The sequence below is a fragment of the Panthera tigris genome, chromosome B1 (assembly GCF_018350195.1).
Source record: "Panthera tigris isolate Pti1 chromosome B1, P.tigris_Pti1_mat1.1, whole genome shotgun sequence".
Lineage (NCBI taxonomy): Eukaryota > Metazoa > Chordata > Mammalia > Carnivora > Felidae > Panthera > Panthera tigris.
The window spans coordinates 112,061,544-112,205,722 of NC_056663.1; the positions used below are offsets into that span (position 1 = coordinate 112,061,544).

The window sequence follows — 144,179 nt, forward strand, 5'->3', positions numbered from 1 at the left end:
AATAGTTTCGTTTATTACTGCTGTAATTTTTACTATTTCCTTTCCTCTGGTGGCTTTAGTTTACTCTTTTTTTTCTAGTTTTTCAAAGTGGAAGCTTGAGTTATTGATTTGAGAGCTTTCTTGTTTTTAATATACATGTTCATAGTTATGAATTTCTCTCTGAGAACCTCCTATACATAAGTTTTAGTGTGTTGTGTTTTTGCTTTCATTCACCTAAAGGTATCTTTTAATTTCTTTTGTGATTTCTCTTTTGATCTATGTTATTTAGGAGGTGTGCTGTTTAATTTCCGCATACTTCTGAATTCCCCAAATTTCCTTTTGTTTTTGATTTCCAAGATAATTTCATTGTGGTTGGAGAACACACTTTCTGTGATTTCAGTTCTTCTAGATTTATTGAAGCTTGTTTTATGTCCTCACATGTGGTCAGTCCTCGAGAATGTTACCTATGCGCTTATGAAGAATGTATATTAAACAGTAGTTGGGTGCCATGTTCTATCCATGTCTGTTAGGCGCATTCATTTTTAATAATTACCATTTTTGTTGTAGGACAGGAAGCTTTAGACTGAGAAAAATAAAGACAGCAGCTCTTTGGTTGAGAGAAACACTGACTATATAAGTTACATGTATAGAAAATAAGAAAAGCATTATGAGTTACTCTCTAAAAAAATATGTTGCCTTCATTTCCATTTCTGGGATTTATCCCTTCTTAGGATATAGGATCACATTCTTTTAATTAGAGAAGTAGGCAAAGATTCAAAGATACAGAACGAGGCTTTGCAGTTGACAACTCTTTTCCTTATAGAAAAATAACACACTATAAAATTAAAAAAAAAATAAATTGATATCTGTCATAAAAATTAAAATTCTCCCTAGGCATTTGAAAACATATAATATGAAGGGCACCTGGGTAGCTCAGTCGGTTAAATGCCTGACTTCAGCTCAGGTCATGATCTCACAGTTCCTGAGGTCAAGCCCCACTTCCAGCTTTGTGCTGACAGCTCAGAGCCTGGGACCTGTTTCAGATTCTGTCTCCGTGTCTCTCTGATGCTCCCCAGCTTGCATGCACTCTCTCTCTCTCTCTCTCTCTCTCTCTCTCTCTCTCTCTCTTTCTCAAAAAATAAACATTAAAAAAAAATCTTAAAAAAATAAAACATGTAACATGACACATGCTTGAATTAACAAACAAGTATCTTATAAGCTGTAGGCTTTATCCTGCTTCATTAAACAGTTTTTTTTCTTCTTCATGTGTTTTTTCAGCCTTTTCCCTCAGTTTCTCCTCTCAGTTTGTTTGCAGGAAGGGGAAATGGTTATTTTACTTGTTTTTCTCATGACCTTGGAAGTTCAATGATTGATTGCTTTTGTTTTCATGATAATAAGTATAATATTGGTCTTAGTTACTAGGGCTGTTATTTAATTTTTCTAACTCTGAGTTTTCAAGTGGAGAAAAAAATTGTTATGGGAATATCAGAAAACAAATTAGAGATTTTCTTCCATTTACATGCTGATATGTGATGATAATTTATGACAGTTTTCTTACTTTCCCTTCCTTTTCAATTAAAGTGCTTCCTTCCTCTCTCTATACCTCCCTTCTTCCCTTAATTTTGCCTCCCTCCTTCCCTTCCTTCTTTCCTTGCTTTCTTCCATCCGGTAACAATTGTTGACCCTTTCTATTAGGCTTAACAATGTTTATTTCCTTAACATTCTCTTGTAGCTATATAACTTTTCTTGAGAGAATGTGAGGGAACTCTTCATTGAAAGTGAGAGAAACTCAATTTAAACTAGTTCAAATGTAGAGAAAATTTATAGGTTAATTTTTTTCTTCAAAGAACTAGGGGATGCCTAAATACAGACAGATTCAGAGGCTCAAATAATGTAGGCAGGATTCTGTCTCTTTCCTCTCCTGCTCTGCTATTTCTGCTTGGCTTCTCTCCATGTGGTAGCAAGATGGCCAAGAATGGCCAGGAATCTTCTGGCTTGGAAACCCCAGCAGAAAGAAGACCTCTCTGATATTCATGTATCATAACCCCAGAATATGTTAATCTGCTCTGCTTTGGCCAAGTGGTCACTCCTGAGCTTACCATTGATCATTGGGATGGGGCACCAAGGTGGGAAGGGTGGGAGGTGGGGGAAATGAGGCACTGTGATTTTTAGTTCTGTCAAGATCACATGGAATCCTGATGATGAAAAATGCAATTTAAGAATCAGCTTCATCTTTGAATGAAAATATAAGGATCTTTTGGAATTAATGATGCAAATCCTTGAATCTGGAAATAGAAGCAATTTTAAGGAGACAAAAGCACTTGGTGGAATGAGCATTGTCAGTATCCATTGCAGAGAATATAGGACTTTCTCATGAGCCAGTACTACTGTTTAGTGAGTTTACTGAAGCTCCAAAAACGGAAGACAACTTTTTTGGTAAAGCATTATTGAGATATAATTCATATATCATAAAATTCAACCTTGTAAATAGTATTACAATTCAGTGGTTTTCAGTATATTCACAGACTTGGGCATCCATCACTTTAATTCTATTTATTTTAAATTTTTAAGTAGGTTCCACACCCTACGTGGGACTTGACCCTGAGACTAAGAGTCTCATGCTCTGTCGATGAGCTAGCCAGGTGCCCCACCATTATCTAATTTTGGAACATCCTCATCATCTCAAAACAAACAAACAAACAAACAACAACAACAAAAAAAACCATTACCAATCACTTCCCATGTCCTCCTCCTGAGCCCCTGGCAACTACTTATCTACTTTCTGTCTCTACAGATTTACCTATTTAGGACATTTCATAAAAATAGAATTATACAACATGTGGCGTTTTGTGACTAGCTTCTCTCATTTAGCATAAAGTTTTCAAGTTTCATCCTTGTTAAGGTATATATCATAATACTTCATCCCTCCTTGTGGTATAGTCACACCACCTTTTGTTTATCCATTCGTTATGAATGATTCTGTGAATATTCACGTATCAGTTTTTGTGTGGACATACGTCGTCAATGCTCTTGGGGATGTTAGTAGTGGAATTGTTGGAACATTTGGTAACTCTATGTTTAACATTTGAGGAACTGGGGAGGTCAAGTTTGATGCTTTCTCAGTGATGCATTCTAATATGCCTATGTATCCCAACACAAAAGGAAAATACACTGCTCCAATTTTTTTCCCCTTTATTACAGATATGAATCTGTTTCAAATACTGCCTATCATGATTTTTTCCATGTTCTAAAACTCATCAAGGCTAGAGTGGTCTCTTACAGGGTCAATCCGGTCCACTAATCTGTGTCAAACAAAGGACCCAGCTTGGAGCTTTTTATATATGAAGGACAGTGGGCAGAAAAAAGAACACTGGGTAAGATGGAAATACAAACCAAAACAAAAACTGTAGTCCACTTGTATCACTCAGGGCTCAGTTCAGAAAGCAGAAAAAGATTGAATACAAAGAATCAGACACTCATACATCACTAAAAGGGCAGGAGGAATAGAAGTTAGAGGGTCAGTGCTAGGCTTCTGGTTTCAGGGTTGCATATCACCACCTCTCTGACCCAGAGATCAGAAACTGCTAGTATCACCCAGAAGTGAGAAAACTATGAATGTCTCATCAGAGCTTCCCTGCATCACAGCAATGGTAAATACACAGGGACATGGAGTTCAGAAGCTGCCAACTCACATCTACCCCAGAAACTTCTTTCCCCTGCACTCTCTTGGAAACAGCCTCTTCTCTCTTTTCCTTCCAAGTCTCATAGAAGTGTATATCACTGGCAGAACGTAAATCATGCAGAAGCCAGGGAAGTACAATTTTTGGCATCCCAGCTTGGTAATAGAGGGGGATGAGGACGGAAAAGATGATAGAAATGAAGGTGCGGTGACAATAGACAATGTCTTTTTCTTCCAGTTGTCTCCTAAATCCATTCCTGAACCTAGGACAACCAGTACCTCAAACAAGGCTTCTCATACAATAGATATTTTATAAATATTAGTTATTTTTTTAATGTTTTTATTTATTTTTGAGAGAGAGAAACAGTATGAGTGGGGGAGGGGCAGAGAGAGAGAGGGAGACACAGAATTGGAAGCAAGCTCCAGACTCCCAGCTGTCAGCACAGAGCCTGACGTGGGGCTTGAACCCATGAACTGCGAGATCATGACCGGAATCGAAGTTTGATGCTTCACCAACTGAGCCACCCAGACGCCCCTAAATATTAGTTATTTGAATGAATATATGAATGAATGAATACTTTATTCAGCCTTCTCTTCATCATCAAGCCTTTCCTCTTAATGGTCTTTGAATGTCTGTAGTCTCCTTACCTGTCATTTAAGGTGGCTAAATAATGCCCATAGCATTTATTCGCAAGTTTAATGTTAGGCAGTAATTCTCAACTGGGGAGATTTGGCCTCCTACAGGACATTTGGTCATGTCTAGAGACATGTGGGCTTGGGGGATACACTACTGACAACTAGAGGATAAAGGCCAGGGATGCTGCTAAACATTTCACGGAGTACAGATCGCCCTCTGCAACAAAGTATTAACAGGCTCAAAAAGGCAATAGTGCTAGTGTTGAGAAACACTGGGTTGGAGTACAGAATAGAGGGGAGAAAGGGGGAAAATAATTGAATGCAAAAGGAGGGAAGAACTAAATATAAGATTAGGGACCAGCAAACTTTTTTGGTAAGGGACACAGAGGTAACTATTTTAGGCTTTCTGTGGGCCATAAGATCTCTGGTGGCAACCACTCAGCACTGCGGTTGCAACAGGAAAGCAGCCATACTCAATATGTAAATGAATGCCTGAACTTGTGTTTCAATAAAACTTTAAGGGCACTGACATTTAAACTTCATACAATGTTCACATTCCACAAGCTATTATTTGTATTTTTCCCAACCATTTAAAAATGTAAAAACTATTTTTAACTGTAAGTCTTACAAAGATAAGCAGGCAGAAGTTTTCTAACCCCTGATAGAGGAAGGACAAGGTGGGAGAACTGGAACAAAAATAACTATGGGAGAGTATCACGTTAGTTTAGTGTTCATACTAGACAGATTAGGCTAGCTTATGCTGAGGTACAGACAGCCTCAAAATCTTAATGGTTTACAATAACAAAGGGCATTTCTCATAGTGCAGGTGCACTGTGTGCCGGCTACATTCTGCTCCGTGTTGTTTTCATTCTGGAATTCAGACTAATAGAGGTGCCTTTATCTGGGACATCACTGGATCTAGTGGCAGAAGAAAAATGGAGGAGGTGGGAAACCGTGTGCCAGCTTTGGACATTTTTGACTAAAATCAACAAACATCGTTCTTATTCATATTTCAGCCAAAGTAGGTCACACACCCATGCTGGACCATGCTAGAGATAATGAGATCCTCTTTAGGGAGGGGCAGTGACTGTGAACGACAGCATAGTTTGACACACTGCCTCTCCTTAGTGCCTTCAGTTGCTTAGGTTTGGTTATTCTTGAACCCAGATTTACCGTGTTATGCAAACTAGTGTCTTAAGTGGGGACTAGGAGATACCATAATAATGAAAATAAAAGTGTCTAGTGTTTGTTTATCCAGTGATTATTTCCCATACATTCATCCTTTACATGCATTTTTGCATTTAATCCTCACAATAACCCATTGAGATAGTCATTTTTATCCCCACTTTATAGATGAGAAAACTGAGCAATAGAGAGATTGAAGGTACTTGACTATCAAGTAGCTGAAATTCAAATCCGGAGCACTCCAGTTATAAAGCACATGTTGCTGTTCTAACACTGGGGTTGAGGACAAAGGTTCTGATGATAAATTGCCAAGATTCAAATTCTGGCTGGTGCCGGACACTAATGACTTGAGCAAGTTCTCCAACTTCTCTTAGTGTTTCCGTCTATAACATAGGACATTAGCAGTATCTACCTCATGGGGTTTTTATAAATTTAAATATAGAAATTAATGTATGTGGAGTGCTAGTATTTAAAACAGTGCTTGGTTAAAAGAAAAACTTTGCTACTGTTATTAGTAATGTTTTGAAAAGCTCCACTCGTCTTCCTATTCCCCTACTTCTGTTCCCTCCTTATTCTCAATTTCCTTTGAGAATTGTGGCACTAAATTTTTGTTGCCACCTTATGTTTATTTTTCGACTTACACTTTACCAACATGGAGGGTAAACTATAGGAATACCATTGCCATCAACCTAGCTGTTTATCTCTGCTTCCCAGACCTTCTCCATCTATCACTTTTATGTTTGTTATTTGAATTCCTAGTTTATATTCATGTGGGTACATAGCAATGATCTGGGATACAGTAGACTGCCTAGGTCAAAGGTACTAATACCGGCCCTGCCCCTTGTTACATGAACTTGCCGATCATTTCTTCCAGTTAATTTTTTAAAGTTGATGGTTTGCTGTGTTTTAATTTTGGAAACAACATACTAATTTTCCTCCCTTGTGAAAATCATGACAAACCAAGCAAGCAGAGTAGTAAATTGTTCTTGGCATAGGTCTATCGGTCGTCAGCCTTTTAAAAACCAGATGCTTATGGGAAGGGCCCAAAGGGCTAGTGGAGTTATTATGACAGAGGTGTACACATTTCTTTTTCACGTGGGGTAAAGAAAGCTAAGCAATTGATTCTCCATTGTGGTGCTTAAAGTGGAAGGACACAGAATAACTTGTACGCAAGTTGGAATTTCTTTATTTACCATCGCCCTCAAACTTACATTTTTCTTTAAAAAATAATTTATTACATAAAGCAGGAGGATAAACCATTCCACTCCTTATTTGTCCACTTGAAACAATACATAGACTTGAACTGCTGGTTTTGATTATGATTAATCTGTAGTTAGGGTGTTAAGCCTCATGCGGATAGTGGGACTTTCCTGATGATTTATGGTGTTAATGTGTCTTTTCTTCTTTTCTTCTTCTTTAAATATTTTTAAAGTTCTGGTCTGGAAATTTCTTTTTTTTTTTTAAATCTTTTTCCCCCAGTCCACATTTGAATTTTCCAGTTTAGCTGCGTAGATTGAGAAGCAATAATTATGAAATAGCAGTAGGAAAGTTTACAAAATTTGGGAGTATTAATGGAGGCACATTATTATGTAAGTAAAGTCAAAGCTAAGATTTTCATTGTTCTTATATGCTTGAATTATCATCAGACCAATCTTAAATTATTTTATACTTCTGAAGGTTCCAAATAAATTTAGATTTTCTAGATATAGCAGACTGGAACATAGTCATTTACCTTCTTTTCTGCCTATTGGACTTACATTGTGGGTCCACTAGGCACCAAGTGCCATATTAAACATATTCTTGCCACCGGCTTCTACAAAATTGATGTCTTTAATCAAGTCACGAACATAAATTTGATCGGTGCTATTCTGTATGGATTAGGATCTAAGGGCTTATACATAAAAGTTGTCTATAAGAAGAAATATCCTCAGATATGCAGAGTCATGCTGGAGACATACATGGGTTTCCTCATTTTCACACTTAGATTGCTAGGTTAGATCAAAGCTAAATTCTAATTCCATTTAGTTTTATGGAATAATCAGCCTTCTCTCTTTCCTGACCAGTTTCCAATTATTTAGCCTTTTTCCTCTAAAATCCATGGAGCAAAGTTAAGCACTATCTTCCCTCTAATTTCATAGCATATTTGAAGGAGCTTTGTAGGGAATGGAACAGGATGACAGAGTACCAAGCATGAAAAAGGCTAGGTTCTTGAATCATATTTGCCTCATGCTAAATTATTTGGGGAACGCTGCAGTCATTATTATTCGAGAGTAAAGTGACACTGGAAAACAATATATTTTTTCAAGTTAATCATTCAGATTTATTTTATAAAGGCAAAGAGAGTTCACTTGTTGATTTTGTAGTGAAGGCAAAAGCCATTTATTTGGCTAATTCATGCAATCCTTGAGTAAAATTTAAACCTGGGTTACTTTTGAGGATTTAAAGGAGTAGGACACATGTGAATATAATGATATTAGATATGTGTAATTCTGAATAATAAAATAAAGATTAAGATGGTAATTTTGGTCCCTCAAGTACTGGTATTTAAACTTTAAAAATCAATCAAGAGAGAAGATTAAGTGGTGTTTCTTTGGTACTAAAAATGTAAAGCTAAGACCAAATTGTTCTATTTTCACAGATTTAAGATATAGAGAATGATATTTAAAGACATTAAAATGGCTATTAAATTCTCTTCAGTTTGCAAAGAATCTCCTATGAAGTACACTTAGAAGAAATCCCTGAGTACATTAACTACTCTATTAGTATCTTCCTTCATAAACAAAGAAGAACAATTTAAAAGTTTTGCAAGACATATAAACACACTACTTAGCAAAAGCAGTATCTGGGTATAAGACTCCCTCCATGGTGCTTCTAAATTAGGCCACCAAATGTTTAACAGGAGAAACAATAGATTCACAAAATTAAAACATGATATTTGAACACATTAACCATTCTTAGGTAAATCCAAAAACCATTGTCTTATGGTGTTTCTATTTTGTTTTAACCACTCAATATTGTTCTTCACTGTTTCCAGCACTTGCTGCCTAGGTTTTTCTCCCGCTCCAGCTTCTGGATATTTTTTGAAAAAGCTTTCCATCTAGAAAAGAAAGGGAAATAATTAAGAAAGTCATTTTAAGCCCAACTAGTCTTCAAGACTTTTACTTACAAACTGGATTGGTTTCTTTCTTCCCTGGAAATTCATTATTATTGTACAACACCAAGGTACAGTCTTGGTGCATCGTTTAGATTAAGCCCATCTCTTACATTAGCAGTCATTACTGGACTTCTGGCACCATGTCAAGTCAAAGGAGGCTCTGCCATATTGGAGAAGGAGAAGCACACTAAATTGCTGGCATGGCCTGCTGTGCTTCTGGGGCTTTCTCTGTTTCCTATGCATTCCCCAGGCATTCCCTGGAAAACCTGGTCTGCGGAATGATGGCTTTCCTTATTAGCCTTTCACTTCAGGAGTCGGAAATATATTAACATACTCTCAATTCACTTATTAAGGACTTCCAATAACATCTCTTTTAACCTTCGTTCTATTTTTCCTCTTCCTTCCAAAGTCTTTCCCCAAATTCAATTATAGTGTTGTTTGCTACTTACAAAAATGAGAATTCTTTTGTTTCTTTCTAAATTAATTAATTAATTAACTAATTAGTTTTTGAGGTGGGGAAGGTGCAGAGAGAGAGGGAGCAGGCTCTGCACTGGTCCATGAACCATGAGATCATGACCTAAGCCGAAATCAAGAGCTGGACACCCAACTGACTAAGCCACCCAGGTGCCTGAATTTTGTTTCTTAATACACAGAATATTATCATTCCAACATATAATATGCAGATACTGAAAATTCATATGATCTCTGTCCAACATTAATAAATGTTTTTCCTTCTGGGAATTGAGATAATTTGAAACCTAAAAAGTCTTTAAATTCCAAAACTATAAAGGGGTGCCTGGGTGGCTCAGTCAGTTAAGTGTTGGACTTCAGCTCAGGTCATGATCTCATGGTTTGTGGGTTCAAGCCCCACGTTGGGCTCTGTGCTGACAGCCTGGAGCCTGCTTCAGGTTCTGTGTCTCCCTCTCTCTCTGGCCCTCCCCCACTCACTCACATTCTCTCCCTCTCTAAAAAATAAATAAACATTGAAAAAAATTTAATTCCAAAACTATGAATTTTAAGAGGAATCAAATCTTGACCATCTTATTCCAAGCTACATTTACCGGGGGACATATACTATCCAAGCTTTGATAAGCCAAAAGGTAGCCTTCTAAGCCTCCCAAGGCCTCAGCTTTCTTCACTTTTAAACTTTGTTTCTTGATTATTTGAATGCTTTTCAGTTTAGAAAAAAATAGGTACACATTTAATTAGATATAAGAATTATTTCTTTCTCCCTGTCTTCTGCGACCCGAATAGAGAAAATGCCATTTCTGTTTGAAACAAAGAAAACAGTTAAATTCTTTCTTCCTGGACAAGTCCAGAGGGATTTAGGTTCATACCTGCCAGAGCTGCAGTTCGGTGTTGAATGGTTCTGCTATGGTGACAATTCTGCCAAGGTTTCTGTCATTGAGTGTATATCTAAAGAGAAGTTTAAGGAAGTAAAAGGGAATATAAGTGCCTAGAACTTTAAATCATTTCTCTAGATGTAGACATCTGCTTTTGATTTGTGTGTGTGTGTGTGTGTGTGTGTGTGTGTGTGTGTGTGTGTGTTAAAGTAATTTGCAGAGTAAGTAAAACATAGAAACACATTTAATTTAATATTTCTATTCAGGAAGCATTCTTAGTAAATCCTTCACTTTTTTTGTAGACAGATCCACAACACTATCCCGGATGTGGTAGACTGCTTGCTGTATTCCCCAAATCTGTTCTTCTTTCCTGCACTGTGAGAACCCGGATAGAGATTACATTTGTCAGCCTCCCTCATAGCGAGGTGCAGATGGGTGGCTCAGTTTGTATCAGTGGAACACGAGCAGAAGCGGTATGTTCAACCACTGCCTCCTTGCTTCGGTAAAGGAAAATCGCTTGCCTTGGACTTCTTTTTCTCCCCTCCCTCCAACCTTCAACCACACCAATCGGATAAGGTCCTATGTCTCATAGAGTAGAACTACTTCAACAACTTAGAATGCTCACTTCAGCAGACTAACCTGAGTGAGAAATAATTACGCATATCCTTTAAGCTGCTGCATGTCTGTATTTTCGATACAGCAGGGTAGCTCTAGTCACCTTTATTGTGACAAATACTCTGTGCATCTTCCCGCAGGTGCAGAAATTTGAATATAAGCTATTCATTCTTCTTTCAAAAAGCTCTATTAGCTACTTGCATACCATATTGGTTTATATTAGCCTATATGATCTATATTAGACTAAGCAAAGACACTTACAGCTAAGTGCAAAGATAGGATTTTAGAGATGATACTCGATTCCTTTCCCTTTTGCACTTTTTCTCTTAAAGAGCAAGGATCAGAAATTTCCTTACAGACCGTAATATGAATAATTATGATACAGGTAAAAATCTCATCACAACTAGTCACAGTGTAAGAAAAACAACCACAAGAATTATGTATTAACTTTGAACCACTGGAATGCCAGAGAAGAATAAAAGAAAATATATCACTATATAGAGAGGTAAACAAATGGTAGGAGAAATTCTACACTTAAAAATTATCACATAACAGAAGCAGAAACCATGGAGATAAAAACTAAGATTATTACACACATCTTAAAAATTGTTTATACTAAAATTCAACCTCATAAAATTAAGTCAAAATTTGTTGTTTTGATGTGAAAAGAGCAAATATTTTCACTATGTAAATATTTCACTATACAGTTCTTCACTATACAAATACATTTCACTATATAAATTTAAAAGGGAGAAATATGCCAACGTGAAATTATCAAGGAAATGAATCCACAGTTTGCAGAAGAAACGTAAAGACAAAATATGCCAATGGGAAAAAACATGAAATGTTCTAATAACTAACCATTGTCAGTGTACCAGGTCCAGTGCCACCAGACCATCAGATCTTCCTTTTCCTTGCACTTATTTTCTTATATAGCTTTGATTCCTTGGTCTACCATTTTCAACATTTTTTTTTTCCTAAGCCCTAAACTCCCTTATAGTTTAATAATTTGTTTCCAGCAGAAATCCAGCTTTGGAGAAAATCAACCGCCCATTTCCTCTGTGTTTGCACCAGGTGGCTAATCTGTCAAGGACGGTCACCCAACTTTCTTCATAATGTTTCACTAAAAATTCATAATATCAATCTTAAATGGACCCTCCACATTGACAGTCCTCCTACATTACCCTGGTCAATTCATTCTCTTTATCCTTGAATTACTTTTTTCAAGTGTTGTCACTCTCTTCCAACCTCCAGACATTCTCCTGCTTTCCTCCCTCTCCAACAAAGATGACCTTGTCTTCTAATCCACAGAGAAAATATACGGTAACTCCTACATCTTTTAGTTTGCAAATATACAAAGATACCTAGTTTTCTTCTACCATCTGTGCATTGACTCCGACTTCTCTCCACTTAAACACTTTATTTTTGAAAGAATCTTTTCTGGGGGCGCCTGGGTGGCTCAGTCGGTTAAGCGTCCCACTTCGGCTCAGGTCATGATCTCATGGTCCCTGAGTTCGAGCCCCGCGTCGGGCTCTGTGCTGACAGCTCAGAGCCTGGAGCCTGTTTCAGATTCTATGTCTCCCTCTCTCTCTGGCCCTCCCCCGTTCATTCTCTGTCTCTCTCTGTCTCAAAAATAAATAAACGTTAAAAAAAAAATTTTAAAGAATCTTTTCTGTACTACATGTTAAAGCTCTCATTCTTCACTGGGTCTTTCTCATCAGCTTTAAAATATATTAAACATATTAAAATGATCTTCCACATAAAGAAAGAAAAAACTCCTCTTCCTTGATCTGGCATCTCTTAATATCCTTTTTTCTCACCGCCACATCCAGAGTTAACTTATTTTTTTAAAGAATTTATTGTTATTTTTCTTTTTTTTTTAATTTTTTTTTAACGTTTTATTTATTTTTGAGACAGAGAGAGACAGAGCATGAATGGGGGAGGGTCAGAGAGAGAGGGAGACACAGAATCCGAAACAGGCTCCAGGCTCTGAGCGGTCAGCACAGAGCCCGACGCGGGGCTCAAACTCACGGACTGCGAGATCATGACCTGAGCCGAAGTCAAACGCTTAACTGACTGAGCCACCCAGGCGCCCCAAGAATTTCTTGTTATTTTTGATAAATTTTTTAATGTCTATTTATTTTTGAGAGACAGAGAGAGACAGAGTGTGAGTGGGGCAGGGGCAGAGAGAGAGGGAGACACAGAATCTGAAGCAGGCTCCAGGCTCCGAGCTATCAGCACAGAGCCGGATGCAAGATTTGAACCTGTGAACTGTGAGATCATGACTTGAGCCAAAGTCGGACGCTTAACTGACTAGGCCACGCAGGCGCCCCCCAGAGTCAAACTTTTCAAAGAGTCCTCTACATTTCTTGTCTTTTTTCACCATTGACTGTTTTATTAACTTGCTTCAATTTAGTTTCTGCCCCCATCACTCCACTGAGAAAGTAGATCTCTAGAGTTACTAATAGCTCTTATGCCAGTAAATATAATGGGCATTTTTTGATCTTGGATTTACTTTAAACTTAAATATTTAAGCATTTGACAAGGAACTATAACTTCCTTGAAACCATCTCTACTTCAACATCTCAAAAGAGACTCAAAGGCATCATAAATAGCAAACTGAAGCCATTGTTCTCCTTCTATAAGCCTTATGTTTTCTAGAAATCTAGGCACTATCCTTGTCCCCTCACGACGGTCCTGTTTCTAATTCACCAAGTTCTAAATGTTGTTCCTATCTCTTCATCTTCATCATTACATCCATAGTCCAATCTGCCACTATCTTTTGCTGGGACTGTTCTAGTAGCTCTCTGACTGCTTCTCTCAAATCCACTCTGGCCCCTATCTAGGTCTGTGACTTAGTACCAGAGCTTTCTTTTTAAAGTAAAATCAATCATTTCACTTTCTTACTTAAAACCCTTTAGTGGCTTATCATTGCTCTTATAACAACAGCCCAAATATTAACCTGACCCTGCAAAGGTTGGCCATTATCTTTTTACTTTTCTGATAGTAGACATTCAGCCAAGAGTGCTTCACCTCCTGTTCCCATAGTCACTCCCACTTTTCCTTTAGAATTCAGCTCAATTGTCACTTCCTTGGGGAAGCCCTTAAAGTCCAACTTCTCCTGACTTGGTCAGTTTCCCTTTTACATTCTTTCAGTGTACATAGAACCTCTTCTATTTGTAGTTATTAAAGGTTTAAGTATACATGTATTAGTGTGATTCTTTAATTAATATTGGACTCCATCACCAGATTCTCAGCTCCATGAGGACAGAGAACCAGTATGTTTCTACTATCATATCTTCAATGCCAGGCACAGTGCCTAGCACATAATGGATGTTACACAATATTTACTGGGTGAAAGAATTATATTTAAAATGAGATATCAGTTTTTATATACTCAATTAGCAAGGATAGGAGTAATTTTCTTTTTCTGGGTGACAGTTCTGCCACATTCATCACAAAGTTTGGAACAATTTTATGATCCAACATATGGAGATTGGCCAAATAAACTAAGATGTATCTACACATTGAAATATGATTGAGCATTAGAAATAACATTGAAGAAGCATACTTAAAGACATGAAAGACATCCATGATATAGGATGATGCAGGGGAAACAGCAGGTTATAAAATCATATGTATAATATGATTCCTTTTATATAAATAAACAGCCATAGGAAAATACCTCAAGGAAACAGTGGTGTGACAATAAGGGTTATTTCTAAATGGTAGAATTATGAGTGATTTTTGCATCCTTATTTTTGCTTATCTGTATTTTGTGCAATAAAATACATACTCATTTTATAATAAGAAAATGGGGATTTAAAAAAGGAGAATCACACAAAAAAATAAAAATGATAAAAATAAAAAAGGAGAATCACACTAAGTTGCTGTAATGATATTCTATAGATTCAAAGAAAGTCTGTTAATTAGAGGTAAGAACACAATTTTTCTCAGTGACTTTCTATAACTTCTATAATATTCCTCTTCTGCTTTGTTCTTAGTGACTATAAATTAAAGAATATTTTGGGGAACTAGCAATGGAGAGATTGAGTAAAGACTGAAACTACTTGTATAAATACTAAAAATGCCAGAACAAAATATGTTTATACCAATAAACCAACATCACATAGCCTGTAGCATTTAAAGGGAAATATGCTGTATATTTATCCTATTAATTACTTTTAAAACTAAAATAAAGATTTATCTTAAATATTTTAAAAATAATATTATGTAACAATCCTCTTCTTGGATTTAATATTTACATAAGTTTTATCATATAATCCAAAAGAAATTATTTCATGCTCATAAAACTTTTGATTAAATTCTAATTAATTTTTTTGTTTGAGGCAGTCTTTAAATAGTTACAATTATGTCTCTACTGACTTAATTTTCATCCATAGTCATAAATTAAAATCAAACTCTAACACACCACACTACTGACTTATTAAGTTCATTCCCCTTCACAGTTTCATCTAAGACCTTACTGGGATAAACAAAATCAAAGAATAATTGCTGAAGTATCCTTGGAACTTTTTGGTTAAGTCTCAAACTAGAAAGGGCATTAGTGATGTGGCCATCAGTTGTCATAAAAGTCATATGACAAACCCTTTATAAAAAAGCAGCTTATTTATTTTAGGATGACAATAAGTTGTTCAGGATCCTAGGCAGGAAAACCACTCATTCGAATTCTGGAAAATATTCAAGTTTGAACATATTTGTATATAGCTTGCTCATTTTTGTTTAATTTATCCTATCCAATTTTAGTGGGAAAATTCTATTTATTCAAACTAACCATAATTAATATTGGGTGTTATTTTTGTGTTCACCATGTGGTTGTAATATAATTTTATGTTTGAGTCTATGTGAAATAATGCCTCATGAGAATTAGATCATTAGACTATGAAGAAATATTAAAAGCCCTGGGCAAGGGTTTTGGAAGTAGCACTGGAAATAGTTTATCATTTTTTTTTAATTTCAGGATTAGGTCTAATTTACTTGAGGACCAGATGGTTATGACTTTTATGACAAAGTAACACCTGTTTTTTTCTAGTTCTTAATTATTAAGAGGAATGACAGTGAACTAATTTTTTAAATGAAATATGCATTATTTGAAATCAATCACACTAGAACTATTCAAATAGGCCTTGAGAAGTATTTTGTTTAATAAACAATAAGGGAATGGCCACTGTATTATGCAAAATGGAACATTATTTACTCATTTTTTTATAATAATTCAGAAGTAAGCACTCTTTATCTGCATAGGTTTCTTGCAGCAAAGGCCAAAAAAAATGACTTACGGTCTTTTTGATTAAAACAAAAAACTCAGTACATGTCACTAGGCATATAGTAAGCAAATGGAAGGTACTAGCTTGCATAATATGAAGTGTTATCTCCAGATAACAACATGTCCCCAATAGGTAGATTTATTAATTCCATCATGCCTTTCATTGAAATGGTTATACACAGATGGACAGGCATCACACACACACACACACACACACACACACACGCACACGCACCAGTCAAACTTCATAGAGATGGAGCAGTTTCACTCAATAATTACAAGAACAAAAAGGGAAAAAATTTTCATCACAAATAGGCAAAAGCAATGTAGGGTATTGGGGCTGAAACATACAGATGCAATCTGGATCTCAGAAGGATGAGAAATGTGAATGAACCTAATGGCAGTCTGATGAGTGATGGGGTAAAAAAGAGAACAGAAAATTTTCTTCATAGTTAGTATCTCTGATAAGTCATTGTCAACTAGGTAGTGCTGATGGGAAAACAGGAGAGATTAGGAGAGGATAACGGCCTATTTCCCACCGTGGGGATTGCACACAGTAAAGGTCTTTTGGTCAATGTTTGCACATTTATTTGGGATCTATTTTTAAATGGGAGTAAGCATTAAATTTAGAAGATTAGCACCAAGAATGGCAACATTTCTTCTACATGGGGCTGAAGAAATAAATTTGGGAAAGCATCCCTTTAGTTTGACTTGTTCTCTTGTCCTTTCTATTTCCCATCTTAAGATTGCTATTGCCTGGGAAATATAGGTCCCTTTTTAAGAAGTTTTCAAAATACCTAAAGTTTAATTATCTGGTCAAGGGAGATAAAAATTATCATCCATATAAGCTCAGTAAGATATAGAGCTACAATGTGAACCTAGGTCCAGAAGTTCTCACTTCGTTTTCATTAAATATTAATCGAGAATAAATATGTGTCTGCAATTATACTAAGTGCTAACACAACAGGGAGATTTATATTAACTTATTTTAACCAAACTAAAAATAATACAATTTAGGCATCTCTCCAGATTTCAGAACTCTGTAGATCAGTTAAAACAATAACTTCCAGAAAAGGAATTAGGCCTAAAATTAACTAGTATATTGCTTCCTTAGGAGGAAACTACCATGATCCTTTACTTCTAATAATATGCCATTCCAGATATTGTATAGATGTCAGAGAAAGCACAGCAAAAAGAAACAGAATATGTAGATGATATCAAACAAAGAGAACAATAGACCATTAGCTGATTATCCCACCTGTTGACTAGATAGTCCCAGTTGAGTTGAATCCAATTCCAGGCCATGGTCTTCCCATAGCTGTTATATGAGATATATCGGATGACTGTAAACACATCCTGAGTTTTAATAAGATTTGGGTCCTTGAGAAAATCCAAATATCTAAGAAAATCGAAAGAGAAAAACAATTCAAATTTTAGCTATTAACTTTTAAAAATTAACTGCACTTATTGAATAAAAGCACTTCACCCACTTATTATCCCACTGGGGAAAAAAAAAGGGAGCCAGTAAATTAAGGGAAAGTATTTATACTTTTATTTTCTAGAGGATAATAGTCACATCTTATTTGTTCTTCCTTAGATTGTAGGAAACAACCTTTTAACGTAACCTATATGGTTAGATTAATTACCTATAATTATAGTATAATGCAAATAAGTCCAAGATAAATTAAGTGACCAAATCAATAGATTTTTTATTAACTTTATGCCATGGCTGTACCTAGAGGGCATACCTTGACATACTCTAGACCAGTGAACTTCCAGAAACTGCACTTTAGTGGTGGTCCTGAATTTTTGTGTAACTTATCTTTTATTCTCTAATTCATAAGAGTCTTAGTAAGGCATGTAAGCACTTGCTAATTTTCTCATCAGATAGAACAATGCCATCAAAATAATGGATCAATATCATGTTTTATGGAGTGGCAAAATGATCAAGTTCTTGATAGACTATTTTAGGGCAGCGAGAAGGAGAATTGACATCTACTTTGAGATAAGATGGTGAAAAAGTATTATTGGCTCTGCCAGGTGGATACAAGGTGTTGCCAATAGTCCTTACAAATTGGGTATTGCATTGTAATTTCCTATTTATATTGTGCCTCTCTCATGAGCTATAAGCTTCTCAAGGATAGATACCACATCTTATTCATTTTTACTCCCACAATTTATAGACCTATATATAGAAAGGACATCCTAAGTGTTGGTTAAATGAATGAAGTAAATAACTCAGAAACCATAACCATACAACATATGAATGAAGACAGATGTTAGTTGATTTGGAGGCATAGGTGTAGTGGGAGAAGATTCATAGATGGTCTTCAAGCAGTCTTTCTGAGTGGAATATAAATGTGTGTGTGTGTGTGTGTGTGTGTGTGTGCGCGCGCGCGCGCATATTGTGGCAGATACTCCTTCTCTGCTGACAGAAACAATTTTGTTCTGGGCTTGGATAAAGGTATCCCTGATCCTAGGGAAGTAGGTAGGCTCCTACCCCAGCCTCAGAGTATGACGATGGCCCCAATCAGTCAAAGGAATTCAAGTTCTTCCTAGTCAGCAAATGATCAAGTGGTAGACCTAGAGTATAACCCAGAATGATTAAGTGTGATCCAGTTCTAGTTATGAGGGGAAGTGGAGATAATTCGACTTTAGCATAAAAGAAACTTGTGAGGAGAAACTCTTTGCTCTTGTTCTGCTTTCACTTAACATATTTGTGTGAAGACAAAATACTTGGAGCTCTAGAAGTTATGAGACATCCAATATGTTGAGGATGGCAGAATAGAAAGAGAAACACCCCAGGTCCTGGATGAAAATATTGAACCACTGCTCACAACTAGAAACTGCCTACCTCCAGCATGTTTTCATGTGAGGTTACCCTTCTTCCACTCTTACATGGATATTTTGTTTCTTGATGGGAAAATATGTTATAATAGATGTTCTTGGAAATGCATCTTACTTTAATTAGCATCTTAAAGTGACACATAAGCCATCAAATGCCATTCATATAAGTGAAGAAAAAAGTTACCTGGACAGAAGAGTAACATTCTTCACTGATGCTAATCCATACAGTAGTTTTTCTTTTTCCTGAGCTAATGAAGTTTTCTGGTATTGATCAAGAGTATAGTTCCATGAAGTCTCATTACCAGAGTTCTGCATTCCATACCGATATACCAGAAGCCTGAGGTTTACAGGAAGCCTAGAAGAAGAAACAGTGTTTCAGAGGTTTAAAGTCTTCATTTCTAAGTTTGAAGGCCTCTAGAAATGAACACATGCTGGACAGTCACCTTACAGTCCCACTCAGCCACTGCTGAAATAATTGGGTAGCATTGTCCAAAGCTTCTCGATCTCCCATCTTGCACGCAAGCCCTAATACAGAAGCACGTAGTAACCTTAAAAAACAAACACACACAAAGCTGGGGCCTTGAGCACTTTTTAACATGTTTTAACATACACTGACAAATATTAAGTGAAAATTTAAAAATGTAAGAAATAACTTTGTAAGGTGGTCTCCGACATCATTCCATCCCAGAAAATCTGCAATGGGCTTCACTTGACTCTGGAAGTATTCCTGAAATAAAAGCACCATGTACAGTAAGAATTTACTGTTTATCAAGTTTCTTAATAATTATAATATAAAGCCCCTGTTGTAATCTTCTTTCATACTAGTCCAGAGAACTTTGGGTCTCTCCTTAGGGAAGGGACGTATTCAGTTCTATCACATTGCAAATTTGCTTCAGTCTTGAAGATAAGAACATCCTGGGTGATTCTCTAATGTTTTGTAAAACGTTGGGTAAGCCCCTTTTAAGCTCTACTTTTTAGTTAATAACATTTGTGATAAGTAGAGTAACACCTGACCTACCTACTGCACTAAGAAGATTAATCAAGTATTGATGACATTAAAATAGTGATAACTAATGTATGTACATTGCTTTTGGATTTACAAAGGGTTTTTATTTTATATGGTCTGCACTATCCCATTGCCATGGACAGTGAAGTGCTGACATTCCTATTGTATGAAGGAAATGAAGACTCACAAATATTAAAACATTTGCCCAAGTTACTGCATTTAGTAAGTAGAAGAGCTACAGATTTGAATCCAGAATTTCCTTAAAATCGCAAGTGACCTAGCAAAGTGTGTCAGAAATCACAAAACAAAGTAATCAGAATGACTAGCCCATCATAAACTCTCAACGTGGAAATAACAGCAGTAAGAATAAGGAAATATAATGTTATATTTTGGTAAGAATAAATTCATTTTAACATTGACAAGTCCATTAAAAATAAGATCTAGTTAGTATCTTGTCTATTTTAACTAAAATATTAATTCTTGTATTCTTTTCAACACTAAAATATATCATTATGTGGTATACTGAACCAGAAATACGGACATACTTCAAGTTGGAAAAAAAACAGAGATAGCATCTCTTTGGTTTGACTAGTCATGTCATTGTACTTTCATTTCACTTGGCAGGTCGATGTGCTTTGGAAGCTCCTTCTCTCAGAAATCTCCCTACTCTTCTAATTGCTACACATTTACTTTCATAAGATCTAGCATTAACATCACCTCAATCACAGGGTAAAGCTCTTTATCATCTTCAAACATGCTAATGATATAGGTTACGGCTGAAATTGCTCTCTGCCATGGTAAAAAATCTTCTTCCTTTCTGAGATACTTGGTCAAGTTTAGAGCCATCTTATAATCTAGAAGTTGAGCTCTAAGGAAGAGAAAAAAAAAACAGTTAATTTAAAACCATAGACTAGTACTCATTTGACTGAAAGTACTCATACGGAAATCACAGAATTCAACATTAATGAGAATCCTTCTATTAAACAATTAAGAAAATGGATTTATTTTGGGGGGGGCAAGTCAAAGAGGTTTGTTCACATGATGCATTAGTGCTTTCATACTTTCAGTAGTAAAGTGGAAGACAGAATATTGAAAAGTACATTTGAAAAATTGCTGAGGTAAAATTTTGGATAAAAGCCATTTAGCTATGGCTAATATTGATGGATAGACATAAGCTGATTGTAATATACATATGTACCATGATAAATATATCTTATGGAAATTACATTTGATGTGAAGAAACATGAATGACAACACTCATGAATTATGAATACTTAAAACATTCCAATTTAACTTATATTGCCCATTAAAACATCTTTTTCATATACGTCCAAGTAATACTAATAAATATAGATTTTGTTCTTCCACAAAATCTGAAGTTTCTATTGACATTTCAAAGTTTAAAGAATCCAATTTCTTCCTCCTTAAAAGGGATTCTAGAGCCTTTTGAAATACTGTTCTCAGAAATCTGTTATGCCTCACATTTTAGACTAGGTTTTAAAAAAGAACCTTAGATGGGAATCCTGCCTTTTCAAATTACATTTTGAAAGATTAAGTTAAATAATAAATGTTAAATTATTGAATTAGTAATATTGATGTGTTGGCTATTATGTTTGAAATTATTTTGTGAATAAATAAGACAGTAAATATATCTTGATTTCTTCCCAAGAGTTTGATTACAGGATGTACTAATATTGGACAGATAGAGAAGAATACAAATCTTTGATATCATTTGATTTACATAATGAGATATGATACACAGCTTGTTTTCAGTTCAGAGAGTTGATTTCCCCTATTTTCTCAGTTCCTGATCTTATTTAGAAGGAATTATATTTTGAAGCATTCAACCTCCCTTAATAATAGTATAAATAATATGGAGAAATGGTGTGTTTTATTCAGAATGTTGGTTAAGTAAAAAAAAAAAAATGTAGAATTTTGTGTTGATACTTGAAACTTGAGAATTTTCTAATTTTAATGATTCTCTATTTTCCCTGGTGGATAGAGCAACAGCCATGTCCAGTTGGTGAATTTTTAAGGTGGTTATGAAGAATAGTTGTTGCTCTGAGGATCAATTTAGCGAAGAGAACAATGAAAGTTTAGGAAGGATGACAGATTGTTTGGTCAGAAGCCAAGTGGTCTGTACATTTCAGATAGGTGAAGATTGGAAGGAATGAGTCTTGGTTACTAAGGCCAGAAGAATTGGCTAATTAGGTAGCATAAGTAGAAGTAAGAAGGGAATACTATGTATTCAAATGTTGAAAATCAATATCCTATCCCATTGCCTTATATTTTCCAACATGCTTGATAGCTACGCAACAGTTCCGTTTTGGTATCACTTGTTTTCTTTAAGTCTGAGTCATATGGTCAGAACACTGGACTGGGAGTGAATTTTTGCTGATTCTTATAGGGATGACATTTTGAGAAATTAGCTGATGCACCTTTCTTTTTCCACAAATTATGTTACTCCACAGCTCCTACTGGTATTTGATAACTCCAGAGGAAGAGCAGCATCATTTAACATTTATTTATTTTTGAGAGACAGAGACAGAGTGTGAGCAGGGGTAGGGCAGAGGGAGACACAGAATCCAAAGCAGGCTCCAGGCTCTGAGCTGTCAGCACAGAGTCCGACACAGGGCTTGAACTCATGAGCCCCGAGATCATGACCTCAGCTGAAGTCAGACTCTTAACCTCGGCGCCCTGAAGAGCAGTATCATTTAGAACTATGATTCTCAAATTTGAGCATACATCTGCAACACCTGGAAAGTTCATTCAATCACATACTCCTGATTTAGCAGGGGTTCTGATTTGGCAGGTTTGGAGTAGAGCCTAAGAATCTGAATTTCTCACAAGTTCCTAGGTAGTATTGATACTGCTGGGACCACATGTGAAGACCTGCTTTTGAGAACAAAGTCATCTCTAGTGCCCTTCTCCAATCCCCTTACAGTCCTGTGTTGGCTCACAGCTGCCACCTTCTTCAGAGAATAGCCCTTGGCCAAATACAGCCATCCTACCTAAAAGGTTATGCAATCCCCGCCCCTGGCCATTAATTTTAGGATTCAGGAATAAAATAAGCCAACCTGTTTCCCTCAAGTTGGACCCACTCTTCAGCACAATTCGTAGCTTTCTAGTGGAATCTAGCAAAGCTCAACTCCATCTGAGACCATATTATGGCTTAGCTTTTTATCCCTGTCCCATTCTGTTTCTCATACTCCCTATCTCATGAGAGTTCTCTCTCAATAAACTACACATACATTAACCCACATTTCATACTCTATTTCTAGAAAGGGAACTCAACCTAGGATATCATTCTTATGCAACTTTGAGTCTCAAATTCCATTAGTTAAATCCATAGACATACAGCATTTCTGAAAGCCAGATGTGGTTAAGAATTTTCTTTATTCAAAAATCATCCAGGGGCACCTGGGTGACTCAGTCAGTTGAATGTTCGATTCTTGATTTCGGCTCAGGTCATGATCTCAGGTTCATGAGATGGAGCCATGCGTTGGGATTTGCACTGAAAGTGTGGAGCCTGCTTGGGATTCTCTCTCTCTCCCTCTCCCTCTGCCCCTCCTCTGCTCACATTCTCTCTCTCTCTCAAAATCAATAAACATCAAAAAAAAATCTTCCATCAATCTAGCATAAGCCTAGCTTGATGGACTTAAACTGTCCTATAATCCAGAGAAGAGGGAAGCTAAAACTTAAAGTTTCCACCAAACTCAATGGCCAAGAGGATAAGCAGGTCTAATGAGAGAATTCTTGCTCTCCTATCTTTGGCTAGAGCAGCCAGGAAATTTGGGGAATCCTGTAACAAAGGGTTTGTTTTTGCTTCCCTGGATGTGACCTGGAAAGACAGCATAGTCCTCAGAGAAGCTGAGGTAAGCATAGTGTCTTGCCAAACATTACTCTTTACTGGGACATTAGAAACAGTTCAGAGAGGTGCCTGGGTGGAAGGAACTGACCTCATGTGCTCATGTTCCCCCGCGAAGCCTTGGGTGGTATGGAGAATTTCAAAAGTTCCCATGTGTCTGATCTCTCAGGGTTCACTTGCCAATTAAATTCTAATTTCTGGCTTAAAACAGTTGCTTTGCAAACAAATAGATCCTTTTTGGAGTCTTAGTTGATTACTTCTCCTTTAAAAGGGAGCCCATGGGTGGCGTTGGGGTGGGGGGGAGATTGGGAGGGTGAGGTTGCTTATCCAGGTCTGTGTTGTGCTCTGGTCACCTCTCAAACACCTATAAAATGGTAAAACTAGTGACCTAGAGATCTGTAACCTGGCATAGCTGATGTTCACTGGCTGTCTTTATTTGCTAACCTGCTCCTCACTTTGGATGTCATAGGAGCCACTGCTCTGTGAAGCCTGGCTGAAATTCTGTCCACATCATTAGCTTAGGTGGCCCTTTAAGCCATCCTTTCTGCCCTTCTTTCTTCACCTAGAGACCCCTGCTCCCACCCACTGGCTTGCTAGCCAGTACTCTCTGCTTTCCCTTATGTTACTCTTCACCCCTCTCCTGGCTGTAGCACAGAGTGGGCCACAGAGCACAATATAAGCTACTGAAAAGGAAAAACCTACGGTAACAGGTGCACAAAAAAAAAAAAAGGATTCTTTCTCAGTTTTGGCAAGGCCCCTTGCCTAACCCCCCTTGGCCTAAATCCCAAAGTAAGATTCAGGCCCACCAAATTGGAACTAACATGGTCAGTATAGATTTTTGTGATTCTTAGCTGATAACCCACCACTAGACTATTGCAGGCATTGGAGAGGCTAGGGGGAGAGAGACATTTTAAAAGAAGCCTTTAGGGGGCCACCTGGGTGGCTCAGTCGATTAAGCATCCAACTTCAGCTCAGGTCATGATCTCACGGTGTGTGGGTTTGAGCCCCGTGTCAGGCTCTGTGCTGACAGCTCAGAGCCTGGAGCCTGCTTCGGATTCTGTGTCTCCCTCTCTCTCTGTCCCACCCCCACCCACACTCTGTCTCTGTTTCTCTCTCTCTCTCAAAAATAAATAAACATTAAAAAAAATTTTTAATAAAAATAAAAGAGGACTTTTGGGAGCGCTGTCAGTGTCCTGTGAATGCTCTCCTTCCACAGGGGAAAGAGAGATACAAGAGGCTTTTCCCCTTATGTCAAGCTTAGGAAAAGAGGCTTTAATGAGACCACTTGATGAGTTTTACCTGTGTAACCTGGAGTTTGGAGGCACAGTGGCCTGGTGTCTGATACCCCAAGAAATCTAAAGGGTAAGAGACTACAGTTGACTACTGCTCTGGCCTCACAGTGAAGAGATAAGACTGCATGGGGTGGCCCATCCTTCCAGACTATGTTGGGGGAAAAGATATATGAATACTTCCTGTGGAGCAGAGGTGGTTCTGAGGTTTTCACTTGCTCACCTCAAGGAACTGCAGGAGAAAGACTCTTAGCAATAAGAATGGGTGTGGATGGCAAACACCCGAAGAAAACAGCACACAAGGAAAAGAGTCAGTATTCAACATCTACGAAGTTCAGACGGCACCAAATGTGGACAGTATGTCAGGCTCTTTCTTCCCTTCACCTGCTCTCCCTTCTGGCTCTCCTTGCCTTAGGTCTGGAGGAAGGAGAGGCAGCCCAGTAAGGCGGGGGAAGAAGTAGAAGTTCCATGCCAAACAATGGGGAGGACATCAAGCACCTTGTTCCTGCTGCAGGTAGCCGGCCTACAACCTGCCTGAGTTGGGGGCAGGGAGGAAGTTGGTAACTTTGATGGTTTTACTGGACTGGCCATCTACTCAAACTGAGCCTGTCTGGGGGACTTGAAGCGTTGCAAGAATTTTTATTCCTTGTCTTAGACAAATGTACCCATCTGGATATTCATCCAGGGCAGTAAGAGTACTGGCTCCTCAAATTTGGGGACAGGGGAATCAAGAATGCATTTATTTTTAGATGTGCTGTTTTAGTCCTGCTTATGAAACATGATAGTTACATTTCTCTTTGAACAACCGAGCGGAACTGTATGCATTCTTATCCTACCCCAGGCACTTACCTGTGTAACTCCTTTTTTCTCCCTAAAGCTTCAGAGTGATCTGAATGTGTTGTGTGTGAATGTGATGTGTTTCTGCTTTTTTCTCCCTAAAGCTTCAGTGTGATCTGAATGTGTTGTGTGTGATTGTGATGTGTTTCTCCTTTTTTCTCCCTAAAGCTTCAGAGTGATCTGTACCTGGATGCAGTCAACACCAGTGAACTCTGTTGCCCTGAGTCTTGTTTTCCTCATGTGTTACAGAAAGAAATTGGGTGATAGCTCAATAGCCCAGGTGGTAGCTCAGGTATTTTCCAGATGGGTTGCTGTGTGACTCTACATGCTTTTTGGTTTTCAGATTTGTTTCACTTTCTCCCTTTCCTTATCTCTTCAAAATTTTACGGGGCTGTGGCCGAGGAGCTGAGCAAATGCAAGAAAGTCTTTCAATTCCGTGAGTTATTTGCTTTATACACAGTTCCCCAGAGAGAGCTGTTCAAGAGGCTTTCACTTCTTAAAGCAAAAAGAACTGTCTGCATTGTGTTGTGATGGGAATTAAACCATAAAGAAAGATAGTGCCATTCTGTGTAATTTCTAACAGCCAAGAAGATGCCAAGCTTTGGAAAAGGTCATGATGCATTCAGAGGAGAGTTTCCCCCAAAAAGAATTCTTAATGGTTCTATTATGTTTTGAAATATTATCTTCCTTTACCACTTAATTTCCCAGGCCTGTGCAGTGTCTGGGACAGTCAAGGGGTACACTTTAATTAAGTACTTGCTACAGGCCAGACATTGGTTGGGGCGCTTTATGCACATTACTTCATTTATTTCTTACAAGTCTCACCAGGTCACCTCCATTCTACTCAAGAGTCAGAGAGAGGTTAAGAAATTTACTTAAGGTTGTACAGAACCAAGATTTTAATCTGGTTCCTCAGCTCCTTTTTTAGCCCTACTCATTCCCTCCTTTAAAACTGTTGAGAAGGTTTTCTGACTTCCAGTGTATTATCGAGGAAGTCTGTGTAAAATAGTTCTCTCATTCCTTTAGTGCTGGCATACTATCCCTCAGGTATGTATTCAGCTCATATTTAATGAGCTTCTGCCATGGGCCAGTCACAGGAGCTGGGAATAAAATACACCGGGAACATGATCTGGGCTCCTACCCTCACTAACTTACAGTTTGGTAGCTTGGTAGGTGAGATGGACAATTAACAAGAAATGACCGTACCATATCGTGGTGAAATACAGAGTCCGCAAAAGGGACACCCAACCCAGACAGAGGGGCCAGTGAAGGCTTTTTTATGTCTAGGATGAGGCCACTACAAAGCCACGAAACCAGTGGGCTGTGTCCCTAGCTCCTACAAGTATCAGAAATTCAACAAATACCAGTTGAATTAGTGGTGTTAGACTACTTGAAAACAAAACAAAACAAAACAAAACAAAACAAAACCCTCAAAGGTACTGTGGTTACTACTCCTCCATTTCCCTAATATATGTTGATGATTTTTTTTCTAAGCGTAGGTTACGTTCAAGCCATGGGAAAAAAAAAAAAAAGTCAAATTTCTTAAACGGTACCTTAGTTCTGATCAATCCTAGAGCACCATGTTTCATTCTTTTTACCTTGATTACTTAACAAGATTTGACAACTCTGGCCATAAAATGATACAATGGGCTTAGTTAGGCTCATAGAACTAAGTTAATGAAATACATTGTCATTTTATTAAATCAAATTATGCAAGTGCACTTTTGAGCATTTGCAAATGTCACTCCTAATTAGCTCAAGGGCTCTGGTATAGTCAAACCCTACTCAAAGGTGAGTTTTTGTGGGTCTGATAAGAGCTAATATCAGTATTTGGGCTATGAGGCTTATATGGGTTTTTAAAAAGAGAGTTAAGGAAAACAATAATGTTATAAATAGTGGCTTTGGATATTTTAAGCTATAACTAATACTTAAACATTGTTGCAACTCATTAAGAAAAGAGATTTGGGATACAATCCATAGTATTTTAAATAGTCTAAACTCATTCCAAAATTCACCTTGCCAAGGCAAAAGCATCATCGATAAGACTTGCGCGGTCAGCAGAAGAAAACCCCTGGGAAGAAGAAGAAAATGAGGTAAGAAGCACAATTTCTAAAACAAAGAATGTTGAAAAAAATTAATATCATTCAAGCTGTTGTTCTTAGAACAAAAATAAAACAATTCACAACCACTGCTACTCTTACCTTGTGGTTGAAGGAAAGATTGGTAGCTATCCATTCCCAAGTTGGTACTTCATAATTTACACGATAAAACCCAATGTGATCTGGGTTTATTTTGAGAAAAACATTTCCAGCAGGATTAGAAGAGTTCAAAGTGATTCCTGTGGTAGTAAATAAACACTAATGAGAAACATGTTTGCATATACTGTAAACACAGAGAAATTAGGCCCAGAGGGTCAGAAGAAAAGAAAAGAAATATCAGCTCAAGGAGTCAAGTTTGATTTGGATCCAAAGCCCCAAAGCCTAATTCTTATTTAGTTGCCTAATTTTAGAATGTCACTGTAGTACGTGAGCTGAAAAAGAATAACTTATGTAAATAAGCGTCCTGTGATTTGTGACTTATACTTCTTACTGGTAGTAGCTTGCCAAAGGAGTGAAATAATTCTGTGCTTGTCAATCCTTCAATAAAAGTAAACAATGCCCAAAGACAGAGTGGTTCGTGCTTCTGGGGGTAGTCTGCATATTTCTAATCGTGATGGATGAATTACACAAAGAATATGCACTGGGCAGCCTGGGGAGGCGGTAAAAATGTAAACATTTCAAAGAATACTTTATTTATTAAAATCAACATTCAAATTGATGGAAATGGCTATTGCCTAGCAGAACAATGATTTGAGCATTAGTAATGCTTTTAAAATGTCAAGAAGGCTCGCAATAGAACTGAAATCCAAATACGACATTCTTGATTTTGTAATCCATTTCATACTTGCTCTTCCAATTTTATTTATCTTTGTAAAGTCTTCTGTTTCCTTATTTCAGTTGATCACATCAATGCTTTTCAGCAATGGATTTGCCAAATGAACTCTCTTTCTAAAGTAGCATCCCGTATTTACAGAGGGCTCTAGTATATAGATTTTAGAAGCTCAGCATTGAAGGAACAGAGACTTCTGTGTAAGATAAAAAAATATTCACTTAAAATAATAGCTGTGCTCTGACACGACCAGTATTTATTTGTTAGTGTTACTCCTATACTCTTTAATTCATACACTCTCTCGTTTGCACGGACAATATGCAGTGTAAGTAATGGTGTGAGAATAGTTAGTATATTTGAAAATTTTCAATTTTAATGTAGTGAGGGTGTAGGATGTGATATCGGAAAAAAGAAGATGAAGCTGGAAATAAAGTCTGGCTCTTCAAAGTACAAGAGCCACATGCCACGTGAAGAACTCCGTCTTCTGAGAGACAGAGAAGATTTTTAAGCAGGGAAATAACATGCTCACGTCTGCTTCATAGAAAGACACCTTTGCTAGTGGTGTGAGAGAGATATTGGGAGGAGATTTAGAGTCTCCTGTAATAACGTAGGGCAAGGGGGAATAAGGGCTTACTCTAATGTGGAGGCAATGAAAAAAGAAAGGAAGTAATGCATTCAAGAGACACATCACAGGTTAAAAGCAACAGTTGGTTTTCTTACTTGATGTGGAAAGTCAGAGGAGAGGAAAGTGGCTTGCACGATTGGATAAATAATGATGTTGCCATTACGGAGTAGAGGAAGATGAGTTAGTCTGGGAGGAAAGATGATTTAAATTTTGGAAGTGTTCACGAGGGTTGGAAGATCTCCAGGACGCAGTAGTTTTTCATAATACATGAGTAAGCTCTTCAGCAAGACAATACTTTTTTTTAGGAGCGTTCAGAGGAGGTACTTGACAAATTATAAACCTTTACCTCACTCACGTAGTATTTATCTTTCTTTGTCATTCTCCCATGGACAGGTTGTTGAAAGGAAGCTAATCTTTTGGCAACCGTACACTTTGGATGTTTGGATCTGGAGGAGAGCCTCTTGCTAAGCACAGAGACATATGTTATAGGAGAAAGAGCATGAACTTTCGAGTCTGACAGATCTAGGATAAAACCCTTGCTCTGTGACTGACTAGCTGTGTGATCTTGGCCAAATCACTTGACCTCTCTGTGTCCCAGTTCACCATAAGGGAAATAGGGATAAAAATCCCTCACAGGACTGTTGTGAAGATTAAATAAGATAACATCAGTAAAGCGTTGGTCACACAGTGATTTGTCCAACAGATGGTAGCTATCCTCATTATTATGAAAGGGGATATGGCATAGTTCTATAAATAGCAAGGCAAATATAAATAACATTGAGAAGTTCCTGGCAATCCATCTAAATACTGCAGTATTTTAGTGTGCTTTATATATACCTAGTTAAGCCTGTCTCGGGTTACTGTGATTTTTCTCACTTTATAGATGAGGAAGCTGAGATCCAGGAAGTCAGTAGTTATGGACTTTCCAAGTTTATGCTACCTTCAGAACAGTTGTCAACAGCAAAAGACTGTTGGGTTGTTTAGTTGCATAGTGAAGTAAGTAGGACTAAAAATACTGGTGGCCATTCCCCATGGCACATGGAAGTCAGGGCATATGTTTCCTTTCCTTTCTCCACTTACCATTATTTTTTTTTCTGATTTTAACGGTTGTATGTGTTCCTTACAGTTCCAAATATGTATTTGGAAGAGAACAAAAAAAGCATAATGAAGAATATAAAAATTACCCACCACTAGTTAATGTAATAACTAGTAGTTATTTCTACTGCATGTGTGTCGTCTATATATGTGCATAAACACGCACACAGTACACATAATGGAACTTTACTGTTTTTAGGATTCATAATCCTTTTCATTTAAAAGTATATTTAGGGGGCGTTTGGGTGGCTCAGTCTGTTAAGCAGCCGACTCTTGATTTTGGCTCAGGTCATGATCTCTTGGTTCAGTTCATGAGTTCGAGCCCCGCATCGGGCTCTGCGCTGACAGCATGGAACCTGCTTGGGAGATATTCTCTCTCCCTCCATCCCTCCCTCTCTCTCTCTCCCTCTTTCTCTGCCCCTCCCTCACTCTTGCTTTCTCACTCTTTCAAAATAAATAAATAAACTTAAAAAAATGTATATTGTAAACACCTTGAAATTTTGTTTTCCATGCAGAGATCCCCCACTATCAGGGGGAAAGTAACGCATTCCTGTGAAACCTTTCATAAGCTGAAATGACATAGAAGGGTATCTCCCACTTTCTAAAAGTCCGTATAATACCACTTTGTTTCTACAAAGATCTACGTTAGTACCTGTTTTTGCTAACCGAAAGAAATCCAAAGAGCACGTTCATTTTTATTTAAAAAAGTCATTACCATACCAATATAGGTCTTGTTTTAACATGAAATGGCAGAATATGAACTTTCAGAAAGCACGGAATACCTGTATGTGAAATGGAAATTTAATGGCCACATAACAACCTGTCATTCAATTTATAAATTGTCTTGTTCTGTTTCTTGCTAGTTTTATGTATAAAAGTGTTGCATGAATTCTTTCTGGGTAGGAGTTCTCTCTAGAAAATTCCCTTTTTCTTTTATTTGTCTGGATGGTGGAGAAGACGGATAATTCCTTTTTCACAATTTCATCCAGGGGCTAATTAATTTCAATCCAGATAACTTCAGTAACAGAACTCATGTAACAGTTCTTTAATACAGGCATACCTCACTTTATTGAAATTTGCTTCATTGTGCTTTGCAGATACTACCTTTTTTTTTTTTTTACACAGATTGAAGGTTTGTGGCAACCCTCCATGGAGCAAGTCCATTGGCATCATTTTTCCAAGAGCACTTGCTCACCTGTGTCTCTGTGTCACATTTGGGTAATCCTTGCAACATTTTAAACTTTTTCATTATTACTATATTTGTTATGGTGATCTGTGCTCAGTGATTATGACTCACTGAAAGCTCAGATAATGGTTAGTAAATGTAGCAATAAAGTATTGTTTTGATTAAGGTATATCCATTGTTTTTTAGATATAATGCTATTGCACACTTAACAGACTACAGTATAGCGTAAATGTAACTTTTATGTTATGTAGTAGGAAACCAAAAGATCTGTTTGACTTCCCTTACTGCTATATTCACTCTGTTGTGGTAGTCTAGAGCCAAACCCACAGTATCTCTGAGATGTGCAGGTATACCATTTTATATAAATAATTATAACAAACTTTAGACAACTAGACTATCAAGCTTGTGAGAGTTTGATAATTGTAGAGAAAGAAACATTTTTCTTTAGTGATGTAAATGCTTTGTTGCATTGAACTTTTAAGCAAATTCTTTTTCAGCGTAAAATGACAGTTTGTGCATCACTTAATAGTAAAACAGCTGAAAAATACAAAAGTAGTAACTTTTGACTGATGACACACAATTTACAGTTGGGGAGCTAAAAATTTCTAGTAGGATGCAGTATCAGAATTTAGAGTCAAGGAAGAAAGCTTTACTCTCTTAAACTAAGACTAACATGATCTATTATAAAATTGGTTGGTTATACATTTGTGGTAAAATTTTCAACAAATCACTTATTTAAGAAAATATTAATGATTGCGCTAGTAACAATTATAGAGTCCCTCCTAATCTCAGCAAGTGGCTTAAAGAATCTCCCTAAAAAGAAAGGTGTAGTTTTAACATGTAATATATAACAAACGGGAATCTAGAAAATGCAACCTGGCTACCATGATGAAGGATTATCACTGGTGATGGTTTTGTTGCTTGGAAAAAAAATAATTGCAAAGAAGAATTGGGTAGTAAAGATCTGTCAGTGTGTCTCATTCTGCCTAGGGAAGCCGGTGCACCGTTGAGCTGGTACATGTGTTTCATATCTTTAACAGATTGCCTCCTATAGAGAACAGTGTATGTGGCAGAGGTCTATTGGTGATTTACCACACTCCTCTCTTCCTCCTGGGTATACAGCTAGACTACATTTATTAGCCTCCCTTGCAGTTAGGTAGCAACATGGGACTGACATCTGGACACAAATTGTGCGCAGAAGTAATAGATGCACTTCTAGACTTGGTCCTTCCATTATCTTCCTCTGTCTTCTGGTCAGATGCAAAGACCTAGCAGAGGAGTCGAAAGTTCAGGGGGTTGGTGGAGCCATAAGAAGGAGAAAGACAGGATTTCTAACTTATTATTTGGGAGGGAGCCACCTAGAAGAGATGGCAGGTCAGGAATACCTCCATCGGACTGTTGCATGAATAAGAAACTTTTATTGCATCAAAATAGCCTCTAAATACAATAATTAGACTCCCCTGGTTAATGCAATATATAAAGCTATCACAGCTTGATGAAATCTCTAAAATAATTGGTCTACCTTAACTCTCTCTTTACTCTTATTAAGTAAACTTTCTTCCTGGAAAGAGATACCTACTTAGCTGGCATGAGTATTCTGGTTCACCTTGGCCAGTATATTTTTATTTGTATAAATTAACAAATTAGCATTCTTATATGTTTGCTTTGTGTGAATAAATCTTTCAAGATTTGGTTGACCAGGGATGAATTGATGAAACTGAGCTTTTGAATCTGCAAAACTGAATTCATAATGACTGAATCAAAATTCAAACATTCCAAGAGGCTCAGCTTGAAAGAATGAAGTCTCTCCTTCTTTCTCTTTGTTATTAAATTTAAAAATATATACACCCATAATTATTTTGACATGAAATATACTTAAATATAACTACCATAAAATTCTAGTAATATTCTATTTATATGTAGTCAAAATTTGGCTATCTAAACCATCCAGAATGTATTCTCAGACCTGAAAGATTTATGAAAACGGCTAACACAAAGTCATTACCATCTCTTATGGCCTAGGAAAAACTTAGGCCATTACAAACACCTATCTCAAAATATTATGTTTTAGTAGGATTAGTTATCTGGCATCATGTGATGACCTTCAAGTCTTCTAAATGTTAGAAAGCAGCAGATTAAAAAAAAAGGGGGGGGTATACTACTAAATGTAGGTGCACTGACAAAATAGTAGGCAGTACTAAAGATAGAGACATAATTAAAGTATACACATAATTAAATATACATAATTAAATATACACACGTATCCTCTAAAAGCACAGCAGTCTGAAGGCAAAGCCTTCATGAAGCAAGGGCTTACTAAACTCTTAGTAAGTCTTAAGTTGTGCACAGAACCTCATTGGGAATAGGGTGGTTTCCTGACCTGTCATCAAGGAGTTTGATGTATAGATTGTATCTTCAAGGGGTTTATAATTTACTTAAAAAAGAAAAGACAGAGCATATGGATGTTAAATAATGATATTTAAAATATAAAGCAATAATAGTAGGAATAAGGAAGGATTGATTAAACTGATTGCACAAAACATACTATAAACAGTGAGAAGAGAGATTATGCAGGGCAGGTTAGAATAGCCTGAGAAGTGTCTGTGATAGAGGTCCTCTATAAATTACATGTTAAATTTTTTTCATGTTTAAAATATCATGTGCAACACAAATGTAAATAGAAGGCCTTGGGGGAAGTCCCAACGTTGCCTGGGAAATCTCTAACTGATGAATCATCAGAGAAACCAAGAGGAGGGTGGTAGGGCTGGTAACCTGAGCTGATTGTCCATTCAGTGCACTTCGGACGTGTTTGTCATCTGTGCTCTGAGTTGAGAACTGAAGATGTCCCTAAACAGGAAACAGGAACTTATTGCATAGCCTAAAAATGGAGCAGGTACTTTGAAGTAGGAAGAGATGTCTAGTTTGCTTCTGGCTAAGTGAGCAGTCATGATTCTGAAATTTCAGATTAAAGACATGTTTGTCTTCAAAGCCCTGTAAACATTAGAGCCTCTCCATTCATTCTTTCACTTATTCATTCAATAAACAATTACTGGGTACCTGCTGAATATATAGAACAACCACAACACCAAAACCCAATAAGCTCTATTTCCTTAAGAAATATTCTATGGGGAGGGGAAAGACAGCTAAATCAATAGTTATAGCCACAAAAAAAAAAAAATGTGTTCAATGTAAAGACAGAGGAATACAGTTGCTGGGAGAGCCTTCTGCCCTCACTTTCCCACTAGCATTCTCTGTCCAGAGCACAGTTCTTGTCTACACTTGGTCAATCCTATCATCCATTTAAACACTACTTCTACCACCCCTCTCAGCCTAGATGTCCTTTTCTTTAGTAAAATTTCCTGAACCCCCAAATCTGGGCTGGTGCTTCCTTCAGTGATCCCCCATAGCCACACCAGACACTTATGACACATATTTGCCTGCTGACTCGTCTGCACCTCCCCAGACAGTAAGCACGGAGAGGGTAAGGATTATTTCCCCCTCAGCATTATCTCCATGCCTACCACTGTGTCTGGCACATAAGTGAGCTCTCAGTAAATACTTGCTTGAAAGAACTAATTAATTAATAAGGATTAAATTTATTATTCATATATTTTGTCTACTAAGTACATAATTCATGTAAAAAATGTTTATTGTTAACTCTTCAAGTTTATTTTACAAAACACCTGAGAAAGCTTAGTTATCTGGAAAATTCACTTTAACAGAAACCTCATTCCATGAAAATGCTGTTAGCATAGACAAATTATTCATGCTTTTAAACCTGTTAACAGCAAATCAAGAAGCTGCCAAAACATTCCTCTAACCCTCAGTTAACCAATGGTAACCAATGGCAAATATATGTAGTAATATGTTAAACCAAATTCACTGAGAACTTTCCAATGGAATGGTAGCCTCATTTTGTGCTTTATCAGTGGTATTGCACATTTTAAAGTGTCTCTTTTGTCTTCTCCATTTTCCATTGACACATGCTTATGAGTAAGAAAATGGTCAAAAGGCAGATCACAAAAGCTAGAGTTCAGTATTCAAGTTAACATAATCATATAAAAAATAGTAAGACAAAATGGCATTGATCTGGGAATTCTAGAGGAATTCAGGAGGAATGTTGACCGTAACAATCAAAGTAATTGTTAGTATAAATGATCAAGAGAAAGTTTTATAGCAAAAGCAACAGAAAGGGTGCTTACCTTGACAGTAACAAAGCTGGTAAAATTTATAGTAAAAATTAAACACACACACACAAATTTATAATAAAAGTAAAAAACCCCAAAGGTGAAAAAAACCTACTGCATTCACAGAAAAATTTGTACACAAATGTTTACAGCGGCATTAACAGCTAAAAAGTAGAAATAATCCAAATGCCCATCAACTGATAAATAGATAAATGAGAGGTGGTATATCAATACGATGTGAATATAATTCATCAATAAAAAAGAATGAAGTATTGATACATGCTATGACATGGATGAACCTTGAAAACATTATTTTAAATGTAAAAAGCTAGCCATGAAATGCTACGTATATCATTTCATTATAGGAAATGTCCAAATAGGCAAATCTATACAGACAGTAGATCCATGGTTGCTTAGGGCTGGGGTATAGAAGGATAGAGGGATTGAGAGCTAATGGGCATGGAATTTATTTTTGAGGTGATTAAAGTATTCTACACTGGACTGTGGTGATGGTTACACATACCTGTGAATGGAATAAAAAAACACTTTAAATGGGTGAATTGCATAATATGTGAATTTTATCTCAATGAGGTTGTTTTAAAAAATCAACCTCCTGGAAATTGGATGAAAATTTACTTATTAGGGGAAATCATACTTAATTGATAGTTTAGACTATTTTGTAGGAGAAAATATGTAAATAAAGGATAGATTATTTACTTTTATCCCTAAGAAGTCACAAGGAAGAGTCCATGCCAAATGCTTTTCTGAAACCAAACCTGCATGGGATGGGGTGAAGAAGAGTATCATTTGTCTTCTAAAAGAAATGATTTTGAAATGTACAACAAGTACAATGGTAAAAGTACAAAAAGTAGTAATCTTCTAGGATGCCCTATTATTTTTTCAGCCATCTGAAGGAGAGAACATGAGATAAGGTCTCCTTGTTTTTATACTACTAAATTTTTTCAAGAAAGGAAAAGACAAACCACAGGGGATAGACTATAGAAACATATTTCCAGTTGATTTAAGTTAGCATAGTAGCCACAGCTGGATTTCAACACAGGTACATAGCAAGTAATTCATTTAGGGGGATGGATGGATGCATGGATGGATGGATGGATGGATGGATGGATGGATGGATGGATGGACGGATGGACGGACAGATGGTTGAAAGGGAGGGAGGGAGGGAGGGAGGGAGGGAGGAAGGAAGGAAGGAAGGAAGGAAGGAAGGAAGGAAGGAAGGAAGGAAATAGATACGGATAGTGCTTTGAGCTATTGGTGACAATTTACAACTTAGAAAAGAATTTGGAGTCATTAAAAATTCTAATATTATACTGAACTGGAAAAATGATAGGTCTAATTTAATGACAGCATTTTAAGAAACCAGGCTTGGTTTTAAGAAATTCCATGACTTACTTCTCTGTTCTAAAGGAAAAATAATAAAGAAAGAAGGAAGAAAGGAAAGGAAGGAAGAAATGAGGAAGGGGGAAAGAAAGAAAGAAAACTTATGCATCAATCATCCAATGACTGGGTGTGTGACACTTCTCCTTTGGGCATGGGTATTTGTTATTAAGTCATGGTAAATCATTAAAAAGAATATCACAAGGTAGAAAATTTCTCATTATTAGAGATAAGAGCTTGAATCCATTGATAAATTACTTAAGAGTTCTGTTTTAGCTGAAATTTACATTATAAGCCCCAGCTTTATTGTTGCTTCTTTACACTTACATTAGTTTAATGTGGTATATTACTGCAAAGAAGAAATAAATCAATTGATGAAATTTACCTCCTGTTTCTGACCTGTTGTAGAATGTAATACTTGATACATTATCTTCAGTCCATTTAACTGGAATATTCCATGTGTAACTAAAGTTTTTTAAAAAGGAAAATTTAACTTTTATTACTAAAAAATAAAAACATTTCCCACATAAAAATTAAAAAGCAATAGACAAGCATATTTTCCTCATAAACGAATATCCAGTGTATAGGATACAATTAAAGCAATTAATATAACACTCTTTAGAGATGAAGATAGGCTATATAACTGCTTCCAATTTCTATAAATCTCTAAAATTTGGAACTTTGTATCAACAAATTAGCTAAGCATGATGATTATTTCAATAAAATGTGTTGAGGCTTTGGAATAAAGATATTGCATAAATGTAACTCATTGTATAATAACATTGACCATTCACACACATACTTACACATACTCTAATATGGTTTGTTTCTGTCAAGGAACACAAAGCATTTTTCAAATTCAGAAGACAATCTTAAAATGCCACAAAGGAAATAACACATTTTAGAAATTATGTTGAAATTCAAATTGTAGCACCACCATCATCCCTTAAAGATTCTCATGCTCTTCAAATATCTCCTATTTTACATATGAATCAGGTGTGCTGCAAAGCAAAAATTATCAGACAAACATGTTTCAGGGTTTCTTGGTGTTCTCTTTAGTTACTTAATATTTTCTTGGGGAGCAGGGTGAAGAGGTTATTTTTGTCCTTTGGTTCCATATATTCTCAACGTTTTATTTTATTTAAAAAAAATTTTTTTTAATTTATTTTTGAGAGACAAAGTGAGGCAGAGCACAAGCAGGGGAAGGCCAGAGAGAGAAGGAGACACAGAATCTGAAGCAGGCTTCAGGCTCTGAGGAAGCGGTCAGCACAGAGCCTGATGTGGGGCTCAAACCCACAAACCGTGAGACCACGACCTGAACCGAAGTCGGTCACTTTAACCAACTGAGCCACCCAGGCGCCCCTATACATAACATTTTATTATTGAAATCTCATAAAAGAGGTCTTAAGGTTTTTTGATTGTTCTCATATCATGTACCATCAATCAGAAAATACAACAGATCTAGAAAGAAGATGAATGTGTGTTTGGATTTGGTTACCAACTCAAAGTTCACCTTGTTTTTCTACATCTGTGATCATTCAAGTCTCTAACAGAGAACGGGGAATGATACTTCGTTTCAATTTATAATAAAATTTATGTAATTCAGGGAGAACACATTTTGCCATCTCCATGAAAGAAGTAATCCTTTGTTTTATAACTGTTGAAATGTTTTATGGGATTGAGTTGTCACTAGCTTTCCTTGAGGATTTTATGGCTGTGGAATGTTTTGGGTTAGAAGTTCCATAGAACCCACGCATAAATTGCTTCTTGGGTCGTGTAGCAAAGATTGTCCCCTTGAATCCCTTTGTCATTTTTGTACACCCTAGATTCCAATGTGCTCTCCTAGCCAACAGCCAAGCACCTGGGGCTGTCTGTCAGAGAACTGCCCTCTAGCTGCCAGAAGTTCTTTGAAATTTACATTCGTGGATGCAACCCTTCGCCAATGATGGATGGCAGGAGAATCTTCTTGGCCCCATCTGTCAGGACCCCTCTATAACAGCATCTCCACAACTTCCCCATAGGGTAGCTATCCTCTACAGCACCTGCTTGATATTTCACTTTTGCTGCTTGACCTCTCACTGCCCACTCCTTTCTCAGTCTTTCCTAGAAACACTTCCTGAGGAGTAGCTTTCACTTTAATCATCACCTCAGCATCTGCTTTCAGGGAAGTCAACCTAAAAGTGATCCCTTGTAGCTTCTCAACAGATAGACAAAGAAGCATTTGGTAAAAATCACACTCTACCTACATGTTTCGCCCTTCCACCACTCTTCTGTTTTGGTGTTGCCACATAAACGAACATTTCTTTCCCTCCCTTTCCCCATTGCCGACCTGACTGAAAGAACAGAGTGCGCAAGTGTCTGGATGCCCTGTGTGCACAGTCAAGACTTCACATTTTGACTACCTCCTGTAAAACATGGTCTCTGAGATGACACTGTGCCCAAAAGCGGGCATAAAATACACTACTAAGTTATGTACAAACGTTGCTCTGAAGTCTGTAAGAGAATCATAAGACTAAAAGGATTGAGGGTTGAGGCTTTATGATTTTACAGTTTTAGAATCACTTACAGGATCTAATGCAATCTGAGTAAAATAATAGATTTGGGTACAAAGTGTCAAGAAATGAAAATTACATAAACAGAATGATGGGAGTCTCCCACAGGACATCTAAAATTTAGGAGGATCAGATTTCATTTTGAAAGGTACAATTTACTTTTTTGTATCTAACAAGATCTGGTAGCATTAAATATGGCCAATCTAATTTTCACTAAAGAAACTGACTTTGCCCCCAAATAACATACCTACTCCCATCTTCCCCCTGTTAACACTGAGTGGGCTGCCAGACACATGTAAGCTTGCCTGATGCTTGAGGCCGTAGTGTTAAAACAATAACTCACACATGTGTGTAAGTTTATAAAGATTATAAAGTTTCTCATAAAAATTCCCTCATCTTGAAATATTTAAGCAGTGAGAAAAGGGAGAGGGCCATTCATTTTATAGTACAGCTTATTCAACCACATTTTTTACTGGACAGGAATATATCTGAACATAGAGTAAGGTGAACACTAGGGTTGGAGAAAGAGCTGATTACCTTCCGGGGGAATGAGGGCATATGTTATGATCTAGTTTTTTAACCAAGTGAAAAATCATGAAGGATCACTTTTGATAGAATGTCATTTTCTCTCCTATTTGTTCAGGAGCTATTATAGATTTTTAACAAATGTTCTCAACAGCATAGCACATAAGGTTTTTGCTATGCATATATAACTTTTTTGTTTACAAAAATGGATCAAGTAGATTGACTTTATAATAAGTGATCACTAAAAATCATGCGTCTGTGAATCTAAATAAAAAAACAGTATCTGAAGATAGAAATTAAAGAAGATACTAGAGAAAAGTGTGAATGTTAATATAGTTCCATGTTCTAAATCTTGATGAATACAAAGATTTATTATAACTCAAAAAGTGAAGACTTGATAAAATATTCATTTCATTTACTTGGTAATAAATTTTTGTGTTTGTGTGGAGAGAAATCCATAACCAAGGAGTAGTTTAAAAAATGCAATCCCACCGTTTTAAAAACAGTGTTGGGTATGTCTTTGGCTTAACAAATCAGTAGATACATATGTCAGAAGAGAACAATTCCTATGAAGCTTTCCTAGTGGAAGTTTGTTTCTCCAGAAAGAAAAAAATTTTTTTAATTTTAATATACAAAGGCTATTAAATAGCAATATTAAATATGGTCCATCTAATTTGCTACAACATAAAACAGTAACTATAAACAGTTTATAGTTAACAGAATGATCACAGTCATTATGTTGATTTTTGTAACTGAATTATCACCTAAGTCAGATCTAGGTTTCAATTCATTCATATATTATGAAGAGGAAAGAGTGAAAACAAAGCTTTTCTAGCCTAATCTTTCCTTTCCAAAATAAAGAAAAGATAAAGAAGTTTATACTGACACTCTCTGACTGATCTCACTTGGTCTAGGAACTCAAATTTCCTTTGTTTTGTCATGAACTATTAATTTTCCGCATTTGCATACAGCAAGATACCCAGTCACTCTGAATTTCATTTATTGTGACTATCTGACTATCTGACATTTCCAGAAGCAGAGTCTGATAATGGGCCTCAACACGGTGAGCACCACTGGCTTTCTTGATATTCTTCCAGTTCAGGTGCCAGCCAAGATCTTCAAAGTAGTTACTCTATTTTTTAATTTTTTTTTCAAAGTAGTTAGTTTAATAATACTGGGTGCTTTTCATTTTCTGATGCCTTGTACAGAAAGTCCAATTTGAATTTTGGCACTTTGAATTTCTGGAAACGCCCGAGTGTGTTATTTATTAGTGTGACTTAATTTTCAAAGCCCTGATTCGGAAACCAGAAAATAGGTTCTGTTACCCACCATATGCAGTACGTGTCATAAGTGTGTCTCTACAGATCTTTCAGTTCTCTAGAAATTTGGTTAGACCACTGTAGAACAAGATGAGAACAGTATTCTAAAATGGGATTGTTACCTGTAAATTCATCCAATTCAGTTCCCTGCATAGTGTTTACTCTTTAATGAGAAATTGTAGCTCAACCCAATCTTTGGAACATTTGCCACACCCCTCCAGCCCATGCCCACTCTGTTAATGCAGACCCCATCTTCTGAATCATCTCCCACGTGAGTCACTTGCTACAATTATCATAGTAACTGGCCTTCCTGCTTCCACTCTTGCCCTGCTCTGATCTATTCTCTGTAACGCAGCCAAAGGGGAACTTTGAAAAACGTAGAGGTGATCCTACCAATTCTCTCTCTCTGAAGTCCTTAAAGTTGCACACTGTTATTCAAAATCTTCAGTGTGGTCTGCGTGCCTGGCCCCTGCCTCTCTCACCACTGTGCCCAGTGCCTGTCTGCTGTTCAGTTTCTTGGAGCCAGACTGCCCATGTTCAAACCAGAGTTCCATCACTTATACTCTTTGTGCCCTTGAATAAGTTATCTAATAAGTTTCAGTCATTTGTCAATTTCCCCACCTGTTATAATAATAAAATACTCTAAAGTGCTTAAAGTTGTGCCAGCTACTTAGTAAATACTTAGTAAGCATTGCATATTATATGTGTAATGCTACTCCCCGCCCCCGCCCCCTCCCCGGCCCAGGGCCTTCCTACATGTTGTAGTTTCTCTTCTGAACATCCCCCATGGTCATCCCCTCATATCAATTTACTTAGCTTAAGTATCACTTCTTCAAGAAAGTCTTCTGTGCCCTTGCCTATTCAAGCACACCTCCTGACCCATTAATTCAGGCTCAGTCTATCCATGGATACACATGACAGGAGACAGTAATTACTCCCCAATAGAAGCTTGTTTCACAAGAGAGAAATATTTTTTTAAGTTTTCATATCTAAATAGTCTCTAGCAGTATTAAATGTGGCCAGTATAATTTCTTAGAACATAAAACAGTAACTGTAAAAGAACCAGCTTATAGTTATTCTGGGACACCTTTGTCACACCCTATAATTCTCCTTCCTCATGTTATCTTAATTGCTACTGAATAATTGCTCTTGTGATGATTTATATATAAATAACTTTTTGTGTATAAGACCAATGAGACTATTAAAGAGGAGATAAAGAGGGCAAAGGGCCTTTTCGGTGGAAATTGGGCACTGAAGATTAGAGACCAGCTGAAAGTGACCGTGGGTGCAAAAGTCTCTCTACCCTAACCAAGTATTCAGAAGTTGAAAGATGGGACAGTAAAAATTGGCATGGGCGATGAACCTGTTGTGGTAATCGTTTCACAATACACATAAATCAAGCCATCGTGTTGTACATCTTAAACTGATATAGGACATCTGTCAATTGTTTGTCAATGATATTGGGGGAAAAACTGGCAAGGGTGACATTGGAATGATTTCCAGGGAACTAGTGCTACACAGTGCTGTTCCCATTTATCAGGATGCTGTCTAAGAGCAGGCTCTTCTGGGTAATAGGGGGCTGAGATTACATCCCCAAAGTGGTAAACCCAGGTTTTTGTGGCCAGCCCCATACCAGAGCTCCTGAGATCCTGATTCCATTCTCTTCTGTGGGGAGAGATTGGCATCCCAGAAATGTATACAAAAACAACCAAGTATACAGAAATGGACATAATATTAAGACTTTTTATACAAGCCATATTCATATAAGTGTGGTAAGTGTGAAATCTTTGGCTGTTTGCACATTTTGTCAGCTTGTACAATATTTGTAGAATCATTCCAATTTCACCCTTGCCAATTTCTAAAAGTCTGGCAAACTGAAGAGAAATAACATATTGTATTTATAATTTTAACTGAAATTCTTAGGATACCTTAACTCAGTAGTCATGTTTAAACGTCTTGAAAACTCTTGAGTTTGTAAAGTTAAAGGTTTGATTCTTAATATGTTGAAAATGCCCAATAAATTTGGTATACAGTATGAATTTTCATTACATTCATAAAAAAACATATAGGTATGTTTTTTAAATTTGATTTATAAATCTGTGTCTTTAGCTGTTTGTATTTTGAAATTATAAATGAGATTTAATAAAATTTTAAGTAGTGATGTTCATAAGTTACTTATAAATGATACATGCAAGAGAATTTGATTGAGTTTATAATTGCTGTTTAAATATTCAGGAGAACTTCATTTGTGCAGTTTGTAAATAAAAAACATTCTTAGCAAAAACTAGACGAACTGCTATTGGAAGCCAGTCTCCTTTTCCACCCTTCCCACAGCCCAGCCCCTCTTGGAAACATCCCCTTTTAAAAAACGCTTCTGGGGTGCCTGGGTGGCTCAGTCAGTTAAGCGTCCAGCTCTTGTTGTGGCTCAGGTCATAATCTCACGGTTCATGGGTTTGAGCCCCGCATCAGGCTCTGCACCGACAATGCAGGGCCTGCTCGGGATTCTCTCTCCCTCTCTCTCTGCCCCTCCTCTGCTCACGTTCTCCCTCTCTTTTTCTCTCGCTCAAACAAATAAATAAAGCTTAAAACAAATTTAAAATGCTTCTGGATTTAATTCTTCTGACGTCTAATTCTATAACTCTAAATAGCTTTTTAAATTTTTTTTCAGATAGTATTTATTAACTCATCCACGTGAGAGGGTGATTTAGTTTACTTATACTGCTTTCTCTTCCATTTGCCCTTTAACAGTCAAAATTTAGGGAAGTAAAATTATTAGACTTTCTCTAGGTTATAATTGTTCCTTTACAGTAGTGGAATCATGTTGCCATTTCCTGTTTCATAAATTTCAGTGTTGCTACTCTCTCCCAACTGTAAAATAGAAGCAAAATCTCCTACTTGACAATGAGGAGAAACTGTAGGATATCCTATGGAGTTCTGGTAAACAAACAACTGGCTCTTGGGGGACCGGGGGAGCAGAATGCATGCAGTATTTGCTAGTTTCCATTAATTCAGTGATGGATTTCAAGCTACCAGCATAATGGTGCTGAGTTGGGATTCGAGTCAGCACCAGCCCACCACTGAATTACTATCCTGACCCTTTCTGCCACCTTTCCTTCCTCTTCCACCTCATTTTCTCTGCCAGCCTTTTTTTTTTTTTCTTGTTACAATGTTAAGACTGTTTATATTTACAATCTACTCTGCCACTGTAACAAAAGTTTTACACGTTGTTCATTGTTGATTATAATAGTTAAAAGCCAGGGCGCCTGGGTGGCTCAGTCGGTTAAGCGTCCGACTTCGGCTCAGGTCATAATCTCACAGTCCATGGGTTCGAGCCCCGCGTCGGGCTCTGAGCTGACAGCTCAGAGCCTGGAGCCTGTTTCAGATTCTGTGTCTCCCTCTTTCTCTGACCCTCCCTGTTCATGCTCTGTCTCTCTCTGTCTCAAAAATAAATAGATGTTAAAAAAAAATAAATAAAAGTTAAAAGCCAACAAGTAACATTTATGAAATTATACTGTTGTATACGTATGGTTCCAAGAGGTGGGGTGGAGTTACATTTCTTTCTCTATGGGCTGATATCTTGGCCCCCTGAGTCACTTAAATAAAAATTTACCCTAACAGCCTGACATAAGAGTCAAAAGGACTCCTTTTTATTATATGGATTGTCAGTGGCATAAAATTATTCTACTGGTTTACATTCTTGGATCACAATTTTTACATACAGCCTTGATTTGGTTTCTCTAGTTTTCTTCTTTACAGTTGCCCAACTGATGGGCATTCACAAACTCATAATCTCACCATTTTCTCAACCATACTTGCTTTCTCATGGCAATCACGGACCTGAACCCAGCATCCTGCTCTTATGCATGGCACTGTGAGCCCCCTGGGTCGCTATTGGCCAGCATTTCCTTTCATGACTTTCCTCTGTTGGATACATTGTTTCCTGGATGTGTTTCTTCTCTTTCTGATGTTTCCTATTTTTTCTCTTCTTCCTCCCCTGGGATGTAGCCTTAGTAACTTTCTAAAAAGTGCTGTGTGGAAAGCATTTTCTGGAGTTGCATGTCTGAAAATGTCTTTGCTTTTCATTTGCATTTGGTTTAGTTTGGGAAGAGAATTAGAAGTTGAAGATATTTTTTGCTGCAACCATTTTAGATGATTGTTCCATTTTCTTCTTGCATTCAAGGTTGCTGTGGACAGGTCTAATGTCACTCTAACTCATGTATCCTTGTTTTCTGGAATTTCATGAGAATGTAGCTAGGTTTGTTTTCCCTTTTTGTACTGTGACCTCAATGGGGTTTTGTAATCAGAATCCTTGTGCCCTTTATAATTTGCCCCTCAAGTTTCTCTGTGTCCTTTTTTGAGAGATGTCTGTTAGTTGGGTGCTGGACATTCCATATTTGTCTTCTCTTTCATATTTGTCAGTTCTCTGTGTTTGCTCTATAACTTTAGAGAATTCCCCAAATTTATTGCCACTTGGTCTATTAATTCTTTGACAACCACAAATTTAATCTTTCAGAGCAATTCTATATTCCAAGTTTGTTTTTTCAAAGATACTCTGCTCTGAGCTAATGAGTGTTAATAGCTTCTTTGATCTCTGAATGTATTTCATAAATTTATTTTCTATTTCCTCAATTTTGTTCTTACAGTGACAGGTTTTTGTTTGTTCAACCTTTTATGCTTTTAGATTTTTTCATGTGTCTTGTGATCTTAATTGCCCATTCATATTTCGGAAAGAAGGACTAAATTAATTATTCTTGGTGTCCTGTATGTAACCCCTCTGCTCTGATATTTTTGAAACAGCCTTTTCCTCTGGACAGAAGTCTGACTGGGAGCTCTGAGCATGTATGCAGGGAGCTGGCAGTTCCAGCCCACCCATCCTACAAATGCCATGAGAAGGAAAGCTGTATTCTGGGCATCCTAACCAAGTAGAAATCTTTAGTTCTCCTCCACTGTTTTAGTCCATTTATTTGCGGGGGGTGGGGGGGAGGTGAGGCAGGGGGTAGAGTCTTCGGATTTTTGCCTTGGGTCATTGCCAGACTTTTGGCAGACTTCTAAGAGCTCCGAACAGAGGAAAGGTTGTTAGTAGATGACGGGAAAGTGGAGTGGGGGTGTGTCTGACTGGCACAATTGTCCTGAGTCTCGACTTCAGATTGTCCTATTTTCAGCCTCACTTCTCACTCCTGTGCTCCACTCTTCATGGTGACAGTCAGCCCGGAGCCTGTCTAGGGATAGGGAAGTTATTTCCACTTCTACAGCAAGTCCCTTTTTATCTGGCTTCATCTTCTTCAGTTTGTTTGTTTTCTATCAATATTTCTCCTTCTGGCTTTCCTTCTAGAATCTATATAGCCCCGCCTCTTTCTTTCTCTTATGAGTTTATTTCTTTTAGCACTTCTTTATTCAGTGACTTCTGGGAAGAACAGGACTTGGAGGCATGTGTTCAGTCCACCATCTTGAACCTGGAGACCATGGACCTATGTTTGAATGCTTTTGGTTCCCTAAAGACATTGTGCTTTAATATTATCATCTATCAATCACGTACTGGAGACTAAGATCTAAGCAAATGGCCAGTATTTCCATCAAATTTCTGCTTTTTTCTTCAAATGCATTTTAGATCCTTACCCAAGAGCTGAATGTGGCTCAGAAGAATTCGCTTTTGGGTCCAACAGAAAACGTTTCTGTGTGATGTTCCTCATATCTTTCACATTAAGTACAGGATAACCCATCTGTTTGGTCCACGTATCCATTACTTCTTTCACTGGTAAATTACTTGCCTGATATTAAAAAAAAAATGAGGAATAATTAACAAATTAGGGAAAATAAAAGGATAGAATAATCAGATCAAGAAATGATTGATAAATCATATGTTAATCAAAGAAATACTTGGGGATATTCTCCATACCTCTTCAAGTGCTCTCCAAAAATGCTCAGTTTTTGCATTCCCAAATTTGTGTTTTTTCAAGTAAATCTGTATGTGAAAGATAACAAGTATTTTAGAAATCAATGTATGCTTTTCTCATACTTCCACACATGAGCTGAATCCATCAACATATTTCACTCTAATGTATAATATGGCAAGTGTACCTGCAATAAAAATCAAATGACACAAGGCATGCAAAACATTTTGTAACCTATAAGAACATCAAATAATTTATTTGTAAAGCACAAGGAATATTTTTCCTTATTAATGATGTAGCTTGGTTTTTAAAATTTTTTTTCATTTTTTATTTTAGAGAAACAGAGTGTGCAAGCAGAGGAGAGGGACAAAAGGAGAGGCAGAGAGAGAGAGAGAGAGAGAGAGAGAGAGAGAGAGAGAGAGAGAAAGAGAGAAAGAGAGTCTTAAGTAGGCTCAACGCTGAGTGTGGAGCCAGACGCAGGGCTTAATCCCATGACCTTGGGATCATGACCTGAGCCGAAATCAAAAGTCAGATGCTCACCTGACTGAGCCACCCAGGAACCCCTAGCTTGTTCTTTTTTAATAGTCTAATGGTCTTGTGCACAGGAAAGGAAAAGCTTAATTTTTTTTCAGGACAAGAAATATGAGATACTTAAGGGCAGTCAAGTGTTCAGTAAATAGTCAACAGTCCATAACATTTGTGATCCAGTATGAAGAAAGACCCATAATTCTATGATCTTAAGTTAGAGCTGTCAACCTGTCACCACTGGCTACATCCCTTACATTCATTTATTAGTGATGTTTTCTCATCTCAGACACTAGATGACCCCACCACACATGAATGACTGAGGCAATATGCAAAATATGCAAAGATAAAACAGGTGAGCTTGTCTCTAAGCCAGGGCTCAGCAAAAGAAAATTTTTTTTAAAAAAGCTATATAGTAAAGATTTTAAGGTTTGTGGGCTCTATAATGCCTGTCACAACTACTCAACTCTGCCTCTGTAGCACAAAAGTATCCATAGATAATGTATAAATGAATAACCAATAAAACATTATTTATGCATTCTGATATTTGAATTTCATGTAACTTTCATGTGTCATAAAATATTGTTATTCTTGTGATTTTTCAACAGTTCAAAGTTGTAGAAATGATTTTGTTTGCAGACCTTAGAAAAATGAGTGGTGGGCCAGATTTGGCCTGCAAGTCGCTGTTGGTAGACTCCTGCTTTAAGGAAATGGATATACAACCTTTTGAACACTAAGAATGATAATGATGATCCTGATCATGAATAAATTTGGGAAATTATTCCCTTTAAAGAATGTCTTTACTCTTCAAATGGCTTTAAAATATGAATTATTTGGGGCGCCTGGGTGGCTCAGTCGGTTGAGCAGCCTTCAGCTCAGGTCACGATCTCGCGGTCCGTGAGTTCGAGCCCCATGTCGGGCTCTGGGCTGATGTCTCAGAGCCTGGAGCCTGCTTCCAATTCTGTGTCTCCCTCTCTCTCTGCCCCTCCCCCGTTCATGCTCTGTCTCTGTCTCAAAAATAAATAAAACGTTAAAAAAAATAATAATAATAAAATTAAAAAAAAATAAATAAAATATGAATTATTTTTAACTAGAAAGCTCTCCCCTTTAACGATTTTGTTCACAGAATCTCTCTATACGTGAGTTTTCACATCCAATGTGGTAGGTCCCTAAAGAAAATCCCCACTTTTCTCCTAGTCTCATAATTGGGTGCCACTTATGCCACTTCTCCTCTGTTGCTGTCAGGAATTGTCCCATGTAATAGGGACATCTTTGGGGCACCTGGGTGGCTCAGTCGGCTGAGCATCTGACTCTTGATTTCAGCTCAGGTCATGATCTCATGGCTGTGGGATAGAGACCTGCCTTGGACTCTATGCTGGCTGTGCAGAGCCTGCTTGGGATTCTCTCTCTCCCTCTCCCTCTGCCCCGCCCCTGCTCACGTCACTCTCTTTCAAAAAATAAAATAAAATAAAATAACATCACTTTCTTAAGTGTTTCTTGAGCCTTCAAAGAATAACAAGTGGTTGACTTCGCACATGACAGTTTCACTCAAAGTGACTATAATTTTCAGGAGGTACTGTGCCTAAGTCACATTATCTTCTAAATTCCTTTCTTTTCAGGCATAGAGAGATAAAACAATATTAGCAGCCAGCTCCAAGAAGCCTGGACTAGGGTTGCGACCAGTTAGGAATGCTGCCTTTGTTTTTGTTCTTTCGATTAGTTCACTGCTCAGCACTACCACTGGAGGGCAGGCAAAGGAAGGGAGAAGAAACGAAAGGCGCTCACTGGATATCAGTTTTAAGCATTTGTTCCAGAGCTTTGCACAAATCATTCATTCTAAATAAAATAAATGGATACTTGAGTATTAGTAATGAATTGTAACCATAGCTACCTGTTAATGAAAATTTCTAGTAAGTAGTAGCTTTTTAAAATTAATTTAGAGGAGTTTATTTGTATACTCACAATGCCTTGAGCTTAGAAACATGCCATCTTGGAATTAGAAGGGACTTTAAGTATTATTTAATACAACTCACATTTTGGGGGGTGAAGAAAACTGGTGCCTAGAGAGGCGATGAGATTTTTCTAAGGTAACTTTGAAGGAATTCTGAATCCTTAACCAGTCTGTGTGGTTTCTGTCAGTGGTGTTGTTATTGTTACTGCTTTTTAAACTGCAGTCTCTTGCTTCTTCCGAACTATAGGCTACATAGACATTTATATAAACAGTATATTAAAAGACATCAATTTTGAGGTGCCTGGGTGGCTCAGTCAGTTAAGTGTCCAACTCTTGATTTTGGCAGCTCAGGATCTCACCCTCATGAGATGGAGCCCCGAGCTCCATGTAAAGCTCTGTGCTGAGTATGAAGCTTGCTTAAGATTTTCTCTCTCCCTCTTGTTCTCCCCTCCCCTGCTTGTGTGCGCGCTCTCTCTCTCTCTTTCAAAAAAGAAGACATCAATTTTATTTTGTCTAGATTAGTGCATTTCTGAATACTCTATATTGAGAAATTTCTTTCTTCACCTTGAATAGTCACAATGCAGTCATTCCACTCAAAATTTCATGATGACCTACATCCCCCAATAATAGCCCCTCATTAGTTGGGTTTGGTGTGGTAAGCACAAAAGGAAAAGAAGACTGTTTCTGTTACTAGTATCCCAGGAAGGGAAAGGACAAGTTGCAGCTGAGCCATTGCTGTCCCATCAGGGCTATTTCTTATACTAGGAGAAAAAGAAAGGATGGATATATTTCTCAGCTTGATTTCATGACCATATACTGTTACAAATTCCCCATTACCTGTTATCATTTCTTATGCACAAGCACAGCCTTAAAGATTTTCCAGGTGATGGCTTTGATCTTATTCCCCTTCACGACTACCTACTTTGAGGTCTGAGATAGGGTTCGGGGGAAGGTGATGAGCTTGAAAGAGAATAGACAGCTGGCCATCCCCAGATTTAGTACCACACCAGGTCAGCTAATGAAGAGTCACTTTGGTAAGAAAGTATTTGCTAGGGAAAGATCTTGAACAATATCACAGATTGTGGAATTTAGGGGCAGCAAACATAGAGTGATGCTAATTCAAGTAAAGACACTATTCAGATACTTGAATGAAGTAAAAGAATGTTCCAATTGGCTTGAGAGCTTATTGAGTGTGGTCTATACTGATCATATGCTGTTTTCAGATATTAGCTAGTGTTTGAAGATTGTAGGGGAAAAGTGAGTGTTTTAGTGGCTAGTGGGGTGGGTGTGTGTGTGTGTGTGTGTGTGTGTGTGTGTGTGTGTGTTAATTTATTCCACAGCACTATGATGGCATGAAAAAATTAATATCTATTCATTCTAGTTTGGTTTCTAGCTCCATCTGTAGTCACAGGGTAGAGGAAGACATATTTCACTTGAGAAATATTAGTTTTAGATAGGACTAGATTTTTAATTAATTATACCATAGATACCAGGATAAAGGAAATATGAGAGTATTACTGAATTATTAGAATAGCTATTCATTTTTAAAGACTCCTGGTACATCTCTAGGAGTTGCTTTAAAAATCATTTAGTTTGAAGTCAGCTTTGAAAATTCCAAGAATGTGTTATCCATCAGTTTCATTTAGAATGAAACTATGCAAATGGAATTTTAACTTAATTTTTAAAAATGAATTGTCTTTGTTTTTTTCTCCGTGTTGTTTATTACAGACCATTCATTCATTTAAGAAGCACTGTTTGGATTGTCTATCATGTGTAATGCAGTCTACTAGGGACTGGAATATATACAAAGATACAGAAGACAGAGTTCCCCACTGAAGGGGCTCACAGCGAGAGAAGATATGATGAAATGTGACTTTGAAGCTGATGGAAACGTTACAAGGTGTTCTAATGTACACATAAGAACAGGCACATGGCTTCTCCCTTTCTTCCAGTGTCCACAGAGAGTATTTGATTAGTAGACAAGAGGAGTAAAATGTATTGATGTGCTCCCTGAATATCTCCTAAGTCTTGGTCTTGTGTCTTACGTAAATAGTCACCTAGGAATTTTGCCATTGGGTAAAGAGGCTGTTTCTTTTTGGGGTGGCATAGAGACTGCTAGATGCCACATAAGAAGGCTCAGTGGTGGTAAGAGCTGAAGGAATAGTGAGCGGACATTGTCCTGGGGAATCACATCCAAAAGGAGTACTGGCACTCTTTGGGAAGGCTGGCAGGACGCTGCTCTGACCTGTTTTCTACGTTCTGGACCGGCACCCCAGCACCACTGCTCTGCCTAACCACCCGAGGCCTCACAGTGGGGAGGATGGAGGAGAATGGGAAGAAGCAGGAAGACAATTCCGACTCCAGGCTGAATGGGCCAACCTACAGACAGGACAGTTACAGGGACAGAGTGTAGCCACACTGATGCCATTAAAACCCTGAGAGATTTGGCTTAGGTTTTCTAGAAAAACAAAAAAGAAGCTGAAATATCCACTGGGGCAGTATGCCTAAGGGGGATGTGTGCAATGCTTTTGAAAATGTATTACCATTTCTGCTTCCAAAAGGAAGCAGGCCCTCTTTATTCCTTGACTCTACACATTCCTTGAATGTGTGTATTTGCCACTTTTAAGTCCAATAATAAGGAAAAAGTCCTTGCACGAACTATAAAGGAAGACTTTTATAGATACACTTAAATCTTTATGTCATGTCACTATGGACTGAGTTGTGTTCCCCAAAATTCATACATTGAAGCTTCATCTCTAATGCGATTGTGTTGGCAGATGGGGTCTTTGGGAGGTATTTAGGTTTAGATGAAGTCATGAGGGTGGGACCCTCATGATGGGATCAATGCCTTGATGATAAGAGGCACCAGAAAGCTCTCTCCCTCGGCTATGTGAGGACACAGGGAAAGGCAGCCATCTGCAAGCCAGGCAAACAGCCCTCTCTAAAACAGGAATCTGCGGTGCCTTGGTCGGAGACTTCTCAGCCCCCAGAATGGTGAGAAAATAAATTTCTGTTGTTTAAACGACTCAGTCGATGTATTTATTATGGCAGCCTAAGCCAATACACACGTAAAGGATATCAAAAATAACTAAGGACTCCATGTAACTTCTCCATGAAATTTCTGCTACATGGCAATTAGAGATAACAGTGTGGGCACTTAACTGGATGTGAAGTCACCTTTCTATGTTTTGCTGTTTAATCTGTCCCTGCGTAAGGAGAGGAAAAAGTAAAAGAGGAGTAGTTCCTTGATTAATTACATACCGACATTCATCAGCCACAGACCGATTTGGCTCACGCGTAAAACTATTAAAAGTCATAAATCATACCCGACATCCTTTTTGAAACTTCTCTGGGGTTATCCAGTCTTCAAGCATCCTCAGAATGGAAACGCCCTATGGTGGAAAAGAATAGCAAATTGAACTAGTAAAGGATACCAGTGACCACTGTCGTGACTAGTATTTCATGATCATATGTGTGAGATTATCTCTTCAATATGACTCCACTAAATTACTTGTCTATAGCTCCATGGTTTTAAAATAAAAACAGCATTTGGCACACCTCCTGTATCTATGCTTCTAAAATAACAAAAAGGTCAAGAGTAGTTGATAAAGGAGCCATCATTTCAGAGACTTGGGGGTTAAATAATTATTGCACTTCATCAAATGAACCAGCAGATGGAGCTTTTCTAATGAAAGAGAACCGTTAGAAAGACAGAAAATTCTTATTTTTCAGTGAATAAGGAAAGTAATTCCATGATAAAATTCTGGCTACTTCTTAAATTTATTTCAATACTTTTCAAAATACTACATTTTGTGGAAATAGTTGAGGAATTATCTGGTCAAATAGTTTAATATAGATACATCATTTAGGTATAAAATCCTTTTCAAAAGCAGTTCATCTCATTTGGTTTTATTTTGTCTGAAGAATCTAATGAATACTTCTGCTCTCTACTTTCTCTGCACATGTTATAAGATTAATACTAAAATGCACTATTGATAAATTTTTATATCCATTTTCAAGTAACTTGCCGGAAGAACATGTGCTTCTCCCCATCTGATAGCAATTTTTACTGCAATTTATTAAGTATAAATTATTTTTGCACAGAGAAGACTAAAGGCTTAGAACATTTATTTCTGACCTAGTATCTTAAACCCATGGAATATCTAGGACTCGGAAAGAAACCGATTTAATAAAATATAAACATCTCCATGTGAGTAATTAGAGTATCCTGTAAGTGGCCTAGAAATGTTCACTTTAACAGAAATATAAAAGAATCATTAGCAATACGAAAGAAAAATGAGAAAAGAAGCCTAAAAAGATGCTGTGGAAATGACAGGGAAAGCCAAAATTATGATGCTATAAATTTGAAGTAGCCATCTATAGAAGGCTTTTCTCACGTAAGCCATTTTATCTAGTATTCATTTTAATAATTAAAATATTTTGTCTTAAACAAAACTAGGTATTATCCAGAATAACAAACGGTATTCATTTCCAGTGGCTTTTGAGCAACTTAGCATAGTGGGTAAACCTTGAACAGCAAAAGGGAAATAACTACATCATGCTGCATGCAGGCGTGAATACATTTGGAGGAGGAGCTGTAGGAAGGAAACACTGTGGGAAAAATGGGTCGCTGCAGACCTTCAGTAGTTCTGCAAAAAAAATTTCATGGATAAAAATGCCCCATCTGCAACATGCTAATAACGTCATCTTTATGTCTTATATAAAAATGGATAAAAGGAATTCCTTCCAACTGAGTTGGGTTTCAGTTCTTCCTGGAAGCACTAAAGGATTCTATAGAAAAGATGTCCCCATATATGGTGTTTTCCAAAGACCACATAGCAGAAAAAGAAGATTTACTGTCTTTTAAAAAATCAGATAAAAGAATTTGAAGCTTAAAGTGTACATGTTCAGTTAGAATGAGAGAGGCTATAAACAAAAGCGAAGGGAGAAATCTTTCAAAGTCTGATTCAAAGTCTTGTGACAATGACCAGCATTGATCGTTTTGACCGAAAAGTACCAACTACTGAATATTCAGCATCCAGAATAAGTTCCACACTGTTCCCTAAAGCCCATGAGCATAGTCTAACCTTCTTACCGTTTTTAGGCATTTACTAAAAGTCACTAAACAGGCAGATGCTCACAACAATGTCCTATCTTCCCCACCTTGCTATAGGATATTCCATCAAAGACAGATGTTATTTCAGCAGGAGTTGTCACAGTGACAACAATTGGGTGCGAAGACATCAAAGAATCGTCCTCTTGTACAGGTAACACGTCTTCAAGTAACATCTGATCTCTCTGAAACGACACAACGAACCAAAGAAATACAGCACTTCCTCTATACTGGTCCATATTTCAAAATATCAGGGATATAAAATTGGGGGAGAATAAATATAAATTGCTCAAATTACTTAAGACAAGCGTTAGGTGTCCAAATGAATCACATGTTGCACTGATTCATCTGCATGGATTCCGTTCCCTTCTTCTAGTATAATTCCTTTGACTTAGCCCCTATGTGACAGGCCAAGAAGACACAAGCATCTGTGAATTCTGTCTCTGCCACTTCTGTGTGACTTTCGGACATGTGCCAAGCTTTTCAAGCCCTATTTCCGCACCTGTGCAATGGGCATGTTATCGCCTCACACCTTTGTTCTCAGAATTAAGTGAGGATACATGTTGATCTGCCAAAAACTAATGTTCGGGATTTCTTTTTTTCAGTCAACTAATCATTAGAATTTGGATGATTCATAATTAATCAAAGAAAATACTAGCTTTTTCCATAGTTCATCATCTTCTCACTCCAATACTATATTTTCTTGGCAAAATACAGTGGTTGAGAGGTCTAGCCATCTAGTCAGACTTCCACAGCTCATAACTCAATTTTTGCCATTTTCTAGATACGTAGGTTTAAGCAAGCTCCCGCACCCATCAAATAGCGATAATAATGGCATCTACTTTTTGGAATTGTTAGAGAATTCAATGAGATAATGCATGGTAAGCATTTGGCATAGTCTCTGGTGGAGTGAAAGCCAACACATTAGCTGCTATTATTATTTTGATTCATAATCAATTAGATTCTGAAATCTCATTCTGTTAAATCATTACTTAAAAAAAAAATCAAAAGCCTCATTGGTCTTCTTTTATTAAAAATATTCCCCAAAGAGGAGCATACTATATTTATATTTTCCAATTTTGTGATTTCCATTTATAATAGACAAGGTACTATTGTCAAGTGATGACTGCCAATCAAGGTAATTTTGACCTGGACTTAAAACTTTGTACACCTTTTAGATGCAGAACGCATTCAGGTCTCAGGGTCAGGAAATTTGACTCTAGTCTTAGTTGTGCTACCAATTTTCTATGTGAGATTGGAAAGTTATATTACCTTCCTGGGCATCAGAGTTTTCACCTGTAAAGTGAAGCTCCACTATTGTGGTACTTATCAGGCTCTCCTACAGTCTGTCTTTTTATTTATCTGTCCCCTCTACCCGCCATACCCTTAACTGGGAGCTCCTTGAGGGCAAGAACTATGTTTTGTTCAGTTTTGGATACTCTGTAGTGTTCACGAAAGACAGAAGACTGAATGAGTGGATAAAGAATGAATGAATGGGGGCACTTGGGTGGCTCAGTTGGTTAAGTGTCCTCTTCTTGGTTTCAGCCCGGGTCAGGATCTCACAGATCGTGATTTTGAGCCCCACATCAGGCTCCATGCTGACAATGCAGAGCTTGCTTGGGATTTGCTCTCTTTCCCTCTCTCTCTGTCCTTCCCCTGCTCATGCTCTCTCACTCTCTCTCTCTCTCAAAATAAATAAATAAACTTAAAAAAAATGAATGAATGAATGATGATGAATGGGTGAATAAATGAGTTGGACCATGTGATTAAATTTCACTTAAGAACTGCATACTAAATTCTTTTGAAATTTCATTGGTGTTTTGAAATACTGAATTGAAATACTGAATTGGAATAACATTTATATATATATATATAACATTTATATATATATATAACATTTATATATATATATATAACATTTATATATATATATATAACATTTATATATATATATAACATTTATATATATATAACATTTATATATATATAACATTTATATATATATATATATGACAACAATTTAAAATGTTATACTTTCTTGCAATACCTTGATATAAGTATGGCATCAGGTTATTTTATAGAAAATAAAGGACAACATATTTTTTCATTTATATAGTTTAGTTTCAATAAATTACAAAATCAACAATTTTCAACATATGTGAGTGATTCCCAACTAGTGGAAAGTTTGTCCCCCAGGGAACATCTGGAAACATGTGGACACATTTTTGGTTTTACAACTGAGGAGGGAGGGTTACTTGTATCTCTATATGGACCAGGGATGCTCTTAAATATCCTATAATACACAGGACAGCCTCCACCATTATCAAGCACTCCTGAATTATCTGGGCCAGATCTCAGTAGTTCCATGGTTGGAAAACCATGATGTAGATTAAAGTTCTAAAGCAGGAATTGTTGCAAGTTAACTTCTTCATTTTTTAAGATAGCTTGCAGAATCGGCCAAAGGCTTCAAGTTTGTCTTTTTATTTTTTCCAGTAGAGGGCGGTAGTCTTATAGTACACAACTTTCTGTAATTCTCTACTTTTACACATCTACACATTTACACTTTCATATATACTAACAGACAGGCATACCTACACCATCTAAATAGAGATAAAGACAGCTTTAGCTTTTCAGAAAAAAATCTTTAGGGTTCACAGACGCCTTTGTTCCAGGCCCCTCAGGGACATAAGGTAGGATAATGGTAGTTACATGTATTTTTAGGAGCTTTTAAGCTTACAAGAGAGAGAACAATGTTCTTCTTGTATAGAGGAGAGAACCAACTCAGGATACGTCACTTGCTCAAAGTCACATTCTCTGTAACACTAAGTGTATGCTCTTATTTCTTTACCACACTATTTCACCATAAGGTAAGTGGTTTGCAAAATGAGAGATTTTTCAAAGGACTAGCACTACAGACACTTAAATATAGAGCTGCGTTGCCTAAGCTCACTATGTTTTTTTTCTTACTTTGACACATGTTATTAAGGCACTCTATCAAGGATATCCTCAGACTGGGCTGGTCAATTGCTCTCCGAGACCTTGGCACTCACCCTAAGCCAGATAGAGTTCAGTGGAGCTGACCGATTCTACTCCATACACACAACGGGCTTGGCTCCCCAGTTCACCATTGCACCAGGCCCCTGACTCGGGGACATTGTCATTGTGTACAGGTCTCAGTCACTTTCATGAGGAAAATAGACATTTGGCGCTTATGTGTTTAGGGCTCACCATCTGCCACTCTTTTTCTGCTTGGTTTACTCCCAGGAACTCAAAGAAGGAAGCAAAGCCTTCATTCAGCCACAAGTCTTCCCACCATTCCATGGTCACAATATTTCCAAACCACTGGAATTATAAGCAATAAAGAGATGGTTAAATTTTTATGCTTGTGGTAGAGAGGCCTAGACCATTTCAGTACGTTTATTTGTCCATGAAAATGTCACTTGACACAGAAGTGGCAGGCATTGTACTTAATTAGCATTTATTTCCTGCATTATTTCTCCTGATTTTTTTCCACTTCTCCTGATTTTTAAATGATCTTAAATTCTCTTTCGTTTATTGCCTTTATTTAAGTATCACCAGGACTATTTAAAGTCATAACAAAGACTCCTGTATACTTACTACAGGCAAAACAATGTGTCTTAAAAGGTTTTATGGTAAAATATTTAGTAGCACTAAGAAAGACTTTCAAGCAGGATTTTCTGATTGGCCATTTTTTATTTGTCAAGTTATAATTAATTTCAGTTATTCCTATGGTCTTAAGCTACTTTAAAAAACAAGCGAAAATTTGAGGGGCATCAGGGTGGCTCAGTCGGTTAAGGGTCTGACTCTTGATTTTGGCTCAGGTCATGATTTTGTGGTTCGTGGGTTTGAGACCCGCATCAGGCTCTGCACTGACAGAGCCTGTCTCCCCCTCCCCTGCTTGTGTGTGCACTCATGCTTTTCTCTCTCTCTCTCTCTCTCTCTCTCTCTCTCTCTCTCTCTCTCTCTAAATAAAAAAATTTTTTAAAAAGCTGATTTGATGCTAAGATTCTATACCTGATGCACAAGTTCATGGGCAACCACACTGGCCACCCTCTGCCGGTTTGATGAAGCTGATTCCTGAGGGTCATAAAGCAAATTTGTTTCTCTGTAAGTGATTAGTCCCCAGTTCTCCATAGCCCCGGTGCCGAAGTCTGGAATAGCGATTTCATCTATGGAAAAAGAAACAGTCCCATGAGAAATACTTCTTTGCATTTGTTTATAACATTTCTTACCAAATTAAGTTCTTTGGATGAATGTGTTTTAAAAAGGCTAAAAATAATTTCTTAGAATAAAAAACAATAATCTATTTGTGTGAACTATTCAATCTTCATGCACTCAAACTTTCCATGGAATGTTTCCTGTTGACTCCAGATATCAATGTGTCTTCTATTTTTCAAAGAAGGATACTAATGGCAATGCTCTTTTCAGTCCTCTATAATTTTATGTCTTTGTCTCTGTCTGTACTTCATTTTTATTAGAAGTGCAGGGCTTCGAAGTACACAGAGATATATTTCTATCCAGGGATGCAGAATATTAGAGAATATAAAATTCCACTTTTTCCCTATTTCTGTACAATTTATCAGCTCGATTCCCTACTAATTGAAAAGGGTCCCATCAATTTGTGTGCACTAAAGAAGTTGGGTCAACACGAAATAAACTGTATTCTTTCTCAATTCTCTTCCAGACCTACCATGTCGGGTTCTACCAGGACTTTCTATTCTTTATTTTTGTTTGGGCCCATAATCTTAGATATAATGACAGGAAGAAGCGGTGCTGATCGGTTCCATGTTAAATCGCAAAACGGAAAATGTTGAGCTCGATTAGTGGACAGGATGCAATTTCTTCAGTTAATGAACTATAATAAAAAAATGTAATTTCTCTATTAGCACCCAGAATTTCAATGATTCTAGTTAAAATAAGGATTCCTAAACCTTTTTATAAAGAATGAAAAATGGGTATATTATCTTCAATAAAAATCAAGATTACAGCAGTAGTTTTCTTTTTGTGTCATCTTCATTCTTAGGTTTGGCTATTTTGTCACAAGAACACCCACTTAAAGGGTGAAGAACTATTCCCTCCAAGGACCAATATTTTCTATAACATTACGGAATGTAGGGGCGCCTGGGTGGCGCAGTGGGTTAAGCGTCCGACTTCAGCTCAGGTCATGATCTTGCGGTCTGTGAGTTCGAGCCCCGCATCGGGCTCTGGGCTGATGGCTCAGAGCCTGGAGCCTGCTTCCGATTCTGTGTCTCCCTCTCTCTCTGCCCCTCCCCCGTTAATGCTCTGTCTCTCTCTGTCTCAAAAATAAATAAAAACGTTAAAAAAAATTAAAAAAAAAAGACATTATGGAGTATAATTTGTACCTAATCTTTGAACAAAAGGATTTTTTTTGTGACCTGGTTTCTCTAGTGAGTATTAACATTATAATTAATGAACTCTAGTGTAGTGTTTAATAAACAGGGAGTGTGACAAATGCAGAAGTCATCTGTAAAAAAAGTCTAGGAAACAGTTAATTCTGAAAGGGTTGAAATGCATTTTAAAGTATAAAGAAGGAGTAAGGGAGAATGAGGAAGAGAAAAGGAGCAGAGAGAATAAATTTCTAAAAGCTCCACTTCCCACTTTATCCTGGGTGGTACAAGTGAGATAAAGAGAGAAGAGACTTTTAAATTGATGTGCTTAACATTTTATTAAATATTATTCTGATTTTGATGAAAAGTTGTTTCTCTGTAATAGTTGGGAGCTGATGCCATTGAAGAGAAAACGGACCATCTACAAAGGTGCTCAGAGCCACAGCTATTCCCACTCAGAGAACCTGGTTTCCCAGTCACTTTGCACTGCTAATTTGTTAAAGTACAGGCATAAATTGAAATGGAGAAATCAATTTTGGGTTGGTTGGCATTCTTGTTGCCTCCATTTTATCCCTACAGACATCTATATGGATGTTTCATTTAAAGTCTTTGCAAATACCACGCAAGCTTACTAATAAAGCATGTTTGCTGTTGGTAGAAGTGTCATATCCACACCATTTCGATTATAGCCTTATTTTTATTTTAAAAAGAAAACGTTCCCCCCATTAGAAAAAAAAAAATATATATATATATATTTTTTTTTTTCCATTCTAACTGCTGGAGAATCTAGAATTAGTCTTGTCCAATGGAAGGACAGGAAGAACATAGGACTCCGATAGCATCATTTATCTCTTTTAGTTATGAACTCATTGATGGGAGAGCAGCAATGTAAGCTATTGGAACAGTAATGACTTTGAAATCAACTAATCTAGGTTGCTATTTCTGGCTCCATTATTATCAGCGTCTGCAGTTCCACACAATACTTTAATCTTTATTTGGAAGTAAAAGTCTTTGCATTTAACAGGTAAGAACAGAGTAAGTATGGACATTATTCTTGGAGGAATCCAAAATGCGTTTCAGGGTCTAGTAAATATTAGACACATATTTTAGGCATATAATAAAAAGACTAAGGGGTGACTATTAACTGAAAATGCTAAACCTGGAGGAAATGATTTAACTTTGGTGAAAGCAAAGGCAATATTAAAAATAAGAAAATAAAAAATGAGTCTCACCTAATTTAGGAAGAGCATAATCCATAGCAAAGTATTCTTCAAAATAATCAAACACAATTTTAGTTATGGTTGCAGCATATTCAGCTGTGTGCTTTTGCTCTGGCTGGACATATATAGTGAGCTATTAAAACACAAAAATTCAGTGAAAATTATTCTTTGTTTGATAAAACACAAAAACTATGACATATAACATAGTGGAGAGAAGGTGAGCTTTGGGGCCAGGTAGAGACTTGTTTGAATCCCAGGTCTTTATGGTTTTGGACAAATCACTTCACATCTCTGAGACTGATGTGTAAAGGAAATTATGCTGTATAACACTCTGAGTAATTTCAATAACTAGAAATTATGTAAGTCGCAACAGTTGGCATAGTGTCCAATATATTTTTAAATGTTATTATTTTTTTCTATTTTGAACATATATTCTTAATATCTATGTGTACCTATTTTTCTATCAATTTCTTTCTCTTTCTCTGTGTGTGTGTGTGTGTGTGTGTGTGTGTGTGTGTGTGTGTAATCTGCCTTTGAGGAAATGAGTCATGTGATTTTCTCATCTAAAGAGCCCTTAGATACATTTTTTTTTGCTTGTACTATTCATTACTGTCCAAATTACCCTTTTGATATTTTAACTATTTTACTCCCAGAGTCTAAAATATAGTGATTCAAAATTTTCTGAGAGGGAGGCATCTTGACAAACTACATCAATTCTCTATTTGTGTGCCTATGACATGATTTATAAATCAAATCCAAGTATAAACTTTTTACCCCCCAATTTCAAGCATGTATGACCCAGAATAGCCAACACAATATTGAGGGAGAAAAACTAAGTTGGAAGATTGATACTACCTGACTTAAAGACTTACTATAAAGCTATACTAATCAAGACAATGTGGTATTAGCAAAAGAATAGACAAATAGATCAGTACAACACAGTAGAGGGCCCAGAAATAGACCCAATAAAAATAGTCAAATGATCCTTGACAAGGAAGCAAAGGCAATACAATGGAATACAGATCATGTTTTTAACCAATGGTGCTGGAACAACTGAACTTGCACATGCAAGAAAATGAATTTAGATACTGACCTTACACCCTTCACAAAAATTAACTTAAAATGGATTGCAGACCTAAATGTAAAATGCAAAACTGTAAAATTCCTAGAAGATAACATGGGAGAAAACTTAGATGACCTTGGGTATGAAGATAACTTCTTGCAACACCATGAAAGAAATAATTGATGATTTGGACTTCATTAAAAACTTCTGGTCTGTGAAAGACAATGTCAAGAGAATGAGAAGACAAGCCACAGACTGGGAGAAAATATTTGCAAGAGACATATCTGATAAAGGACTGCTACCCAAAATATACAAAGAGCTCTTAAAATTCAACAAGAAGAAAACAAACAAGCTGATTAAAACATGGGCCAAAGACCTTAACAAACACCTCATCAGTGAAGATACAGAGTTTGCAAATGCGTACACAAAAAGATGCTCCCCGTCATATGTCATCAAGGAGATGCAACAGTAAGGTATGACTGCACACCCACTAGAATGCCAAAACCTGGAACACTGACAACAACAAATGCTAGCAAGGACATGGAGTTCCCATACATTGCTGCTGGGAATGCAAAATGCTACAGCCGCTTTGGAAGATACTTTGGAAGTTTCTGACAAAACTAAACATACCCTTACTATATGATGCAGTAATTGTGCTCCTTTGTATTTACCTAAAGATTTTAAAACATGTCCAACAAATACTTGCACGTAAATGTTTATAGTGGCTTCACTCACAACTCCCAACACTTGGAAGCAACCAAGATGTCCTTCAATAGATAAATAAACTGTGGCCCATCCAGACAATGGAATATTACTCTGTGCTAAAAAGAAATGAGCTATCAAGCCATGAAAAGACAGGGAGAAACCTTAAATACATATTACTAACTGAAAGAGGCCAATCTGAAAAGGCCTCGTACTGTATCACTCCAACTATATTAATTTTGGAAGAGGCAAAACTATGGAGACAATAAGGAGATCAGTAGTCGCTAGGGGTTAGGAGGTGGAGGAAGAAGGAAATATGAATAAATGGACCACAGAGGATTTTTAGGGCAGTGAAAGTAATCTGTAGGATATAACAATGATACAAAAATAACATTATACATTTGTCCAAATCCATAGAATGTACAATGCCAAGAGCGAAACCTATGGTAAACTGTGGATTTTGGATATTATGATGTATCAATGTAGGTTCATCTTTGGTTAAAAAAAAAATGTACTATTTGGAGGAGTGATAGTGATAATGGGGGAAGGGATGCATATGTGGGGGCAGGAGGTATATGTAAAATCTTCATACCTTCCCTTCAATTTAATTGTACACTTAAAACTTCCCTAAAAAAAGTCTTTTAAAAATAACTTTGAGGAATTCAAGTGAAGCGTACTTGCTAAACTTATGGCCAGATTCAAAACCCTCAAGTAAAGCAAAATATGCAGTCATTTGGTAAATCCAATCCCATCTACCTAATGGCACAGGTGACTCATAACTTTAAAAAAGGAAAAAAGAAAGAGAAACTATGCCTACTTTCTTCCTTTATTATGCCAAAAGCATTGCTAATTTTGGTATTCTTATAGGCATGGATCTTGAGCCATTTTTTCTCAGCTGTGAACAACAGCGGAAAGATCCAATAATTTAATGGACAAATACCAGAGTGCCTGGGTGGCTCAGTCAGTAAAGCATCTGACTCTTAATTTCGGCTCAGGTCATGATCTCATGGTTAGTGGGATCGAGTCTCGAGTCAGGCTCTGTGCTGACAACTCAGAGCCTGCTTGGGATTCTCTCCCCCCATCTCGTTCCGCCCCTCCCCACTCATGTGCGCGCACACACACACTCTCTCATTTTCAAAATAAATAAATAAACATTTTGTAAAAAGCAAATAAAGGACAAGTACTGAAAGAGCATCCCTGAAATTACCAGCGCTGGCTCACTGTTCCCACATCCACTGGGTCATTGACATTCTTGCTTTATTTGCAAAAGTAAAGATGTGTTCATCTTCATCTCTAAAGGCAACACTATTCACACAACTATCATCACAACATCCTTTGAGGTTTGTTTTTGTTTTTTTTTTTCAGCTGTCAGGATAGATGATACATTTTCTCACTGTTTTCTCTTTCTATGGAAACGATGACGTGCATTTTCCAAGAAGTTCAGTGAAACTAAGGATCCAGTTGGTGGCCACTGTACAGAGCAGAGGTAGTTGCCCCCTGTGAAATCAAAACTATCATGACTAGACAGGATGGCTCCATTAGATGCAGAAATTCTGAGAATTTTTCATCTGTGAATTGATTATGGTGTCAAAACTCCCTCAGAATTTCTACTACATCTATTCTCATTAAAAAACTTCAGGAAGGTAGTTCCATCATGACTTCCTCCACTGTTATTGACACCCTACTTCTGTGCCACACATAATGTCTGAACAATGAAACATTGAGAAAGAGGGAGAAAGAGGAAGAAGCGATAGCAGCGAGTCCCTAGACTCACCGTTGAGAGTTAAGAGGAAGAAGAGATAACAGTGGGAACCCCAGGTGGAAAATGGGGAAGAGAAAGACTGTGCTCTTTGTACCAGATCTTCTTTCCCATGCTAGTGGATCAACTCCCTTTAAGCACAATGCTTCTGAGACAACATATTCTGTTTTTTCTCACTCTCTAGACTTCTGTTGGTAGATTGATATTAATGTGGATTCAATCAATGAAAGTAGTCCTTTCTTCTTTTGTTTCTGAGAAACTCAAGCCCCCAGAGCTATGTTCTGTCTTCATAGTCTAACCAGTCTGAAGATCACATGGGATCCATGACCCTTATTTTGAAGGGTCATCCATCATATTTTATGACCATTGCTCTGATCAACTGAGCTAAGCAATCACAGAATATACAGATTCAGACATTAATCTGGTAACATAACCAGCCAAAGTTTATCTACAAGCGTGTCCTATCTGCTATCTATAAAAAAACCATATTCTTAAAGACGGCCAACTGCCAACACGGTGTGCCATTTGAAGCTTCAAAATCCTTTCATGTGGCATCCATTTCATAGCAGGTCATCTGTGATGTTCAGATTTGCTGATTCAAGCGTTCTTCCCTCTGCTGCTGCCTTCACTCGTCCTCTGCTCAGCCCTTCCTGCTCTCTGACCTCGTCTTCAACTCATGCTCCATCTGTATCTCCCGCTCCTTTCTGTGGGCTTTAGTAAAGGTGGCTAGCCTTCCTCCACCATCAGCCACCATCTGTCCATGACAGAGTTCAGGAAATTACCCCGAATTGTCATCACTTTGAAATAATTGCCATCTTTCTTGTTTATGTGTTTGCTTTACTGTGATGATTTTTTTTTAAGTATATGACTGGCAATATTGAAACAGCTTGGAATGAGAAAGAAGAGATGCGTGCATATTCTTTCTTCTTGCCTTCTGAGTCATATATCTTTTATTATTCAAGGACTCTATTAAAGGTCAAATATCAAGTTTATATATAAGCTTTACAACCTTATATATAAATACAAAGTTTGTAAGGCTCTAAGAACCTAATTTGTATGCATATATTTAGTTTGCAGAGGCAGCAAGTTCCCCAAGTAAATTAAATGACCAAGGTATACCAACGTTGGATACCATGGGTCGTATCTCAAAGTACTGAATCTATGGAGCTAGTGTCCGATTTAAAGTCCGTGCCTTCTAATGCATATATTCAGCTGATTATTCTTTTGGGAAGAGTGATACATCTGAGTTATCGTTGTTGTTGTTACTTTTCTCTGATCATATGGGAACTGCCTGTAAAGAAGTCTTGCAGAGTTCTTAATATTGTCCCTTTCATTCAAGGATCTCCAGGAATTTGAGAGGAGGAATTTACGTCCATGAGAATTAGGAACCTGATTGGTTGCTGCCATTTCCTTTATGTGTCATCATTATGATTAATCATTAGTCCCACGGAGTACTTTAAAATTTCCAGGTAATGGAAGAAGCACTTTCCATGCAGTGTGTCACTCTATGCATCAATTCTGTGAATCTGAGACTGTCAGCAGTAATAGAATATTTTGCATCACTGACAAGTTTCACTACTCCAGTTTTCACAATGATAAAATCCAAAGAGTTCTGAAAATATAAAGCTTTTTATGTGTTCAGAGCAAACTAATTTTGCAGACTCATCTGACCTGAACAAATGATAGTTTTTTCTAATCTTTATTTTTCTCACCACAAAAACAGTGCTGCAGAAATTAGTATTTCTCTTTGACTGTAAGGTGCTGCCCCAGATCCTGCTGTAGTTATTCAAAACTATGCAGTATTTGTACCATTTGACCTTCACAAATCAGAAAATTGCTGAATTTTAACATGCAACTAGCCACATGGTTTTAGAGAAGAATTGTAGACCTCTACATCAGACTTTACAGTTTGAAGGGTTTTAAAAAGAAACTTCCTCGTGTGTACATGAGACCAATGAAGACTAGGGCGAAACTGACTAGCATTCAGCCCAAAGTTTGGTCTTTACTGTATCATACTGCCTCTTTTCTCTACCCTAAGAATGAAACCTGACTTTCCCTAGGTGCAAAATAGGAATAACAGCACCTATCTTGTGTGGTTGTGAACATAAAATAAGCTAGTATATGAAGCAGTGTTTGACACGTGAGAGTTTTATGCGTCCCATCGAGAAGACTAGTATCATTGCAGGTAATGTACTGAATTATTAACCTCTGTGATTTTCTTTGTCTGCACTTCCTTATAGGTGAGCGATATCCACATTACCAGTAGAACATTAAAAGAATACAAGGGGGAAAAAAGTGGAGTTTTTCACTTCCAAAATAGGCGTTTCATGCCCACACAATAAACTTGAAAGCCAAAAGCTTTTGACTTGCAAAAGTCTCATTAGAAAGGCTTTTAGGGACTGCTGGGTGGCTCAGGTGGTTAAGGTTAAGCGTCTGACTCTTGATTTTAGCTCAGGTCACCATCTCCCTGGGAGATTGAGCCTGGCATCAGGCTCTGTACTGACAGCACAGAACCTGCTTGGGATTCTTTCTCTCCCTCCCTCTCTCTCTGCCCTTCCCCTGCTCATACTCTCTAAATAGACAGACAGACAGACAGACAGACAGACAGACATAGAAAGCAAGCAAGAAAAAATCTTTTTAGAAAAAAAGCAGAAGGCCAAGAAAAAAAGCAAACCATAGAACTTATGCTGTAACAATGGACTGGAACGAGAACAGAGGAAGATCCAGACAGCTTTCCCTCAAAAAACTACAAGAGAGTTACTTGTGCCAGTTCATTTGAGTCAAAATTTAAGTTGTTTGGTGCCTGATGATTACAACTGCTGCAGAATTTTCTTAAAACAAAAACCAAACATTAAAGAAGTCTAACTTACCTCATAGAATTTTATATTTTAAATTATGTTTATCTTTTTGTAAATTTAAATAAAGAATATGAATCATTAGCAATCTTCTATGGCTTCCTGGATTGAATACATGCTTTGGGGGAAGATTAAGAGCCATTAATTTCGAATAGCCCTTCCAATAAAGGAAGGCATCGTTTTAAAAAACTCATAAAAATGTTATTGAAATTAAACTCATTCTGAAAACTTTACAAAGCCACAGCAAACATGTCTTTTTAAAATAATAAAATAAACCTATGTCAAAAACAGCTCTGAGGCAGAAAGTTGTCATTAGAAGGAGAACTGCTACAGGTAAGATCCACTGGCGAATACGACAATGAGTGGTCAAAGTTTTAAGGAGAAATAGGATATGTACATAACCTTTAATTATCTCTCCTTGTGTATACTTATTAATTGCTGAGGTGGCTATAATATATATCCATAAATTCTTTGATAGTCCTCCCTCCAGGAAGTGGAGTTTAATCCCTTTCCTCTTGGGAATGGGCTATACTTAGTGATCACTTGTAACAGATAGAATATGGAAAAGGAAAATAGTAATTTATACTAGGGAAACCTGGCAGATACCACCTGAACCAAATGACCAAAGTTAGCATCACCAACAATAAGTTGTGTTGATAGCATGTGTTCCTTGATATGATCTAATGAGAAGTGTACCTTTTCTCTGAGGTATTTTCCCTCCAAATCCAAAACCCCACTCTAATCATGAGAAAACTTCAGGGATATTGAGGGATATTGTACAAAATATCTGACCAGTCCTCTTCAATAATATCCAGATTATTAAAAACAAGGAAAGATGGAGAAAATGTCATAGACTAGACAAAATTAAGGAGACATCATGACTAAATATGATGTAGTATAATCTATTGGATCCTGGAACAGAAAAAATACATTAGTGGAAAAACTGGTAAAATTAAAATAAAGTCTGTAGTCTAGTTAATAGTTTTGTACAAATGCTAATATCTTAGTTTTGATGAATGTATGATAAATGGTTTTGTAAGATGTTAACTTTGGAGGAAGCTGGGTAAATGTTACATGGGAATTCTTTTGTATCTTTGCAACACCTGTACATCTAAAATTATTTCAAAATAAGAAGTTTAAACATATAGGAGTATGAAAACAATAAAACTTATTTCTAAGCAGACTATTTCCATGTAGGAGAATGCATAAATTAAAATCCATGGCATAAAACCAAAAACTGCTCTAAAATATAAAGTTTATTTTTAAAAGCCCCATGATATACATATTCCCTGCCCTCAATCTTTCCAGTCCAGACAAATGGACCAAGCCAGAAGCAAGTAAGAAGACACAGGAAGTAGGAAGGATTCATTCAAAGGTATAATTCTATTCAGGAATCATCCTATAACATTTTGGAAGCAGGCACAATACAACCTCTTCCACTGAGTCAATCAAATTAATATGGTTATAGTATAAAACTAATTAAATGGACAATACCAGCCTCTCTTAGTGAGTAGTCCCCCTCAACTTCCTCCGTCTGATCATGAAAGCCAAGGAATTTGACTACAGTTGAATTAATCTCTAGCAAAGTAACTGCTCCTTTTTTGCACATCCCTCTTTACAAAAGACAGAGGTCAAAAGCCCAAAGAAACCCAAGTCCTAATTAGAACTTACTGTTTCTCAGGAACAGGATCACTCTTACCATTTAATTTGTCCTGAGTTTGGTTCCTGGAAGACTAGTGCCAAGCTAAAAAGTCTAGCAAAGTTATTGAGGTCATAGGTCAAATGTACTTCAGATGGCATCACAAAACTAATAACTTAGAATGATTTTTATATATGGTAATATAGGTAATTTTCCTTTTTCCTTTTTTTTTTTTTTAACATTTATTTGTTATTGAGAGACAGAGACAAAGCATGAGCATGGGAGGGGCAGAGAGAGTGGGAAACACAGAATCCGAAGCAGGCTCCAGGCTCTGAGCTGTCAGCACAGAGCTTGATGCGGGGCTCGAACTCACAAACTGTGAGATCATGACCTGAACTGAACACGGACACTCAACTGACTGAGCCACCCAGGCGCCCCTAATTTTCCTTTTTTCTACTTGCTTTCTTCCAGCCACATTTTCTATAATGTATGGGTATTAAACCTATAACTTAAAAATATATTCATAATCCACGTTGTTGTGGATTTGAAAATGGAATGCAATACAGCCCAACAGAAGACTTTGAACTAACCTAAGAGGTTAATGACATGTTTATCAAGGATATTGCTTCCCAAAATTTGACTCCTATATAACAATAGAAGTACATTTTATTGATAGTTTGGGAGTTAATTCAAAAGTCACATAATCTCTACATTTTGTACTAATTGTTTTTCTAGAGTAGAATCCAGTGATTTCATTTATTTTTTCATCCCTCATAAATTATTTATTTTGTAACTGGAAGTTTGTACCTTGTGACCCCCTTCACCCATTATATGTGCCTCCCACCCCCTCCTCTGGCAACAACCAATATATTCTCTGTAACTACAAGCCTGTTTTCTTGGTTTGTTTTTATTTTTGTTTTTTAGCTTCCACATGTAAGTGAAATCATACAGTATTTGTCTTTCTCTGACTTACTTCACTTAGCATAATGCCCTTGAGATCCACCTATGTTGTAACACATGGCAAGACTTCTTTAATGGCTGAATAATATTTCTGAGTGTGTGTGTGCGTGTGTGTGTGTGTATTTATACACTTGTCCATCAACAGACACTTAAGTTGTTCACATATCTTGGCTATTGTAAATAATGCTACAATGCAATGGAAAAAAAGACAGTCTCTTCAGCAAGTGGCGTTGGGAAAACTGGACAGCAACATGCAGAACAATGAACCTGGACCACTTTCTTACACAATACACAAAAATAAACTCAAAATGGATGAAAGACCTAAATGTAAGACAGGAAACCATCAAAATCCTGGAGGAGAAAACAGGTAACAACCTCTTTGACCCTGGCCATAGCAACTTCTTACTACACATGTCTCTGGAGGCAAGGGAAACAAAAGCAAAAGTGAACTATTGAACTTCATCAAGATAAAAAGCTTCTGCACAGCGAAGGGAAGAATCAACAAGACTAAAAGGCAGCCTACAGAATGGGAGAAGATATTTGCAAATGACATATCAGATAAAGGGTTAGTATCCAAAAATCTATAAAGGACTTATCAAACTCTACACCCTCCAAAAAACAAATAATCCAGTGAAGAAATGGGAAGAAGACATGAATAAACATTTTTCCAAAGAAGGCCTCCAGGTGGCTAACAGACACATGAAAAGATGTTCAACATCCCTCATCATCAGGGAAATACAAATCAAAATCACAACGAGATACCACCTCACACCTGTCAGAATAGCTAAAATTAACAACTCAGGAAACAACAGATGTTGGCAAGGATGCAAAGAAAGGGGAACACTTTGCACTGTTGGTGAGAATGCAAACTGGTGCAATCACTCTGGAAAACGGTATGGAGGTTCCTCAAAAAATTCAAAATAGAACTACCCCACAACCCAGCAATCATACTACTAGGTATTTTTCTAAAGGATACAGATGTGCTGATTTGAAGGGTCACATGCACCCCAATGCTTACAGAAGCACTATCAATAATAGCTAAATTATGGAAGGAGCCCAAATGTCCATCAACTGGTAAATGGATAAAGATGTGGAATATTACTCAGCCATCAAAAAGAATGAAATCTTGCCATTTACAACAATGCAGATGGAACTAGAATGTATTATGCTAAGCAAAAAAAGTCAGAGAAGGACAAATACTATTTGATTTCACTCATATGTGGAATTTAAGAAATAAAACATATGAACATAGGGAAGGAGACAAACCATAAGAAACCCTTAAATACAGAGAACAAACTGAGGGTTGCTGGAGGGGAGGTGGGTGGGGGGAATGGGCTGAATGGGTACTAAGGAAGACATTTGTTGGGATGAGCACTAGGTGTGATACATAACTGAAACCATTATTACACTATATCTTAATTAACTTGGATTTAAATAAAATTTAAAATAAAAATAAATAAAATATAATAATTAAATTAAATTTTAAAAATAATGCAGCAATGAACACAGGGGTGCATATATCTGTTCAAGTTAGTATTTTCATTTTCTTTGGATAAATACCTGAAGATATTACTTAAAGATTTTACTGACTTTAAAACCCTGAAACAATCAACTAAACCTGAAAAAGTCCTCAGGGGATTTCTTACCAACAGAGTTGTAAAGAGTCTTTCCATCAAAGGCTAGCCTCAATTATTGCTAAATTTTATTTTTCAGGACTGAATCAAAATGCATTGCAAATAATATTCAATAAAGGAAATATACAAAGTTAAAAGTCTTTTGAGCTACCTTCCAAACTCAGTTACCTTTCTTCTTAACAGTTTTTTTGGGATGAATCCTCTATTCCAATTTTTTCTCATGAGCAGCAAGGACATTTTAAGCATAACGAATGGTTCAACTACTAATACCTGTTGTGTAAATAATACCTGCTATTAAACAATTCAGAAGAACATAGGTCTGGATTCTATGTTTATTGATATAAAGGAACTTTTGCCAGAATGGTGAACATACCCAAGGGTTTGATCAGGGTACTACTGATTGTTGATTGCACAATATAATCTGATTATGAATAGCAAGTGATTAATGTACCAAAATAATACTGTCAGAAGCAAAGTATCTTTTGATTCATGAAATTTCTACTAAAAGTATTGCATTACACAAAAGCTACCTAGTTCCACTTTTTAAAAACTGAAATAGAAGTATAGGGACTTTGGGTCGAGATGGCACAGTAAATTAAAAATTTGATGTACCCCACATACTGAAATGATAGATGCAATGGAAAAATGGAAAACCCACAAGACATATCAGGACTTTAAACAACATAAATATCTCCATGAACTTGATAAAAATACAAAGCAGATGGCAGGACTGAAGCCATAAGCTTATTGGTAATTAGTAACGGGTTACTGGGGATCAGAGCCAGATTATGCTTTGGAAATCATGTTTTATTTTAAACTTGAACTACTGATTTCTGATTGTTTTCTCATAGCTTTCTATTTTATGGTGATCACATCTTCTTGAATCTGAGAGTAATAATTAAAGGTTGTACAGGTGAGAAAGTTCAATTTTTTATGGCTTTTTTGGGAATTCTCTTTAGTTTCCCCAATCATTACTATTGGCCCCCAGAGTGTTTTTTTGTTTATTTGCCTTGGATTTTCTTTTATGTTGTTTGTTTTCCTCAGATGCCTGTTTATCTTAAGTTGTCTGTTCAGCTCTAAGAATGTAGTACTGAGGCTGGTTTGCATTTCCATTGATGTCACATTTAAGTATATTTAAGTAGGTCGGTTTCCCCTTAATTTTTTCTAGAATGGGAGATTGTACTGGGGTACCTGTGCTTGAGTGTTAACTGTTAGATTGCAATTTAGAGTGAGTGGGTAGGAAAAGCCAGGCAGGGAACCTCTCAAATGTCAATGAGGCAGAATTTACCATAAATTGGCATTCATACTAGATGCCTTGCAAGTTCTCTAGTAAGGGTTCTGTCTACCTTTTGTAGAAAACAGCCCTACCAGGTTTTGCAGGAGGGAAAAATCTGGTTGCCTGTCTTCTGTAGATGGGGTGGAAGGGAAGGGCCCCTACTTTGTTTAGCTCCATGTTTCACTTTCACTGATTTCTCCCAACCCAGAGTCTCTGGGAAGTGTCCAAAGAGATTATAGCATTCTGTTTCCCTTTTACTAAATAGATCATCAGAAAGCAATATATTATGACAATACTCATTTCCCACCCAAATGGTGAAAACTTAACCAAATTTACAACGGAATAGTATGCAGTCAGCTTTGATATTTAAGAAATATTTACCACTCAAAGATACCATTGGGATCTTCTGCCAAATTGTATTTTCCATTATGTCATCTAAAACCTTCATACAAAATCCACCATTAGAGCTCAGCTAACTAACTGGTATGGGCTCTGATGACTCATCCAGCCACTATCACACCTTACAAATAAATATCCTTGGTCAGAGGACCAGGTGCATTGGAAATGCAAACTCACCGTCACTATAGGAAATAACTCCAAGTATGCTGTCGGTTGCTGATGAATTGACTGCATTTTCTTTTTCTTATTATTATTATTTTTTTAATGCTTATTTATTTTTGAGGGAAAGAGAGCATGAGTGGGGGAGGGGCAGAGAGAGGGGGACAGAGGATCTGAAGCAGGCTCTGTGCTGACAGCATACAGCTGGAGTTCATGAACCATGAGTTCATGACCTGAGCCGAAGTCAGACGCTTACCCAACTGAGCCACCCAGGTGCCCCTACATTTTCTTTTTATGCAATTACATCATCACTAGAGAATTGTTTAAGCCTTCTGCTTCGCCTTGTCATTTCCACCCAAAATAAAAAACTTGCCCAAAAAGCAATCATTAGGTTTTTAAAAAAATTGGTGTAGAACACACCTGCACATGATGAAAAACATTCATGCAACTGAATTGCAGGTGATGAAGAAAGCACCTGCAGATAAAAATTCTATGACTGTGAGGAGTCTGTAAGAAAAACCAAGCTGAACTACTGCTTTCACCTCTATGTTAAGCAGGAGGAGTGCCAGCAAGGACATTCAGCACAATATAGAAAAAACAATTTCCTCTTTCTAGCAGCATTTCTTTCTTACCCCTACTATTATCTATTAGCCCCCGGCAGTGCTCTTTACCATGACTGAAGGTCTCATCAAAGCAACACGTGTGGTAAGGGATGACAAAATTCATCCTGATATACAACCCCTTTGAAAAGGTGTTAGGACATTCCCTCATTTGCTATTATTTGGTTACAGTAAAGGCAGCATGCTGGAAACCACCCTCGACTCCTACTATACCAACATTAAGGTAAATTTCCTTAGGAGATAGTGTCACAGGAAATGGAGGAATTCATCCCTTCCCTCCAGTGATTGGTGAAGAGGTAAAGATATTTTCAGAATATCATATTTCAGAAGGTTTAGCAGCATACAGTATCCACCACTTGCCAGTTGGGTGATCTTGAGCAAATTACTTAAACATATTAGGTTTCGACTCTCTCATCTGTAAAATAGGAGTGATGTTTTTTTTCCTTATAAAGTTATATTGCAAATATATATATATGTGTGTGTGTGTGTGTGTGTGTATATATATATTTATATATATATGTGTGTGTGTATATATATATAAATATATTTATATATTTATAAATATATATATGTGTGTGTGTATATATATATTTATATATATATATAAATATAAATATATATATAAAATAGATAGCACAGAGGTGGACTAACGGAAAGAAAATCAGATTAAGCAAGTGTTTAGGGCATGAGCAAAATGGGAGCCTTCAGAATGAGAAGAATAATTAGGTACAAGTATTTGTGTTTTCAAAAGAAAATTATTGAATTAATCATCTTGATTTCTAAAAGCTTATTTATCTCTTACACTGTAAAAATATGCTTTTTGACACTTTGTTGTTATCTTATTTTGAATTGCATATAGGAATGGCATCACAAACTTTGAAGGATATTCATCTTCCTATGGTTTTCTCCTTCCTCTCTGGCCTCCATTCAGGACCCCACCCAAACACATATACTAACCACTTCACTAAACTGGGCATGCTCAAATATTTTAATATACTTGTGTTGATATACTTGGGAGCTAGCTTTAGATTTATAGTGAATTTTCCCTTTGAAGGAATTCAGAACTATTCATTCCTATGTCTGTCGTGTTTATTTTTCACATGTGTCCTTTCAGCTTATGATTTTCGATATTTTCAGTGCATCTATCATCAAGCTCATAGACCCTGATGACGAATGGGCTTTCCTAGTCTGTTAAGTGGGAGGGAAACATTAAAAAAATAGAAAATTAATCACAAATCCCTAGGTAGGAAATTTTTAAAAATATAATGGGACTCGGGGCACCTGGGTGGCTCAGTCAGGTAAGTTTTGCATCGGGCTCTGTGCTGATGCTGTGGAGCCTGCTTGGGATTCTCTCTCTCTCCCTTTCTCTCTGCCCTTCCTCTGCGCGCGCTCTCTCTCTCTCTCTCTCTCTCTCTCTCTCTCTCTCTTGAAATAAATAAATAAACTTAAAAAAATAAAAAATATATAATGGGACTCACAGGTACTCCCCTTTTAGATATTCTGTCAACGCGGTCAAATTGATGTACAGCAAAGCACACCAGGTAGGTGCTCATAGGGACGGACTTCTTGAAAGTTGTTCTATTCCATTTATCGTCCACTGACTCTTCTTTCTATTGAAAACAAAAGATAATCTTTTATTTATCAGTCACAGACAAGATCAGTCACAGACAAGACAAACAAATGATTCCTCCAAACCTGGAGTTTTAGTCAGAAGTCCTTTGTCAAAGCTTAGGGGTAAAACTTCCTCTTACCCATGAATGGTGATATTGAAAAAGACTAACGGAAATGGCACTTAATTTTTAGACCTGTGAAAGAGTGATTGAACTATATACTGTACGAGGTTTCTCAGGGAAAACACAACTTTGACTAGGATATAGGAATTCGTTTGTCTTTCTACATTAAATATACAATCCCAACCATGATATTTGAGGGGATAGCAGATCTGTCAATGAAGAAAAGGTTAGTGCCCAATGCCTCACACAAAGGAAGAACTAAGCAAATGTTTGTTCAGGGAGGGCAATTGCTGTACCAGGCATAGCAGGATGTTGGGTTCTCTTTTCCATCTCGGATGCCTACATCAAAGACCCAAGGTATCATCACTAAAGTCACTGTCTTGATTATCACGGACAGAAGAATTTCATTACTGATGCCACTACTGACTCCATCTGTCTGGTTTTCTGCCCATGCCGGCTTTGCCTTCCTCTTCCCCAAGCACCAGGCCTAATATTCCATCCACATATACTTGCCCAATTCGTGCTACCCACTGTTTAAATATTTCCATGTGCCTTGTAGTCACACAGTAAGTCACCACAGTGGGAAGCTTTCAAAGGGGATTAAGTGAGGAAGGTTGGACTAGAATCGATGCCTCATTGGCAAGCAAGCATGTGTGTGCAAGGGCTTGTAGAGAAGTAATCTGAACGCCAGCAAAGCTACTCTAGTAACCACTACTAGTGAGAACTCCTAATGACCCAATATCTTTCTTCTTCCAGGACTATTGTCTGGAACTAGTAAGAGGCGAAGAATATATTCTGCAAAATGAAAAGGTCCTCTGAGAGGTCTTAAGCAGAAGTTGGTAAGGTTTGCATCCTTTCTTCTCCCACCTGCCCTTCCCATCCCGACCAAACATTGAAAGGATCTTTTACCCTGGCCCAGCCTTTTGGGTCAGTGTGCCAGACTCTTTTAGTTTATCCTTTTCTCTTTTTTCTCCAGTCAAAGCTCAACTGCTCAGGTGCCTGACACCAGAATAAAACAAATTGATCAACTAATTCACATTGCAAGGCATGGATAGCTGACAATTTACTTTTGAACCCTCTTAAAGCTTTTGTTGGTTTTACTTTGTTCTTGCTTTTCTGAGGAATACTGGTCATTAAGAGGGATGAATTTCAATGATGACATTTCAGACAGTGGATCAGAACAATGGCAGATATAATTTAAGCAGGGTTTTTTTCTGGTATCAGTTAGAGGACAATTATATATAAGGATGAGACTTACCCTTTTACATGTCAATATATGTGCATTTATTCTATGTATAAGGTACAATAATCCCCAACTTTAGTTAGCTACATTACTCTTTCTGTGGTTGAGGGGCAGTAATGGAGGAAAAAGTCTTATGCCAGTAATTACACAGACAGAACTTACTGGAGCCTACTTTTTTTTTTTTTTTTTTTTTTTAACATTTCATGATCACTATTTGTTCACTAGAAAATCTTTGGGCATGAGTTTCCTTGGAGTTGGCTTCTTTACTCCAATATTTAAGTGATGGTTTTCTGCAGTAAGTCAATCTTAAACACTGGGCTTCTATTTATCTGAAAATCAAGAATAGGCACTGGGCCCAAGAATATTTTTAAGTCTCTAATTCCATGAGTTTGCCATTAGTCTGTCATGACTAGGGGGTTGTTTCAGTTAAGCAGAGCCCAGCCGATGAGGGTCAACTGTATTCACTCTTGCTTGGAACCCAACCATGGCTTTTTGACTAGACTAGGATATGTCAGGTTAAAGACTTCTAGGACTCCAAGAAAAGAGGTTGTCAAAATGAATTTTCAAGCCTCTAATGAACTATGAGGGCACATTTAATTTTAGAATTCATTGGGTTCTCTCATAGTAAATAAGATAATTTACCTGCTATTTTAAACAGACGATCTGCAGAAACAAAAAATTTTTTAAAGGACTTACCTCCACTGGCATATTTGAAATTGCCTTATATTCTTTGGGGTGGATGATGGATATCGTATAGGTTGCCTTTTTGTTGGGCTCATCAAAACAAGGGAAGGATTTCCTGGCATCTGTTGGTTCATGATCAGTGGCTGCTATGCTCCTTAGAAACAAACACACAAACAAAATACATGTCACCTCTTCTCACAGTCCCTGTGTTTCTATTCCTATAGAAAAAGTCAACTATGTAATTACAGCTGCGTGTATTTATAACTACTATGTAATTACATTGCAGGTCTTAAAATGACCTTCTATCCAGAAAACTATCAAATAGTTGTCAAAGCCTTTCTTGGAATTTTTAGGTCAACAAATAAATGAAAATCTGGAAGTTTCCAGATTTAGATATTTTATATGAATAGTTTGATATTTTGGTGCCATAACTAAAAATCTGTGAACTGTAGATAAGCAAAAATAAATCCAATTATGAACTGTCACTTTTTCCACTCAAAAGCCATCAAGCAACAAGTAGATAAACAACAAAGCCAAACTCGAGTCGTTTCTAATTGTCCTTCTGAGAGTGAACAGCTGTGTCCTGTCACAGAGCAGAGGAGTATCTTCCAGAGTCCCCAGCTCCTGTCCCTAATGGCACATTCTTTCTTATTTATGTTGCACCGGGGACAGACTCCAATTTCATTTCTATGCAAAGGCAGTGCTCTGAGTAATCTCCCAGGTGAAATAACCTTTGACCAGGTGGAAAACCTGCTTTTGAAAAAAGAGCATTTTGAAAAGCAGGAAAACCCACTTTTGAAAAGAGCATTTTTTATGGCTCTAACTAGGCAAATGCCTTTGTAAATTAAAATGTTAATGTTTAATATTTCCATCATTTCAAAGTGGAAATAACATTTTTTTCTGAGTAACTGCTCAAAAAATCAATGAATATATACTTTTTAAAGGTAGTTATATCACAGTAAAATATTGCACACTTGCTCATTAGAAGAGTAAGCAAAGTAAAAAGCATAAAAGAAAGGGGGAGTACAGAAATGTTGACATATTTGTTAATAATTTGGCTAAGGAAAATATTTTGTCCTTCAGGCATATCATAAAGAATACAAAGCTAAAGTATTAGATCATTCATTCATCCAATATTTATCGAACCCTTTCCGTCCACATTCCTTACCCACCCACCCCATCCTTCTCCCTGCCGTACACATACAAACACATTTGCCAGGCATTATTCTAGGTGCTGAGGGAACAACAAAGACTAAATAAGCACATAGGAGCGTGATAAGAGGTATACGGAAAATAAAACAGGGGAAGTGACAGAGAAAAACCTAGGAAAAGTTGTGGGCACCGTTAGGTAAAATAGTCAGGGACAATCTCTTGGAGTAGGTAATGGTTTCCTGAGGTCTGAATGATGAGAAAAAGCCAGACAGGGAAAGCATAAGAAAATTGTATCCTAGCAGAGAGAACAGAAAGTGCACAGGCTCTAGAGTGGAAAAGAACTTCATGTGGTTGAGGACCTGAATGGTGTCCAGTGTGGCTGAAAGGTGTCCGCTGAACTAGAGGGACTGGGGCCAAAGAAGTTTGACTAGTCAGCAGAGGCCATGGTAAGAGTCTGCATTTCATTTTGGTTTAAGGATGTATTATATACATTAATTTATCCAAAAGATAATATGCCATAGGTCAACATCCACGTATAAGAAATGAAAATATTTTTTTAATTTCTTAAAAAAAAAAAAAAACCTCTCTAGATATAATAATTTCCTGTTAAAAACTCAGCCAAGGGGCACCTGGGTGGCTCAGTCAGTTAGGCGGCTGACTTCAGCTCAGGTCATGATCTCGTGGTCCGTGAGTTCAAGCCCCGCGTCGGGCTCTGTGCTGACAGCTCAGAGCCTGAAGCCTGTTTCAGATTCTGTGTCTCCCTCTCTCTGACCCTCCCCCTTCATGCTGTCTCTGTCTCAAAAATAAATAAAAACATTAAAAAAAAAAAAAACTCAGCCAAGAAAACTAGTCTGTAAAAAGTAAAACCAGAAAAGTGTCTGTCTTTTGGGAGACTGTTGCCTGAGGGAGGGAACTTTCTTGGATGACTGAAAAAAATTTCTATATTATTAGAGATATGGGTAACAAAGATGTGTGCATTTGTCAAAATTCATTGAACTGTGTCCATTAGATTTGTGTGTTTAACATAATGACATTTTCCCTAAAAATAATTCTAAATGAATACTAAGTTCCAGTAAGTAAGTTTGTGTTTTCTAGTAGTATGTGTTAGCAATTCAGAAACAACATTCTCTGTGTTCTAATGGCTTGAGCAAATGAAAATAAATAAATAAATAAATAAATAAATAAATAAATAAATAAATAAATAAAAGAGGATAATGCAAAGCAGGTTTCTCACTGTTGGGGAAGAGAGTTATAAATTTGGAAAGGGGAAAGACTAGAATGTCTCTCCATATTAAATTATAATTGCAGGTTTGGTGTAAATTCAATGATTTTTGTGTGTAGATATAGGTAGGTGGATATAAAAATACGAACTGAGTTCTCTCTGCTGAGCGGGAGTAGCAGCACTGACAAGCTTGGAGCAAATGAGCAAAGCTAGTTCCCAGATGATGAGTTCTAAATACCACTCCCCACTAAAAGGAACCAGGACTCCTTAGAGAAATGGCCAATTCCAGTGATGAGTCAGCAAGAGTCCAAGATGATCCTGGAACATCTTTGCTTTGCCCAAAAGTAAGGAAGTTCTCAAAGAACCATGGGAACGAGTCAAAAGGACACAGGGGCCCACTTGAGTGGACTACCATGGTCGAATCTGGGAGAATTAGAATGTCAAAATTAATAATGAAATTATAACCCATCGACTAAAATAAGAATCCATGAATCCTTACTCTGATATAGATACAGATATAGATATTTATGGGTGGTGAGGAGAAGGGAAAGTTGTGGTTTTTTTTCCACACATAGATTGCCTATTAGTGATTTTAGGAGGAATGATGGCCTTAGAAAATTGTCAGTGGATGCCAAAACATATGGGTGACAGTTTGATGAGGAAAGGTGTATCTGAATGGTTTCAAAGAATCTCTGGAATTTACTTACAAAGAGATAAATTGTAACTTTACAGTGGAGGAAGTATTAGGTACCACCTTAAGCAAGTGATCAATGACAGCATCACTAATAATGGTCAAACCAATGGAATCGGTCTCCTGATAGGATTTCCTGAGAGGGACACAGCACCACTTTTGTGAAATGCCTGACCCAAAAAAAAAAAAAAAAAAAGCTAAACCTGCATTTTTAAATCATGAGGAAAGTCAGATAAACTAAAACTGGGGGACATTCTCAAAATAACTGTACTCTCCAAAAATATCAAGGTTATGAAAGACAAAGAGAGGGGCTAAGGGACTGTTCCAGTTTGAAGGAATCTAACAAGGCATAACATTAAATGTAATGCATGCATCCAGACTGGATACAGGACTGAGAAAAATAGCTCAGGAGGACATTTTGGGTTAATTGATGAAGTTTGATTATGACTGTGGATTGGATAATCATATTATATCAATGTTAAATTTTCTGATTTTGATAACTGCACTGTAGTTATGTTACAGAATGTCCCTTAAGAAATATATACTGAATGTTAAAATGTAAAGGGAAATAATGTATCAAAATACTCTAACGGGAAGGGGGGGCATGAGTGGGAGGGGGGATAGGACAAAATGTTAACATTGGTGAATCTCAGTAAAATGTTTCTAGGAGATCTTTGTACTATTCTTGTAATTTTTCTGTAAGTTTGAAATTCGTTCAAAATAATAGTTATCCTAAAAAGCTTCAAGAATGTATTCTTCTTCAACAGAGGTAATTCCTGATTAGTTTTGTGATGATAATAGCTTAGTCAATTGAAGTTTCTAATACAGTTCAGACAGTAGAGAATTACAAACACATCAGGATATAAAGAAACCTGCACACTTTCCCAGGGTACTAAGGTTTTATAATCAGCTCCACCAAGCCCCAGCCCCATGTTTAGTCAGCTGCCTTTTCTTCTGAATTCTTCGGGCTTCTGATTTCTTCCAGAGGCAGAAGAAAAAGAAAAATCACTCTCTGCAAGAATGTTTCAGTTTAGTCACACCTCAGAAATAAGCCAATTAACTAATTTGGGAATAGGATTGGGTTGGGGGGGGGATGGGGTGGGGAGGGGGAGAGAGAGAGAGAGAGAAAGAAAGAAGGGGAGAGGGTACAGGGGCAGGGTGAGGAGGGAGGAGGGAGTGGGATTCCACTGTCCTAAGCAATAGCCATTGGTAGATTTTTAAATGCTCTGTTTCAGTTTCTGCTCTGGGCAAGAGCACATACACCCCCCACCCCCACCCCAAGCACCCACAGAGAGAACTTTCAGTTGTTCCTCACCTTCTCTCTTTAAAAGAGGCTGTGCTTGATTGTATGCAAAAAATCCTTCCCTAAATTAGGGTATCTCAGACTTGCCTTTGGAAATGGAACAGAACGGTGTTGATGGTGTCACTGGGTGCTGTGTTTGGTCTATCTTGGTGGCCCTATCAGTGAACGTTAATCACACCGAGTGTAGCTCAATTATAGTGGCCTGTACTTACACTGATGTAAGGTAAAGTGACACTCAACAAGCAGAAGGGCTACAAAATGCGTATTGTTTTCTGGCTTATTCCCCATGATTTCATGGGGAAACCCCTCTTCTAAGAGTAAAAATTCCTAGATTCCAATCCTACTTCAGCCCTTTAAAGTGCGATCTTGTGCCAGTCACAAAACATACTGATTCTTAGTGTCCTGATCTATAAAGCCTGGTAACCTGATCTATAAAGCCTGGGCACATCTGTCCCCATCACAGGGTTATGTGGGGGTAATAAGGGATAGATCACGTGTAGTAATATATTTGAAATTCCCTTCATATTTACATAATGGGATTAGGATACACCTCACCCTATTTCCTTTAACTCTAGAAGACTAACTATGCTGTATGTTAATGCACTTTCCACAATGAACAGACTTCAAAATTCTTTCATTAAACAAGAGTATCTGTCCTGGAACAAAAGTATTTGGTATATAAATACTGTAGGCAACATAACAATATTTTTCAATGGTAACTTGTTATTTTTTCTCATGAACTCCTATAGAACTCAAAAGCCCCTATTTATATCTGCTAAATGTCATCCAACGTTACTGAAGTTTTCTAAATATATGCAAATTTTAAACAAGGTATAGAAGATGCAAAACAATTTTAGGTCATACCTTCTTGGGGGAGGTTTTACTCGGTGATTAAAACCTCTTCTTTTTAGAATCAGTTGTGTTGTGCTGCAAATTAATGGGGAAAGCCTGGCTAAGAGCACGATGTGTTCAGGAGTGACTCGTGAGCATGTCCTGAATAATTATAATGCCAGGCAAATGTGCTGAGCTAAACCATTTTTCCGTAGGGGCCTCTCTCTATGTCATGTTAATAAGTCACTTACTAGACCAGCACATTAAAAATACAATTCTGTGTAGCTTATTAATTCACAAAAGGGAAGAAATCCCTCTGACTTCTCAGAGTACATCAGATCAAGGTGACTTTAGAGAAAACTGGAGGAAGAGGAGCTGAGATGCAAGTCACAGACCAGTTCACTCTGAATCTACTTAAAAAAAAAATTTTTACTTGATTACCTCATATATCATCTGGCATCTCCAATGAAGACTCTCAGGCTATGTTCAGCAATTTAGTAACTTAAACCAGCAAAATAAATGGCAAGATCTGTGTGAAAACCTTCAACAAAGGCCTTCTGATGGAGACGAGGCAGCCACAATTGCTAAGAGGCTGTGCAGACTAAGGAAGGGACTGCAGAATTAAATAGGGGAGCTGATTAGTGCAAGACAATCCATCTAGATTATTCAGACTCCAATATATTTTCATGATGGTTTGAACGAACCAGTATTTTTTAAATGTATCATGGTTTAGCTTTGCTTTCTTTTTTATTTATTTATTTAGTTTTGAGAGAGAGAGAGGGAGAGAGAGAGCGAGCACACAAGTGAGGGAGAGGCAGAGAGAGAGAGAGAGAGAGAGAGAGAGAGACAGAGACACAGAATTTGAAGTAGGCTCCAGGCTCTGAGCCGTCAGAGCAAACACCGGTGCAGGGCTCAAACTCATGAACCGTGAGATCATGACCTGAGCCTAAGTCAGATACTTAACCAACTGAGCCACCCCAGACACCGCACCAGTTAATTATTTAAATGTATTTTCCAGTTGCTTTTTTTCTATGTAGAAGACATTCAAGGTCAAGTAAAATTTGTTTCCTTGCTTCCAAAATAAAGGAAATTACCATGTCTCCTGCAACAGGCAACAAGACCAAAAATAGATATATTGTTTATTGATAATAGGTATACTGATAGCTCAACATAGCAGTCTAAAAATATAATGAACAAACTGACCTACAACTAAAACTTCAAGACTAAACCTACAAATGAGTACACATCTCCATGCATGTGCAAATATATCATACACACACACACACACACACTTAACTAGAACCATCTCACTGGTTTCTTTCTTTCTTTTTTTAATGTTTACTCACTTTTGAAAGATAGAGACAGAGCACAAGCAGGGGAGAGGCAGAGAGAGAGGGAGACACAGAATTTGAAGCAGTCTCCAGGTTCTGAGCTGTCAGCACAGAGCCTGACGCGGGGCTCGAAGTCATGAACCATAAGATCATGACCTGAGCCGAAGTCAGACACTCAACTGACTGAGCCACACAGGCACCCTTCACTGGTTTCTGTTTTGCCATGTTTTCACATTAATTCCTAATCTTTCTCATAAGCCCTAACCTTGTGCTTCAGACTTATGTATCCAAATGCCTATTGGACATGTCTTCCTAGATGTCTGATAGGCATCTGACAACAAAGTCATGACCTTCCCCCCCAAACCAGGTTCTACCATTCTATTTCCAGTATCAGTTAAAGGTGTGAGCTATCAGATCAGACATCTGTGGCATATTGTACACATAACTAACTCACCTCTTTCTCACAGTCAAGCAGTCTTCAAAGCCTGACCATGTCACCTCCAAACGATTTTCTCCACTGTGTCCTCTTCTGTCTGTCCTGAAGTCACTGTTCTACCTGATCCCCATCTTCTCTCTCCTGGATCACTGCAAGATCTCCCATGTGCCCCCACAGGGACTTAACTCTTTCTCTCACCATCCACCTAAATAGCTGCTAGTTAATTTTTCCTACATGCCTGCCATTAGCTAGCCTTTCTTTCCCACACCCCACAATGAAATTTCCAGAGTTATCTCCAGCTCACCTCTTCATCTAAACCTCTCCTACAAGCTAATTTCTTTTCCTCACTCTGCTTTTCTCACTTGTGCCTTTCCTTTATCTGCTTTTATGTTCTTGCTTGCCTCTGCCTTTTGACATCCCACCATTATATCAGAATTCAGCTTCAATCCTAGCAATGCTGTAAATACCCAGAAAACCCAAACTAGCCTCCATCTGTCCCTCTTGTAAATTCTAATTCCTGCTAATTCCAATGATTCTCAGTCCTTGAAATATGAAGACTGCAGTCCTAAGTTAAAAAAATTTCTTTTACCAATTCCTCTTCCTTTTGAGGAGATGGGGAGAAAAGGAACCCAGAAAAAATGTCCGTCCTGACTGAGTGGGAAGACAAAGAGGTTACTGGTAGACATTGGACTCCATAACGGGAAAAGGGCTCTGGCTACGCAGCATGTCCCAGCATGTGCCAGAGGACAATAGTCATGTGAGAGCCTACATAAAAATGCTTCTTTATATTCATTCAGTAATATCGAAGTACTCACTGTGTGCTAGACAGTGAACAAGAGAGGGACAGCTCTCAGGGACCCACAGAAGATTTCACAGCCTCACACAGTTGGGAAACTGCATACTCCAGAGATTCATGGCAGTCTCTAGAGATTCATAATGTATGTTATTATATAAAAGTCTCTCAGAAGTTCCATCATTAAAAAAAAAAAAAGGAAACACTTTTTTTTTTGTATTTAGTATTATTGCCCAAACTAATTTGGCCACAGAATCCCTCCCCTGATTTTGTTCTGGAAATATCTGTTAATATCCTGTTCAACTAGAACTCTGTGGAACAGCAAGCTGGGAAATGCTGTGTAAGAGTAGCTCAAACACCAAGAAGGAAATGCTGACCCTTAGAGAGAAGAAAACAGTATACACTTTGGAGACGAGAGTAGAAGGCAACTCTGTTTGGAACAGAACAACTGGAAATGCTACACAACACAGTGAGAGGGTGGCGGGTATTAGCGGTATGCACAGAAAAACATTCCAAAGGTTCTGACCCTTTTAAAAGTAGTTTCTTCCGATCACAAGGAACAGACCAGAAAGTAGGAAAAAGTGACTTTTAAGTTTCTCAAACTTTCTTCTCCTAAGCCTCACTATAGCTCTGTCCCCAGCAAGATGACAGGTGGGTATTAATGCCAGGGAGCTCTAAACTGACTCTACCTTCTTCTCCAACTCTCCTCTTGCCTCTGAATCTGAGGGAAAGCAGCCCAGACAGTTGGTTCCTCTCTGTGACATTCAAGTACAAGTCCTGGTTGTATATGCAGAAATCAGGAAATTTTGGTTGCTACTGAGCACACTCGTGTTGAGTTTGCGTTGTGGTGGCAACGATAATATCCCAATGATAATATGCAACAGCCAGTACTCAGTCCTGGAGTTTAATTTTACAATAAGACAGGAGAGGCAGAAAATACCATTGGACTGTATACTTAAAAAGTGTACTGCTATGATGGTATTTTAAATTGCATGTGCATCAAATATCACGCAGCTCGCTCTGTAATATGAAAGAAAGGTGCTGCTCCCAATGAACTCACTCCTGCGTCCTTATATGGACACTGTGGATGAGAACCCCTATAGGCCTGCATTGTCAAAATGTTATGTAGAGGCTGGAATAAAAAAATGTATGGACTTTCCTCATACGCTTGAAATATTTCAAAGCAAGATAAACCAAAAAGGGGTCCATTTAGCCTAACTAAGGCTCCTGAGTACGTGCCAGAACTGTTCCCAAACCATGTATGCAGTGAAGAACTGGCGGCATCCTGTGTAATGTGATAGCGTCAACTACTACTGATAAAAGCAGACAACCTTGGGCTCCCAATCCTCCCTGAGAACCTGAGCCCCCCTATCTCGCCAATCTTGTCAAGAATCCATGTAAGCAAGGTCAAAGCAGTTTCAAGTTCAGTGATACCTCGGTACAGCTTTCCTTCCTGATGCAAGGGCCACACCCACAGAGTGAAGGGTTTTTTTAATTCATTGAGAGAGTTTATGCCTTTAACATAGTTCTGGTAATAGCACCTGATTGATTGTCAAGGCAAGTAACCATCTTTGCTAAACATGGAAATGTACAAATACGTATATTAATTACTTAATATATTTTTATGTCTTTAATTACTTAATATATCTTTTATATTGCAATATATCATTTATGGAGCATTACCATTGCATACTGCATGATGGACAATAAGCCCAAAGATTTATCCGTGTGCTGCCACTAATGGGTGGACTCAGTGAGTGTTTATTAAAAATTTATCAGTGAAACATGGTTCTGGCCATTATAAAACAAAGACATAATCCTGCCTTCCTTCCTAGATACAGACACAGAGACAATTCCACGGATTCTACATACTCTTTCAACATCTTTTCTCCAAAAAAAATACTCAAGATTATAATTGACATTTACTGACTTTCACTTGAATTTAGTGTAATATATTTTTTAAAGTTCAGTTTAAAATCACTGTCCTACAGCCCAAGACTAATGGCAGTGAAATTTGCCAAACACGTGTGTTTTAAAAATCTGAGGTAGTTTCTGTAGATAGTTTCTGCATTCTGACAGGATGCAGTACATTATGATTTCTCCCGATGAAATAAAAGAGTCACACTGATTTTTTTGAACTCCATGCAGCTCACTCAATACTTTCAAGTTTTAGGACAGCCTTTGAAAATACAGCAGGGCATGGGTTTTTGTCTCCCAGGCGAACAGGCAGAATTGAAACCAAGTTTAGAAAACAATCAGACCAACGAAACAATTAAAAAGTGGAAAGTGAAAAGGAAAGGAAAAGAAATGAAAAACAAATAGGCGAGCCGAGGCTAAAGGAAGCAAAAGTTAATATTTACTTGATCTGTCCGTTCTCCACGTAAGTCGTTCTGTAAAACCCCACGAGCGAGCCGTTCAGCCAGCCGGCGAACTCCATGGTCAGGAGGTAGACATCCTGGCCACTGCTGGGGGCAAGCTCCTCTCCCGCCTCCACCACCACGTACTCCTGCTTTTTGTACTCGAAGCACCGCCTGACTTGCACCTGCTCCCCCGAGGGCCTCCTCAGCTGCGGGAGCTGGGTGAGCCTGGTCTCCCGCAGGTGCAGCCACAGGTGCCGGGTGGGCGCGCTCACGTTGATGGAGATGGTCACGCTGCCTGTGTACGTGTCCTCCTCCAGCAGGGGCTTCACCTGCAGGTCGTAGTGCACTGGGTTGATGAAGTCCGGCAGCCTGAAGTTTTTCCAGTCTCCACTTTCATCTTCGCTGGCAGGGCAGACCCCCTGGTCCTGTGGCGGGCTCTCGGTGGAAGGAGAGTGGGAAGGAGCCGGAGCTGTGCCCTGCCCAGCGTCCCCGGTGGAGTGATTCGACCTGGTCAAGCCCACGGAAAGTCCTACTATTAATCCTACCCCCACCACCACCGCACAGATAATAGCCACATGTTTCGTTTTAATGCAGTATCTCTTGGAGGCCTCTTCCTCCGCAAAGTTCATTTTTGTTTCCAAAGTCAAATATTGCACATAAAAGGATGTTAAATTTAACTAACTAACGTCAGCTGACTTCCTTTTTAAATTGTTAGGAATTCCCTGGCTTGGCAGCCTGTGTTCCTTTTTCCCACACCCCTCACTGACAGCCTTGCGTCTTTCCTCTCCCCTCACGTTCCCCACCGGCCACTGAAGGATGAAGGCGGAAACCAGGGGGTGGGATAAGGGCTCCAGAAGACAGGCTGAGCTGGAGGAAGAAGACTGTCACAGCTCCCCTTATAAACGAGGCATCCCCACCCCACCCCTCCTGCTCAGGAGTGAGTTAAATATAAAGTAGGGCTTAGCTTATCAGGGAGCGGGAGGATGAGTCTTTGCCAAAGCTCTGTCAGCAGCTTTCAGAGAGAGGGCGTATGGAAAAAGAAGTGTGCTTACGATAGGAAAACTCAACCTTTGCTACTGGGTCTATGGCTTCTTCCTGTTGTGCTCACAGTCTCTCTCTCCTCACCAGAGGGCTTCTTGAATTTCAGCTCTTTAATCAGGTAGCTTGCCAAAGAAGCTGTTTTCTTTTCGGGTTTTTCCCCCCCCTCATGTTAGGAAAACATTCAGACTCCGCCTTTACCGGAGTCATATCCTGGGCTTGCATGTTCAAAGCGATACCTAAATTCAAGGACCACTTAGGTGGTCAGTAACTATTTGTTAAATTGCTGGGTTAACAAAGCATAGCCAAGTTGCCTGAAATCAGTTCAGTATAATGCTGGATAGAAGGAGGGAGGGGAACACGAAATCAGCCAAAGCAGTACTGCAGCTGAAAAGCATAACAAAAAGTAAGTAATAATAATAATAATAATAGTAAATAAAATAAAAAGGAAAGGATGGAAGGACAGAATGACAAGGAAGATAAACTTGTTAAGTTAGATAGCTAAACTGGTGTAGATAAACTCCTCTCTGCAGTTTGCCTGTGAGTGAGATTGGCTTCATTAGACTTCAAATTGTAGATCGTGTTTGGAGCAGATTCCAGATGTGAAAGCTGGCTTGTTGGGAGATCCATTATCTGTGCAAATCTATCGCCTCTGAATGATAAGGTCAAGATGGAAATCACAGCAGAGACCTGAATGTTTATGAGTAGCTAAGGTGTAGACCCCAAGCCATCTCTAATAATGACAATACAATAAATAATTATCAAAAATTTGAGAGCTTTCTACGTGCCAAGCACTCTGCTAAGTACATTATCGAAGCTATTAGTGAAGTCTTCCAACAACTCTGTAAGGTTGGTACTATTTTGATGGCCATCTTAGAGATGGGAAAACTGACATATAAAGAGGTTAAGGCACTTGCTCAAGGTCACACAATCAGTAAGTAGCAGACTTGGAGCTTGTACCCAAGTTGTCTGAGTCCAAAGTCCATACGTCTAACTACATCGTTCTTTTACTACCTTCTATTCTCTCAGAGCCTCCAGATGGTAACATACATTGTAAATCTCCAGACAGGATATACTACTGAGTAATTTCTACATTTAACTGATGATGAACATTTTTAGTGAGGTAACTTTTGTGGGACTTGTGTTCCGTGGAACTCCCTGAGAAATGGTACTTTATACTGTTCCAAAGTACCAACTAAACAAAAGGGCGGGGGGGGGGCGGGAGACTTTAAAAGCAAGAGAGTACATTTTGCTCTGTACATTTCTATTGTTTTCTTATAAAATAGTAGTAATAAAAATAGAATTAAAGGGAAGAGGGATATATTTTTCTAGATTACAAGTTCATCTTGTGTTTGTTAACTTCACATTCTGAAACAATCCTGGACTTTTTAAATCATAGTGTGTTTAATTTTGAAAAATCATATCCCTGTGTTTTAGCCCTTAAGAGCCCCCCTTTTTATTGGAAAGATCACCTGACATTTCATTAGATGAAAGGGAAAATGTGGATCATATTTATCTCAACATAATGACTAAAATTAAAAGTATTTGGAAGAATGTACATAAAATTGTGTTAAACTGGAAGCATTTCTATAAAGTCTCAGCTGAGGCAAACACACCTGAAGCTCTTAAATTCAACCTCATCTAGAAAGACAGCAATGTTACCACCAGGCCCTATGCTTGTGGCTAGATTGAACAAAGTAGATAATAGACTTTGGGGATAAAGTGAACTTAAGGGGGATTAAGAATGGTCAACTGCTGGGGCGCCTGGGTGGCTCGGTCGGTTGAGTGTCTGACTTTGGCTCAGGTCATGATTTCGCAGTCTGTGAGTTCGAGCCCCACGTCGGGCTCTGTGCTGACAGCTCAGAGCCTGGAGCCTGTTTCAGATCCTGTGTCTTCCTCTCTCTCTGCCCCTCCCCCACTCATGCCCTGTCTCTCTCTCTCTGTCAAAAATAAATAAACATTAAAAAAAAAGAATGGTCAACTGCTATAAAACTCTCCCCCATTCTTCCCAAAATCCCACCATATGGGACCCATTATTCAAATGTAATATTTTTGATAGAGGAAATAAAATACCTTAAACCCATGTATATAGTGTGTGTGCATACACACACGCACCCATTTGTGTAAATTTTGAGTCTCAGCCCCAGTTCTTACCACAGCATCTTGGTATCAACCCGTAAGGGCTGCCTAGACCCCATGAAGGGCACTGCATCTTATCAGTATCACATGTTAGAGGGTTGCCTGATGTTGTAGATGTAAAACATCCAGCCAGCTACGTGGGGATAGCAGAGCCAGCATGTGCACTGAACACATCTAGGAACAAATTATTAGGGGTTACTAAATACAAAGCCCCTAGCTCTCATAATTTGATGACACTGCATTTCATTGCAGTAGCACTTGCTATCCTTCCTCTCCTTGACACTGAAGTGTCGAGTCTGTGGCAGGAGGCTTGATCTTGAAAGATCCACAGCAAAGGTCAAGGGCAGCCACTGATGGAGGAGAGAGAGAGACAAAGAGAATCTATTCCTACAAGGAGACCAATCAACCATCATAGGCACTCACCTAGATTAAACAGTTTATACTGATGAATCTTGTGTTGAAAAATCTACATTGGACATAGGTAACTTGAAAAGGCTACCTCTGGTCAATTTCCACTTAGCAGATTCAAGCCAGTGGAGTGAATGCAAAGCCATTCATTATGGATCGTAGACCACACTCCCCCTGCCCATACCTTTTGACAATGTGTGTTATCATTTTGTACCCAGGGAAGTAAGTCCAATATCTGTCCCATAAAGAGCATAAGTGTTCATTGTTTCCTTATCGGATAAAGAAATAGATAAATAGAATGGAGGGTAGAGAACACCTAGGATCCAGAATGGGAAGGGTTCATGGGCATAATATGCCAGAAATGTTGAGATAAAATAAACTCAGTTCAAATTTCAAGAACGCTCAGAAAGAAATTCCCTAGAGGTGAGGACATGGAAATCATACCTGATCTTGAGTAGGTAAGGGACTTCCTGGCTAATTCCTTTCCAGAGCAGGTAGATTGATGCAAGAGACCCACTATAATACTGAATAAATGATGTGTACCTCCCTTTTACACTTGGAGCTTTAATTTAAAGATTTTTGTTAGGTCCCAGGAATTACATGTACTCCAGAGACTACTGGGACTTGTATGGACATAGGGTGCTGCCAACTCACCAGAGAACTAGGAACAGCTCCAAAAATGTCAGTAATTAATACAACAGTGTGACTATTTGTGTAGCTCTTTACTCCTATTAGTTGACCAGAGCTGAACTCCATGGTTTAGCAGAATAACAGGCAATAATGACAAGCTAGAATCATGACGGAGGAAGCAGAATCTGCAAGTCGGGCTGTATAACATAGGGAACGGGGAGGAGGGGAACCCGTTGGTCTTCACCTTGCCACAGGGTCACTGTTATCAGGCATGTCAATTCTATAAACCCATGGTCAATCCAGGCATTTCCAAACGGTAAAGGTTTCACTAGAGTCGAAAAAGGAGAGTGACACTGCATATGACTTAGCTGATCGGGAAGGCTAGACCCATGCTGGTGATGTTCACTGTGACCTCGGTCAGTGATATTTTATTTCCTATTCTTCATATTTCATTTGGCCTCAGCAAAAGTTATAAGGGGTTCAACTGGTTTTCAGATTAAGTGATCTCAACTAACTTTTTCCAACAGCTGAAAATAGCTGCACATATCAGGACAGAAAATGTTCAGCATGCCACACCGAACTTGGGTTGGCCGGTCATAATGAATTTGTCCAATGACTGGCACAATATGGAGAACTACACTGCAGTGAAGATGAGGAAGAGGAGAGTGAAAAAGAGGGTCAAGAGGCAAGGAAGAAGAGAGGGAGAGAGGAAGAAGAAGGATTTTCAAAGATAATGATGAGAAGAAACCTCCAACACGTATCCAAAATGTAATTTATTTGATATTTTAATAATTTTTAATAATTTTGTTTTAATAATTTTAAATATTAAATTTTTATATTTTAAATATTTAAGTATTTAAATATTTTTAATTAGTTATATTTAATTAAATATATTTAATTAAATATATTTAAATTTTTAAATATTAAATTTTAAATATTTAAAATTTAAAATATTTTAATAATTTTAACAATTATCAATTTATGCAATATAAATATTGAATTGAATTCAATATAAATCCAAATGTAATTCAATATAAAATAAAAATCAATGAAACAACAGGCTTGTGTCCTCTCTATTCCTTATTGTTTCCGGACTGATTCTGAATGGCCTTCTGTAGGGATTTCTGGGATACACAGGTCGTGTTCATGAAGTCCCCACCCACGTGACCCACGGGCACCAGGGTTTCGTGAGTCACAAGCAACAATCTTTTTGTTTCTTTTACTCATTTGGATCGCCCCGGAAAAAATCAGTTCACTTTACCCACCTCTCAAAAAGTGTCTGCAGGCCACTATTCAGTCATTCAACAAATATATATTGACTCAATAAATATTTAAAATTTTTTTCATTTTTATTTATGTATTTATTATTATTTTAGAGAGAGAGAGAGAGAGAGAGAGCATGTGAGTGGGGGAGAGAGGCAGAGGGAGAGAGAGAATCTTAAGCAGTCTCCACACTCAGTCCACACTGGGCTCAATCCCATTAAACCAGGATCATGACCTGAGCTGAAATCAGGAGTTGGACGCTCAACTGACTGAGCCACCCGGGCACCCCAATAAATATTTAATTTTTAACAAAAATTTACTGGACAAGGAATCCTAGAATAAACTTTAAAAGATGGACTTTTTTTTTAATGTTTAGTCTTGAGAGAGAGACAGAGCACGAGCAGGGGGGAGGGGCAGAGATGGAGACACAGAATCCCAAGCAGGTCCCAGGCTCTTAGCTGTCAGCTTAGAGCCCAACACGGGGCTCAAACTCACAGACTAGGAGATCATGACCTGAGCTGAAGTCAGAGGCTTAACTGGCTGAGCCACCCAGGTACCCCAAAATATGGACATTTTAAAAAATTTTTAGTATATACTTCTAAAGGCATGTGTTTACACCCCTGCTTTGTTCTTAGAATGTAGAGATTTTGAAAATATTCAGAAAAGCAAAGAAAATAAACCAAAAGGATTTATTATTTCTGTAATTTTAAACTACTTTTATATTGGGTTCCCTAATGTGCAGTAATACACTGGGCGACTGTGGTAGGATAGAGAAGCAACAAAAGAAAAATAATAGTGATAATATAGGCTAGATTTCTGTTGTTCTAAGAATTTCAAAATTATCTTTATAAATTTTCTCAGTGCACTAAGCAATGGCTGTATATTCTGAGTGTTAAAACCTCCTAGAGTTCTTAATTCACTCAACATTCCCTTCCAATCTTTGTAGTGTCAACATTCTTGGCAATATTTTCTCTGTCCCTTCTCTCCTATCTGCAGAAGTCTGCAAAAAATCATGTTAATGTAGGGAAAACATCTCACCCAATGTTCTTCCAGTCTATAAGAGGGCCAAGTGAATTATACTAGCAATGATGATTTGGGAGCCTGTTTCCCAGAAAAATCCTAGTAGATCCAGTCTTCATCTTCAGGAATATCACATTTCTTTCAGAGGAAAGGACTATAATTTTCCAATTTTTATTTATTAACACTGGTTTGAAGATCTCTTTATTAATTACCACATTAATTTTATCAAATAAAGTTGTCTTTAATTGTTGTTTCCTTTGGGAGTAAAGACTTGAGCTGCATTAAAACGATCAAAGTCATCCTTGGGGGAACAGGGATGTTGTTTCTCCTGTTGGTGCTCTCTTTTCTTAGCATGTCTTCTGGTTTTTGTTTATCACTCTTTTCAGTATGCTTTTGTCTTAAGCATTACTCTTGCTCACAAGAGTTACTTAAGCATTACTCTGGCTCACTGGCCAGAAATAGTCACATGACTCCCTTTAAAAGCCAAGAGGCTGGACAGGCAGGCAGCCAACAACCCTACCCTTCAGGAGAGGGGGGTGCATCTTTGGGGGTCAGCTAGCCATGTCTGCCCTATGCTGTCCTCCCCTCATTGTAGGATTTATTTTGCTGCAGTATATTTCACTGCAGTAACTCAGAAGAAGAAAAAAGGCCATCCATAGATGAAAAATACTGTGCCAATTGCTGTCAACATTTTTATAAAGACCTGAAGGCCATAGCCAAGGCAAGGTGCCTTCTCTCTTCACGTTCTTATAAAGATTATTCAGCTGCGTGCTGATAGTTTATGCTTATTTTTCATCATCACTGCTCTGTATGTCTATTTCAACTTGATTGCTTTCTGAACAGACTTGTACTGGGAGGGGAATATATTTTTATTTTGCTTTCCAAAGGTCATTTTATTTGCACTTCAGACTAATGTAGAAACAAATGTAAGTAAATGTAATTGCATTCAAGTGGAAGGAAAGAAGAAGAAAATGGAATGACCCGGAACCAACCTTCATGGTACATACTTGGGACCAGATGTCTTTTATTTGCTGTCTTTTTAATGAATCCAGCAGTTCTGTGAGTTAGTTATTATGAGCCCCAGCTGCTACTTACCACACCGTGCTGCCTCCAAATGTAACAGAAGGAATTTAATACTATTTGTGGGTTAGTCCAGACTCCTCCATGAATCATTTTGTATTTTGGTTACATTGAGACTGTGTAGATCTTGCAACCAGCCTGGGCAACAAATCACAATATTGTTTCTAAGAAGCAATGTACTACAAGGTCCAATATATAAGGTATGCTTATTTATCTGGTCTTCCAACCTATCGGGTCATCGGGAGTGCCCCTTCCTGAACATGTGCTGAGCTGGGGTGGCTCTTGCATTACTTTGTGCCCTCTAATGCCCTGAGGGTGCTCCTCCCGCCCTGGGGTGCTGAGAGATTGGTTTGGTGATCTACGTAGTATAGGTACTGTCTAGCTTATTAGTTAAATGATGAGAAATATTAGCCTAGTGAAATAACAAAAAATAAACATGAGAGGTGTGCCACACTAATGCTGTTTAATGCAAACTATTTGTTATTCTATGTTTCAAATAAGTCATGGATTTGAGAAGCTGAGTGAGTTATCATCTCAGAAGATTTTAATGAAGCTGTTTCATTTTCCTGATGATGGATGGATCCTGTGTCTCAATTCCAGCATGACAGACATGAAGTAACTATACCCGGATCCATATCCAGAAAGCCAGCCATGTGACTTTCCCGAGGTAACCCTGGCTATCAGTTCAAGTTCCCATCCAATCTGTGATTTCAGTCATAACATTTAACATGCCATCCTGCATCTCTCTGAAGGGCAGCATTGCTCATTTGTCCTAAGCGCTTATAAAACTATTTGCATGATAAGTGTGTGTTGTTCAGTATAGAAACCCCAATTCGTTTTGTTGCTTTCCTTTAGCAACTGAAACTCAAGACTGCCAACCCTAAAGCAACAGTGTCCGTACATGGCAGTAAGACACGTGGAGATTTAGCTAACAATTTTATCAAGTTGGCTGTTGTAGATATTCAAATCTGATAATAAGGACAAAGTTACATTTGAGATCTAAGGTAATTGTGGCTTATTGGCAGTGACTGGCTAATTGCTCATTAAGCACATTTCGCTTTCCTTCTGGGTTCACAGTGGCGCAACACTTTTAAGCCTTCTTTGCTGTGGAAATGTAATGCCATGTTAGCTAATAGAATGCGGAAAGGAATGATCATATTCTCTTCCGACCTGGTCCGTGAATACCACCTGTGTGACCCCACACTCTCTCTTCCTTGGCCTGCCAGCTAAATGTTGACACCCAGGGAAATCTGAAGTCATATATTGAAAATGGAAGAGTCACAAGATGGAAAGAATCTCAACTTCCCAACGATCACATACCCCTTCCCAACTCCATACTACCAATGGACACTCCTACGAATAAGAAGTTAAATTCTATTCATTAAGCTATCAAAAGTTGGAGGACATATCCTCCAGCATGATTTTAACTAGTATTCTTTACCATACATAATCATTTTAATTGCTGAATTTTTACTTCAGGCTGGTAGTTGTCAACCATGAACCATTTTGCCCTCCCCTCAGGGCACATCTGGCAATATCTGGCAACATCTTTGATTGCCAAGACTCAGGGAGGGAAAGTGAGGGGATTTCTATTAGCATCTAGGGGGTAGAGGCCTTGGGTGCTGCTAAACAGCCTACAAAGCACAGGACAGCCTCCTCGTGCATTAGCCAGTCCGACTGTCAATGGTGCTGGGGTTTGGCCCCTGCTTTATACTGTATCTACACGCCAAACATAAATATAATTAAATATTTTATTAACTTCATTATATGCCTTATTCAGTATTCCTCTCATGCCGTTTTGATTCGTTTCTGTTCTTGTGTTGGTCCTGTGATACACTGATAGCTTTGTCGACTAAATGTCATTTGTGCAAAGCTTTAGAATCTATTTGTCTCTCCACCGTCATAGCCTCCTCACCCAGTCCTCCCTCCCTCTACACTATACTATTTTCACCACCAGTGTTTATTGCCATGTCTCCAGCAAGCCTCATAATACCTGGCATAGAGTAGGCGTTTATTAAATGTTTGGTGAATGAAGACTGAAGGCGTATAAATAAAAGCACCAGAGGAAAAAAGAATGAACCATTCCTTGCCCTCAACCCTTCTCTCCCTCAGCATCAATGACACTACATTGCTTTGGTTTTTGTCTCCCTATTCTGTCTTCTTAAGGTTCTCTCCTCTTTTCCCCTAAATGTAGTTCTTCCACAAGTCACACATTTTTCTTTCTTTCTCTTCCCCCTTGTATAATTCAGTCACCACATCTGTTCAGAAAACTCCCAAATTTCATCGCCAGTCCCAATTTTCTCCTGAGATTCAAGGTCAAAGCTATGCCAGTCTGTGTGCACTTGGGTATCCCACCATCACCTGTAATAATTTGTCTAAAGCTAAGTATCATCACTCGCCACAAAAACATTGTACCTCCTCCTTCCTTTCCGTGTTTAACTGGTTTATGAGAATGACAACTCTTTATTGGTATTAGCCAAGACTCTTCCCTCCCCCTCACATACTGCTGAATGGATTGTAGCTGCCCGACAGCCTCAGCTTCTCTTCCCTGCCTCCCTACATTTGGCAGAGCTTGTCTTGTGTGGCTTCAACTTGCCATTTTCTTGTTCAGATTTTAAAAGTCCAGAGCAGCACTGATTAATAGAAGGCATGATGTGAGCCATAGATGTAGCTTTCCATTTTCTAGTGGCCACCTTAAAAAATGAAAAAGAGGGGCGCCTGGGTGGCTCAGTCGGTTAAGCATCCGACTTCGGCTCAGGTCATGATCTCGTGGTCCGCGAGTTCGAGCCCCGCGTCAGGCTCTGTGCTGACAGCTCAGAGCCTGGAGCCTGTTTCAGATTCTGTGTCTCCCTCTCTCTCTGACTCTCCCCTGTTCATGCTGTCTCTCCCTGTCTCAAAAATAAAATAAACATTAAAAAAAATTAAAAAAAAAAATGAAAAAGAAACCAGCGACACTAATTTTAGTAATACATCGAATTCACGCAATAGGTCCCAAGCATTATCATTTCATGTACTCAAAATTTAAAACTGAACTCAATATAAAAAAATTAAGGACCTATTTTACATTTTCTTCACGCTATCAAACTCCAGTGTATTTTAGGTTGGCAACACACCTTAATTTGGACTAGCCACATTTGGGGGCTCTGTACGTACATGTAGCCAGTGGCTACTCCAGTGGACAGCACAACTCTAGAACTTCGGGACTGTATCTCTTGCTGTTTTGGGTTCATAGTATCTGGTACAATGTCTGGCACATGTGTTCAACTAAAGAAACTAATTTTACTTTCATGGAAATTGCTTTTCTTTATTCTAAAGTGCTGTGGAATGTGTACAGCACCGTCTTTTTAAAAATTTTTTACATTTAACTTTAAATTTTTTAAATGTTGTCCATTCCCTCCCAATCTTCTCTCCCACATCCCCCCACCCTGCCCATCCTGGGCTCTCTTTTGGGCATCATTTAACGTTACTCCTTCCCTAGGAGATTGTTTCTTACAACGTGGGTCACAGGGCAGTACATAACAAATGTACCTTATTAAGCCTTTATTGAAGACATCTGACAGGCAGATACACATGCAGATAGAGTGAAGGTTTCACATTTTAAATCTGATTTTTCTTTTTTATTAAAGAAAAGCCTTATGAAATTTTTCTGTGTAAAATTTTTTTCCTTTCTCAATCCCACACAATACAAAATACACAGCAGCCAGAGTAATGTTTTTAAAAGCAAGTACTATTACTTCTTCCTTAAAACTCTCAATGAATTCCCAATGCAATTGAAACAATGCTGAAACTCTTTTTCCATAGCCCGCAAGTACCGCAAGTTGTCTTTTCATCCCCTGGGGTTCCATCCTCTAGAGCTTTCTTTCTGTTCCTTTTTTTTTTTTAAGTTTATATATTTATTTTTAGAGAGAGAAAAAGAGGGTGCGAACTGGGGAAGGGCAGAAAGAGAGGGAGACTCAGAATCTGACGCAGGCTCCAGGCTCTGAGCTGTCAGCACAGAACGCAGAGCCCAAGCAAGCGAGGCTCAAACCCAGGAACTGGGAGATCAGGACCTGAGCGGAAGTCGAAGTCGAAGTCGGAGGCTTAACCCAGGAGCCACCCAGGCGCCCCAGGGCTTTCTTTCTGTTTCTGTTTCCTGAGCACTCCAGAGTCCCATTTCTGTGCTATTTTTTTAAAACGCATTTCCCCAACACCTTGGCAAGTCTGCCTCCTTCTTGCCACTCATGCGTCATCTCGAACTGCGCTTGCGCAGAGGCACTTTGCTGACTACCTTAGTGTCATTATTCCTGCCCTTCTCCCTCCTTCCTCACACTTTCTATCCCATTATGCTGTTTCCTAGTTTCCACAACCTTCTCTGGACCTGGAGCTGTTCCACTTAGTTATTCATTCGTGTGTATTGTCTGTCTCCCCAACTAGAATGTAAGCTCCACCAAGCAGGGACTTTTCCTTGTATCTCCATTGCTAGAAGTGTGCCAGGTACACAGAAGGCACAAAATAAATATCTCTTGTTTGGGGATCTAAACAAAAATTGGCTTTGAACAATGCACAGTACCTGTGCCTTGTTTTCTCCCTCAAATGGTCACAAGATCGACTCCACGTTAACATAGGAGAGCACTTTCCATCCCTACATAGAGAAAGCCTTTTCTCCCGGTTTCCTCAGCTTCTCACTGTCACCATCCTCAAACTGTCGGCACCTTGCCAGGTAGCCACCAAAAGGGCAATTATCCTGATTCCACTTTCCCTTTCTGCCTTTCACCAAGTTCCTTGAGAGACTTCCTTATTAGTTTCTATAATGGAATATCAACTTGAATCAATGAATCTCAGTGTTGTCCTTTGGTCTACAAAGGTGAAATCATGGTGCTATCTTCGTAGGGCTTGGGTTTGTGGTTGAATTGCCACTTATCTGTCACATCCACGCCCTAAACTTGAATCAGAGCCCTTGTCTGCAAAGCTGGTGTGAGTCTGTTTTAGGCCTTAGGTCAAAATGGAAATTATGAGCCTGGTTTCATTAGCATCAGAGCCTACCCATTTTTTTTTTTTCTAGTTTGTCCTAAAACTTTATCCAACCATAACTTATTTAAAAATAAAGGTGAATATGTTTTTCATAAGAATATGGCAACTTAGGCTGCAAAGCAATTTTAGGTATAATCTCACTTACCGATAAGGAAACTAAAATCAAGGTGAGATTTAGTAACCTTCCAAAGGTCACTAAGCCGGATGAGGAAAGAGCCACATTTAGACATCCAGTCCAAGGTTCTTCCCACTACATTTAATAAAATTCCATGTTTATTATTATAAGATTAACCATTTTACAATATTTAATAATTTCTTCTCTGTCACAGTACCTGGCACATAGAAGGTTATTGATAAATTTGGCAATACATGAATGAACAGTTAACATGAAGGTTTAAAAACATTTTTGTGTTTACGAATTGGCTTCAAATAAATATTGTTAAAATGTCCATACTACCCAAAGCAATCTCCACATTCTATTCAATCCCAGATTGCACCAGCAGTCTTCTCGAAGCTATAACAAGCAATCCTAAAATTTGTATGGAACCACAAAAGACCCCGAATAGCCAAAGTAATATTGAAAAGAAAGCCAAAGCAGGAGGCATCACAATCCCAGACTTTAGTCTCTACATTACTACATTATCTACATTTAGTCTCTATGATTACTACAAAGCTGTAATCATCAAGAAAGCATGGTATTGGCACAAAAACAGACACACAGACCAATGGAATAGAATAGAGTCTCCAGAATTGGACCCGCAAATGTATGGCCAACTAATCTTTGACAAAGCAGGAAAGAATATCCAATGGAAAGAAGACAGTCTCTTTAACAAATGGTGCTGGGAGAACTGGACAGCAACATGCAGAAGAATGAAACTAGACCACTTTCTTACACCATTCACAAAAATAAACTCAAAACAGATGAAGGACCTGAATGTGAGACAGGAAACTATCAAAACCCTAGCAGAGAAAACAGGAAAAAACCTCTCTGACCTCAGCCGCAGCAACTTCTTACTTGACACATCTCCAAAGGCAAGGGAATTAAAAGCAAAAACGAACTACTGGGACCTCATCAAGATAAAAAGTTTCTGCACTGCAAAGGAAACAATCCACAAAACTAAAAGGCAACCAACAGAATGGGAAAAGATATTTGCAAAGGATATATTGGATAAAGGGCTAGTATCCAAAATCTATAAAGAACTCACCAAACTCCACACCTGAAAAACAAATAATCCAGTGAAAAAATGGGCAGAAAACATGAATAGACACTTCTCTAAAGAAGACATCCAGATGGCCAACAGGCACATGAAAAGATGCTCAACGTCACTCCTCATCAGGGAAATACCAATCAAAACCACACTGAGATACCACCTCACACCAGTGAGAGTACCTAAAATGAACAAATCAGGAGGCTATCGATGCTGGCGAGGATGTGGAAAAATGGGAACCCTCTTGCACTGTTGGTGGGAATGCAAACTGGTGCAGCCACTCTGGAAAACAGTGTGGAGGTTCCTCAAAAAATTAAATATAGATCTACCCTATGACCCAACAATAGCACTGCTAGGAATTTACCCAAGGGATACAGGAGTACTGATGCATAGGGGCACTTGTACCCCAATGTTTATAGCAGCACTTTCAACAATAGCCAAATTATGGAAAGAGCCTAAATGTCCATCAACTGACAAATGGATAAAGATGTGGTTTACATATACAGTGGAATACTACTTGGCAATGAGAAAGAATGAAATCTGGCCATTTGCAGCAACATGGATGGAACTGGAGGGTATTATGCTAAGTGAAATAATTCAGGCAGAGAAAGACAGATACATGTTTTCACTCATATGTGGATCCTGAGAAACTTAACAGAAGACCATGGGGGAGGGAAAGGGGGAAAAAAGTTACAGAGAGGGAGGGAGGCAAACCATAACAGACTCTTGGATACTGAGAACAAACTGAGGGCATTCACTGAGGGTTGATGGGGAGTGGGGGAGAGGGGAAAGTGGGTGTTGGGTATTGAGGAGGGCACCTATTGGGATGAGCACTGGGAGTTGTATGGAAACCAATGTGACAATAAATTGTATTTAATTTAAAAAAAAGGAATTGGCTTCAGTTTGGAATAGTGGTTATAATGTCTTGGTGCTTTTCATTTATATGCATTACTGCATTCCTTTAGCAGTAAAGCATAAGTTGACTGTTACACACAACAATTTAAACAATATTAACTTATATGATTATCTGGCTCTCACATGCTTCATTTTGCAATCACTTCTGCCTGATGAACACCCTATGTGATGTGTCTCCATCTTAATATTCATAATGGAACATATAAAAATCCACTTCTGATGTGAACAGTAATGTTACTTCATTTACTTACTGGTACTTAGTTCTAAAATTACACTTAAATTACAATGGGAATAAATTACAATGGGATTGCCAGATTTAATTATCAATACTTACTTTTCACATAGAAATGGTTTTAAAATATTCAGGCACTGGAATAATAAAAACAAAGATTTGGCATTATATCTTTGAATGCTCTCTTCCCGTACTCACGGTATTTGAAAATTTACATGATAAATGTGAGAAAAAACTTTAAGTTGACATTAAATGTTGGATGTTGTAGGAAGTGGAAAATAAAATAAAGACTTCCTGAAATTTCAATCTGAAGAGTAATTACAATGGTGACAATAACTCTATGGAATAAAATGCCAATCTTTGTTTAAGATGTTTTGAAGCTTATGCTCTAAATTTTTAATGACGCAGTCGAGCCAACTCCAGAAACGGTCTCATAATCTGATCACTTATTAAGCCCTGCAGTGGGTGAGCGCCTCCGTCCGGCTCCAATTGGAATACCCACCCCGCACTCCTCACCAGCTGTGCGCGCCCTTGCCCCACTTGCCCCAATTTGCCTTTGCACACAGCATTGTCCTTTCCTTCCCCATGGGCTTAATTGTCTTTATTTCTTCAATTCCATGTGTCTTCATTTTCTCTAGCTCTATTAAAATTCCTCTTGGTACGTGCAGAACATTTTTGCTCTTCTGTGTCCGGGGTCGGGGAGGGGAGGAGTAAGCAGCATACTCTCTCCGCTTCATTGGCAAGCAGTCCCGCGTTCAGCAGTTTTCCAAGCATCCAGTCTAGAAGATACTTCCACAGACAGCAGAAAAATGATGCTACCAGTCTGGCCTGAACATACACAGCAGTTCTGGAACAGCTTTGGGTCTTGTCCGTCAGTCGTGTTCACTGACTCGGGTAATGATCAGAATGATGGGTGATTCCTCGCACTATTTCCTACTCAATGAAACGGTTCCCACCTTGTGAATGACGGCTCTCCTTCCTCGCCTTGGTGGAGGTTAAGAGTCTGCAAGCAGTTTTGGGGGACTGCCACAGCTTGAGAAGCAGGAGCATCTGGGACTCACCTGTCTTTAGGACTTAATGTTTTACAATTTCAACTGTGAGAAACGCAGAATGTCATAACGGTTGCCGCTCTCCCTTTCTTGAAACTCTCCTTTACCTCTGAAGGTGATCTGGTGAAATGCAAGTTCTATGGAAACGAGTCAGAATGGCTCTTGGGGAGGGGGTAGCGGGGGGATTCAAAATCTGTTCATTGAAATCCTCTCAAGCTCAGCATAAGCCTCATTTTTTTTTCTACGAGGCCTTTTTAAAACCATGCCAGCCAGTGACTGCACAGCCTTTTGAGCTGAAAAATGTTTTTTTTTTCTCTACCACTTATTTGATTACCTTTGACATTTCTTCTATTGCCACGTGATATTGTTATTGACCTCTCCTTCTCTCGTGCTACTTTTAATAAATATGTGACTTATTTCCCTCCTAGATCACAGGCACTTTCATGTCAGACACTTCTATATTTCTCACAGCATGTAAAGCTGCCATTCTTGTGAACTTTCCTTAAAAATTTAAAGATGCATTTATTTTTTTAAACCTATTCATTTAAATTCAAGTTATTTAACATACAGCGGAGTATTGGCTTCAAGAGTAAAACCCAGTGATTCATCATTTGCATATGACAACCAGTGCTCATCCCAACAAGTGCCCTCCTTAATGCCTATCACCCATTTAACTCATCCCACACCTACCTCCCCTCCAGCAACCCTGTTTGTTCTCTGTATTTAACAGTCTCTTACGGTTTGCTTCCCTCTTTTTATCTTATTTTTTTTCTTCCCTTCCCCCATGGTCATCTGTTGAGTGTCTCTAATTCCACATATGAGTGAAATCATATGGTATTTGTCTTTCTCCGACTGACTTATTTTGCTTAGCATAATATATGCTAGTTCCATCCACATTGTTGCAAATGGCAAGATTTCATCCCCTTTGATCACCGAGTGATATTCCACATTATACATATGCCACATCTTCTTTCTCCATTCTTCAGTAGATGGACATTTGGGCTTTTCCCATACTTTGGCTATTGTTAATAGTGCTGCTATAAACATTGGGGTGCAGGTGGCCCTTCAAATCAGCACATCTGTACCCTTTGGATAAATACCTACTAGTGCAATTGTTGGGTCATGGGGTAGCTCTATTTTGAATTTCTTGAGGAGCCTCCATACTGTTCTCCAGAGTGGCTGCACCAGTTTGTATTCTCACCAACAGTGCAAAAGTGTTCCTGTTTCTCCACATCCTCACTAACATCTATTGTTTCCTGAGTTGTTAATTTTACCCATTCTGACCAGTGTGAGGTGTTATCTCATTGTGGTTTTGATTTGTATTTCCCTGATGATGAGTGATGTTGAGCATCTTTTCATATGTCTGTTGACCATCTGTTATGTCTTCTTTGGAAAAGTGTCTGTTCATGTCTTCTTCCCATTTCTTCACTGGATTATTTGTTTTTTGGGGGTGTAGAGTTTGATAAGTTCTTTATAGATTTTGGATACTAACCTTCTATCTGATATGTCATTTGCAAATATCTTCTCCCATTCTGTAGGCTGCCTTTTAGTTTTGCTGATTGTTTCCTTCACTGCGCAGAAGCTTTTTTATCTTGATGAGGTCCGAATAGTTCATGTTTGCTTTTGTTTCCCTTGCCTCCAGCAACTTGTCTCATAAGAAGTTACTATGACTGAGGTCAAAGAGGTTGCTGCCTATTTTCTCCTGTAGGATTTTGATCATTTCCTGTCTCATATTTAGGTCTTTCAGCCATTTTGGATTTATTTTTCTGTATGGTTTCCACACCATTTATTGAAGCTACTGTCTTTTTTTCCATTGGATATTCTTTCCTGCTTTGTTTAAGATTAGGTGACCACATAGTTGTGGCTCCGTTTCTGGGTTCTCTATTCTCTTCCATTCATCTATGTATCTGTTTTTGTGCCAATATCATGCTGTCCCAATGACTACAGTTTTGTAATGCAGCTTGAAGTCCAGGATTGTGATGCCTCCCGCTTTGGTTTTCTTTTTCAACATTTGGCTATTTCTGGCTATTTCTGGCTATTTCCTTTGGCTATTTCTGGCTCCAAAATGTATTTATTTCCATGTGGGTGAGTCCGTGGGTTCTTGCAAAATATGGTGTCTGCTTTAGAGGTGCCAGAAACTGTAGCTTTTGTAAGAACTCGGGTGGAAAGCAGGTGTTTCTCTTTTTTTTAACGTTTATTTATTTTTGAGACAGAGAGAGACAGAGCATGAACAGGGGAGGGGCAGAGAGAGAGGGAGACACAGAATCTGAAGCAGGCTCCAGGCTCCAAGCTGTCAGCACAGAGCTGGATGCAGGGCTCGAACTCATGAACCGTGAGATCATGACCTGAGCTGAAGTTGGATGCTTAACTGAGCCACCCAGGCGCCCCATGGCAGGTGTTTCTTAAATCAGTGTGCCCTCGCACATGGAAGGAAAAATAAATTCTCTGTCTTTCTCTGATGGTCCCTACAACTCTACTCTGGAGAATCACCCAGGCTTCATAAAGGCACAGGCTGGGCTGCTTTATCGCCACATAAAATATGGATAGTGCAATCAATCTGGCAAATGTAACCAATATTTTCAGCAGGAGTATGCTTGTTGGCTTCATTCCACTCCTGAGGTACCTCACACTGTGTTCCCTTTTGAACTGCATCCCAGATACACAACTAATAAGCCAGTCTATGCAAAGTTCCAAGGCAGAAGGACCTGATATATTTATTACATTCTACGAAGTATTGTCCTCTCCATGGATGAAGTTGTTGAGAAGGGGTGGGTACAATTTTAATTTTGTGTGGGTGAAACTTTTCAAATATGATGTCTGAACCTGCTGTTGTTATGGAGGACAGATTTTATAAGAATCCCATGGGCTTATTGGTGGAACAAACACTGAGACCCCAACCCAATGGCAGCACCAAGAGTAGGGTTAGCCCCCCCCCCAAATTTCTCTCATTCTTTGATAGAATGTGAATTTTTTTCAATCTTATGTAAAATACTATGTAAACACAGCTTTAGGTCCTTTATTCTAATAAGATTGCTATCTCTCTTATTCAGACAATCTCAAAACATCACTTCTTCAGATCTTCCTTTCCAAGATGGAAAATTTTTGAAGTCTGCCTGATATTCAAAATTGGGTGGATTTACACTTTCATCCAAGACTGAATAACAGGCACTGGATTTATGCTTCCATCTGAAACTACAAAAAATGGGGAGAAAGGAAATACATGATTTTCAGGACAGCAGACATCAGGCAACTTAGGATAGTTACCCTTGCAAGAGAGGAAACAAGTTAGATGAGCCCATTTTTTCCCCAGAAAAAGTGAGTTTCCAGGCCTTGGTTCAGAGAAGGGGAACACAGGAGGAGCCTAACAGATTCCAGGTGTTGAAAAGATAGAGCTAAGAATCCAGGAAGCCAAGGCAACTAGAGGTCACAGGGCAGGGTACCAAAGAGGAGTGGGAAACCCAGAGATCTACAGCGTGTCCCCCTGACTGTGTGACACAATACTCAGTGTATCTATGTAAGGAAACTGTTAGAGACAAGGGAAAGAACCAGAGAGGATAATACAAGCACACATAGGCTGGGTATAGTTCCTGAGTGTCAGTCAAATGGGAAATCTCTATGTGCACAGGGCATTGGATAGATTGAAGGGTTTAGTCAGAGCCATGGGAAATAATTAGCCAAAGACTAAACATGGCTTTGGTCTCACCTGATAAATCTTAAAAACAAGACCCAGAGGATCGAAGTGTTTTCCTACTATCTTAACTATATCCCAGAACAAAGCTCAAAAATATTGATAGGAATACAAAAATATCCAGCACTCAACATGATTTACAACACCTGGCATCCAGTCAAAGATTGCTAGGCATGCAGAGGAGTGGGAAACAGGAACCTTAGATGGATGAAAAATCTATCAATTAAAACCAGAACTGACATACATGTTAGAAATAGCAGACAAGGGGCACCTGGGTGGCTCAACTGGTAAAGCATCCAACTTCGGTTCAGGTCATGATCTCACAGTTTGTGAGTTCAAGCCCCGCACCGGGCTCTGTGCTGAGCTCGGAGCCTGGAGACTGCTTCAGATTCTGTGTCTCCCTCTCTCTCTCTGCTCCTCCCCCACTTGCTCTCTCTCTTTCAAGAATATACAAACATTAAAAAAATTTAAAAAAGAAATAGACAAAAACAGTAAAACAATTATTATAACTATATTCTGTACGTTCAAAAAGTTAAGTAGATGTGGAGGAAGTAAAAACAGCCAAATTGAACTTCTAGAGATGAAAACTACAATGTCTGAATTCAGAAATACACTGGACGAGATTAATGGTAGCTCACGCATTGCAGCAGAAAAGATTAGTGAATTTGAAGGCATGACAGTAGAAACCGTCCAAAATTAATGGATCCATGTGCTCTGACTAGGTCAGGGAAGGGCAGGGAAGGTCCTAGGGAAAAAAAGTTTCTATGAAGGTAGAAAGAGAATTGGTGAGCTGATCTGTGCTCCAACTGTGTAGTCAGGGGGAGCTGTAGGTTTGGGTTTATGGCTGGAAGACATTAGTACCACTCCCAGATTAGTCATCCACTTCCATGGGGTAGGAGTGTGGGACTTTCATATCTAAAGGGCGGTCGTCTGAGTGACATTAAGAACTGTCACATTTGAAGCTCAGACCAGTGTTAATGCTAATACTTGTGGCTTGATGATGGCTATCCTTTCTTGCACCTTGAAGAACGACTCTGGTGATCGCAGCAACCACCATGAAGGCACCAGTAACATGATCCAATGCTGGCTAGGATTAATGGAGAATTTCCTTAGACTATACAGGTTTTAACTCCATTAACATGTAGAAAGATCATAGCACGTTTTAGACACCCAGCTTCTCACAGAATTTGTGGAGCTTGTCATTCTCAGAGACAGAACAATCTGAGTTCTGATTCTAGCAACAAGCCAAAGGCAAATATGGCTGGTCTTTCATAATAAGTAAGCATCCTGTGAAATTCTGGAATATACCAAGGAAGGCAGAACCTAGCATAGAAGAGAATTGATCTTCTTGTTAACGTGAGCGTGAGTGTTATGTTTTTGAATGCTCCTGGGGGTAGTTATTATGTGTGCAATTGAAACTTAGACCCTCCAATTGCAGAGGAGAAGTCGAAGATGTGTCTGTTATCTCTTTATCTGCTAAAGCATTATTAGAGATATGTACCAAAATAAGACAAGAACAAATAGTCCTGGAATAGAGATTTTGGGGAAATCTGCCCTATTTAAAATTACTTACTTGCAGATTTCATGTGATGAAACTTTATTTGTATTTTCTTTTGCGAAACCTTACAGTTCAAGCACATAAACATGCTTACACTTGCATATAATGATTTAGGACCTATTACACAAAGGTAGTTGTAACTATTTAAAGCCATGTAAAACATTAGATCTAGAAAAATGTTTTCCCCTAAAGTGTACGTAAAATAAATGAGACTAAGAGGGAGTGGTAGGAAGAGATTGCACTAATTTGAACAGAACTGCCCATGCACACAAATCCCAAGAATTCCAACAGTTTGTTATTTTCAGGTAAATCTCCTTCCGAATATGTAGTCTCCTCTGCCTCATTACAATGGAAATTGTACCCAACCATTTTGTAAATTAAAAAAAAACCATATTCCCTAATTATGATTTATATAATTATATATAGTTCTATAGTCCAAAGCAAAAATATCAACTATACCTTCCTTTTACTATTTTAAAAAATACCATTCTTAATATTTCTTTTGTACTCAAAGAATAGCTTTCTAAGTGAATAATTTTAAGACCATGAGAACTAAAAAGATATTAACTTAGCAAATATACTATGTTTGAGAATTCATGGGTCTTGGTTCTTTGTGGGTTGTATTTTTAAAAGAAATACCTTTTCAGTGAGTGTTCTTGAATTATTACACTTTCAAACCAAATCATAAAACACTGCAGAATTGGAAATAACTTCTTAAAATATGTTAATTCAAAAAAATAAAATTCTCAGGTAATTATATACTTTACCTATTTCTAGTATCTCCACATATACAGATTATGTTTAAAAAATCAGACAAATGACCACCTTACACTTGTCAGAATGGCTAACATTAACAACTCAGGCAACAACAGATGTTGGCGAGGATGCGGAGAAAGAGGATCTCTTTTGCAATGTTGGTGGGAATGGAAACTGGTGCAGCCACTCTGGAAAACAGTATGGAGGTTCCTCAAAAAACTAAAAATAGAATTACCCTATGACCCAGAAATTGCACTACTAGGCATTTATCCAAGGGATACAAGTGTGCCGTTTCGAAGGGACACATGCACCCCCATGTTTATAGCAGCTCTATCAACAATAGCCAAAGAATGGAAAGAGCCCAAATGTCCATGGATGGATGAATGGATAAAGAAGATGTGGTATATATATATATACAATGGAGTATTACTCAGCGATCAAAAAGAATGCCATCTTGCCATTTGCAACTACATGGATGGAACTGGAGAGTATTATGCTAAGTGAAATTAGTGAGTCAGAGAAAGACAAAACTCATATGACTTCACTCATATGAGGACTTTAAGAGACAAAACAGATGAACATAAGGGAAAGGAAACAAAAATAATATAAAAACAGGGAGGGGTACAAAACAGAAGAGACTCATAAATATGGAGAACAAACTGAGGGTTGCTGGAAGGGTTGTGGGAGGGGAGATGGGCTAAATGGGTAAGGGGCATTAAGGAATCTACTCCTGAAATCATTGTCGCACTATGTGCTAACTAATTGGATGTAAATTGTAAAAAAATAAAATAAAAAATAAAAGTAGAAATAAAAAAATTTAAACATAAAAAAATCAGACAAATGAGCATTTCAGATTTAAAGGAAAGCTAAGTACTCAATTTTCCATGCTTTTCTTGTCATCCTCAATAGGGTGAGAGCCTACTCATTAGTAAATTCCTTAATAGGTAAAAACAAATAATGACATGAAGTATATTCAATTCTTTTGGCCACTTACTAAGATTCAACCCTAATGTACTAAGTAAAAAGTGGATGTAATATTAGGAAAAATTAAAATAAAAAGCTAAGGGAAACAGCTTTGATTCACTCATGGGAATATGACCAAGAAACCAAAACAAAAATCATAATTATACTTGTTAATTTGCTTTACTTTAAAATGTTAATACAAACTATTCCAAGAGATTATTCCTTACTGCTCCAGAAAAAATAGCATACTGAAAATCATACAGAAGCAGGAAATTGTACTAAACAGGCAGCACTCCCTAATGAAGTATTGCAAGCTTCAATACCAAAATAAACTTTTTTAGAGTATCAAGGTGAAAGTCAGCCCACGATTTCTTGTGAAAGCCATTCTTTCCCCTGTATATGAAAATATCATTTATCAGAATCAGAACCACCAGAAAAATACTTTTCAAATCTGTTGTTATTCATGTAATATGGATAATAGTGCTAGTTACATGAGTTTGATGTCAATGTATTGCCCAGTCTACATAACCACATCTAGGGACCAGTGCCAAACAGCACTCGGTTCTTAAAATAACATTTTTGTGGGGATCTCAGCTTATATTTAATAGAACTTAAGGGAATTTCTCAAACTTATCTCAATAAGTCAAGAGACTGAGGACTGGTGATGCAGAGACACCAAGAGTCTATTTACATCTGAATTGAATGACCTCTTTTAAAACATTTTTTTTTTTTAATGCTTATTTATTTTTGAGAGAGACAGAGACAGTGTGAGCAGGGGAGGGGCAGAGGGAAAGCGAAACAGAATCCGAAGCAGGCTACAGGCTCTGGGCTGTCAGCACAGAGCCCGACGCAGGGCTCTGTGTGAGATCATAACCTGAGCCAAAGTCAGACACTTAACCAACTGAGCTACCCAGGTGCCCCTGGATTGAATGACCTCTTGAAGCAAAAGTCATCGTAAGGGAAGAGAGAGTCCTCAAGTATATTCTAGCCCAGTACTCAACATCAAGAGAAGGGTGATTTCTGAAGACAGCTGTGTCTGTTGTTTGACTCAGGTTGCCCACCTTGACTTTTGGCTGAGGCCATGCAGTGACAGAGAGACAGAGAGGCCTGACCCAGTTCAGCACTCTTGCTGACAGGGTGGGACGTCTGCCAGCAACAGAAGATTTTGCCAGGGATGGTGGCACCGACCCCGCTGGGTGTTAGTGGCTGTACCTGCAACTGGGCATAAGGACCAATGGCACAAGAGGGTGAGCAGTAGAGTACTACACCATCAACAGCCAGTGCCTTCCTGAGGCTTGGCTGATTGAGGGGCCGTAACCATGGGGACCAGAACAGAGCAGGAATGTTAGAGAAAATGGTGGCTATGACTCAGCAGCTGAAAGTCCTATCTGCACGGGTCACATGCTTGCAAATTCCTAGATATAACTAGAGGACTTTGAATGGGCCTGAAGGAATCCAAAGAGTGGGTTGTGGGAAAATACTGTTTGGAATGCGGCACAGACTGGAGAAACAGGCTGTCTGGGTTTAAATCTTGCTTCCGCTGCTTGTCAGCTATGTCAGCAAATTAATAGTCGGTTTTCTCATTAGTAGTACTTACCTACCCCATCAGGCTGTTATGAGGGAGAATGAAATAGATTCTGTCTGCACAGGAAACTTTCACAATTTTGCCTCATTAGGCCTGTGATATAGCCAACTGTGCTGGTGAATCAGAATATGAACTTTTGGTGATTAATGTCCCTTCACAAGCACACATTATTTTTTTCTCAAGCTGTTTTATTTAAATTTACTTTAATTTGGGCACTGCGAAGACTTTCATTATAAACTAGATCTAAAATAGAGGTTTTGCTTTCAATGACTCCTTTTATTTCTGTTTCTTGTTTAGCATGCCTTTTGCTTCTCACAATGTATTTAGGTAAGGATAAGGAAGTTATAATGATATAAAGGTATACTATGTTTAAATCCATATCTGTATCCATATACACATCTCTGCTTCTCTCTCTATTTTCAGTCTATATCTTTTCACACTGTGAGCGATTGCTGGCAAGATGATTGCAACAGTTCTCCTGTACCTCTATGCTTGCCTATTAGCGTTGCAACTTTGTGTCAGATTTCCCAACAAGAGGTAGGGCTTATGTTTCCAACTTCTTGACATGGCTGGCCTTGTGATTCACCTTGACCAATAGAATGAGGCAGAAGTGATGCTGTGTGGCTTTAAGGAAGTCCTTGCAGAGGACTTCCAGAATGGCCAGAAAGAAGATTCTCTCCTCTCAGAGACAACCTTAGCACATACTTGCCTCAAAGAGTAATGTTAAAAACTAGATACAATTTTTCAAACATAATGATTTCAAAACTATGGAAATTCACCACAGTTATATAACAATTTGAGAAGCATAGATTCAACAAAAATTACTGAACCACTGTACCAGCAGTGGGAATCTGTGAAGTTTTAGGCTGAGGCTGCATCCTTTCTGTATCCCGTGTCCCATCCGCTTCGTGGCACAGAGTTCTACCAGGGCAGAACAGGTTGTGAAGATGGGCAGCCTCAGTGCCTGAGCAGACTGATTGATCTGAAACAGAATGCAAAAAAACACATGCCCAGTGGTATTGATGATAATAATAATGATCTCTGGCAAATATGCAGGGAAGCCAACATTGCAGTTAGCCTGAGATCACACTAGTTGGAACAAGTAACAGATTAGCAGAACAGCAAGAAATTTAACAAGGAAATCTGGAAAATGAAATAGAATAGTGGGTCTTGGTAAGCTCACATGTATTTCTAGGGCTCAGGAAGATTGCATTCATACACAAGGACATGCTTACACACTAGAAAGACTGGAGAAGGCTATCTGTCATTGGCTGAACACGGGGCCTTGTGCACGCAGAAAGTAAAATCTGGGGCAGATTTGTAAACTGCCTGTAGTTTCAAAGCATTCCCCAAGCCACATATAGGGCCAATGGCAAAGAGTAGAAGCTTCAAAGCAAACCTCTGACCTGTTATTGGCTGAGAGTTATGCTGATCCAGGGAAATTCTAGGAAGCCAGATTTAAAAATAAAAAAAAATTAAAACAAACAAACAACTAGTCAGAGACATCAATTTCCTGGGGGCGGGGGGTGGGGCGGGCAGGGAGAGGGCTGTTCAAAAGCAAATATGAGCGGGCAGAGAAAAAGAAGCAGGAAATTTGGAGTTAGATCAATAGAAATGATCCAATCTGAAGAAAGGTTAGAAAAAAGAATAAAGAAAAATGACAGAGCCTCTGAGACCTGTGAACATATTAAACATACCCCCATATGTGTAATGGGAGTCCCAGAAGGAGAGAAGAGAGGAAAAAACCCAAAATTTTGGAGGAAATAATAGCCAAAAATTTCTCAGATTTGATGCAAATCATTCCATATCCAAGAAGCCTGAAGAACTCCAAATGGGATAAACAGAAAGATATCCACATCTAGAGATATCATAATCAAGTTGTTGAAGCCAAAGGCAAGGAGAAAACCTTGAAAACAGCAAGAGGAAAACAACTAATTATGTACAAGGAAACCACATTGATATTAACAGTTGACTTCTCATTAGAAATAGTGGTGACCAAAAGGCAGTGGCATTACATATTTAAATTTCTAGGAGTAAAAAATCTGTGCCAGCAGGTGCCGTGCCAAACTATATGGGAGCCTGAGGCGAAATGAAAAATCCGTAATACTCATCTTGCTTTTGTTTGAAATTTTGACGTTTTGCTCATCGTGGATTTTACTGCACCAATTTTGGTTTTAAAATATTGCATCAGAATATTTTTCTTGATTCCTGAGACTTTTGGTTTCCCTTAAATTTTGTGCCCAAGGTGAGTGACGCACTTGCCTCACCTTAATCCCAGTCCTAACCAGCAAAACCGTGTTTCAAAAATGAAGGTGAAATAATGCATTCCCAGATGAACAAAGACTGAGCAAACTTTTTGCTAGCAGACCCGCATTACAAGAAATTCTAAGTCCTTCAGACTGAAAGGAGTAACACCATATAGTCAGTCAAATCCATATGTATAAAGAACACTGGTAATTACATAGGTAAATATAAAGGGCAGTATAAATATTCATTTTTTCTCTTCTTTTAATGATTAAAAGATAATTGGATAAGCCAATAATTATAAAAATGACATAAAGACCAAATATTATGACAATCATAGCAGAAAAAAATGAGAGTGGGCACTGGAGATATATTGGAGCAAGGAAATGAGATCAGACAGTTAACTAAAATCCACAGACAGAAGTGAGCATCAGAAATGGTAAATATGTGAATTAATATAAAAGACTCTATGTCTGTCCTTTCTTCTTTTCTTTAAAAGACATAAAATGTACAAAGAAATAATTATGACCTATAAGACAATAATAGCACAGAAGAGGGGAGAGAGAATCCAGTTCCCTTGGAACAAAGTTTATATCTTTTATTTTCACACTCATGGAACACTGCCCATGACCATGATGACAGAGAACAATAAAGCTTTGGAGAATTTACACTACCTAATTTCCAGATTGTTATCAAGCTACAGTAATGACAAAGGTGAGGTATTGATATAAGAAAAGAGTGGTGCCGGGGTGGCTCAGTTGGTTAAGCATTCAGCTCTTGGTTTTGGCTCAGGTAATGATCTTGCAGTTTCGTGGGTTCCAGCCCCACAGTGTGCTCTGTGCTGACAGTGGGATTCTCTCTCTCTTCTCTCTCTGCCCCTCCCCCTCTCGCACTGTCTCTGTCTCTCTCAAAATAAATTTAAAAAAAAAACTAAAACACAAAACAAAACAGAATAGATACACAGAACAATAAAAGAGAATAAGAGACTAGAGCTGCATCCACAAACATATGGACAATTAATTTTTCACAAAGATACCAAAGTAATCCATTAGGAACGAACAGTGTTTTGTTTTGGTTTGGCATTTGAACACATAATACTAAAATAACTGGATGAAAGATGCCAGCCGTATTGAAGAAAATGAATTTTGATTTGTAATACTTTACCACACCCCAAAAACTTAACTTGTATTGATCAGAAACCTAATGAAAAGTAAAAACTACAAAACTCCTAGAAGAAAATATTTAGGACACGCAAAGATTTCTTAGGACACAAAAAAGAATTAAATTAAGAGTATTAAAGAATTGATTAATCGGACTTTACTCAAAACCTCTGGTCTTTAAAATACACCGCAAAGAATATGATAAAGCACACTAGAGACTACGAGAAACAAAATTGAAACAATCTGATCTTGTTTAGTAAATTTGAGGATTTGCATGTCCTGTGATCCAGCAGGTCCATTCTTAGGAGAAACTCTTATATGCTTTAGGCATAGAAATTGCATATGGGATCTGGGGGAGAGAGAGATGGGTTTATTTCCATCTTAAAATCTCATTGTGTCCCCACCCCCATCTCCCCACCCCCCACTTTTCTGCCACCGAAAAACAAAACAAAACAAAACAACCACGAAACACAAAACTTTGTTAATAGGGTCCTCCTATGTCTTTCTAGTCCTTTTTTCAGAGCCAATGACCCACTCCACCTCCTTACACTCGTGCCTTCTAATCTCCAGAGGTCTTGAACTATGTTCTATAGTTCAAAATCCTATAGGCAGGTGTGTGTGTGTGTGTGTGTGTGTGTGTGTGTGTGTGTGTAACATTTCCTCCTCTCTTTCTAATTTCCACTCATAATATTCATGACTCAACTAAGCTTTGAAAGGAAAAAAATAGTGAAATAAGCTAATGGCCTAACAATGCCCTAGTTTCCAAGCGTGTCACCTTTGCTGCCCACAACCAGCTAATGTGGGAGACCCTGAAGGCCCTGTCCGTGACAACTCCTGACCTGAGCTCCAGGCCAATGTGGATTTTTGTGACTGCCACTGCCACTGCAGGGTACCTTGTGCCATCCCTGCTGCTAGATGGTGCTGTCAGAAGATGAAACTTGGAGGGGCGCCTGAGGGGCTCAGTCGGTTGAGCAGCCAACTTCGGCTCAGGTCATGATCTCGCAGTTCATGAGTTAGAGCCCCATGTCAGGCTCTGTGCTGACAGCTCAGAGCCTGAAGCCTGATTCAGATTCTGTATCTCCCTCTGTCTCTGCCCCTCCCCTGCTCGTACTTTGTCTCTCTCTCTCAGAAATAAATAAACATTTTTTTTAATTAAAAAAAAAAAGAAGAAGAAGAAGAAGAAACTTTGCTTGAAGAGCAAGTTCACCCAATCTAAAGCCATGGAAATATTTTCTTGTGTCAGTACTTCTCAGGGCAAGACAATCTGGGTTTCCCTGTTACATAAACCTACCCATGTTTAACTTAGGAAGTACTTGAAGCCACGGGTATGTCTCTGGTAACGCACCCTACGCCTTACTGAGAAGGATACTCCCCCTAGTTTAGTTCTGCTGTGGAATATGATCTCTCCTGTCATCAATTCTCTTGAAGCAATGCAGTTCATTAGGGGTAAGTTTACATAAGAAGTTAACTGAGAAGCCCAGTAAAACCAGATTTAAGAACATATATTTAAGAACTAATACACTCTATTGTTTTAAACAGTTTAGGTTTAGAGAAAATGAGGAGAAAGTACATAGAGTCCCCCATATGCCCCCTTATTCTCTTCCATTTTTCCCCATTATTAACATTTTGCATCAGTTTGGTACATTTGCTACAACTGAGGAGCCAATACTGATTCATCATTATTCACTAACGTCTATAGTTTACGTGAGGGTTTATTCTTTGTGTAAATTCTATGGATTTTGGCAAACGTATAATGAAATATACCCACCATTAAATTATAGTGTAATACAGAATGGCCTCACTGTCCTAAAAATCCTCTGTGTTTCACCTAGTCATTCCTCCCTCTCACTTCCTCCCTCTCACTTACTTGTTTTACACAGAAGGTTTCCCTTCTCTGTAAAACAAGTAGGTGACGTGTGCCCTACTTACTTCTCAGGAGCTTTGTTAGATGATGTAAATTAAGTGTGTGACACTCAGCATTGTCCTAGGTGCTATGGGTAAGGAGATCAATAAAACAGGGTCCTCCTCCTCCCTGAGTTTATCCAGAGGAAGGAAATAACCATAACAACATTAATGTGCAGTGAAGTATCAGAGATGCTTTCTGATGGACGTTAGTACAGGGCACACCTTGGGCACCAAGGAGAGAGACTGTGTCCACCTGGGATTAATGAGGAAGGCTCCCTAAACGCAATAACACTCAGCCTGATGTGTGAATGTTATCAACTTACCTCAGGGTGAATCACTGAAATGCACTGAGTACTGAGGATCCCGGGTACTTTTGGATGCCATCATCTACCTTTTAACTTGGAGAGACTAGTTGAGCAGCTGGGATTAGAATTTCAGTGGTACTAAGGCCTGGCGGTGACATTTTTTATCATTTTGTTTAGTTTTGTGGGTTTTTTTATTTTTTAATGTTTATTTCTTTTTGACAGAGAGAGAGAAAAACAGAACATGAGCGGGGGAGGGGCAGAGAGAGGGAGACACAGAATCTGAAGCAGGCTCCAGGCTCCAATCTGTCAGCACAGAGCCCTACGCGGGGCTCGAACCCACGAACCGTGAGATCATGACCTGAGCCGAAGTCGGACGCTCAACTGACTGAGCCACCCAGGCACCCCATCATTTTGTTTAGTTTTTAAAATTTTGTCATTTATTTATAAAGAACACTTCATCTACTAGTAAATACAGGACTGGTAGAATATGAAAAATTATCATTTTGTAACCCAAAATGTAATGATCATCAGGAATAGATTTTTAAATAATAGTTTAAAGGTTCTTAGGGCACAGGAGAGTCTCTCAGTTTTAAAGTATCCACCCACAGATGACTTCTTGATTACAAAGGACAAAATTTGCTTTTATAATGGAGAGATCACCACATTAACCAAGTGTTCAAGCTTGGCAATGCCACTAGTGGGGTGGCCTGATGTCCTGCCTCCTGATATGTGGCAGGAGACATTTCGCATCACCTGCAGTGTGTTCATGCCAGAAATGTTCAACCTGAACCTTAACACAAGGAAACAGACAAATCTGGAATATGGAGTGTTCTTCAGAACTCTTCCAAGGATTTAATATTATACACAGAGGAAGCACTGGTCCAGATGAAAACTGGGGGAGTCTGAATGAACAGACATAAGAGCCAAATCAGTATATCAACACTGATTGGATCCTGGATTGAAAAAAAAGAACAACTAGTAAAAAAAGGATATGATGAAACAATTTAGGAACTTTGGATATGAACTGCATGTTGGATGTGGTTATCAAACTAATAGTGGTTTTCTTAGGTGTGGAGTAGTGGTATAGTTGTGTAGCAGAATCCCCTGTTCTTGTTTTTTATTTTTTTAATGTTTATTTATTTTTGAGAGAGAGACAGAGACAGAGCACGAGCGGGGGAGGGGCAGAGAGAGAGGGAAACATAATCCGAAGCAGGCTCCAGGCTCCCAGCTGTCAGCCCAGAGCCCAACGCGGGGCTGGAACCCACGAACCGTGAGATCATGACTTGAGCCGAAGTCGGAGGCTCAACCGACTGAGCCACCCAGGCGCCCCATTCCCCTGTTCTTAAGGACTTTTTAGGGGTAAAGTGTCCTCATGTATGTAGCCTAATATTTGGATGGCTGAGTAAAAGGAGTGTGTGTGTGTGTGTGTGTGTGTGTGTGTGTGTGTGTAGACAGAAAGAGGAAAAGAGAAAGAGAGAGAGAGAAGGAGATCAAGTGTGGCAAAATATCATTTGATGAATCTAGGTTAGGCTATATGAGCATTTATTGTATTGTTCTGTGACATCTTTCAACATAAGATAAAACATACTTCTTATTTAGTTTTAAAGGTTTTAACGTTTTAATATTATGTTTATAATGTATATCAGTATACATATAGGCATGTATAACTTAACAATACAAATTATTTGCTTTGTATGTTTTTAATCCAATGGAAAATTTACCTTCTAGGCTTGTTAATACTAATATCCAACATTAGCATGGCACATCACTCGGAACAAAGTTAAAAACTATATGAATGCAAATAACTGAATGAAAGTATGATTCTGGAGGTTACTTAAAGTAGTAATCGTGCATTAGTATGAGTGTATAGCTATTTTCAATTTTATATCACTTATGCAGTAAAACTAAAAATGTATGATTTATACCAAGAGCACTTACACTTGCATATATGTATGTGTGTATACCTAGACGCATACACAATCACGATATAGAAGTTTTGCCTGGGTGGCTCAGTTGGTTAAGTGTCCGACTCTTGATTTTGGCTCAGGTCATGATCTCATGGTTCCTAAGTTTGAGCCATGCGTGGGACTCCACACTTTCAAGGAAGAGTCCTGCTAGGAATCCAATCTCTCTCTCTCTCTCTCTCTCTCTCTCTCTCTCTCTCTCCCCCTCTCTCTCCCCCTCCCCCACTCACCTCACAGCACCAGGTACCTGCTGTGTTCTCTCCCTCAGATTATGCAGATTGTTCTGTTAATCCTCCGATCGACTTCCGAGGAGTTCTAAATGCTTTGTTGGTCATGTAGCTGTGTTCAAGGGACAAGACAAGCCCATCTTAACTCTGTCATCTTAACTTCCCTTTCAAGATCTCCTGTATTCTTAAACTGACAGAAGGAGACCCTGCCTTTTATATCTCTCTTTGTCCCTAGATCACACTGTACAATGCTCTGCATAAAATGGGCATAACATAGCGTTAGGAGGAGGAGGAGGAATGATAGTGAATATGGGAAGCCGTTATTCATACTCAAAAAATATGAGAGTGGTTCAGTAAATCGTTTTAACTTCCAATTTAACAGATGATGCTTTGCACATGGTAGACACTGGAAATACTTGTTTAATAAGAATTATTTAAATTATCTGCCTTATGACTCAAATTTAAATTGATTTGGTCAATAAGAAACACTTGTTGGGGGCGCCTGGGTGGCTCAGTCGGTTGAGCGGCCGACTTCGGCTCAGGTCATGATCTCACGGTCCGTGAGTTCGAGCCCTGCGTCGGGCTCTGTGCTGACAGCTCAGAGCCTGGAGCCTGTTTCAGATTCTGCGCCTCCCTTTCTCTGACCCTCCCCCGTTCATGCTCTGTCTCTCTCTGTCTCAAAAAAATAAATAAACGTTAAAAAAAATTAAAAAAAAAAAAGAAACACTTGTTGAACACATTCTGGGTGTTGGGTGCTATATGTGGCTACAGAGAAAAAATGAATAAAAGGTCCCTATCTCTGAGTAGATCCCACAATACAGAACAGGGTACAAGTAGAGAAGTATACATCATGCAGTACAATGTGGCAAGGGTTGCCAAGTTTTAGTGGTTTCATGTAAATGCCAAAAGCAGTCTCTACCCATGTAGACAGTGCTCGCCTTCATTTTCGAAAATCCCCTCCAATGGATGAGCAGTTTTTATCTTTCAGCACGATTATTAAGATGATGCTCTACTGTGGTAACACGATTTCTGAAAAAGTCGCTGTCGCTCTTCTCTGCTCTACTTTGTAAGTAATAAATTTTCCCCCTCTGGTTGCCTTAAAGTCTTTCTCTTTATTTTTGGTTTTTAGCAGTTTGACTATGATGTTCCTGTGTGTGTGTGTGTGTGTGTGTGTGTGTGTGTGTGTGTGTTTATCCTGCTCAGAGTTCAGAATTGTCTCTGCTTTTCAGGCATTGTGGTTTGTTGTCTTTCAATAATTTCAGAAAGCTTGAGCCATTATCTCTTTAAATGATTCTTTTTCCCTGATATGTCTCTCCCTCCCTCCCTCTCTCTCTCTCCCTCTCTCCCACCCTCTCTCCCTCTCTCCTCTCCTTCTGGATATGTATTTACACCTAATGTCAGAGTGTTCGATGTTGTTTCACAGATCTTGAATGCTCTCCTGTTTTATCACTCTTTTTGGTCTGTGTTGAATTTTGGATGATTTCCATTTTCCTACCTTAAAGTCATTGGCACTTCCTCAGCTGTGCTTATCAGCTCCACCCTCCCTCTTGGGTGTGTGGCAAATCTTGAAAGGATACCATAAGGCAGGCAGCTACCTGATTCAGGCGACAGTACGGTCAGGCTCTCCTCTTGGTAAGGAGTGACTCTCTCTGTCATGTTCCCCATTCTCTCTGTCCCCAGTCTTGGGGTGGGGTGATGAACGCAAGTTTCAGAAACATCAAAATTAACTCCTAAACAGGAAAGGCTGGGAGACCCCCGGGCAGACTGATCAATACATTTTGCCAAAGTTATGTTATTTTAAGCCAAACCTCCAGGCAGGCCATGAGAGAAAGAGGCAAAGCTGCAAACAGTGACAGATCCTGCCAAGAATGACCAAGCAAGGAACAAACCATGAAGAGCCTGCTGTGAGTCACAAGGCAGATCCCATAGCCTCGTGTGTGCGCCTGCACAATCAGCAAGAAGTTCTGAATATGGAAGATCATGATACCGGTATCCAGAGAGGACAGGGTACACAAAGATATCAAACCCTCCATCAATGGATATATGCACTCCCTCTGGATAGAATTACCATCTTCCCTCTCAGCCAATCTGATTCTTCTATCACAGAACTGTTTTAAGCAATGGCTGTGAGAATGTGTTCTGGAAATACTTGAAATAGGACGACAGAGTATGTGATACAATGGAAACATGTCCATATTTATTTTGTATACGTCTATTGAATCTTTCAGCGAACATTTTGTATAACATCTGTGTAGTGAAGAAATGTTTCAGGGAAGCTGGGTGGCTCAGTCGGTTGAGCGTCCAACTTCGGCTCAGGTCATGATCTCACAGTTTGTGAGTTTGAGCCCCGGATGGGGCTCTGTGCTGACAGCTCAGAGTCTGGAGCCTGCTTCAGATTCTGTGTCCCTCTCCTTCTCTCTGCCCCTACCCCATTCAGGCTCTGTCTCTCCATCTGTCTCAAAGATAAATAAACATTAAAAAATTATTTTTAAAAAAGAAAAATGTTTCTTTATCTGTGCAAACACTACACAGAATACAGTGGTTCTTAATTCCCCTTGTGCATCAGACTCACCTGCTGTCATGGATGGATGCTTGTATTCCCCCCAAATTTTTTGAAACCCTACCCTCACACACAATATGATCAGAATTGCTGACTCTGGAACCAAACTGCCTGTCTTCGATTCCTGGCCTGTCAAGTATCAACTGTGATGTTAAGCCAGTTCGTTAACCTCTCTGGGCCTCAGATTCTCATCTGCAAAATAGGAACAATAACAGTACCTCCCTTATTGGATTGTTATGAATATCCAAAGCATTGTTCAGTCAGGTGCTCAGACCAGAGTCTGGCACATAATACAGTGCTATATTAAGTATTGACTATTTTTGTCATTTATTCATTACAAGAACTCATGATATACTGCTGACAAAGGAAGCAGGGGCCATTTTAATCAGGCTCTCAGGTAAGAAATTTAAGACAGATGTGCTAATTCCTTAGTGCGTTTGGCCTTGGCTATGACAAACAAGCAGCCACGTTCTATTTCTGTTGTACAGAACTCTGGTTCAAACTGTTTTGCTGACACACTGAAGTCCTTTATTTCTTACTAATAACTCCCCTATTTCAACTAGCACCCCAGCTCTGACCGAATATAGGAACACCATGAGGATGCTGCAGTGTCTCAGGTATTAGGACTGGGGTCATTACATCTCTGAGCCTAAAAAGGAAGAGCACTGCCTTAAAAGCTGTGATCTTTGGGGCGCCTGGGTGGCTCAGTTGGTTGAGTGCTTGATTTCGGCTCAGGTCATGCTCTCACGGTTCGTGAGTTGGAGCCCCATGTCAGGATCTGTGCTGGCAGCTCAGAGCCTGGAGCCTGCTTTGGATTCTGTGTCTCCCTCTCTCTCTGCCCCTCCCCCACTCATGTTCGCTCTCTCTCTCTCTCTGTCTCTCAAAAATAAATAAACATTAAAAAAAAGCTGTGACTTTTGATACAGGAAAGGACCTCTCGTAGCCACTGGGAGAAATCTGGAGAATGAATGCCCCAACCTCACCTTTCTCCCTGCCTCCTTCCCTTTGGCCAAACCTAACGCGTCAGCTTCCTGGGACACCGAACAGGTGGAGAAAGGTGGAGAGGGCAAACACACTACCAAGCACAATAAATCTTTATTGAACACTTGCTGCTTGAAGGCACTCTGCTAAATAATGGGAAGGCTATTCAAGATCAATTCAACTCAGGCCCTGCCCTCCCGAACCTTGCAGACCAGTGGGTCAGAGACACTATATGCATCTGTCAGAGTGATTTTGGTTATGTAAATAACCAAAATGTAAATAGACATCTCCCAGAGTGATTTAGGTTAAATGCTATGGGAGTATTAGAGAAAGGAGGGTTCAGAGGGGTGATAGTGGCATTGGATGAACAAAGATTTCATGGGGAAAACAGAACTTCTGTTGGGACTTAAAGGATGAGTAGGATGCAATCATACAGAGATGGAACATTTTGGGTAGAGAAACTTAGCAGAGCAGTGACACATTCTGGGGCCTAGAGTCAGAAGAGCCAAGGTATGAGGAGGGAAATAATGATACATAGGGTCAGAAATGTTTTGGGTCACAGTTTCACGGTGTGGGTTCATCTTGAACATGGTGATGGTATTGTAATGCTTATATAAGTAAAGACTCATTCGTTCTTAAAATTAGTTAGGTAATACACTAAACAGACTGAAAGACATGGACTGAGAGTACCAGCATTACCAGGGCAATTGTGGAATAGGTTTTTTGTCACTGTATTGAGTGAAGAGTAACTTTCAGGGGTGCCTGGGTGGCTCAGTCAGTTGGGCACCTGACAATTGATTTCGGTCAGGTCGTGATCTCGCAGTTCGTGGAATCGAGCCCCACATCAGGCTCTGCACTGAGAGCGCAGAGCCTGCTTGGGTTTCTCTCTCTCCTTCTCTCTCTGCCCTCCCCCACCTCAAAATAAATAAATAAACACTTAAAAAATAAAGAAGAATAACTTTCAGGATCTCCTCTTTTGTGATGTAAAGCACAATATTTATGCTGTAATATGTGGCTATGAGAAAACCTGAGTTGTAAGTATGATCTTTAGCTGGAGCGCATTTTATACCCTCTTGTTATTTCTCAGGATTTCAGAATAAGATCTAGACAGTTGGCAAAAGGGAACAGAAAACTCAAAGTTTTCTTGTTGTTGTTAGAGGTTTTGGGGGATATTTTTTTTTGGTGGGACTGCAGTGGGGAGAGAGTATTAGAGCAAGTTATGTGGAAACAATTTTAATTCTGTAATCAAGATCTACAACCCTGAAATTTCATCAGCTGCGTAGACTTGAGCAGTCCTAAAACCTTTCTGAACCCCAATTTCTTCTACTGACCTATGCGGTGGGGGATCCCCAGGGCACGTACCTATGGTAGTACACACTAATCTGGCACATGTCTGGGGAGGCAGTGCCCATCATGGTCTAGCCAGGTCCTGACAGATTCTTACCTGTGGAACAAAGTGGTGGCAAGGGTTCATCCTCATCCTCCTGGGGCAATCTAATCATGACACTCTCAAAATCTTCAATTCCTCCCTATTTCCTATTAACAATTTCAAAGTCTATTTGGCAATGGTGTCCACTGATATAACAAAAACCACTTTCTGGGATTTCCCCGCCATTTTGCTCCTTTTCAAGAACACTTTTCTTCCACTTCATAAAATCACTTCGTGTTCCCAGTGCTCACTGCAATCTTTTCTATTTCTATGACTCTCTTCGTATCATTTTCATGCCCCTGAATTCCTTGTTTTTCCACGTTTGTTAATACCCCAAACGTTCTGGTTCTTCAAAGCTCAATCTAAAGTCCACCTATTCCTTGAAGTCATCCCTGACATCTCTCCAGCAGCACCATTTATTTCTCTAAATTTCCTGGCATTGTCCCTGCATCTGCCTCTAGCCCAGTCTTCCACCTTGAACCACTGTCTTTATGCACAAGTCTTGTCACCTCTGCCAGACTGGAAGAAGGATGAGAAGATCCACACATGAATCATTATTGTGTTCTCCACAGCACTGAGCACTGAACCTTGCAACTTAGTAGGTGCGTTGGATAATCTGGAATCAACTTGGCATCACTGCCACCCCCTCAGCTCTCCATTACGGAAGAAGCTGAGAACTACATTTCCCAGAATCCTGTGGTAATGAAAGGGACCCGCACAATGTTCAGAAGAGAGGCGGACCATTATTTTCTGGAGGCAGTTGCAGGCAGATGACCAAGCAGATGTGAGGTTCTAAGCAGCTTCTATGCAAGATTCCTGAGAATCATCTGCATCAGTCCAACAGGCTGAGGGGTCAGTGGAGTTCTAGACATTCAGGGAGTCTTTTGTGCCAGAGGCTGAGAATCTTGTGGTGCTACAGGCTGAGACTGTCACTGCCAGCCTTCCTGACCTGAGTTTCCCTACCCTTCCAACCACTGTGTAAGCCTCTAATTCCTTGCATTAAAAACATTCACGCTTGGAATGCAAAACGACATCTGTTTTCATGCCCAAACCCTGATTGGTTTATTTAATAAATATTTGCAGAAGGAAGGAAATACAATTCTATTGCATGGACAAGTCTGCAGATATTCCACTTATGTTTATTGTTCAAAGGGAAAGAAAGTAACATCTATGATGAGTTGATTATGGGACCAGCAATTTCCCATGCAATATTTACTACCTCCCAATAATTCTGAAAAGTCAGTGTCATTGTTCCCATTTTATACATGAGGATGTGGAATGAAGATAATTAAACAGATACCCTGACTCCCAAAGAAGTACATTTTCCACTCTCTGATGTTACTTTAGTGTATGTTACTTTAATGTATTTAGTGTATGTCAGCTTAGTGTATGCTTTTGTGGATAATCACAATTTCAGGAACCATTGGAACCCAATATCAGCCAAATTTTCAGAACAGTTTTTTCTGCCCAAACTATTAAGTCTTGAGTTTCCCCTCAGTGATATCGCTGAATAGACTACCTATAACTAAGGGATTTGATTAAAATATTTGAGTAGACTTTTCTTCAATTATTGAGAGACCACATGCTTACAGGCTGCTAAGAATGAGTCCTTCTTATGGTGATGAAATGACAAAATTAGAATTTTTTTAAATATCTGAAATTTGAGGTAAAGTGGGTTTACATATTCAAAATTAGAAAGACATTGTAAATAAAAGACTAAGCAACATTACCTTTTCTATTACCCTTTAATTACCTACCAATATCTGTTGAGAGCCCTTGGAGCTTATCTAATAACTACTTCTTCTTGACCTTAGGGAAATGCTGAAGACTTTGACCCTAAATACAATGACCTGAAATGCTTTTGAAAGATTTACTGTTCATTGCAAATTATGCAGAATGTTCTAGATAATGCAATTTTGTATGTGCTTATAAACATTATAGTCATGCCATAAATAGTTTTCTATGTCGAGCAATGATGTTGATTTATGTGTTTGATTTAAAACATGAACAGAGGGGTGCGACTCTTGATTTCAGCTCCTGTCATGATCCCAGAGTTGTGGGATCAAGCCTCCCATCAGGCTTCATGCTGACAGTATGAAGCCTGCTTGGGATTCTCTCCCTCCCTCTCTCTCTGCCCCTGCCCCATTCATGCTCGCTCTCTCTCTCTCTCTCAAAAATAAATAAATAAGTTTTTAAATAAAAAATTAAACATGAACAGATAAAATTACCAAAAATATGTAGGAATACAATACATTTCAGAAAAACTTTATTCAAAAGAAGAACTATGTTTATGAGTTAACACAACATTTTTTTAGAAACTTGGAAATTTAGAAAATTGGCAATTCCACAAGGGATTTTTTGTTGTGGTTTGGCCTTGGTTATTTATCCTCTTTGTACTAGCTCTGGATAAGGTAAAGTGTACTTCTTGAAATAAGAAAAAGAAGCTGGCTGTACTTCAAATGACAGAGTTCTTATATTTGCTGAGCAATTATGACTTGGATTGGGTATGTGATTTTTTAATTTCTAATTCTGTCAAAATTAGGTGTTTGCTGAGACACAGAAATGTCAATTTAAATTTCCAGAGAAATGACAGGTTGTTGTTCAAAAGCATATCTTATTTTGTGATGATGACTCCAAATCTATTTTGAATGTTCATTTACTTCCATTTTTTTTCAGGATGATGCGACATAGCAGTAAATGTTGGGTAGATAAAACAGTGTCACATTGATAAACAATGTAATCAATTAAAGTAACTTATCAGCAAAACACATTACATTTCAGAATTAAAATCTTCAGAGGACGGGCAAATCACCTTGCCTTATCAGATTTTTTTAGAGTAGTGACATTTATAAAATGAACACCAATTTTACCTGCCTGTACTAGAGTGAAATAAGTTCAAAAATCCCTCAATTATTATGTTCAGTTAACCAAAGATTAACTTGGCCCGGAGTTTGCTGTGACATGCATCTTGAGGGCCTTGTAAGTTTTGTCACCTCGGGCTGAATCACTGCTGACTGTTTATCAAACACATAACCTTCAGGGAGCTGAATAAAGCTGCCTTCCTTAGAAGACCCTGTATAACTTAATTAAATAATCACATTCAGGCTTATAGATGAGAAAGAGAAATCTTATTCCTTTCTGGTGGAGAAAAAGAAACATCAAATAGAAAAGAAAATGACTAATAAAGAAAAAAAAGCCACTTACGCTAGTTTGCTCATGAAAAAGAAGTCTAACTATGAAGACGAACAAGCTAGAAACACAGCAGACTAGAGTGGAGGAAGGAGAATGCTGGAAAATAAAAGTTTATTTTCCCTGCCCTCTGTTTATAAGTTAGTCTGTTTATCCTTTAAGGCCACTCTTCCAAAAGCACAGACTTTACAATATATTTCCATGCTAGGCTCAATCACAAGTTGCTTTTCTCTTATAAGAACGTTATACGTTCATTGCTAAAAAAAGTAAAAAGAAAAAAAAAAGCAACCGCAGACAAGCAAAAAGCAAAAACTAGAAAACGTCCATCACTGTCTTTAATTTGGTGCACCCACTTCTCACGCCCACTCTTTCCTTTACTGTTTCATAAAAATTTTTAATTTCAAAATGCATATATAAATATTCACTTTCACAAAAATATGACCATATTAAACATAATTTTTTGTCAAATATTTCCTTCCACGTTAATGATTATGTGAAGGCAGCAGAATGTCAAGAGAGGCAGGTAGTGTGGGGTGAAGCCCACAGACTCTAGAGACAGACTACCCAGTGTTGCATCCTGGCTCTACTGGGAAATAGCTGTGTGATCCAGCTAACTGTGTTAACTGCTCTGTGCCTCAGCTTTGTCATCTATAAAATGGGGTAATAACATTATTATATTATAGTAATATTTTATATTATATTACATGACATAATGTTATGAGGATTAAACAGCATTGCTTTTGAAGTGTTTAGAACAGGGTACCTAATAAGTGTATACAGTTTAATCAAAATCTTGGTAGACTTTTTTAAAATTTTTAATGTTTATTTATTTTTGAGAGAGAGAGACAGACAGATTGTGACTAGGGGAAGAGCAGAGAGAGAGGGAGACACAGAATTCAAAGCAGGCTCCAGGCTCTGCACTGTCAGCACAGAGCCAGACGCAGGGCTTGAACTCATAAACTGTGAGATCATGAACTGAGCTGAAGTCGGATGCTTAGCCAGCTGAGCCACCCAGGCGTGTCCCTCTTGGTAGATATTTAAATTATTACCACTATTCTATTAAAATAGACAATGTTGTAATGAAGATCGTTTTTTACATGTCTTTACACATTTGTCCAATTTTTTTGAGATAAATCCCTAGAAATAAAATCGCTGTGTCAAAGGATATGCTCATTTTAAATTCTGGTGAAAAAATATTTGTAGGAAAAAATTGGCACGTCATAGAGGGTATGCCTATTTTCACTCCCTCGGAGCAGTGCTAAATCTACATGTGGTTTTAAGTTTTGAAATCTAGTTCTCAGACTTTAGTTTTTGAAAGAATCACCAGGGAGCTCAAAACTCACCCGCAGAGATTTAGTAGATGCAGGGGGAATTCTTGGAGTCTGCATTTCTTTTAAAATAAGCTTAGTTCATTCTGATGTAGGTAGCCAATGGATTAGAAATATTGCATCTTCTCTGACCCTCTGCTGGCACAGATAGCTACAAGTCTACTGACGTTATAGTCAGATTCAGCAAAGACAATTCTGCCAGGAGCTGGGCAGGAAATACCATATTTCACAAGCCAACTATCGATACATGTGGGGTCTTTTCCATTATATGGAACCAAAAAGTGACTTCTGTATAAAGCTTGTCCTCACAATTTCAACAGCCAAAGCAGATTTTGATATTTTGGCCATTTGCATGTTACCATTAAAGACAAAATGGTTGGGTTGTGTCTCCAAATTTTCTGCATAATTTTCCCAAGGTAGATGTCATTGTTCCAACTGTAGTTTTTATTCCATGAATATGTCAAACTTCTATATGTATGCCAAAGTATAAAACGAAGCAAAACAAAACCAATTTTCCAAGTGTGAGAGAAGGTCTGAGGTTAGCAGTTTTCAATGGTTTAGGCAGGCCCAAACATTTGACTCTTGTGCATGTAGGCAGGCCTTTCTGGCGTGGGTGTGTACCACAATTTGTATTTTCATAACCTACCAGTCTAATTAATTTGTTAGCTCCCCCTTCTCATAAAGGTTGGATGCAGAAGGTTGAGAAGGGGTCACAGAGTGCCACCAACAGAAGCAGCTGTTGAGAAAAACAAAGCTTTCTGGGGATTGTTACAACTAGCTGAAAAAAGAGAAAAATTGGGTGTGGGGTGGGTGGGAGGCCATTTATTCAAATTAATAAAATAATTTCACATCTTTAGCATCAACACACTAGCAAACTAGTTTAGGTAGAGTCTGCCTTTACTTAAAATAATAAAGACAAATTCTAGAAACAGAGAAGTTGCTTTTAATAGACTTTTCTTCTACATTAATCATACTACCCAGTGGGTAAATATTTAAAGAATAATCTCCACTTTAGACTAACATTTTAAAGCTTTGCTCCACTTGATTACATGGAGGCTCTGATCTCATCTCAACCATTTTCTTAAAATAGACTCCCTTCCCTCTACCTCCGTTACATGGACTGTTTTTCTTTCCTTACCCTTCTTATCCCCTTTGACAACCATACAAAGTCTTTGCTTCTTTTCACTCCCAAACTTACGGAGTTTCTATTTCCTCAGCAGTCAATTTCCAGTTGATTCCCAACAAGATGGCTTCTGACCAATCCACTCCACTGATGAATCAGCACTGTTGAAGGCCAAAAAAATTTCTCAGGGGTGAAATTCAATGGACTTTTACTCTCAAGTCTCATGCTTTGGATTGTTTCCTGTAACTGACATTCTATTTCCAGATTTTTCTCAGTGCTCTCTTCCCTTGATGCCAAGTTAGAAGCTGGTGGCTTACTCAGTGCCTAATTAGACCTAAAGTTTTTTTGGTTTTTGGTTTTTTTGATTGGGGGAGGAGGAAGAGTCAGCATGCTGTTTTAGGAGAAGTTGTGTTTATTTCAGGCACTCAAAAGTTCACACAGTCATCACCTGCAGCTTCACACATCACTGCCTGACCACAAAGACATAGACATCTATAGCATAGCACCACACTGTCATGATTCCTCTCTGGCTCTCTGGCTCCAATTCTACTCTCCTTATATATAATATATAATATATAATATATAATATATAATATATAATATATAATATATAATGTATAATGTATAATGTATAATGTATAACATGTAATGTATAACATGTAATATATAACATGTAATATATAACATGTAACATATAACATGTAACATATAACATGTAACATATAACATATAATATATATATACTCCCCAATATAATTTGTTAGCCAACAATGATAATGATAATGATAATGACAATGATAATGATATCATTATCATGAACTCCCACTCCCCAATATAATTTGTTAGCCAGTTGGTTCTTTTCGTATCTACATATTCATTATCATTATTGTCCACCATAATAATGTCAAGTATTCTAAGTAATGATCCTAACATTGATATTTTCTGCCTTTACTATGCTGCTGAAATCCAGTTGTAGATTGTAACTGATTTCTCAACATTTCCAACCAGATGCTCCACCATCAGCCTCACGCTCAACATGGTTAAAAGAAAGTTTATGTTCTTTTATGACAGATTGTTTTTACCTTCTGACTTTCGTGTTTTGATTAGAGGTATTATTATTCTTGCAATTGTTCAAGTTGAGACTCTGCCTTTTTTTTTTGAATCCTCATTGCTTACCCGGCGATGCCTCATTACTTTCTAAAATTGATGCGTAAGAAAGCCAGGGATTAAGAGACTGGTGTGAAGCCATCCAGCTGGTTAGTGACAATGTTCTTGGATAAAATCTAGGTTTCTGGATGGTCGGATTTAGTACTCGTTTCACTGAATCAGGCTGAGAGAATTTACTACCATTCATACAAAGATTTCTAACTAAAGAAAATATAGTAAGCAATATTTTTCTGAATATCAGCGTAATTTTGAAAAGAGTTTATTTAACTGACAAAAAAAAAGTGTGCATTGAACTAAAAAGCTTTGCATTCGCGATCAGATTTACAGAGGAAAGATAGATTTTATTTTAAAAATTTTGTTCTGAAAATGTTAAGTTTGGGCCTGAAGAGACTCTGAGAGTGTAACGATGAGGATAGGGATTCTAGACATTTCTTGATAGATTTCATTTAATCTTCATAGCGACCCCATGAGGTATGTATTATTATTATTCCCATTTTGTTGATAGGAAAATGCAGACTTATGGACATTAAGCACTTCATTCAGGGTCACATATGTAAGAAGGTGAAGAGGGGCACCTGGGTGGCTCGGTCTGTTGAGCATCTGACTCTTGATTTCAGCTCAGGTTATGATCCCAGAGTCCTGGGATTGAGTCCTGCATCAGGATCCGTGCTGAACATGGAGCCTGCTTAAGATTATTCTTTCTCCCGAGCCTAAATGTCCATCAACTGATGAATGGATAAAGAAATTGTGGTTTATATACACAATGGAATACTACGTGGCAATGAGAAAAAATGAAATATGGCCTTTTGTAGCAACATGGATGGAACTGGAGAGTGTGATGCTAAGTGAAATAAGCCATACAGAGAAAGACAGATACCATATGGTTTCACTCTTATGTGGATCCTGAGAAACATAACAGAAACCCATGGGGGAGGGGAAGGAAAGAAAAAAAAAAAAAAGAGGTTAGAGTGGGAGAGAGCCAAAGCATAAGAGACTGTTAAAAACTGAGAACAAACTGAGGGTTGATGGGGGGTGGGAGGGAGGGCAGGGTGGGAGGGAGGGCAGGGTGGGTGATGGGTATTGAGGAGGGCACCTTTTGGGATGAGCACTGGGTTTTGTATGGAAACCAATTTGACAGTAAATTTCATATATTAAAAAATAAAAAAATAAAAAATAAATTAAAAAAAAAAAAGATTATTCTTTCTCCCTCTGCCTCACTCTCCGACTCATGCTCTCTCTATCTCTCTTTCTCTCTAATATAAAAAATAAATAAAAAATAAATTAAATAAAAGGGTGAGAGCCAGCATTACAACCCAGGCCACTTGGCCTAATTCCAAATTCTGTTTTCAAATGAGAGAGTAGGACTGGGCCAAAGATATTCTAGTTACTTCTGACACTCTTAGAATTTCTGCAGCATTGTTCCTTAAATTTTTTAATTTTTAATTTCATAAACATTTTCATTTCCTTACATATTTTAACGCCAGCACATCTTTTTAATAGATTCCACTCCTAAATTACAATGCTAATGTTTTCTGGTAGTTGGAAGAAACATAGAAGAGTGGACAGCTCCTTTCCCAGCTCCTTTCTTGAGCAGATCCCCAATGCCAACCATGCGGTGCCCAAGGGGCTGTTGAGAATGTCTTGTTTGTTATTCCCAGTAGAGAGAACACTTCCCTGTGGCGAATATTAGTTCATGAAATATGTTGTGAGAGGATCATGGATGTGAGGAGGGCAGCTGTGGACACTCAGCTCTTTTTTCCTTGTATTTTCTATACCCAGTTTATATCCACCTGTCAACTCAGGCGACTCCTTGTTCTTGAGCAGTGGTGCCAGCTGGCAGCTTTGGCCGCTCGTGTTTCTTCTCATTTCTTTCTCATTGGGTTTCTTCCCTATGGGTTCTTGTTCCCATCTCACAATCACTAACCTATCCATAAAGAGGATTTGCCTGGAATATTTCTTGTCTCCCCATCCATTAAAGTGTTACAGGATCTGGAGTTTTCCCCAACTCTATAAATTACCATTATTGTCCTTCACTACAGTGTATTCATATCTGTTTTATATATACATTATTAAATTATATATATATTTATATATATAAATTATATTCTATAAATATATTTTATATATAAATTATATTCTATATATACTTATATATATTCACATATATATACACATATATATATACTTACATATACATATAAATATATATATATATATATATATATATATATATATATTTAAGAGACTATGAAAGTCAACAATGTATAGAGGACAGTGGGCTGAAGTAATAAACTTTGTCTTGGGTTCTATTCCAGGTAGTTATAGTCACTTATCCACTCTAGGCCTCTGTTCCCTTATTTCTGAAAAAGAAGGGTTGACTAGTTCTCTAATGTTCCCCCTATATAAGGAAAGTTCTAATATTATTTATGGTAATAATAATCATAATACCTAACATCTATTGAGCATTTTGTCTTTCCCAAACATTGTGCTAAGTGCATTCTTTTCATTATCTCACAAGATAAGTGCATTCTTTTCATTAATCTTCACAAGAACCACACATGATAGGTATTAATATTAGTATTATTCCACTTTTCAGTTAAGGAAAATGAGGCTCAGAGAGATTAAATGATTTTCTTATGCCACACACTAATAAGTGATTTCCATTGATAATGGGGCTATGCACAAATATTCCAGTTTATGTCTCCTTCTAAGCCCCAGATGGATTTCATTTCTCCTAAAGTAGAGCTTGGCCATGTAAATTCCTTTGGTCAGTGAAATGTGAACTTACATGACATATGTCATTCTGAGCAGCACTTTGAGGAGTCAGTGTGAAATTCGCCACAGTTCTTTTGCTACCTGCCATCAGTATTTCAGATATCGATGTCAGCTTTGTCAACCTGGGTTCTGAGTGGGGACAATACAGACTAGGGACTCCAGCCAATCCACTTTGGGCATGTAGTGAGTGTGAGAAATAAATCTTTGTCTGTCTTTGGGTTGTTTATCACTTCAGCCTAACCTGACCCATCCTGATGGATTCAGGATACTAAAAGCATGACTTTTAACACTAAATCTCACTGATTCTAAAACCCATAAGTTTAACCACTATTATGGACTGAATTGTGTCCCCCACAAATTCATACATGGAAGCCCTAACTCCCAGTGCCTCAGCATTTGACTGTATTTAAATATAGGGCCTTTAAAGTAGTTAAAATGAGGCCATTAGGGTGCACTCTAATCCAATCTGACTGGTGTCCATAAAAGAAGAAGAAATCTGAACACACAAGAGATCCCAGGAATGGCACAGAGAGGAAAGACCATCTGAGGACACAGTGAGAATGCAGTCAACGGCAAACCAAAGAGAAAGGCCTCAAGAGAAACCCATCCCGCCAACACCTTGATCTTAGACTTCTATCTTCTAGAACTATGCAAAAATTAATTTCTGTTGCTTAAGCCACCCAGCCTGTAGCATTTGTTATGGCAGCCTTAACAAAATAAATGCCACTACTCTATTCCGTTTCCTTGAAGATAGATATCACTTACTAATTACTGAGTCATCAAGACCCTAAAAACTAAAATATCATAACTACCCGTTTCAACTTTAATTGGCACTGCAATCTATAGATTTTGCCATATAGTTGTCTTTAAAATAAAAAGTGATTCATCCAGGAGCCAAACAAAGGACTAGTAGCTTCATCCGGTAATAGATATTGTTATCAGGTCTGCATATGAGCCCTGGAATCGAAAAGTGTATTTTTACTAATGTCAGAGGGCATCACACAATGCTGAAATGCTACCAAATGCAATTAGCATCGATAAAAACTAAAATTCAGTGATAAAAGACTTTTTTAGTGAGGACAACCATAGCTCTGAATATGTTAATTCTCTGTTACTCTATATTTGGAAAATGTATTTCTTCAGAAAAATGCAACACTTTTAAAGCAATCTGTAATATTTTTAGGTCAGCAATAATAACTGACAAAAAATGAAAATGGCTCAATAGATTCAACATTTAGTACAATTTCTTTATATATATGATAATCCCCTCAGATCATTTAGACCCTTACATGATTAGAACTAGACGCTCTCTACATTCTGTTGTCTAGAAGGTATTGCTTTGAGTATAGTCTAAAGCCTTTCATAGGTAGGCATTCATAGAAATGAAAATTGTGACAAGCACTGTAATGTGGTCCCATGAGCATTGCCCTTAGTGTTCCTCCAGTGATTGTATCATGTTATATGGGAAAAACAGTTTGGTAGATGTAATTAAGAATACTAATTTTTATAGGTTGAATTGTGTTGAAATCCTAACCCAGTACCTGCGAGCATGACCTTATTTGGAAATAGGGTCTTTAAAGTTGATCAAGTTAAGATGAGCTCATTAGGATGGGCCCTAATCCAGTAAAACTTGTTTTCTTATAGAAAGGTGGAAATTTGGACAGAGAAAGATACGCAGAGAGTGAGGATGATGTGAAGATATAGAGAGAAAGCCATTCACAAGCCAAGGAATGCCTGAGACTATCAACACCTGGGGCAGAGGCATGGAGCAGATTCTCCCTTCGGCCTTCAGAAGGATCCAAACCTGCCAAAAGTCACCTTGATTTTAAACTTCTCGCCCCCAGAACTGTGAGCCAATACATTCTTGTTGTGCAAACCACCCAGTTTCTCATACTTTGCCATGGTAGCCCTAGCAAATTAATGTACTAATTGATTGACTTCGAATTTACAAAAGAGAGATCGTCAGGGTGAGTATCTAATCACATGGGGTCTTTAAAAGAAGGGGATTTTCTTCAGCAAAAGAGGAGACCAGAGAGATTCCAAGCATGAGGAGGATTTGATATGCCATAGCAGGCTTGAGATGGAGAGGCCACATGGCAAACAACTGAGGGAAATCTTTAGGAGCTGAAAGTGGTCGAGCTGACAACAGGCATTAAAAAAGGGAGTTCAGTTCAGCAACTTCAAGAAACAAAATTCTGCCACAACCTGAATGAGCCTGGAAGTGGATTCTTTCTCAGAGCCTCCAGATTTAGGAGCCAAGTCCAGACAACACTTTGATTTTGGCCTTTGATTCTCTGATCAAGAGATACCAGTTAAGCCCATCTAGACTTCTAACATATAAACAATGAGACAATAAACAGATATTGTTTCAAACAGCCGTTTGGGGGTAATTCAGTATGTATCCATAGGAGGTAAATACACCATAACTAGCAAGTATTGACTGCTTTCTTTACCAGTCACTATTCTAAGTGTATCATTGTTTTTTTAAGTTTTTATTTATTTATTTTGGGAGAGACAGAGACAGCATGAGTGGAAAGGGGCAGACAGAGAGGGAGAGAGAAAGAATCCCCAGCAGGGATCATGCTGCCAAAGGAGCCTGACGTGGGGCTCTACCTCATGAAACCATGAGATCATGACCCGAGCCAAAACCAAGAGTCGGACACTTAACCGACGGAGCCACCCAGGCGCCCCCATATAGTTTTTAAAAATTAACATTATTGCCATGTGACTGGGGCTGTTGTAGTCCCAAGGCAATAAAGATAAGTTCAGAGTGGAAAACTATCTGGCATCTGAGGAACAAGAGCCATATGGCAGACAGGCAGTAAATAAAACACCCTATTCAAGAAAAAGCAGAACTAGTGAAACAGTGGGAATTTAAATAAGTATAATAAATATCTTCATAAAGGTAAGTTAGGATGTCGGGAACACAAAGCAGGAACAAACAATTATGAAGAAGAACCACTCAGCAATATTGAATATTAAAAAAATATGCAATTGTTGAAAACACAGTAATGGTAAAATAAACCATGTCTACACTGCCTGTAGGAGTGAATTGCCAAATGTATGGAAGTAACTGTCGGAAGCTTTTGAAAGGAGGGGGAAAAAAAGCCAGAAAAAAATACCTTCACAGAAATATAATCCAATTTTTTTACAAGATAATCTCTTAAGAATAGGAATTCTTAAAGTAAGGATTAATAAGCATCGTATGTATTTTACTCTTCCCTCCCCGCAACTATTGAGGCAAAATAAGCCTATGAGGTATGTGGGAAAAACTCCCAGCAAGACTTTTATTACAGCCGTGTTCCCACACACGGCTGATATGTACCTTGATAACTATGTAAATTTATGATTGTCCTACCTCAGGAAAGATATAAGGGAGCCAGTAAAGTCAGAGAGGACTCTTCACTTTCTGGTGTCGAGCCTGGGCCAGTTTCAGGGCTCTGCCTTCCTCTGCACACAGTTACTGCCCTAGGAATAGTCCTAAATGTCAGTGGGCAGGAATCCTACATCTCTACAGCTGTCCTCACTCCTCCTTGTCTGATCATCCTCTAGCTGAGGGACAGCTCTGCCAGGCTCCACTGCAGAGTGCACTTAGCAGCCTTTCCAGGGCCACAGTGACCTGGGAGCCAGTGAATGGAGAGCTGACACATAACCCAAGTCAAAGCCTGGAGCTTGTTATGGAACGAGCAATGAATTAAGAAGGCCAAAATTAAAGTGATGGTGAAGCATGTAGGAGGTAGTCTGGAAATTTCCACAGACAGAGTGCACATCTGTAGAGTCTTGTCTACAGACTGGTGAGGCATTTAGAGTATGAATGAGCGACTTAGCATTTTGCCCCTGAACCACAGCTTAGTGGTTTCAACCATACTACCTAAGCTTTCCTGATATTGACTCTCAACTTGTATAGAAATGCAGGATATCTCCTCTTCTAAGCGGTTCTATCACAATGTTCCATTAACTTCATTTGGAAGCCTAAGACCATTTGCCTTTGGACACCACCCTTTGCCTGTTCCCACCTGGATGGGTGGAGTTCTGTCTCACTCTGGCTGTCACTATGCTCCCTCACCCTGTTGCATTTTACTGAGGCGTGCTAAAGACCAGAAACATACAAGGACAAGAGAGCTATGAATCACAAAGGCTGTGAATAAGAGGCATAGTCACATTCTGAATCAGATATTTTTGGAATCAGACATTCTTGGAAAAGTGGTCACACAGATCAAATAAAGTTCTATTTTTTGTATCAAGTAGTTATAAGAAACTACTGGTAGAAATGTTATCAGTCAGTGGTCATGGCTCAATATACGAAGAAATTTATGAAGAATCTGAGAAAATCCATGTATGAAATCTACATGATAGATTATGAAGTGAAATTAAGGACTATTCTTATTATGTGAGGTTAATATTCTGAAGGACAACTGTATGTGAACTTTTGTTGACTTTTTTTGAGGGACACATCTTAGCATCCATTTTCCCTTCCTCGGAGCTCCCTTTTTTCCTTTGGGGGAATTATTTCTCCCAGATATAAACAGTCTTTGTGGTACTGTGTTCAGGATTTCTTCCTTCCCGTAGCAAAATAAACCTGGGCTAATAGAAACCTCTCTCCTGGGAGGCACCCAGGTGGCTCAGTTGGTTAAGAGTCCAACTTCAGCTCAGGTCATGATCTCACGGTTCTCAGGTTCGAGCCCTATGCCGGGCTCCGTGCTGACAGCTCAAAGCCTGGAGCCTGCTTCGGATTCTGTGTCTCCCTCTCTCTCTGCCTCTCTCTCTCTCTCTTTTAAAAATAAATAAACATTAAAAAAACTTTAAAGAAATCTCTCCCCCAGGACTTGGAACTACAAGAAAACTAAATTAAGATGATGACAACTTTTGGAACTTTCCTTCCATAGGAGAGCCCAGAGTGTATCCCGCTGCCCAGATATCTGAAGACTATTTGAAGTCCTGTCTTCATTCTTTGTCTGGTTCCATCTACTCTCTAACTTCCCAACCACTCTGTGAGCTACCCATTGCAAAAAATCTTGTTGGTTCTTGTTAATTGCAACACCAGTCTCTCAATTAATAGGCCCTCTGCAAAGTACCATAAAGTAACCACTCTTTTAAGGCATGGCTAAATGAATCATTAAGTATGGGATCAAAGAAACTCAAGGACTAATGTCTCCTCTTCCACTGACTTCTTTTGTGATTCTGAAAAACTTTCTTACCCCGCTAAGCCTTACCTGTAGCATGAGAACAAAGCCCTCATTCCAGGTTGTTGTTGGAATTAGGTGAGTCTTTCCCTGAAAGTTCCTAGAATGCATAGAAAGAAAGCCTGTGAATTTCCATATCAAAGTGGTGCATTAATCATGAAAAATTGGGCATTAGTGATTTGGCCAATGATGACAAGATGCAGTGCTGGGCAATCACTTAAAAGCCAAGATTTTGTGAAGAAAGTTATACTTAATAGTCAAAATACATTTCCCTCCTTATTACTATGCTAGGCAGAGGTCAGAACTAGCCATTCATGGGTATATGAATTCTGGTAACATTTCTTCTTTGTTGGCAGTAAAGGTGACATGAAGTTCCCCATATGAATATTTAAAAAGCAACTTGCTCTGCAGTTATTCACTTATTGTTTCAATTCTTGGCCGGTTTAAAACTGCATCTCTGTTTACAAAGAAATGAAAATGCTGCTTTACACAAAAATTACATTCAGTCTGAAATAAAGACCAGACAGCACCAGTTTGATGGGGCTTTAGGGGTTTGGAGCTGACGGCCAAGAAAGAATTCTTGAAGACATCTTTAGTGCAAAAAGGTGATTTTATTAAAGCACGGGGACAGGACAGTGGACAGAAAGAGCAGCACTGGGGTTGTGACGGGTAACTGATTATATACCTTCAGGTTGGGAGGGGGTTAGGGATAGAGTAAGTCTCTAAGGTATTTTGGAAGCAAGGTTTCCAGGACCTTGAGGGACTAGCTGCTGTTAGGAAAACGCCATTTATTACCGTTTAGTAAAACCTCAGTCATGAGACCCTTCAGATGTATATCAGGGTGCCATAAGTTTGAAGTATGATTACCAGCATATATCTTGGGGGAGTTGAGATAAAAGAAGTTTCCAAAGGAATTTTTATATGGTAAAGTAGACTTACAGGATCCTGGGGAGTCAGGATAATGTTAAGCCAAGATTCCCTTTTGCCCCTAGCAAAGTGTCATCATCCAGGCAGCTGAACTCCTAGAGGGAGGTCACTCTGTCGGTTTCAGGGGCTTGTCAACGGGCTGTGGGCAGTAAGGGAATTTACTTTTTCATTTGCCTTAGTTTTCCACATCACCATAGCAAGCACTTAAACCCCTTTCCTTTGTTCGTTGGTAGCCAAGAGTGTCCATATTCCACTTGCGGTGGGGGACGGGGTGGGGGTTGGGGGCAGCACTAGCTTGTACTTTGCCCTCAGCTTGCATTATGCTCCCTCATCAAGTTTACTGAAGAAAGAAATTTTGTCCTGGGAAATAACAGAATTGGCCTTTTCCAGAAACAACTAGAACCATTGCTGAGGGGTACTACTTTCTCTGCATCTCCGATGCTTTGTATTGGTTACTATGCTGAGGAGCTTTCAAATCATACCCCAATTCTTGGCAGAAACTATGTAAGCAAGAAAGCAAGTTTAGTTAGTCTCATATAACTAAGGATTTTTAAATCTTGCATTGATGTAACAGTGAATTTTTAAAACAGAAGAACAGTAAAGAAAAAAAAATCCTGTAATGGGCCCCACTCTGTGCTAGATCATTTGGAGCAGTGGGTCTAGGGAACCTAGCTGAAGGCCTGAACTCCACTCCCAACCCATCAAGGGGGAGAAGAGAGTACTGTGCAAAACATTAGCCTTCCTTACCTATGAACAACCTGGACTGAGTGAGCACAATCTTTATGGAGTTTTTTGAAAACTGAATAGTCTGTGGGAGCTAGCCAGAGAAGAGAAATGATGGAGCAGCCATGACTTTAGGGCAACATTTTTCAAAGTCAAATGAGATCGTTCTTTAGCCAAATCATCTTGAGATTGTGCAAATATGTGTACATCTGGGATTCATCCTTGATTCAAGGAATCAGAGAGGTGCCTGTGTGGCTCAGTCAGTTAAGTATCCAACTCTTGACTTCAGCTCAGGTCATGATCTCAGAAATCTAATTTTTGCCCTTTCCAATTTACCTTCTAGTCAAGAAGAAGAAACTCAAGGAAACAATGCATTTAGTAAACAATTATAGATTCAGTTTTACGAAAGGTAATCGAGACAGAATTCTGGACAAACAGGGACTCTGAGAGAGATTGTATCAATGACAAAAATGTTATGTTTTGCCCCCAATACCACATCTCCCTAAACTAGCAGTCATTAAGTGGCCACTGGAATTCAGCACAGGACATTTTTGCTCCCACAAACATTATTGGTCAGCATAGCAAGTTTTGAAATGTGAGTTATTCACCAGCACCTTAAAAAGGGAAAATACAACACAAAAACCGAGATATCTAATCCTTTCTGAAAAATCAAATTGGCAACAATTGGCTGTCAATGAGGAGCAGCCACTCCCACCCCACCCTTAGGCGTTTGGGATTTGTTTTATCACATCTCCAACATTCTCTTTCCCCAACCAACCAAAGTGTCAGTTGACATTTATTATTGAGCTTATGCGGATGTTTTTGTTGCTGTTCAGTTAAAATGAAAGTTAAATGTATTCACTCTGAGGGCTGTCGCTCATTACCTACATAGCCCTGGTACCTGGGGGCATTTGGGTTTTAAAATTCTCTAGCAATGATGATAGAAACCCTAATCACAGCAGTCCTGACTTTATTTTTTACAAAATCTAAGTATATGAGAATTCTTTATCAGCATTGTAGCCTTTCCATCTTGTAATAACTTTGCAAAGAAGCAGTATTCTTTTTCAAAACTCTTGGAGGACAATTCAGAAGAGACCTTTGAATTCATAAACTTATCTGGTTAATAGCAAGAGAGAGAGAGACTTTGAAAATCCAGAATACTCAATTCTGGGGTTATAGGGCCAGCTGACATTGACCATACAGACGATAGTGTATTTATTACTTCATTGCTCAGATAAGATATGCAAATCTAGGAAGCTTTAAAACAAGGATGTTTCTAAAATGCCAGTGAAACAACTTATAGAGTATAGCTCTTTACAGTTTATAAAGTGACATCAAGGGTGCACCTGGTTGGCTCAGTCGGTTAAACAACCAACTCCTCATTTCAGCTCAGGTGGTGATCTCACAGTCATGAGACAGAGCCCTGCGTAGGGCTCCATGTGGACTCCATGCCTGCTTAAGATTTTCTCTCTCTCTCACTTTCTCTCTCTCTCTCTCAAAAAAAAAAAAAGTGACATCATATTATTCCTTTTAGTTTTCACAGCAACCCTAAAAAGATTATGTTATTATCTAATTCTATAGACCAGGACTCTGCTGTTGGTAATCAGCTGACTTTTATGAGGTCAAATAGCGACTAATCTACAAAGCTGGAGTTTCAACACAGTTCTTTTGATCTACCTATATTTTTCTCTCCATTACACAATGACCACCTTCCATTATAATTTCAGGAGTACGTTCATAATTTTCAGAAGTACATTCACATAAAGCCGGGAGAAATATAGCGCCACAAATCATACTAGCCATCAAGAGAGATCTCACATTCCCAGCACTCAGATTTGTATTTCTCCCAAATAAAAGAGAGTAATACAAGACTGGCTGACACACAAGTCTTCTCCCCGTTCAGGTTTTAAAAGCAGTATGTTTTTGTTTGTGTGCTTTTTCATGTTCTAGACAACTTTCCAAGATGTTTACTGGAGGCAATGAAATACCATGG

At 38.3% G+C, this 144,179-nt stretch overlaps 1 protein-coding gene across 1 annotated transcript; it reads right to left on the reverse strand.

Moving 5' to 3' along the window:
• Positions 1-6,651: 6,651 nt before the first annotated feature.
• On the reverse strand, positions 6,652-89,230 carry LOC102959085 (glutamyl aminopeptidase). The gene is made up of 20 exons (XM_007098249.3): positions 88,455-89,230; positions 78,348-78,489; positions 76,154-76,285; positions 61,622-61,742; positions 59,056-59,210; positions 58,249-58,362; positions 55,071-55,205; positions 53,234-53,299; positions 47,437-47,502; positions 47,157-47,308; positions 37,530-37,609; positions 27,927-28,063; positions 27,741-27,796; positions 20,449-20,599; positions 19,379-19,452; positions 19,169-19,273; positions 18,910-19,080; positions 17,137-17,277; positions 9,971-10,049; positions 6,652-8,576 (listed from the first exon to the last, which is right to left on the reverse strand). The coding sequence occupies exons 1-20, from the start codon at positions 89,081-89,083 to the stop codon at positions 8,424-8,426; spliced, it is 2,859 nt and encodes a 952-aa protein (XP_007098311.2). The 5' UTR covers positions 89,084-89,230; the 3' UTR covers positions 6,652-8,423.
• Between the last annotated feature and the right edge of the window lie 54,949 nt (positions 89,231-144,179).

Coding starts and splice junctions, on each gene's coding strand:
- LOC102959085 (XM_007098249.3), bottom strand. CDS start 89,083: ATGAACTTTGCGGAGGAAGAGGCCTCCAAGAGATACTGCATTAAAACG. Junction 37,610..47,156: donor GAGCCACATTCAGCTCTTGG/GTAAGGATCTAA, acceptor AAAAAACTTTAG/TTACACATGGAATATTCCAG. Junction 19,081..19,168: donor TGGCTGAGTGGGACTGTAAG/GTGACTGTCCAG, acceptor TTCTTCTTCTAG/GCTTCCTGTAAACCTCAGGC.